Genomic DNA, 144,179 nt, shown 5'->3' with positions numbered 1-144,179 from the left:
TAGATTTCCTTATGTATCATTAGATATGGATTTAGTTGTATCTACTCCGCTGGAGCAGGAGATAGTAACTAAGCGTCTAGTGATGGGTTGCCTTCTAGAGTTTGAGGGTAATATATTGTCAGCTAATCTGATGATATTAGCGATGGCAGATTTTGATTGTATTTTGGGAATAGATATACTGACTTTGTATCACGCTACTGTGGATTGTTATCAGCTTCTGGTACAGTTTCATCCTGCTAAGGGTGATAGCTGGTATTTTTATGGTAAGGGTGCGCAACCTCCGATGCCACTTGTTTCGGCTCTGAAGGCATGTCATGTCTTGGAGTCAGGTGGGGAGGGCTACCTTATCTATGCAGTTGATATGTCCATGAGTAGTACGGGTATTGATCAGTTACCGGTCAGTGAGTTTCCTGATGTATTTCCTGATGAAATTCCTGGTTTTCCTCCGGTGCGAGAGGTTGAATTTGGTATTGATTTAGTACCAGGAACTACGCCTATATCCCGAGCGCCTTATCGTCTAGCACCATCAGAGATGAGGGAATTGAAACAGCATTTACAGGATCTGCTTGATAAGGGATATATTCGTCCGAGTGTTTCTCCGTGGGGAGCACCTGTTTTGTTCGTCAAGAAGAAAGATGGACAATGCGATTGTGTATTGATTACAGGCAGTTGAATCATGTTACCATCAAGAATAAGTATCCTTTATCGCGGATTGATGATCTATTCGATCAACTACAGGGTACTTCTATTTACTCCAAGATATATCTGAGATCTGGATACCACCAGATGCGGGTACGAGACTCAGATATTTCTACGACTGCTTTTAGGACCAGATATGGGCATTATGAATTTCTGGTTATGCCATTTGTTTTGACGAATGCACCAGCAGTTTTTATGAATCTGATGAATCAGGTATTTCGAGAATATCTGGATAGATTTGTCATCGTCTTCATTGATGATATTCTTGTCTATTCTCATGATAAGGATGAGCATGCACAGCATTTGAGGATTGTTTTACAGACGCTACGAGATAAGCAGCTGTATGCAAAATTGAGCAAGTGTGAATTCTGGCTTGATCGGGTAGTGTTTCTCGGTCATGTGATTTCTAATGAAGGGATATCTATTGATCCTAGTAAGATAGAGGCAGTGCTGAACTGGTCTCGTCCGACGACGGTTGCTGAGATTCGTAGTTCCTTGGGTCTAGCTAGATATTACCGTCGGTTCATCGAGAATTTTTCACAGTTGGCCAGGCCTTTGACTCAGCTTACTCGGAAAGATGTTACCTTCATATGGTCCTCGGATTGTGAGGAGTCATTTCATGAGCTGCATAGACGTCTTACTACTGCACCTGTGCTAGCTCTACCTTCTGGATCAGGAGGATATGTTGTTTTCACTGATGCCTCTGGTCAGGGGTTAGGATGTGTTTTGACACAGCATGGACATGTTATTGCCTATGCTTCTCGACAGTTGAAGACGCATGAGAATAATTATCCAGTACATGATCTCGAGTTAGCCGTCATTGTACTCAAGATCTGGAGGCATTATCTTTATGGCGAGAAATTTGAGATATTCACGGATCACAAGAGTTTGAAGTATTTATTCACTCAGGAAGATTTGAATATGTGACAGAGACGCTGGATGGATCTTTTGAAGGATTATGATTGTGAAATCAAATATCATCCAGGTTCTGCTAATCTTACTGTTGATGCCTTGAGTCGGCAGGTGAGACTTTCTGCACTTCAAACTAATGAAGTAACTCATATGATACAAAAGTGTTGTTCTTTGAGTTTTACGCTCAAGCACAAGAAAGAAAGAAATGAGATTCGATTGTATACTATTTTATCTGAGCCAGCATTGTATTCTCGGATCAGAGATGCTCAGATATCTGATGTTAAGACTCAGCGTTTGGCACGTTTAGTCAATGGGGTTAATACATCTGGATTCCATATTCAGGCAGATGGATTATTGTGCTTATCTAATCGAGTGGTTGTACCTAATGTTGCGGAGCTCAGGAACGATATTCTATCTCAAGCTCACAGGAGTCGATTATCAGTTCATCCTAGAAGCATGAAAATGTATAAGGACTTGCGAACTAGATTCTGGTGGAAAGGTATGAAGAGGAGTGTGTATCAATTTATTTCAAGATGTTTGGTTTGTCAATAGGTCAAGGCTGAACACCGATGACCAGGTGGATTATTGCAGAATCTTGAGATTCCCGAATGGAAGTGGGAGCACGTAACTATGGATTTTGTTACCCACTTACCTATGACTTCACGTCAGTGTGATGCTATCTGGGTCGTTGTTGACCGTTTGACGAAATCAGCACACTTTATTCCTTATAACCGGGAGTATTCTTATGATCGCATGGCACGTTTATACATCCAGGAGATAGTGCGATTGCATGGGATTCCAGTGAGCATAGTCAGTGATAGAGACCCGCGATTTACCTCACGTTTTGGGGTATTTTTCAGGAGGCGTAGGGTACCACTCTGAGTTTGAGCACTGCATATCATCCGGAGACTGACGGACAGTCAGAGCGGACGATTCGTACATTGGAGGATATGCTACGTTCTTCTGTCATGGACTTTGGCTTATCTTGGCAGGATCAGTTACCTTTGATCGAATTTGCCTACAATAACAATTATCATCGTAGTATTGATATGGCACCTTTCGAGGCATTGTATGGTCGACGGTGTCGTACTCCGTTATTCTGGGATGAAGTCGGGGAATGACAAGTCGAGGGTCCTGAATTGGTGCAGCAGATTGTAGACAAGGTAGATTTGATCAAGCATAGAATCAAAGTTGCTCAAGATAGACAAGCCAGTTATGCTAATATTCGTCACAGGCCACTTCAGTTTGAGCCTGGTGAATATGTGTTTCTACGAGTATCACCTTTCAGGAAGGTGATGAGATTCGGCGTGAAAGGCAAGTTGTCTCCTCGTTTTATTGGACCTTTCCAGATACTGGAAAAGATCGGAGATGTTGCATATCGTTTGGCTTTACCGCCAAATCTTTCCAGTATACATAATGTTTTTCATGTGTCGTTACTTCGACAGTATATAGCTGATGAATCTCATGTGATTCAGTCTACTGATATTCAGCTAGAGCCAGATCTGTCTTTTGTTGAACGACCAATCCGTATCTTAGACAGAAAGGAGAAAGTTCTTCGGAAAAAGACTATACCACTTGTGATGGTACAGTGGCAGCGCCGAGGCGTTGAAGAAGCAACTTGGGAAACTGAGAGTCGTATGCAAGCAGAATATCCTGAGTTGTTTGCTTTGTATTTTTGATTACCATGTAGTTGTAATTACAGTTGTTGTAATAAAACGTGGTTTGATATTTCATATTGTTATCTTGATTTGTCTTTAGATGTTATTTCGCGGATGAAATATCTAAAGGTGGGGAGAATGTAGTAACCCAGATTCCATTTTAAGATAATAATATGATAAACATGATTAAGGGTTGGTAATTAATCAATTTCGGAGTGTTATTGGACTTCGGAAGAGAATTTGGGCTTTTTGACTTTGGGCCGGATTGGAAGCTCCGAACCCAGATCGGTAGCTCCGATCCCAGCCACTTCGGAAGCTCAGCGGAAGCACCAAGATCGGAAGCTTCGATCCTGGAATGGACGTTCCGATCTCCGGCTGCCAGCTTTACCCGATGACTCAGCCACGAGTTTTGACAAGTGTTGATCAGAGGTGAGATTGGAAGCTCCGATCGTCGGATCGGACGTTCCGATCCCGGCGTGTCATGCATGCAAGGTGTGAGCTGGATCGGAAGCTCCGATCCCGAGATCGGTGGTTCCGATCCTGGCCGGGAATTTTTCCTATAAATAGGGCTAGGCTGATTTCATTTGAATTACGAATTCCTGAGGTTCCTTCTTCAGTTATATAGTGTGAGATATACACTTGAGGGCCCTATTGGTTATAATAGAGGTTCTGGAATAACCAAGGAGTGGTTATAGTCATCCGGGACTAGCGACTCCAAAGGGCTATCTACGGACGAAGGTATGGTCCGGGAATCTATTTAAGTTTTGGGAGTACTTATTAGCTTAGTTAAGGCTTATAGAATTTATGTAGTGATACGGTGAACTTTTGAATATAGGCTTGGAACCTAGGATCCTACTATACTTGAACTAGTCTAGAGATACGTACACATTGACTGAGATTGCCAGCGAGTATACATGTTTATATGTTGCATTTATTTGGAATTATTATATGGCATGATATATGATTTACCGCTTTCTATATTCATATGTCATGTGCATATACACGTTGAGCCTATACCTTGTTATACCTAACTATAGAGTCGCTCAGCTCTATATTCGATAGTCTGTCACTGAGAGTACCACAACGGCGGGGGCATTTATGTCTGTCTACTCTGGTATACTTGACGAGTGTGGTTGCACCCAGAGGTTGATCCGTGCGGTGGCAGCACTCATATGGCGCCGGTACTGAGCATGACTTTTCAGATGACCCTTTACCAGTCATCATGTTGCATGCACTATATACATATGTTTACTCATGTTTATGTACTGGGCGTTAGCGCTCACGTCCTAGTTATTATCTTGGACACCCTATTCCATGGGGCAGGTTGTAGGATGGACGGAGCTGGTGGTTCAAGGCAGGATTAGGGAGCAGGCCTTGAGGAGTTTATTATACAGCAGGATTCGATCTAGCTGTATAATGTTTACTTTTAAGTTTTCGATATGGTTGTATCACTACAGATTTAAGCCTGGATTATGTTACTAAGCTGATATGTAAATTATGGTTATGTTTTCGCACGTTTTACTCTGTTAAGTTATTTTGCTGTATTAAGTTTAATGCATGCTATTAGTTGCCAGTTAGTAGGTGATACCATGCAGGGTCACTACAATCATATAGAGAACATTTTTCTCCTTAAAAATGTCTCTAGGCTCAAATGTATACAGTGTTATCATATAGTACATCGCCCTCTGAGCTACTTCCTTTGCATCCTCATACTTCCTCGGAGGAAACTGAGAATGATGATACATGTGGAGCTCTTCTATCTTCAACCAAACCTTCATCACCTTTTCAAACACTCTCTCCTCGATCTTTTTCTTTTCAATCTCAAAGTAACTCTCTCGACATGCATTACAAGCCACATAAGAACTTTGACCAAAAACAAACAAGGGCACAATGTTACTCATATCCCTTAGCTCAACTTAATCGGATATACTGTTATATTTCACTATTCTTCAGGTGCAACACGTAGTATTTATAGAAAGAAATATGTGTACTATTTCTCGCCTTGCAGTACGATGTAATTTGAATTTTAAATTACTTTGTGAGCCACGTCATACTTGTGTCGTATTGACCAAGTCATCAAAATATAACAATTCAGTATATCATAAACCATAAATTGATCTTTAACTTCTCTTACGATTGCCTCATTGATTCACAGGAACCATTTCAAATGGCCACTTCATCTGCAATTTACATTATCAATGCTCTCGCTATCGATTTTGAGTCTCTATATGGAATGGATAAACCAGGGATATCCAAGGTTTGCACTGCTCTGGAACAATCTGGACTTCGGCCTTTTCTGAATATCAAAAGTTTGAAATTTTATCAAACGGACTTGTTGTCATTATATCACAATTGCACACTTAAGGATGATGGCGTACTGTTACTGTCTCTCGGCGGACACTCCATTCAAATCAGTGAAGAATTTTTCGCCAACACCTTCAGTTTACCTATTTCAGGTAATACTGACTTGAATATTATATCGAATACTGATATCACTGAAATGCAAAGCACATTTTCTGTTTCAAGTCAACCAATTTCTCTGTCTGGATTCAAAAGAGACTTAAAGCCTGAATATCAAATGCTGGCTGATATTGTGGCCAAGAGTATTTTGGCAAAAGGAGGGTCCTTCGCCAAACTAACTGTTGGAAAGTTCAAAGTAATGACTGCCATCATGAAAGGTGTGAAGATCAACTGGAGTAATATCCTCTTTAACATATTTGTTCAAATGATGACACCTACCAAGCAATCTTCGGGATATATACTGCAAGCTAGTCAACTTCTTGAAACTCTTGGAATTACTCTTCAAGCATCTTCTCAATTGCATAAGCTTAGAGTTCTGAATGTTGAGTATCTAGCAAATTTTCAGTCCAGAGAATCAACTGACTTGACTACTGCAAAGACACAGAAAACACCAACGAAGAAGTCAACCAAAAAGAAAAGAAATCTTGTAATTCATGACAGAGATGAAACTGATAGTGAAGAAGTAGTTAAACTGCCTCAAACCAAGCGTACAAGAACTCTACAAACCAAGGATATCACATCCCCATCTAAACTAATCATTTCTGTGGTTCCTAAATCAGCTAAAATGACATCAACTGAAGACGCACATCTCGTTGATAAAACAGCTGAGGAGTTAAAAACCAAAACTGATCCGAAGGGAAATCAACCTATGATGGTTGAACCACTACAGAGTCTTCAACCATCTCTAGAAACACCAACACATGAAGACTTAGGAAAGGAAGTTAAGACTCAGAAAGCCTCTCTGCAAGGTATCTCACAAATTGTAGTCCTGCCTCCAGCAATCCCAATTGGTGGTTTATCTTCGAAACAAATTGTTGAATATACTCACTTAGGATTGGACTTAGTAGCAGGAAGCTCTCAAATAGCATCCTCCCCAGATCCTGACAGACCATCCAATGTCATTCAACTACAAATTGACTTAACCATGGATGAGGTACTTGAATATGCTGAGAAGCGTACTGCTGAAATCTTTGATACTTGGCACCAATACAGGACATCTACATTGGCCAGGCATCTCACCAAAAAGAATGAGCTGTCAAAATTTGTCAAACTTGAAGAAATTGTACTGAGAGTTGTCAAGATTGCTAACATTCAAGATGCATTGATAAGAAGAAAGTACTTCTATGATCTCTTAAGGATAAAGAAACTGGGAGAAATTGTTGATGAATTTCAAAGCAATTACGATCCACGTGCCAGAACTTCTTATGAAGACAGAGCCATATTTACTCAACTCCAAACTGATCTCATCAATATACAAACAGAAGTAAAATTCTGGGAGACTGATCAAACTTTGGAAATTCCAGAAGCCTTTGTTTGGAAGAAACACAAATCACACTCATTATCCAAATCCAAACACAAGAAAAGTAAGAAAAGTCACACTTCCACGGAATCCTCCAACCAGTCAATTGATCAGGTATTTGAAAAACTTCAAAAAGAAACTTCATTTGATCCCAATACAACCGATACATTCATTGAGCAGCAGTTGCACACTTCAGCAACTGAAAATACTTTACCCGAGCTTCAACTTATGAACATTGATGAAGTCATCTCTCATATTGAAGCTGAGGATCATTCAACTCCTGTATTCACACACCATCTATGGAATAAGTTGTGCCTCATTTGTCTCACCAAGAAGAACCAGAAGAACCTCACTCAATCACCATGGACATTCAATCTTCTCCACGTATTGATCAAACAGATGAGACATTCACTTTATCTCAGAAAGAAAGCAGTTGAAACAACCTTCTCAACTCCCATCGAACAAGTTCTAACAGAATCCAAGGAAGTCTCTCAAACGTTGGAAATCCCGTCACAACTTGATGACACACCTGCCTCAACCAAGCCCAGTGATGAAGAAACACTTCGGTCAACCCACTCAACTGATGATTCATTAGTCACACCAATTCTTCTGACAGATAAACAGCCGCAAGAACCAATGCTTGAATCATCCCCACATGAAAAAATCATCAATGATTCATCTCCTCTTGACAAAGCTATTGAGATTGAGACTCTATCTCAAACTCTAGCAATGATTGTTCATACAGCTCCTGAATCATCAACTCATCAGGACAAAGGGAGAGAAAAAGTTAAAATGACCGCAGCTACACCTCCATCATCTCCTAAAGGACAGAAGCAAGATTTTACCAAAGAATATCTCTCATTCACTGACAAAGGACTCACATCTCCAACTTCTACTACTGAAGATGATTGGTATCACACACTTACTCAGATTGAGAATTCAGTCTATGTCATGTCCAAGACTATCACTAGTCTCAAAGAAAATCAACAAACAACAACCAGCAACATCTCTTTTCTGAGACAATCGATGAATGCTAAGCTCAGTAAACTTCAAGAAAAGTTTGCACTACTGGATAAAATCCTAGTGGATTCAAATCAACTGACTAGCTCCCTATCTCAACTGCAAAACTCTCATCAGTCTTTGGAGACAAAAGTTGACAGCTTGAATGGATTTGTTCAGACCTTTCACAATTCAGTTCAATCCAATTTTCAAGGAATTTCTCGGCAAATCAACACTCTGACAAGTTTATCTCAGAATATTCTGCGAAATCAACATGAAGCTCAAGATCTACAGCGTAGTACCTCAGCAACTCATCAACAAACTCATAGTTCATCATTTCATAGATCCTCTTCTGATCGAAGATAGTTTATCTGTTGTCACATCAATATTATTATATTATCTACTATTGTATCTCTCCTTCCTGATCTATGCTTTTCAGTTTATCAAAAAGGGGGAAGAGTTCGTGCTTGAAACTGAATTTCCATAACAATGAATATCAGCTTATCATGATGACAATATATATCAGTTTATCATATAATAAATTTCAATGTTTTGATAAACACCAAAAAGGGGGAAATTGTTGGGAAATTTAGTTTTGGTATTTATAAAAAAAAAGCCAAACTACTTGAGCAACTACAAAAAAGGACTAAACTGATATTCAGGAAATGATGACGTCTCTTTGACCAACAGATACAGTTTATGTTGCCAAACTGAATCACTAAATTGAACCATCAACGACCGCGTTAAAAGGGATACAAAGCAGTTTACCTCGCTAAACTGATTCCATCAGTTTACCCTTGCCAAACTGATTGCTTCAGGGATACAAAGTAGTTTACCTCGCTAAATTGAATCCATCAGTTTACCCTTGCCAAACTGATTGCTTCAGGTGTCCACAACAGTTTACTACCATGCTATTTTCGGATAAGATCATCCGTACTCTGACATCTCTGCAGAAGGTAGTGCCGCGATACTAAGGGAATGTCGGCTCCAAAAATCGTTGATGATAGTGACAAATCCAACGGGAATAACTCAAATCTTATAAGAAGGACAATTCAAACTTATGACTGTTGGCAATCCAAAGGGTATAAACAGATATCTTGATCAACATCAGAAGCAGTGAAAAAATACGCACTGTAAACTCTGTCATTCTTACGAAGAACACGAAAAGCTCTTTTCGATCAAGATCCGATCAAGAAACTCAAAGCACAAACATTCAAAAGCATTATTCTGATCATTGGATGGTCTATCTTTGTGCTAAGAACTTCGAGTTACATTTACTCTATTGTTATATCAGTCTAGGACTGAAACTAAGGTGTCATACTAGGAGTTCTTGTTTAGGCGGTGTTTAAGTCCTAAACTGGATTGGGTTTGTGCAAATTACTTGTATAAATCAAAGTCTTCTAATGAAATCCTTTCGAGGTGGAAGAAGGGGTGACGTAGGAGTGTTTGAAATCTCCGAACATCCATAAACAACTACTCGTATCACTTCAGTTTACTCATCACCAACACACAACCTAAACTGATATTCACTCAGTGTTTTAAATCTGCAGTTTAACATATTTCCGCACATATTTTGTTTGTCAAACTGCATTCGACACTAAGATAAGCCTCGAACTCATTCCTTAAACCGATTGATTTCAATATTTCCTACTAAACTGCTTGAAAGTATATTCACCCCCCCTCTAGACTTTCAACCGATCCTAACAATAATAATAAAAAGTTTATGAATTACTATTATTTTGATATATGTAGTTAAAATATGATTTTTTTTATTAAAAATTATTTCATTTCATTCTTTTTTCATTTTAATAGTACCAATCGTTGTAATTGAATAAAACAACCATTTCATTCCCAATATCATTCCATTCCAAAACCGATTTCATTCCTATCTTATTCATTTACAACGTACCAATCATACCCTTAGAATTAAAAATTAATATGTTATAAATATGAATTAGGAACAATTCACAATGAAATGCAAGGAGTCAAATTCATTATGTATGTATGCAAAATGGGCCGTCCAAATTTAGTTAAAAAAAAAAATTTGTGGCCCAACTATAATGTTTTACTTTTAAGCTTAAAAACAAATATATTTTTTTAACTTTTATAAATGCTTTTATTTTGCGATCGTTCATATTTCACTCCCCTCTAAGTTATTATTGTAAGTTAAGTTTGAAGTTTAAAGATATTATTTAAATTTTAATATTATATTTTAACTTACATGATGATTTTATATATATATATATATATATATATATATATATATATATATTTGGAGTTATTGACACCAAATACCGCTGTGAAATATTAAAAATGCAAACTTATCCCCTGTGAAATTTTAATAGGCATTTTCAACTCTGAATTTTTATAAAATTAGCACACTCGCCCCTCCAGATGATTGATTATTGCGCACGCGCCCCTCATGCAACTGGGCAAACATTTTGATATTTTTTTTGCAACAAATACCTTTGTGAAATATTAAAAATGCATATTTAACCCCTAAGAGTATATTTTTTAAATCTATTCAACCTATAATACACAATTTTTATTAAAATCTAATTATAAAATATTTAGCAAACACTTTTCGTTTTATTAATTTTTATTTTAAATTTAAATTTATTATGATTAATTAATTTTTTTCTAAAAAATATTATTACTTTATCTTGCTATCATTATTTTATTAAACTCACTTCTTGTTTCAAACTTCTTCATTAAACATGTATTCGTAAACGAGATTTAAATACCTAAAAGTAACAAAATATTAAACCAAAATTATAAGTTCATGCATATTACTTTTAAATTTAGGACTATATATTTTTGAACCAAAATCTAAATTTTTTAAAATGCATTGCAGAATTTGAATTAAATAATAATACACAATATTTATTAAGATCCAATTATAAAATATTTTTCAAAAATTTTTAATTTTATTAATTTTTATTTTTTATTTTAAATTTATAATTCTTGATTAATTTTTATCTAAAAAATATTATTATTTTATCTCGTTATCATTATTTTATCAAATTACTTCGTGTTTTCAACTTCTCCATTTAACATGATTCATAAATAAGGATTTAAATATCTAAAAGTACCAAAATATTGAACCAAAATGATAAGTTCATGAATATTAATTTTTCGATCTAAAATTAAATAACCATGTTATTTTTTTATTATTTATTACAAATTTTGCAATGCATCTTCTCGAAAAATTTAAATTTTGGTTCAATAATAAATAGTACTAAATCAAAAAAGCAATATGTTTGAACTTATCGTTTTAGTTCAATATTTTGGTACTTGAAATTATTTAAATCCTTGTTTATGAATGAATGTTTAATGAAAAATTTGAAAATATGAAGTGAGTTTAATAAAATAATGATAGCAGGATAAAGTAATAATATTTTTTAGAAAATAATTAATTAATGATAATACATTTAAAATAAAAAATAAAAAATAATAAAACAAAAAATGTTTGCTAACTATTTATAATTGGATTTTAATAAAAATTATTTATTATGGATTGAATAGATTTAAAAATTATACTCTCAGTGGGTCAAATATGCATTTTAAATATTTTACATGATTATTTGGTGCAAAAAAAATATCAAAATATTTGCCTAGTCGCATGAGGGGCGCGTGCGGAACAATCACTTATCTAAAGGGGCGAGTGTGCTAATTTTATAAAAAGTCAGGGTTGAATATGCCTATTAAAATTTCACATGGGAGAAGTGTGTATTTTTAATATTTCACATGGTTTTTGGTGCAAATAACTCTATATATTTGTGATATTTGGTTCGCTGCTTGGTTGCCCCCCTTAACAAATTTCCTGGATCCGATTCTGGTTGAGTTGGTCTACCCCGTCACTTAAAATATGTGGATTGAGTTGATGTTTTTCCAACCTGTCTAAAAAGTGGACCAACCCGCCTCGACCCATCCCACTTAATGGTGGGTTGTGGCATATTATAGATCAAACCGTCCTACTAACTCGTTTTAAGACCTTTAAATAGCCACGGGGTTATATAGTAATTTAAATTTAATGATTTGATTGATGTAAGATTAATAATTAATGATTTGATTGATGTAAAATAAATAATTAATAAATTCATAAATAATATGATAAAAAAAACACAAGATTGCATAAGATAAATTATATATAAATTAATAAAACATCAAATCAAAAGATATCCACGATCCCACTAGTGACATTACACCTCACCTCGCCAGCCCAGCTCTCTATTTCCCCCCACTTTCAATTTCAAGATTGAAAATCTGCAGATAAAGTTTTAGAGCATATTGTTTATCTAAATGGTAAATAAATAAATATAAATATTAAACTAATCGAATGTAAAATAAAATCTATCTAAAATTTTGTATTGATTTAAATAATCCACTTCATGAAATTTCGCCTTATTTTACGTCACGGTCAATTTATGATTGCTTAGCAATTAGCATATACAAATTATGCCACTCCTTATTTCGTTTTTTCAAAAATTTAATTTCACTTTACAATTTTCTTTACTAAAAGCCTTCATATCTTTATTGAAACATGTATTTCAAACGAACGAATGTATTTGAAGTTTCCGCTCTAATTGCTTAGTGTCAATTGAAATCTATTTTTATTTTATTTTTTTCAAAAAAATTAAAAAATGGAAAGAAAGAAAAGAAAAGAAAAGAATGGCTTAAATCAATCGAGAGAAGTACTTTTTTTATTATTATTTATCAAAAGCGCCTTTTTTTATTTTGCTTTTTTGAAAAAAGGAAGAAAAAAAACCTCCTTTCATCAAAGCGCACAATTAAAACAACTAAAATGTTTAAAATTCAGAGAAAACAACTAAAATGTTTTATATATTAAAAAAAATGAAATGAAAAGTATATTCTAAAACTTGTTTATTGAAGTGAGTTTGGCCCAACCGCGGTCTACGATTGCTGCATTTTGGATAACATGATCTTAAAAACAGGTTTTATATGACTTTCTTTGTATAATTGTTATTAGCCGATTGTTGTACAATGATGTACGTATTCCGTATAAAAATTAGAAAATGAAGTTTTTTTAATAAAAAAATTCAAATAAAAGTGATTAATTTTTGAAATTCTAATGGTATGAGAAAAAATAAAATGCAAAGAAAAAAATAGTATATAAATGTGTGTGCGCCGTGCGTGTGTATGTATAATTGGATGGTAGACAGTGTCTTGAGAATTATAAAAAAAAACTCTACCATCGTACCAAAGTTATTTAATAAGGGATTTCGACATTAATAAATAATATAGATGTTTATAGGATGATGTCTTCCCAGAGAAAAAAAAAAACTTCAGCATAAATCACTCATGTCAATGAAATTTTGAAGCACGGAAATCATTTCATGACTTCATCTGCTAATATGACTTCATTGGATTCCTTTTGTGTTTCTTTTTTAATATTTTGATCAAGACTTGACTAAATACTCGGTATCCATTCTATTTAGGTGTGCTTGGATTCATTCATTATCATGAATTGAAATAATTTTCAATAATTTCTACTATTTTATTAAGGTAGCGTTTGAGAGAGCTTCTAGAAGCACTTCTCAGCTTCTCATTGACAAAATTTCACAAATTTTCAAAATTTGATTAAGAAAAAGCTCAGAAGTCAAAAGTGTTTTTTAGAAGTTCTCCCAAATACTACCTAAAGTTGAGATATGTATAGTAACTGTTTCTTATCTTTTAATGTGGAGACACCAAGTTTTTTTTCTCATTTTACCATTCATTTTACTCTTTTCGTGAAAAAAATTTGTGCCCATTTTTAAAAACATTTCACTTGACAATACATCAATCTCTACATCCCACTTTTTCCCAAAAAATGGAATTCAGTTACTGAATTATCAACACTTCTAAGAAAAAACTGAACCACCAACACGACGTTTATTCATATTTTCACACGCAAAACGTGTGCCTATCCCGCTAGTAATTATAATGAATTTCAGATAGACAAAAAGATCGATGACATTTGAAAATTCACTTATCAAACCATAACACGAATCAAATATTTTCTTCCAAACAATCACATACATAAATATTATTTTTTCAAAAAAAATTATAAATATTTGATTATACAGAAAATATAATATATCCTTCCACTGGATGGACACCTCACCGAATCACTTCCCAAAACCAAAAAATCCAACAAGATTAGATAATTAAATGAGTAAAATGATAAAGATGCAGGCCGAATTTTAGTTTTATAGGCAATCAATCATGAACAATTTTTTGTCCCTCTGACTAACATGGTAGGCCCCTTGGAAAAAAGCTGCTCCTTGTATACATGTTCCCCCAACCCCCCCAATCAATGCCTTTACGACAAAACCAACCTTTTTGGCATCTAATTAAATTAAAATTTTTAATATATCTATAACTATTTCGATTTTTAGCTAGATAAATTATAAAATATGAATCTCGCGGTTTGGAAAAAAAAACTGGTTCGATCATAGGATGACTTTTTGAAAAATACCTTCGATCTGCTATGGTAGGACGACTTCTTGAAAAATACCTTCGATCTGATACGGTTCGATCGTAGGATGATTTTTTAAAAAAATACCTCTGATCTGTTCGATCTTGAATTTATCCAAATATGGTGCCGACTATAGATAAATTGAGCGAAATAAAATTACACCAAATATTATTAATCGTGGATGTGGTACCACTTTAGGGCTCCACCACCCTTTCTGTGTGTGGCTATGCTCCCCTTATATGTCCCCATTAATTTATCTTATTTCACACCTTTTTGGAGAAGATATTCTATTTTTTTATAATATTATTTTTTTGGGTGGTCGATAACGTGATCAGTTCTATTTTTAATACATAAAAAAATTTATTTAATATTTTCTTGTGTAGTTGTCATTTTTTGTCATCTATTAACCGGATTACACGTAAATAGGGATTGAATTGAAATGTTTGTTTGTGAGGTTCTTATCATTGGGCAATGCGACCCCAATTTAAAGATTTAGATCTAAAAAACTTATTGATAATGAGAATTTCCATCTCATTCTTCATACCTATGTTTGGTATGAACATGAAAATGGGAATGACCATTCCATCCATTTTGAGTTGGAATGGTCATTCCCACTCTCCTTTTTTATTTTTATAAGAAATTTTTTCTATATTTAGTTTATTCTTATCAATTAATCTAATCTTATATAATAATAACAATAATATTTAATATTATTTATATTTAAAACAAAAAATTATTATATAATTATTTTACTATTATATATAAATAATTATTATTACGTATATATCATCATTATTAATATGATTTATTATATATTTATCTATCGATATTATTATTTAATAAATATTAGTTTAAAAAATTAATATTTATTATTATTATTATTATATATTATATTATTTTATTATTTAACTAATACTAATAATAATTATTATTATATTTTGAATTATTATTATTATAATTATTATTTTTTATTATCTTAAAAATATTATTATATTAAAAAATATTTTAAAAAATATTCCGATTAATATATAAGATAAATGAAATAAAATAAAATAATTTTATAGTATTATTAATTTAGTATTTAATAATAGTAATAATATTAATAATAATAATAACATATGAGTAGTTTTTTTTTTTTTTGGTTAAAAATATTTGATTATTAAAATAATTTCATTCCATTCCATTTCATTTTTTTCAATATCAATCATTTGAATGGAATAAAAGTATCATTTCATTCATGTTGTCATTCCATTCCAAAGTTGATTTCATTCCTTCCTTATTCTATTCTAACGTACCAATCATGCCCTCATATTTTTTTTCCGTGATAATTTTTATATATAAATTTAAAAATAATTAAATTATCGAGCACATGAAAATCACGTGCGACGGCTTCTAGTTAAATAATTAAAGTTGTGCTTAGTCATTGATGGATTTGAGATTATGTATTTCAAATTCATCTTGTATAAACAAGGCTAAAGTTAGATTTCAAATATGCTACTCCAGTTATGCAATTTAAAAAGGATCATATATTTTGTTCTAAACGAGATTTATCAATTCAAACACAACCTAACGAGGTACGAATATCCAGGGTATTTCTTTCACAAAACTCTCATGAAACAGTGTCCAGGTTACTTTTGTGTGATAAATCTATAACTCGATTTGACTCATTTATAAATTTATTTTTTATGTCAAAATATTACTTTAATCACAGATATGTGTATAAATTCGTGAGATCATTTTATAAGAGTCCTACTATAAATATTTTTAGATATAATATATATTTTATTTTGAAAAATACGTAGTATCTCGGTATCTATCTCCCGTATACATCTGGCTGGCCAGGAGGTTTAGTTTTCGGATTATAATGCAACTTTGTTTTTCGGATAAAAAACAATACAAAATACTTCATATTTGACACATGTTATCATAAAAATAGTAGGAATGTAATTATAATTGCGTCAAATTAATTGTCATGAATTTTTTAATATTCCAAACTTTATAATATCGAAATATATTGCAATTGTATGACATTGAACATGATAAATTTTAAAAGGTGAAGAGAAATAAATGAGGCTAACTACTAACTGCATGTACGTGGTTGCGTGCATCGACTTACATAAGTCAATGTCTGCATTCCATTGATTGATTCTATTTTTAGCAGCAGACAATAGACTACTTTTATTAGGTTGGCAGAAAAACAAACAGCTTTATTTGACTTTACTTTATTTATTTTTACATATCCCAACATTTTGGGAATTTGCAAAATATAAATCTTAGTAATTTATAAATTCTTATACTTATTTTAAAAATAAATATTTAAAGCGTTTAGATAAAATAATATCTTGTAGAAAAAAGATAGAGGAGAAAGAGAAATAAATAATATGATTGGAAAATTGATCATATTTATAACGTCTTCGACTTCACCAACATTTTTGTTCATATGAAAATGAAGATTTGTGGAAAATGGTTCTATTTAAGGGCAAATTATTTTAAACTCCCCACTACCAAACTTCTCTTTAACTTAACTCCTTATCCACCACTTTCTTTATTTTTACTCCCTAGTGGTCCCCATATTTGAATTAAAATTAATCCTTTGTACGGCTTTGTTATACCTATCGAACCAGTCCCGAGTCTCCCGACCATGCAAGACTATTAGTTACGCAAGGTTTTCAGCCGATATACTCCATATTAGAGTCCAACATGCTTTCGTAAGATGAATTGAATTTAAATACCTCTTTGACCATAATGTCGTCGGGTCATATCTGCCGAGTTTTACGAAGTGCTCCTCACACTCTAACCATGTAGTAGCAACATAAGGTTTCTGCACAAGTTCCTTCAACAACACCCAGCACAGCCTTAATTCATTTTTTACCTTAAGGCTTATGATATATAAATTTAATTATAATATATGAGCATGAAAGAACAAGAGATTTAAGAAATTTATTCAGACATAATATTATTACATAAATTAACTCCTTTGAAGAGGAGAAGACAACTTGTTTAGCTACTCATAGTAGCCTTGTTCTTGAAATACATAAGAAAACTTAATACAATAGAAAGAGAAATATTACAACAATTTATTTGTAAAAAAATTGAAGGGAATGATCGATATCTTTAGCTTCCTTGAACGCTTGTATTTATAGCAGAGGTTCCACTCGTTTCACCGAGAAATTTCAGGGAATCTTACAGATGTCTTGTATTTCTTTATGCCATTATTGATTACATCTTTTACTAGTGGAGGAGGCAACTGTCTTGTATTCTTTATGCCATTATTGATAACATCTTTTACTATTGAAGGAATCACATGCCTGCCACTTTCTTTTGACTTTATTCTCCTCACATGCCTGCTTTATTGTTGTCGGGGCATCTTTTGCTTTTGAAGTAGGCCCCTGTGAAAACGCATCTTCAGTGGTCCTTGTCCACCTTTGCATGTCTCGTAAAAATCCTTTCGATCTGTTCGGGGTCTAAAGGTTTTTCCAAATTATGGCCCCTTCTGATTTGGGCATTCTGGGCAGATATTCTCTGACCATCGTCCAATATGAGCCATGTAACAAAATTTTCGGCGAGTTTCTTTACTCCCCGGCAGCTTGTTGTTCCACAAAATATTTCTCTTCTTTTCAAAAAGTTCTTTCGCAAAGGCTGTAGTTTTCTGTGAGACCCCGTTTTTAATCTCCTATTCTCGAATAATTAAACACAATCGAACACGAAGAGCCGCGGAAAAACGAATCAAAATTTTTTTTTTTTAAAAAAATAAAGCCTCGCGGCCGCGCGAGGTCATCTCCTCGCGCGCGCGCAGGCTACGCGGACAGAGGGTTTGCGAGTTGCTCGCGCCCGCGCGAGGGAAGTGCTCGCGCTCGCGCGCGCGCGAATTCATCCTCGCCCGCGCGCAGGCCAAACGGGCAGAGAGGGAGAGAGAGCCTGGAAAATAAATTCAAGTCAAATCCAAACAATTCTAAACTCAAGAACACATCCAATCAATATATATAACATGCCATAATCTAAGTTGTGCCCAAATACAATAACAAGTTCGACAATAGAGTTCGTTCGACTAAACAAAATAATACAAATCCAAAAGGTACGACCCTACGACACACGGTGTCTCACTTCTATCATCTCACCCCGAGCTAACCCAAACGACTTGGTCGAGCTCCTGATCCTCCTGTTGCCAAGTACACATACAAACAAAAACAATAGCCGGATAACCCGTTTAGAAATATAATTTCTAAGTAAAAGAAACAGACATGCAATATCAAATAAGCACCTCATATAGACATGTAATCATCATCAATAAATCAAATGAGGGTGGATGTATGCATGACTTCAAAACTCGGGATTATCAAATCAGATAATCAAAATATCGATCGGTACTCGGTTGGGATCCCAGGGCCAAGTCATTACAACAACCCACCTACACTCCCTTTCGGGGTGGATGTCGCACAACTCAAACCCCTAGACTTCAGAGCAACTATAAGAAGTATTCTGACACTTGGAAAAACTCAAAATCCAAAGCCACTTCAATATAACTCCCTAAATCGTCTATATTCAAAACGAATCGAATAATCGGCTCAATATGAATGCAATTGTAAACAAAATAATCAATCAAGTTCACACCAACAAATAAACATGCAGTATGTGATTTTCGGGACTCGAGAATCAATCGAACTCGAGTATTCAATCTCATTCAATGCAGTGTCGTCTATTACCTTTTCAAGTTCGTCGAGAATTCAAATCTGAAAAATAACAACGAATTTAAATCAATAATCAATCGAATCAAAACGAATCGAAACGGAGAAGCTCAACAATATACCGTCTTCAATTCTCAAATCGATTCAACTCCCAAGTTCGATCCAATCCCGAAATTCCAATCCAAATATGAAAATGAAGAATATACGGATTCGATATCAATCTACTAATTCAAACCAAACCCGAAAATCAAACCGAAACAAAACAACCGATAATCCAAACTCGATTTCGACGGCATAATGGCTATAAACGGTCAAACCAAAAATCAACAACAACATCAATCAACTCCGATCAACTCATATCATCCTCCAATCCAATAAAACAACCAAAATCCAACCAAAATCCAAAACCCCATTTTTGAAATTATGCCTAAAAAATCATATAAATCCAAACTTTGTTCTTTTTCCGAACCGACTTCGAATACACTATATATGCTAGCTCGAGAACAACATACTCGAAGATTATCAAATTCTGACGACCCAAAAAAAATCAAAGTTTGAGGATCATAGCAAAACTTACGTCAAAACGAAGCCTTCGTTGCGGTGATCATGAATCTCAACTCGGAACTAAAATCTGACAGTCGGATCATGCGAATCAGACGGAAGAAAAGCTCGAAAAGCCATCCATGGCTTCTCGACTCAGTACGTACGAATGGAGAAGGAAAGAGGAGAGGGTAAAGTGATGGTTGAAGTCAACTTGCTTGAGATAATATATATAAAATCTAAGTTTCGCATTTTAGTCCCTTAATTCTTCAAAGTTTGCAAAATGACCCCTGCGAATATCAAAACGGCCCTCAAATACTGAAAACTCTGATTATCTCAATTAAACTCAATTATAATAAAATCGGGGCATTACAATTCTCCCCCTCTAAGATTCGATTTCGTCCTCGAAATCAAACAAATCGCAACTGAAAACAAGAAAGAATTAAACTGAAGAAAAACTCACATCAGTCGAATAACTCAGGAAATCGCTGCCTCATATCAAATTCGGTCTCCCAAGTTGCCTCTTCAACACCATGACGACTCCACTAAATCTTCACCAATGGAATCGACTTGTTTCTGAGCTGCTTCTCTTTCCTGTCAAGAATCTGAATCGGTCTCTCGAAGTAACTCAGAGTTTCATCAAGTTCGGCCTTATCTGGCTGAAGAACATGGGACGGATCCAGATGATATTTTCGCAACATCGAAACATGAAACATATCATGGATGCCTGAAAGAGACGGAGGAAGAGCAATCCTATAGGCAAGATCGTCTATCTTCTCCAAAATCTCATATGAACCAATGAATCTTGGCGACAACTTCCTTCTTTTCCCGAATCTGACAGTACCTCGGAACGGAGAAATCTTCAGGAACACTCAGTCTCCCTGATCAAAACACAGTGGTCTGCATCGGACATTCGCGTACTTGGCCCATTGATCCTAGGCTGTCTTCATTCTGGTTCTAATCAACTTCACTTGCTCTGCCATGTCGCGAATCATGTCTGGACCCAACTCAGGTGATTCTGAAATCTCATCCCAAAACAACGGAGATTGCACTTCTTACCGTACAAAGCTTCGAAAGGTGTCATTCCAATACTCGCTTGGAAGCTGTTATTGTACGAAAATTCCACTAGAGGCAAAGAATCCTGCCATCCTGAGCCAAAATCAAGCACTACTGCTCGAAGCATATCCTCCAAAGTCTGGATAGTATGCTCGGACTGACCATCGGTCTGAGGGTAATACGCTGTGCTCAAGTGCAAACGAGTACCCAATGCCTCCTGAAGACTGTGCCAAAAATGAGAAGTGAATCTCGGATCTCTGTCTGATACTAACGACTTTGGCACGCCGTGCAATCTCACAACCTCTCTGACATACAACTCGGTCATCTGATCGTGACGGTATGTCATACGGTATGGAATGAAACAAGCAGATTTCATCAACCGGTCAATCACTACCCAAATCGCATCACAACCTCTGACTGAACGCGGTAGCTTCGTGACGAAATCCATCGAGATGTGATCCCATTTCCATTCCGGGAATGGCAAACTGTGCAATAATCCACCTGGTTTCTTCCTCTCGGCTTTCACCTGTTGACAATTTAGACAACGAGACACAAACCTTGTGACATCTCCTTTCAACTGCTTCCACCATAACTGAGTCTTCAAGTCGTTATACATCTTCCGGCTTCCGGGATGAACACTGAACCGACTGCAATGCGCCTCTCGAAGAATACGCTGTCTCAATTCAGAAATATCAGGCACAACAATACGGTTATTTACGAATAACACATCATCCCTGACATGAAACTCTGACCGGTGACCTGATCTGACCTTCTCTATCGAACTCTGACTGCTCGGATCGGATCTCTGAGCCTCTCTAATCAAATGAAACAACTCTGGTTCGGCCTGAATTGCAAAAACTCGGATGGATATCCTATCGGTATCAAACTCCAAACCAGAAGTACAACAGTCTTCAATCAATTGAGAGACACCAATCGTAGTAAGAGATAAGGAACAAAGCTTCCGACTAAGAGCGTCTGCAGCTGCATTCGACTTTTCAGGATAATACTTGATCTCACAGTCGAAGTCCTTAAGCAAATCCATCCATCTCCTCTTTCTCATGTTTAGATCGGACTGGGAAAACAAGTATTTTAGGCTCTTGTGGTCAGAAAATATCTCAAACGACTCCCATAAAGGTAATGGCGCCAGGTCTTCAAAGCGAAAACGATCGCAGCAAGCTCAAGATCATGGATCGGATAACGAGTCTCGTGCGACTTCAGCTGCCTCGAAGAAAAAGCTATGACGTGGTTCCTCTGCATAAGAATGCATCCAAGACCTCGGTGAGAAGCATCACAGTATACGGAAAAACCTCCCGTACCTGATGGAATAGATAAGATCGGAGCGTTGGTCAACCTCTTCTTCAGTTCAATGAAACTGGCCTCGCACTCCTCGGACCAAACAAACGGTGCATTCTTCTGGGTCAACTGAGTGATCGGATTTGCAATGGAATATAAACCCTCGATAAATCGGCGATAATAACCTGCTAAACCCATGAAGCTTCGGATTTCTGGCACTGATGTCGGTCTCGGCCAATTCATAACTGCCTCGATCTTACTGGGGTCAACAGAAATTCCATCTCCTGATACAATGTGGCCTAGAAAAACAACTCAGTCCAACCAGAACTCGCACTTTGATAGCTTAGCATACAACTGTTTGGCTCGCAAAATCTGCAATACAATCCTCAAATGCTCTGCATGATCTGAACGGTTCTTCGAATAGATCAGAATATCGTCAATGAAGATAATGACAAACTCATCTAAATACCGCTAAAAGATACGATTCATCAGATCCATAAAAACTGTTGGAGCATTGGTCAAACCAAACGGCATGACTATAAACTCGAAATGCCCATATCTGGTTCTGAAAGCTGTCTTAGGCACATCCTCGTCGCGAACTCTCAGCTGATGATACCCTGATCTCATATCTATCTTCGAGTACATTGAAGAACCCTACAGTTGATCAAAAAGGTCGTCAATCCTAGGTAGAGGATACTTGTTCTTGATCGTCGCTTGATTCAACTAGCGGTAGTTGATGCAGAGCCGCATAGAACCGTCTTTCTTCCTCACAAAAATCACTGGAGCACCCCAAGGTGATATGCTAGGTCTGATGTATCCCTTGACAATCAAATCTTCTAACTGCTCCTTCAACTCCTTCAATTCTAACGGAGCCATTCAATAAGGCGCTTTCGAAATATGCTGAGTACCTGGTGCAAGTTCGATGTTGAATTCGATCTCTCGAATAGGCGGCAAACCAGAAATCTCGTCTGGTAATATATCAGGAAACTCGCTAACCACCGGTATCTCAGTCAACTCAGGACTAGACCTCTGAACATTTACTGCATAAATTAAGAATCCCTCTGCTCCTCTCTGTAGCAAACGAGACATGGATAACACAGAAATCAAAGGAATTCTGGATCGAGAATCCTTACCGAAAAACTTCCAATCATCTGCCATCTAAGGTCTGAATCGGACCACTTTCTGAAAGCAATCTACTGTCGCCCTATACTTGGTCAGAGCATCAATCCCGACAATACAGTCAAAATCAGATAATCCAAGTACAATGCAGTCAATCTCAATCGAATTACCTTCGGATTCTAACACACAATTACGGACCAATCTCACCGAAACAGTTTCTCCACTCAAAGGCGAAGTAATAGAAACGACATCAGATAATGGCTCAGCAAATAAATCATGAATCACGACAAATCTTTCAGAAATAAAATAGTGAGAAGCACCTGTATCAATCAAAACAAATGCAGGATAACCAAAAATCGAACAGTTACTTGCTATCACGTCATTCGGAGCTGCATTGGCCTGATCCTCTGTCAGGGCAAACACCCTCGCCTGCCGTCGAGGAGGTTGGTTTTGATTCTGATTACCTCCCTGACGAGATTGTTTCTAGGGCTGAAAAGAATGGACTGCAGAAGCTGATCTCTCGGGCTGAGCTGGCGGTCGAGAAGAACTGCCGCTCTAAGCTCTATCGGATCCTCGCTGAGGACAGACTCTAGAAAAGTGACCCGGCTGCTGGCAGATATTGCAACTACCAAACACGCCTTGACACTGATCACTTGGGTGGCGTCCTCCACACTTACTGCACGATGCTCCTAAAAACCCTGAATTCTTCCCGGAACTGAACTGTCTAGAGCCACTGGAACTCGATGAACTGCTCCCAGACTTCTTGAATTGCTTCCCCTTCGGTCTATACTAATCTCGCCTGTTTTTGCCACTGTTGCCTCCTTCAACCCTCTGAGACTGATTCGGCTGCTGAGAAGGTTGGTACTGATACTGGGACTGTTGAGGCTGAAACTGAACAGGATAATTCTGAAAAGATCTCTGCTGCGGCTGAGGAGCTATCTGATTTCCTCGTTGCATCAAAAGTCCAGATTCGGCTCCCTTAGCCTGATCCATAGCATCTGCGAAGTTATTGGGTCTCCCGGTATTGACCAAAGTAAAGATCTCAGGATTCAAGCCGTTGATGAAATGATCGGCTTTGGCTTCCTCATGATCTACGATGTGAGGTGCAAACCTCAAGAGACTGTCAAACTTGATTACATATTCCTCGATACTCAAATTCCCTTGCTTCAGATTCGCAAATTCGGCACCCTTTTCCTTACGATACGAGACAGGAAAGAACCGCTTGTAGAACTCAGTCTTGAATAAACTCCAAGTGACAACGGTGCCTCAATTCTCATTTGCCCTCTTGGTTGTGGTCCACCAATTCTTAGCAACACCCTGAAGTTGATGAATGACTAACCTGATTCTGCGGTCATCGGTATAGTCGAGGGAATCGAAGAGCTGATTAATGTCCTCTAGCCAACTCTCACAGTCAGCAGAGTTCTCGGTACCAGTCAAGGTAGGCGGTCGGAACGATCGAAATCTCTTCAATAGAGTTTTCATAGGGGTCGCGGTTGCGTCAAGCTGATCCACTTCAGTACTACCCCGATCATTCGGAGGAGTTACTACTGGCTACGGATTCTCAGTAGAAGGAGGTACCAAAGGTGCTTGATTTCTTCTCAAAGATCGTCGAGGTGCCATCTGATATCAAAGGGTTAGGACACAATATCTCAAACTCAATCTCAATCTCATAACCTCGGTGTCCAAATTCTGCTCTGAGTACTCATAAATCTCAATGATATACAAGAACAGATAATAGCACAAGGCAGATAAATATCACATAATTCATGCTTTATAAATTAAATCACAAATCATTTAATTCAATTAATTCAAGAATCAATAAAGCATGCTCGCACGTATTTAAAATAATCAATTAAATAGATCAATCACATGCGAGAATTCAATTCATGCGGACTCGATCTACCCCGCTCACTCTAGTTCAAATCCAAGAATCTTATCGCTCTAATACCACTTAATATGAGACCCCATTTCTAATCTCCTATTCTCAAATAATTAAACACAATCGAACACAAAGAGCCGCGGAAAAACGAATCAAATTTTTTTTTAAATAAAGCCTCGCGCGCGCGCAGGCTACGCGGACAGAGGGTTCGCGAGTTGCTCGCGCCCGTGCGAGGAAAGTTCTCGCGCGCGCGCGAGATAATCCTCGCCCGCGCACAGGCCAAACGTGCAGAGAGGGAGAGAAAGCCTGGAAAATCAATTCAAGTCAAATCCAAAAAATTTTGACCTCAAGAACACATCCAATCAATATATATATAACATGCCATAATCTAAGTTCTGCCCAAATACAATAACAAGTTCGACAATAGGGTTCGTTCGACTAAACAAAATAATACAAATCCAAAAGGTACGGCCCTACGACACAAGGTGTCTCACTTCTATCATCTCACCCCGAGCTAACCCAAACGACTTGGTCCAGCTTCTGATCCTCCTGTTGCCAAGTACACATACAAACAAAAACAACAGCCGGATAACCCGGTTAGAAATATAATTTCTAAGTAAAAGAGACAGGCATGCAATATCAAATAAACACCTCATATAGACATGTAATCATCATCAATAAATCAAATGAGGGTGGATGTATGCATGACTTCAAAACTCGGGATTATCAAATCAAATAATCGAAATATTGATCGGTACTCGGTTGGGATCCCAGTGCCAAGTCATTACAACAACCCACCTATACTCCCTTTTGGGGTGGATGTCGCACAACTCAAACCCTAGACTTCAGAGCAACTATAAGAAGTATTCTAGCACTTGGAAAAACTCGAAATCCAAAGCCACTTCAATATAGCTCCCTAAATCATCTATATTCAAAACGAATCGAATAATCGGCTCAATATAAATGCAAGTGTAAACAAAATAATCAATCAAGTTCACACCAACAAATAAACATGCAGTATGTGATTTTCGGGACTCGAGAATCAATCGAACTCGAGTATTCAATCTCATTCAATACAATGTCTTCTTTTACCTTTTCAAGTTCGTCGAGAATTCAAATCTAAAAAATAACAACGAATTCAAATCAACAATCAATCAAATCAAAACGAATCGAAATGGAGAAGCTCAAGAATATACCGTCTTCAATTTTCAAATCGATTCAACTCCCAAGTTCGATCCAAACCCGAAACTCCAATCCAAATCTGAAAATGAAGAATATACGGATTCGATATCAATCTACTAATTCAAACCAAACCCGGAAATCAAACCGAAACAAAACAACCGATAATCCAAACTCGATTTCGACGGCATTACGGCTATAAACGGTCAAACCAAAAATCAACAACAACATCAATCAACTCTGATCAACTCATATCATCCTCCAATCCAATAAAAAAACCAAAATCCAACCAAAATCCAAAACCCCATTTTCGAAATTATGCCTAAAAAAATCATATAAAATCCAAACTTTGTTATTTTTCCGAACCGACTTCGAATACACTATCTATGCTAGCTCGAGAACAACATACTCGAATATTATCAAATTCTGATGACCCAAAAAAAAACAAAGTTCGAGGATCGTAGCAAAACTTACGTCAAAATGAAGCCTTCATTGCGGTGATCGTGAATCTCAACTCGGAACTAAAATCTGACGGTCGGATCGTGCGAATCAGACGGAAGAAAAGCTCGAAAAGCCATCCATGGATTCTCGACTCAGTACGTACGAATGGAGAAGGAAAGAGGAGAGGGTGAAGTGATGGTTGAAGTCAACTTGCTTGAGATAATATATATAAAATCCAAGTTTCGCATTTTAGTCCCTCAATTCTTCAAAGTTTGCAAAATGACCCCTGCGAATATCAAAACGGCCATCAAATACTGAAAACTCTCATTATCTCAATTAAACTCAATTATAATAAAATTGGGGCATTACATTTGTGTTTAACATGAACGATCCATTCACAGAATTCTGATAAAATTTAAATGGAAACTTGACTTTGTCCATCTCAGTAAGACAGACCCAAATACCTCATGCCCTTCTGGTTGAGATCTCATTTTCCTCGAAAGTGGACACTAAGGGTATTTCTCTAGTTTTAGGATACTTGATAAATTTATGACTATTTATATCAGGTCTCCTTAGCTTGATGAAATGAAAGGGTTCGTGTGATCCTTTCACTGTTGGTTCTGGAGCTGCACTGAAAACGTATAACTCAAGCACATCTCCTCTGGACAAATGGTCGTTATTTGCCCATGTTTCTTGGACTGCTTCCTGAATCCATTTTGGTAACTGTGATATCTCCGAAAAGCTTGGTGACGTTGTATAAACTGAGGCCAAGGCTCCAAATTCATACCAGAGCTTTACATCCTTAAGATTGACATTGTTTTTTAGCCAAACTCTTTGATATATCCCTGCCACATCAACCCTACAAGTGTTAGGGTTAATTTCACTTATTGTACTTAATTTCTCCCACCTTTGTTGATAAACCTGAAATGGAGAAATAATAGCTGGGTTAATATCGATCTTAGATTTTCCCTTGTCAGTGTTGGGCCTAAGATTGATCTCTTCCTCTTTTACCCCAGAGGCGGAGGGTTGACTTGATGAGGAATCCTCATCAATTGTTGCTTCATCTAGATCCTCAAAAGCTGATGATAGATTAGCACTTGTATCTTGAGTTTTAGCTTCCTCAACATCTTTTTTCCCAACCGGTGGTTGTATTTTTTGTTTTTGTAAAACCAATGGTTTTATCATATCTTGTTTATGAGAAACCAATGGTTTCTCTATAGCCTTCACAATTGGCCCTTGAATACCTGCCCATAGTTGTGTTTGAGCTTGCATACATCCTGTAATTCGATTAGATACTTTGATCCAATCAGCTTGTTGTAACCTTCCGACCATTTTAGCATTAATGGCTAACTGGTTGAACTCGGTTTGAAGCAACCCAAGGTGTTCCCTGAGATGCCTCTGCATTTTCATGATGGAATCCACGTCACTGCCTTGCATCTCTTGTTAAGAAATCTGCAAGAATATTTCATGAGATTTAATAATAACAATATCAAAAATATAATTTTGACATAATTTTTGCCATCTTAATAACCTAGCTTTCTCAGGTTTAGATTAAATTTTATTTCTTAGGAAAGTTTTTACCTGGGTATTATCAACCTTCAGAGTGAATTTTTTAGCAAGTAAAAATAATGACCATTTTTCAAAAGCCCTTTTAACTGCATAAAATTCATTTTCATTGATATTCCATATGATTGCCTCTGATTCTGAAAAAAGACCGCTACAGTATCTGCATGGTATTTCCCGATCTGGAGTGGTCTTGGTAAGGACTGCTGCCCACCAGTCGTCACTGGCATCCATAAATAATACCAGATCATCTTCATCTACAGGTATAGCCATTTTTGGGAGGATCTTACATATCGTTTTTAATTGGTTTACCCCTTTAGTATGGTCATCGGTCCATATAAACCTAGCATCCTTTTTTAACAAAGGACTAAACACCTTTCTATACATTGCTAGGTTGTTAATGAACATTCCCGCAAAATTAACTACTCCAAAAAACTCTGGAGTTGTTTTACGTCTTTGAGTTTATCTGAAAAATTCTTTACCTTTTCCACAATATGGGGTTACAGAATTATTTCAGTTTCATCAATCTCAATACCAAGGAATTCAATTTTCCTTGTTGTTATGACTGCTTTCTTTTCAGATAAGACCAGTCCTTCTTGTTTACAAATTTTAGAGAAAATTTCTAAGTGTTTAACGTGTTCGTCTATGTTTTTTGATGCTATAAGAATATCATCAATATAAACAAACATGAAGTTTAAATAATCTTTAAAAAGGTTATCCATCGTTCTTTGAAATATCTGGGGTGAATTAGTCAATCCCATAGGCATAACTTCCCAAATATAGTGTCCTTATGGAGTAGAGAAGGCTGTGAATTTCTTGCTTCCTTCTTCCATTCGAATCTGGTAAAATCCAGACTTACAATCAAACTTTGAGAACACTCTAGCATTTCGTACACAACTAATTAGTTGTTCTCTACTCGGTATGAAGTACCCATCAAACTCCAAGATTTTATTAAAACCTTGGTAGTTAATAACTAACCTGGGTTTTCCTCTTTTTATTTCACCATGATTTCTAACCAGAAAACCTGGGCTGCTATATGGTAAAACTCCTTTGATTAAGCCAAGGTCCAAATGTTCCTTGATAATCATTCTCATATCCCTTTGATTTGTTATGTTCATCGGGATAGGCTTATATCTGACGAATCCATACTCTTTGCCTTCCTTTAGAGTAAGACTGACTTTGAGTTGATTTCTATCCCACTATGCCAGAGGATGCTCGTTGTAACTTTCTTTGAGCCTCTTTTTGACATCTTCAAGGGATACCTTATTTTCTAACTTTATATCTCTGTGATTTAGAGTTACCTTGAGAAGCTTCATATCCTCTGTTTGGAGTTCTTGTTATGTTGTTATTTTCAACATGTTTTCTCCAAACCTTCTTGGATTTTTCATTTTTGGGCGAAAAAGTTGTCCTTTATCACCACGCTGGCTGCGATATATTATCGGTAATTGTCAATAAAAAACAACCTTGAGTCTTTGAACAATAATTTTATGATCACAAATTGTAGTGAACATAAGTCTTCTTGACTCAATGTCTTGTGTGTACTTCTTAAATATTTGTAAGAAGTTATTTCCTAACAGGATATCAGCTCCTGTATCATGGAAATAGATTAGTGGTGTTTTTACCTTGTACCAAGGTGTTTGACCTGCACCTCCCATAAGGATCTCTGCTTGTTTTATTCCTTTGCAAAGAATTAAAATTCTTCGAGAGAAATCTCGTCCAGCAATTTTTGGCAATTCTTCTTCACATTCTTCAGGGAAGACTCCTCTCTTTGCTGTACAAATTCCTACTCTTGAGTCAATATAATCTGCAAAGTACTCAGCCTTATATTGTTTATACAACATCCCTATCAGGATGTATATGGAGAAATGACTTGTTGTCATTTTTTAAAGGGATTACTAAATGGCCCCGCCATTTTTAACAGACTGTGTTATAACTCAGTAATCCGATTAAAACTATTTACCTTTAGTTTTCCTAAGGCCTTAGAAGGTAGAGTATGGTTACTCCTTTCTACTTCTTCAATGCGTTCTAGTATATCATGTTAATGACTTACTAATTTCAACTGTTGCTTCTTCCTCTGTTTGTGAACAGAGTTCTCAAATCTGATTAAGGGATTGTCCCTTATCCAATTCTCTTGGTTTTCCATTTCGTAGAATTCTTATTGAATCCTCCAAGTATTTTCTTTTGCCATGAAATTTATTCCTTTTTCAAGGCGTTTCCATGATTTATGGTCCTCCAGGAATTCTAGACCAATAATGAGTTGATCCATTTCTTTTCCTGGAATTCCCCAGATTTGAACTTCCATTTCTCCAATATTTATCACTCCTTGGTAAGTTCCTTTTTCCTGTTGTTCCAAATAGTAAATCGAGTTACAAGGGAACAAGTTCCGATGACTTGTAATTTCGAATACTATTTTCACTTCTTTCCATCCTTCTGGTGATCTAAGTTTTTCTATTATAGAAAACTCTTTTTCTTCTGGAGGAATTTCTTGAATATGAGATTTGTCCCATCTCCTGCTTGTCATTCTGTCTCCTTGGAAAGATAACATTTGGGGTTCTATTTTAAGGTTTCTGTATAGAACCGACCTGTCTTGAATTTGAATGTTTGTTTCCTAAATTAAAGGAAACTCGATTCTTTCCGGGTATATTGCTTGAGCAACTTTCCCAAAGATCTTTGGAATTTCAATGAACTCATTTCTAATAAATAATTCAGAATGGTGAGTATTAGAAAGAGGATATGAAATTTGATACGTAATAAAATATGACCTATTACCTTCCTTCATTAGTCTTTTTTCCTTGAAATTTTGATGCAAAGTCAAGGCTCGACTAAAATCTCTATCAGCTAAATTTTAGGCTATTCTTGGATAAATAACTCCCACAATTTTTCCTGCACACAAATTTCCCAAGATAGTTCCTAGAACCGCATCTTGTATATTCCTCATTCTTTTATAGCATACTACTATATCTATGGGTGAATCTATTCCCCCTTTAAAAGTAGCTTAGATCATAATCTGGATTGCTCCAATATGAATCCAAGACATTATCTTTGCTACTTCTACTTTTAATTTCTGTAATTCTTCTCGAATTTCTTCAAAGGGAATTAACTGCATTTCAATTTGATTACTGATTAATTCCATAGGGATCGCCATTTCCCTTCTGGATACCTTATAAATCAAATTAAGTCTTCTTTGTCTTAGCCCTAGGTTTCCTAAGACTCTTTCAACTTGTCCTGCCGAAAATCCTTGGTACTTCTGTAATGTTGGATTTTCTCTCATAATCCTTTGGACCATATTATGAGATATCATGGTTTGCTAAAGAACCCAGCCAAACTTTCATGTGTTTCATGGCAAAACACTTCCTCTTTACTCTGATTCTAATTCTGGTTCATCCTCAGAAACTTCTCGACTAAACAATATCTCTTCTTCGTATATGCTTTCATCTGAGGGGATATCCTCAAATTGATATGCTTGGATTAGATTTTGAAAGAAGACCGCATCATCCATATCTGGTGTTGCTTTAAAAAGTTTAACTCCTTTTTTTCTCGTTTTCTGGACAATTTGTAGATATATGTCCTCTTGCTCCACATGTCCAGCAGTTGCAATCCTTGAAACTTTCACTTGCTCTTTTATGAGTTCTTCTGAAAATTCTTCTTGATGGTGTTCTTCCCCTGCTTTGTGATAAGTGAAAGAGTGGGTGCCCGGTTAGCCAACTTGTGGCTAAGGGTTTTGTGACTCTATGTATAAACAATCTTTGTTTAATATAATTTACATTCATTAATGGCATTTTCTTTGTCTTTCTTCATATTGTTATATTGTGATATACTATTGATATTTTGATAAAAACCTTGAATATACTATAGTGTAAGTAAGATGATATAGTGAATAAAGAGAGATCATTATTATGAAACACATCTTATAGTCACTGTATATTCTAAATAGTTCCTAGTCAATTGAGCCGTCCGCTAATAAGGATAAGGATCGCTCGAGATTGAGACTAGCATTTGTGATGCCAAGTACCACGTTTCATTGGTAATGGACATGGAGATGTTCAAAGCATGCAAATGGATATTCATATGATGAATGATCGAACTACCCTATTCGGACTTTCCAAGTGGTTATCACTTATCGAGTGGATAAAGTCCGCGGTTTTGGTTGTACACCATTAGTCCTTACTACTTGAAACATCATTGAGACTCTATATGCTAGTACTGTACTTTGACTCGTTTACAGACTCTATTGGGGTCATCAGGTGTCGAGATTGGGTATAGTTACGACACATATAGGAGTCGATGCTTTGTTGTCAAGGATTCACCACATACTTGCGAGTGTGGATATCCTATGCGATCTGAGGAGATATTAGTGTGACGAATCTCTGGCCAGAGTACATGATGTGTTTTAGGTTACTCGGTTTTCCTAGTAACACATGCAATGTCACTATTTGATCTCCAAGATGTAATGCATAGTTATCGAATCTCGAATGACTCTCGATGCACCAATGGTTGTTGATTCGATCGGGATATATGGATGAAGGGACCGTACTGTACGCTAACCAAAATCTACTGGTTCTTGCAGGCACTATCAGTGATACCTAGGAAATCATGGGGCGATGTTGCTAGACGCTCTTACCATGATTCGTTGGGCAAGTCGGAAATTGTTGTTTCGAGTCACAAGGAGTTGTGAGCCCACGGCTAGCTGTATCCATGAACCATTGAGGGTCACACAAGTAATGGATTACTAAACCCCGTTGAGATAGTTAAATTTAAAGAGTTAAATTTAAGGAAAGAGAAGTTGGACTTCTTAACTAAAAGGGAGTGGAATTTTTTAAAATGACATAGAGATGGGCATTTTTGGAAATCACTGAATTCGGATTCAGAAAAATTATCTTGACTTTAAAAGGTGCAGAAATGGTTTCTGTGCACATTGGTAAAACCGGTTTATCAATCGGAGTCATGATAAATTTTATATTAATTTCTATAACAACGGGCTTGGCTTGTTGGGCTTAAGTTATGGATTGTGGGCCCTAAGGAGTTAGAGTCCTAATACAATTATAATTTAATCTAGTCTAGAAATTATCTATAAATACATGTGTAATTTTCGAAAATTGACACAATTAATTCTAGCAATTTTCGAAATTCACATAAAATAATTCAAGGGGATTTTCGAAAATCCTCTGTCCCTTTTGAAAATCCTCTGTCCCTTTTGAGAAAATTTGGTCTGTGATTTTTGTGAAAAATTACATTCCGAATTAACAGATCAAATCTGTTTATTCTCTACGATAAACTTCTGATTGATTTCTAGTGCAATCAATCAGAGGGTTTCTGTTTTCTGTTCGTGGACCTTATTCCGGAGATTGATCGTGAAGCCATCGGTTCCCGGGATATACAAGAAAAGCAGATTAAATTCTGTTGGTGTCCATAATCAAGTCGTTGCTTGAATAGGTAAAAATTTAATTGTGATTTTATTTTTACTTGCAACATAATTTAATCGTAAAGTTTTGATACCCATGATATGGAATCGTTCCATATAGAAAAATAAAATTTTTAAACTTCCGCTGCATCGGGTATCAATTCTTAATTGATATGAACACATATTCCAACAATAAGCCTGTTGCTGGGGATTTTCTTGTAGGTCCACTTCTTCTACCTGATCTATAGGATCTGGCCTTTTGTTTGGACCAAAATGTTCTTGGTTTCCAAGAACTTTTCATTCTTTTATTATTGGGATTATTTCTGAATTTTTTCCTTTTAAATCCCTGTGATCTGTTTTCAATGATCGTTGGAAGATCATTTTCTCTGCAACACAAAGGTGTACGCTTATCTATACCCCTTATTTTCTTGTAGTTCTTCTGTAATGCTGCCATATGACACCATTCTGCTAATTTTCCTTTAAAAAAGGAGGCACGTCTTGCCAATGTATCAATGTTACCTGGAACATATTCTTTAATCAGCATTTCCCTCCAAGGACTTGGCATTTTTGCGAAAAATAGCTGAATAGCTATATTTTCCTCGACTCCCGAATTCCATCTGTATTTAGTGAATAACATAATGTATTCATCAACTAAACAGATATCATGTAACTCGAGGCTATAAAGATCTTGAGTATATCTTCTTTTTTTCTCTGTATCTTGATTATTGAAATAGTCTACCCCTATGAATTGTGCTTTAAATAGGGTGATCATTCTTCCTCCAATCTCGCTGAGGGATTCTCTTGCTAAGATTGATTCCTTAGTTTCTGGCATAGTCATCTCCCATGCGATCTTAACAGATCCCATTAGACTCATTTCTAAAAGTTTAATGAATCCTTCTTTATTGAGATCTAATGTCTCTGCTGCTATTCTCATAGCTGACGTCCAATTATCTATAAGATCTTCTCTGTTTTTGAAGTCCAAAACATCAGGGTTTAACATAACCCCATAAGGATGTATTGAATCTAAAACAGTTTTTCCGTAAGGAGTTTGATGGAGTGGAATTTTACTCCTTGATCTGGTTCCTGCTGGATGTGAATTTTCTTCAACCTGAAACTCACTATGCGGTTCTTCTGTTTTCACCGCATATCTTGGGGGATTCCCTATGGGTTGTTCACCCTCAGGAGAATTCATTTTTAGATCTACTACTTTGAGATTCGCAAAAGAATCCGCAAGATCTTGTAGATCCTCGAGAATTAATCTTTCTAAAGTAGTCATCAGATAGTATTTTTATCTGATACTGCTTTTATAAGATTAATCATCATTTCATCATCGGTTAAAGGTTTTTTAACCATTTTGGTTTTACCTTTCTGATGTAACAAAGGTTTGATACCAAATGAGAGTGGTAACCTTCCTCCTGTATTTCCTTTTATAGAAACCAAAGTGTGTTCTAGATTTATGATTTTATTTTGAAGATCCTTTAGAGTTCCAAGAATTTCTTCTTGTTTCTTAAGGATTTCTTCAATTTGCCGAGGTATTTCATACAGCTGATTGCTGTAATATTGTACCGTCTTTTGAATTTCTCTAAGATCTCTGGAGAGTTTAGAGAAATCTGGGGTAATTTCTAAAAATTGAGAGTTAGAAATCATTTTTCTTTATCTCTTCAAAATTAAGAGCATTAATCACAACCTGTTGTAAGTAATCTATTGTGTATAGATTAACTTGTTTATAGGATTTCATATGACTAAAATCCTCTTAATTCAAACCTTCGTTTGAAGTCATCTTTTGTAAAATCTTCTTCTCAACAAAGAAAAGCATGAATTAACGAATAATATTACGTCTGAATAATTAACATAAGGCTTTGATACCAATTTTGCGGATAATTCTTTGTACCATGATTAAGCACAAAATATTCAGATTAAAGGCTTTAGATTTTAAGCATAAAAAAACATAAATCCAGTACAAGAATTTAAACAATTAAATATTCAAGTTTGGTGGTCTTAGGGAGCTATTGCAAAGAATCTTATGGGTAGGGAGCTAGGGCAATGTCAAGTTTGGGTTTGGGGATTTATCACCAATTTGGTCTTTATTTAATTATAAAGTCACACGTCGTAACTCGTACACACAGAATAAAATAATATACATTCAAAATTTTTGTATCTCAAGAGTCAAAACTTCAAAAACTTCTATCATGAAAATTATTGAAACTACTAATTAACAAAGCAGAAATTCCAAAAATGTATAAAAATTTACTATGAATCAAACATTAATCAAAAGAAACCATTCAAATGTATCTAAATGCAAAACTTCATGGTCATTGCTCTTAAGAGGTTCTCAGACAGCGTATCATGCAAATTCTCTCTTTCCTCGGCTATTCAGCTTCTTGTCCAACAACAATTAAACTCATTAGTAGTATTTTTTCGTCTGTATCATTCAAAATAGTGAGTCTAAAGACCCAACATGTACGCATATTCATATAGGTAACGACTACATAATAAAATCATAAATATGCATTGGACGTGATCATAATGCAATTATATCATTCATTGCTTTTGGGTTATGAATTATAATGCAATTGTGGTCACAACTAAGAGAGCACAATGGATTTCATGATCATGTAAATAGTTGTGCAACATAAATATATCCATTGGTAGAGCTCATATTAGCCGAAGTCAATATGCATACCGTCCAATACTAGTCGAAGCAAATATGCACATCATTCATTCATTGTTTGAAAAGGCCTCCTCGGAGCTCATCCCGGAGTATAGTTTCGTACTGCTACCACGAGTACACATAAGACATAAAAAAATAACGCTTCCAAGTTCATTCATGCATGTCCTGCTCATAAAAATTTCATGCTTGAAAAACATTCATGCTATTTAGAAAGAATGTAAGCACGTCCTTTAAATTTTCATAAAATATCATGCTTTCATACTTAAAATAACTTTTATCAATATCAATACTTCGACCATCATGTGTTATGTATAGTTAGCGATCCACGTAAGCCATTCTCGACGAAAACTGCTTGCACCTAGCAAACAAGACCACAATCAGACCCTTACATGCATGTTACAGGAAAAAAACTAATCGATATCTAACAAGGCATAGACCTCAAAACACATCATAAGCCACTTCTAACAACTTGTTCCCATGATTTGAATCCAAAAATGCATCAAACTTAACTCAATATCAAAAAAATCAAAATTTGACACTTTGAAACACTTGCACCCCAAACATACTCACAACTCGACGAGAACGGCTTACGCTTCATGGATACGCCATCATACATCGCTCTTTCAAAATCATTTGAATTTACTCGCAAGAAAACAACATATTAGAATACACACAACCATATCAATATATATAATATGACTTGGATAACATTTAAAGATTGAATAAAAACTCGTTTTTTTCTTGCTTGGTATGGAAATTCGAACTCCAGGAATACGATCCTAGAATTCTCACGAGCGAACGACGCGAAAATCTATGAAATTTGGAGAGGATTTTCATTACCCAGGTTAAGACAAGATGACGTCTGCTAACGAGAAAAAGAGAAAAAAAGTTTGACGTTAACTTTGACAGAAGAATTATGGACGTCCCATCAAATTTAAAATACTTATTTCAAAAATAATTCCTTCTGAACTTTTAAAATTAAATATCATGCACAAATTTTAACATAAAAATCTGTAAAGTAAACATATTTGACTTAGAATTTCTTAAACTTTGTTCATTGGCTAGTATCGATTCTCTTCAACTCCGGAATTAAACTCATGCCCGAAAAACATTAAAAACTAATTTTTGCATAAAAATTCATAATTTCAACCGATAATTTCATAATAAATAAATTAAAATATTTCATGAATAGATTTAAGAACTTTCGGACATTACAGATCAAATAGTAGTAGGAAAATAAATTTGATGATAATTTGGAATTTTGGGATATAAGATCAAGAATCAAAATTATTTTGAATTTAATAGCTAGAGTAGCATAAAATTTTATTATATATTTTTAAAAAAGATCTAAGAATGTATTTTTGTTTTGTATTAATTGTAATTTTTTTTCTGTAATTGATATATCTGTGAGATCGGTTGATGCGACTCTCATATCTACAATAAATTAGTAAGACATAAAAAATAATATTTTTTTTATTTATCGGGTCAAATAAGATCTATCTCACAAAATTTATTAATGAAGTTGTCTCATAGGATTTTTTGTGTTAGATTTTAGCTATATATATAAATAGAGGTGGTTCTGTACGGTATAACGCGGTATTCAACGAATACCGCATACCGTACCAAAAATTTTGGTATGACATAAATCCATATCGTTCTTACCGAAAAATTTTGATATACCGAAATTCGATACGATATCGGTATGATACCGTGTATACCGATATTTTTTTAAAAAAAAAATATTTAAAAAGTTCGTATACCGATATCGTGCATACCGATACCGTGTATATCGACTTTTTTAATATTTTTTCGGTATACCAAAATATCAAAATTTTGCAAATCATATACCGATACCTATACCGAAAATTTCGGTTCGGAACAGAAATTTTCGGTATATACGATTTTTTTCGGTACGATATATGCGGTATGACGATATTTCGGTATTTTTCCCAGCCCTATATATAAATTCTCAAATTTTGGTTCTCATGCAATAATTTTGATCATTATTGTTTTTTTTTTTTGTTTTTTTTGGCCAAAATTCACTAAATTCATTGAATATTACTTATTTGACAATAATACTCTTTTATGCAGGGGCGGATCTAGAAATTTTATTAAGGGAGAGCAGTCAAACATAATAAAAGATCTTATATACATATATAAATATATATAAATATAATCATATAATAAAAGTTAAATATAATATTCTCATTTAAATAATATTTTTAGATTTTAAATTTCACTTACAATTTACCCATACGACTTGACATTTTCTCAAAATAATTAATAATAATTTCACTCGACAAACTAATATATATATATGTTTATTTATTTCAGTATAATTAATTAATATTTGCGTAATAATCTTCTCAGCAAAAAATTTTCTTTACACTACAGTTGTTGCGACTCGTAAATTAAAAGTCAAACTCACAAACTTGTAAGCTAACAATTCTTACTTCAATAATTTAATTTTAGGTTTAAAAAACTTAAAACTTATTTGTATTTAGGTTTAAAAACATAGTGATTGGACTACAATTTTTTACAGACTATGAGCCCCAAATTTTCGGGTCACATTTCACACATTAAACGATGAAGATTAACTTAAATTTTTTTATCCTCTTTTATATTTTCGTGTTTAGTTCCTAATTTATGTTGATAAATTAAAATTTCCCTGCTTTTACGTGGCTCATATCACAAGAATAAAACTTATATTACATAAATTAAAATCTATCTAAGTAAAAATAAATAAAGATGCAAAATAAAGCTAAACGACACCTAATTAACGATTCAAAATGAGTGGGAAAAAAACTTCTTGTTTCCTTTAAATGCACGAATACATTGAGCAATTTATTATCATGGATTTCTAGTATAATTTTTTTAATAAAAAAATAAAGAACTTTTAATTTGTTCACACAACTAATTACACGGACGTCTTTAATTTAATCGTTATACATCTTGAAGAGAGATAGAGTTGAATTTCTTTTAGAATGATTTCCACAATTTCACATTTAAAAATTAAAAGCAATTATGAAGTGATAAACATGCATACCCTACTATATACCTGTAAAATCATGCTAAGTCAAACTCAATCTTTGTGGACTTTGGTGCTACACATGCATGCTGGATATCAAAAAAGGAGGGCTCATCTCTTCTATTATATATATATATATATATATATATATATATATATATAGTTTTGATCTCATGTATACTAGGGTGTGTGGGGTTCCACATGCACCCGTGCAACAATTTCGATTGTCTTGAAATTTTTACGATAGGATCGTCTCGAAAATGCGAATCCAACGATATATCATATGATACAAATTTCAATCTCGGTAGTCGGAAATGGAAGATGACCGGAAATTAGGTGAAATATGCAATTTCCAATCATCTTCCTGTTTCCGAACATGAGGTTGAACTTTTTATCATATGATATATCGATGAATTCGCATTTTCGAGACGATCCTACCGTGAAAATTTCAAGACAATCGGAGTTGTTTTGAGTACGGGTGCACGCAGAATCCCACGCACCTTAAGGTGCGTGGGATCAAAACTCTCTCTATATATATATATATAAAAGAAATGATATGGTGAGCAACCACCATAAGCATCTATGTGAGCACTCGCTGACGTGACATCATGCACATCCAATAGGTGAATGACACATCAACAGATTCTCACGGTGGTTGCTCACCATATTATTTCTTATATATATATATATATATATATAATCAGGTTGATTTGTCTCAGAAATTCAAGCCGATTCGATCCATCTTATATATGTATATAAATTTGTGAGACGACCATTTCACACGAGACCTTATTATAGTGTGTGGCAATACTAAATTTTTTTTAGCTCAAGACCTGACCAACCATTTTCTGAAATATATTTGTGTAGACTTTATCCAACATATTTTCTGACATATATATGAAATTGTGGATTTCTTGGAAATAATTATGAAGTGGGCTATCTGATATGTTATTTTGGAAATGATTTCATTTAATTTCTATAACTTTCTATGTTATTTTTGCATATATTTTATTACATTAAGGAAAACAACACGTGTTTTCACTTTTCAAGTGATTGCTTGAAATCCAAGAGACTCGATGTATCCTTAATGCTCTCTTTAATGGAAATGGAGTCGGGTTTATAAATTTTAGGAAAATGTTACATGCATACATTAAATTATATATTGAGTTATACATTGGACTACACATTGCACTTGAAATTAATTACAAAATTATCTTTTCACTTTATTTGACAAAAATCTTTTCAAAATACAAAAGTTATATAATTTCAAATGCAATGTGTAAATGAACGTGTAACCCTCCGTGTAAATGTAAAATCACTCTTTATATTTTAAAGTTTAAAAATATTTACTTTACAATATTATAACTTTTCACCGATCAGTCAAACGCAAGGTAAAAAAAATTTCATGCTCAGGGCCATGGCAAGTGGCAACCGTGTACATTATACAGTAGAAAAAGCAGCCAAACTGAACTTATCCTTTCCTACCAATTTTTTTTTTATTAATTTTTTTTCTAATCTTTCTATATAAAGGGAATCGGACACCACAAGACTTTTTACATTTCTAAACTTAGCTCACACATACACACACACAGAAGCTTCTAGTTAATATTAACATCTTGTTCGATCGATCTCACCCTGCCAAAACCAAAGCAAAATGGTGAAACAAGAGGATCTATACTCCACTCCAATGAACGCCAAAATGGTGGGTTCCGGCGAGCGCACCGTGGTTCTAGCGCACGGCTACGGAGCCGACCACTCGGTTTGGGACAAAGTAGTGCCACACTTGGCTCAAAACCACCAAGTTCTCGTCTTCGATTGGTGTTTTTCGGGCGCTGTCAAGGATTCGAACCTCTACGACTCCGTTCGGTGAGCCAAACACAAAAGTTCTGTTTAGTATGTTTAGTAAATGATCGTTAAGCTAAATATAATAGGATTATTATTCATCTGACATCAATATCTCAAATTTAACATGACACGATAACTCGTGTTTGAAAATCTGATGAGGAATATATATTTGTGCAGGTATGGTAGTTACAATGATTTTGCAGATGACTTGATTGGTTTGATCGATGAAATGAAGTTGAAATCAACAGTGTTCATTGGGCACTCTATGTCGGGTATGATTGGATGCATTGCTTCAATTAAAAGGCCTGATCTCTTCCAAAGGCTACTACTCGTTGGAGCTACTCCCAGGTTATTAATTAATAATTTAAACTTTATATATATGCATAATAATTAATTCACACCCATTATATTGAATTACATATATAATTCATGTATATATATATATATATATATGTGTGTGTGTGTGATTTCATTTCTTTTATTACATAATATGGGGCGGGGTGTTTTTCGCTATAACATAGGTTCGAGCTTGCACGTCTTTCATGTTCTAATAGATTTTATATGTCGATATGTACACCGTGAAGATCGGCGGCATGTTAATATTCTATTTTAAATATTTCAATATCTATTAACTTTTCAGATGATCCAAAAAAAAAATACTTGAATAAATCCTTCTAATTAATACATATATGTTTTCTTTTCATAAATGTCACTAAAAATAAAATGGATCTAGCACATGAAGTATAAGGTAAATTAGATCAAGAAGAGAGGGTAAAATTTAAATTTTCTTGTTTTTGTTTGTTTGTTTTATTTTTATTTTAAATGGTCATTGATTACTGTGAACTTTTCAACAACTTTATTATCATTTTAGTTGTTTAAAAGATACGCCAGACTCTGTGGGTTAAAAGTTAAACATTAACTAGTTAATGAAAATACAGCTAGTCTATAGCTCTATTCTATTGGATTGAACAATTAAAGATTTTTTTATGGTTGAATACGCAATCTTATTATTTTTCCATGTATAATAATATATTAATATTCTTAGGTACGCGTTGTATGACTGTAATGTACAATATACTTTTTTGTAACATTTTTTTAAAAAAAATATAAAAAAAATAACTGTACCGGAAAATAGAATAATAATAATAATTTTTTTTTTTTGAAAAAATGGGGAAAAAATGAAAAAGAAAAAAGGTCACATCATCCTACCAAAAAGGCGATCTAAGGTGCGCAGCCTTATTAAGTAAAATAAAGATAGAGATTATAAAAAAATCACAAATGATAAAATAAAATAAACCATGTGATAAACCTTGATCCAATATTTAACTTTTTCAATAACTCCAAAAAATCATTTTTAATAATTTGTAAAAAAAAATGGCCCACTATGTCTGATTTTCAGATGCACTTCTTCGTCAAATTGATAATAATAAATATTGAAAAGTTGAATGTTCCTTTCCTTTCACTGTTAAAAAAGCAACCAATTTAGACTTGTACACGAGAAGTCAATGTTTTGCGTCTTATTAATTTTTAATCTGGTCCTAAGTCCTAACAAATTCCCCAAATTTTAGCATAAGCTAAAATTAGTTAATCCACAATCTATATACACACTTTTCAATCAAACAACATTATTTAGAGTTGATATCTTGTGATAGGGGCCAAATCCAGTTATATTTACAATAATAAGTTATACTTTTATTATGTGAGTAGGTCTTTTGTGAGACAATCTCATGGATTTTTATCTGCGAAATCAGTCAACTCTACTCATATTTATAATAAGAAGTAATGCTTTTAGAATAAAAACTAATATTTTTTAAGGGTAAATCAAATAATAGACACTCTCACGAAATAACCCATGAAACCGTCTCAGATGAGTTTTTATCTTGATATAAAAAGTAATACAATATTATGGGTGATTCACTTATGATATCCGGCTCACAAAATTTATCCGTGACACTGTCTCACAAGAGTTTTTGTGTAGTATTTATTAGGGGTGTCAATTCGGGTGGGTCGTATTTGCACAATGTTACTGAAAAATTCCTTAATCCAGACCCGAATCAATCCAAAAATGACCAACTCAAATCAAAACTCGACTAAACCGATCAACTCAAACCAACTTGATTTTTTTTAATATTTTTATAAAATAATTAAATAAAAATTCAAAACACACAATAATATTTAATTCAAATACATATAACAAAATCTAAGCTTATATATAAATTAAATTTGAAATTCTAGTTATAGAAAATTTAAAATATAATTAATACAAAAAATAAAAAATTATTTTAAAATTAAAAATTTTCAAAATAAACATTATGATAAAAATCTATTATATCTACAATAATTTTTTTTTCAAAAAAATGATTCAAATATTTCTTAATTTTATATAAAAATAATAGTGTTAAAAAATTCGAGTCATCTGAGGTCAACCCAAGTTGACCCGAACCCGGTTATTTTTCGGATTAGATTTCAGGTCCAACCCAATTCAACCAAAAACCAAAAGTTCATAACTCGTTATTTTTCGGGTCAACTCGTATCGAGACGACAAGTTAGATTTATTTTTGACATCCCTAATATTTATAAGTTGCTCGTTACGGACTCACGGTTGAGTTTGTGAAGCTTAAGGTATAAATCTCATGTTCGAATCCCACAAAACTATACACTATATAAGAGCACTGCTTGCTTGAGTCTCTCTACAATCTTCCTAGATTTGTTTGATGTGTATACATGGGCGGATTCAGGAATTTTGTCGAGAGAGGGCAAAAAACCAAAGATAAAAAATAGTACTTCATCTGTTCCAATTATATAGACTTCTTTTTTAAACTCACAAATTAAGAAAAAATATTGAAAAAATGAATTTACACACAAAATCCATATTTTATCCCTACTTGATTCATTCAAAAATGGTTACATTTTTTTTCAAAACTTATTTAATAGGAGTATATTAGTAAAAAAGTTGAAACAAGATTACTAAATATATTATATATAAGCCTATATATTTGAGAAAAAAAAAAGTGATCTATATAATCGAGACACAAACAAACTAAGAAATATATCATTTTCAATACATGTAATTGAACTATCATTCAGATATTCATCTCTCATTGAATTACGAAGACGATTATTAAATGAAAAACAGAGTGGTAAACTTTGACTTCTAGACAGGGACGGATCCAGAAATTAAAATTAGAGTGAGCTTGAACTTAATTTAATATATTGTATATTATTATAAGAAAACATAATATATTTTATTTATAATATATTTTGAAACTCATTTGAAAATTTCATGAATTTAGAGTAATACAACAATAAATAAGACTTAAAATTTTTCATTTTTTTCAACACTACAATTTATTTTGATGCAACAACAAATAATTTCATTATTCAAGTAATATATTTTTCTCTCAAATCATAAAAAATATCACTTTTTAATACATTCATATCACACAAAAATTATAATTTTAAAAATTAATGTGAAACAAAAAAAATATTTCATTTGTATATGTATTTAAGACTTGAGAAGCCGAAGTCATAAGCTGAATTTTATAGAAAATTTTTAAATAATAAGCATACAAGATTTAAAATTAATACACTATTAATTATTTTTGAAATTATATATATATATATTATATATATATATTATATATATATATATATATATATATATATATAACCCAAAAAAATGGGATGTGCTATAGCCTAGCACAGCCCATACATAGATTCGTCATTGCTTCTAGATAATTGACTTAATTTTATGTGCATAATTTTAATTTTAAAATCTAAAGACATACTAGTATTTTGATATCAAAACTCAAGGAGGGGCCCCTCTTGCCCCTTAATAGATCCGCTCATGTGTGTATAGTTTGCATGTTAATGCATTATAGCTAGGGTTTACCCATGGTAGCGTCTATGGATTTCTCTAATATAAAAAATTTCTTTATAAGATAAGGTGTCGAACCGAATTGTATGTTCATAAATTTGGTTTTTATCACAGAATTTAACATAAATAGAATAATAATGACACACGACTTGATTTTAGAAATTTCAAAGATGTGATGGATTACTTTGACAAAATATAGCAGCCATACATATTAAAGTCATATTTGTTTGTTTGTTAATATACAGTACAAATATACTAACAATGGGCCACATAAATTACGTGTGTAACATACTGCGTAACGATTTGGAAGTAATCTTCCATCGTTTTAATAAAACATATTCAATTAATAATCTGTTCGAAATAAAAATACATGAGGTCAATCGTATGATCGATTTAATAGAGTATTTGTGCTTATTATACAGAAAATAAGCTATTCATAAAATTGGAAAAGCAGACCAGATCACTAGAATATCAAGGCTAGTTCCGAAATAATATGGAAAATTTCAATTTTAGTCTATTAGTGGTCTGTTTTTTGTATATAACACGTCAATGTTTGATTTTTCGTCCAATAATTTGGATTTTTTGTTTTGTGTTTTTTTTTGGCACGAAGCTTAAACCCATGTAATATTATTATTTGACACTGGTGTTTTTTCTTAATTTGTAGCTCCTATTAATGAAATTAAATCTATATTATAAACATTGTGATAAATCTAAATAAAAATGAAAGAGGAAAATAAAACAAAACAAAACGATATCCAATATTTCAAAATGAGATGAGAAAAGCTTATCGTTTTTCTTCATTTTTACTTAGATATGTTATAATATAAGTTTTTTAGTTATCGGATGAAAACAAACGATTGGGAAACGAAAAAAAAAAAACATAACTTAAATTAAATTACAATTTTCTTGTAATAATACAAGAACGATAGGTTGATTTAGTTATCGGATGAAAACAAACATAGATTGGGAAACGAAACAAAAACATAACTTAAATTAAATTACAATTTTCTTGTAATAATACAAGAACGATAGCAATAATACATATATATATATATATATATATAGAAACAACAGCAATTCATATCGCCATTATTCTGGTGTATAACTTTTCAAAGCTAATTGATTGATTGAACTTTTTTATTATTAATAGTGATTAAACTTTGAAATAGTTATCATATCATATATTAATTCAAAGTATCGAAAAGGATGGGGAAATATATGGGAAAAGTTCAGAGATTTTTTATTTTTATTTTGAATATGCAAAGTTCAGAGACTGGGGAAGGGAAAGGGAGAATGTAAGATGTATGGCAATTATTGGTGGATGATTAATTTACTAGTTGATATCGATTTTGGTAGTAAGTCTATTAAATGGAAAAAATGGTACATATTTTTGTCTGCTTACTTAAAAAGATGGACTGAGCGTGGTTGATATAATAAAAAATTAATAATAAAAATATTTTATATGTGCTAGTAGCCATCTACGATTAGTTTATTATGAATAAAAATTGTTGGAGTTAAGTTAATAATTAGATTAATAATAATTTTAATTGATTATATTTGTAACCATTTAGCTATAATCTGTGAAATGATATTATGCATGACGTGCTACCTTTTATTTGTTTACATAATGAAAGTAATACTGTCATTTGAAAAATAATTTGCTTGGTGAGATAATGTGTAATATCGTCATTTAGATATTTTTTATATATATAATATATAGTATAGACAGTATAATAAATCTAATTAATCAATTATAATGTTGATAAATGATCTAATACAGATTGGCAAACCTTGGAGACTACGAAGGAGGATTTGAGATGTCTGAGATTGACCAAATATTCTCCAACATTGAGCACAACTACGAGAAATGGACTGCAAATTTTGCTTCTCTTGTGGTGGATTCAGCCGATCCTCTTTCAACGCAAAAGTTCGAAAACTGTTTGAAAAGAATGAGACCTGAGATTGCTTTGCACTTGGCCAAGACCGTCTTCTTAGGCGATTATAGGGACATCCTCGAAAAAGTGTTCGTCCCGTGCCACATCATCCAGACGACAAACGACGTGGTGGTGCCAAGCTCGGTCACCGAGTTCATGAGGAGGAAGATCAGGGGGAAACATGAGGTGCACCTTATCGACACCGACGGTCATTTCCCTCAGCTGACTTCGCCCCTCGAGTTTCTCGACGTGTTAGATGGGATCCTGGATTTTTAATCTGGCCTATATATGTTGTTTTGTACGTAGTTGCAGCTGAGGTATTAGTATGTTGTTTCGTGTTTCTTGTTTCTTGTTTTGTCGTAAGTTGTTTTGGTGTGATATATGTTCATGTAATTTGCTTATTGGAAACAATTGATTATGTATATGATTTGGAGGAGTATAGCTGAGTGGCTTGAGATTGATACGTGCATATTCATGATGATGTATTGAAGTTAGGAACGTTGTAAAATGCATCACTTCATCTAATATAGATACTCCACCCAATTTCACCTATTATATTTCTTGACTCGACTCCTTGTTATAAATCACTATATAAATTTTCATAATTTTGTAAAGATTACTATAAGAATCATTAGATTTAGTTTATTTAGATCTAGGGCCCGTGTTTGCATAGCATACAAAATTATGAAAATCTTAGATCCGCCTCTTTATAAATAAGCTAAATCAAATTATTCTTATAGTAGTTTTTTGTCCAAATTGTTAAGAAAAAAACTTGTACTTAACTCAACTCCAAAAACTAGTTCAAGGGGAAGGTTGTCCTTATCTATATAAAGAACTCACAGGAGGAACTCTAATCAACCGATATGTGACATATTTTACATAGGGTTGTCCTTGTTTATATAAAGACTCTCAAAAAGTCTATCCAACCGATGTGAGGACATATTTCAACACATAATTGTCCTTGTCTATATAAAAAAACTCTCAGTAACTCTTTATTTATGAACTCTTAGGAGGAACTCTAATCAATCGATGTGATACATATTTCAAAATTTAGGTTTTAATTCATTATCTTAGTTTTTGTCTTTTTTTTTACAATTTTAGTAAATTTTTTTTACGTCACATCAATGTAACGCTAACGTGTAGTGTCATCAGTGTCTCCGATAAAAAAAACTAAAATTAAAAAAATAAAAAAAAAATTGGAAGGTACAGAAGACCATTTCACTTCACAAGTATAGAGTTCTTAATGCACAATATATCAATGATCTTCGAACCAAGAATGTATTTGAGAAACAATCTATTGATGAGACTGTCAAAACCATAGCTGATGTCAGTTGTCCTTGTCTATATAAGGAACTCCCAGGAACTCTATCTAACCGATATGTCATGTGTGACATATTTCAACACACCTCTCACACGCCTAAAAATAAACATCTGGAGCGTGAAGATATTAATGGGTGACCCCCCAACTATGGGAGGCCAAACACAAAACGGTGGGCCTGACTCTGATACCATTATTAAAAAATGAACTTGGACTTAACTCAACCCCAAAAAGTAGCTCGATAAAGAGGTTTGTTCTTGTCTATATAAATAACTCTCAGGAACTCTATCTAACCAATGTGAGATATATTTCAACACAATTCGATTAGTTTATCACGCTCATTCAAGATAGCAACATATAGCAATTGATAATAAATAAATTAATAGGTAGCCCATCTTCCCATAAATTTTTTTTTCATATGATTTCCGTAGGAGTCTTGAAGAATTAAACATATTTAGGTAATATTTACAACTTTTAAAAAAAGTTATTATGGATTTTTTATTAATAAATTTGTAAAGGAAAAATTCATATTCATTTATTTTTAGAGATCGCAAACTCTACCTTAGAATCCGAGTAAAACACATCATATAAATTACAAATATTATTTTATTTCATCTTTGAGATAAATGTACTTGTGAGTCGTGATTATAGAAAATGCAAGTATGGCCCTGCTAAAATAGGAAACGATAGCCAGGAGTAAAGGAGCCCATTTGAACGTGTCAATGCCAGGTGAAGACTTGTTTAATATAAGGTTATGTTAAATATTCATTTTTTTTTCAAAAATTAAAAAAATGAAATTTGATGCACGACTTCTAAAAAAAATGAAATTTGACGCACAACTTCTAATTCTTGTAAGACCGTCTCATATGCCATAGGTGAGAAAAAATTCTGATTGAACGAAACACATAAAAAAATATTACTTTATAATGAAAATATAAATTGAGTCAACTCGTCTAATTGATATAGATCTGTGAAAAAAAATACCTTCGAGAACCATTCTTTCGAAATGTAAATTGAAAACAAACAATTTAACATCCTCTAATGAGTGCAATACACTCCACAAAAATGCTAGGAATTAATTTTATGTATCATTAGACGCTCCTGAGTCCTGGGAATGAAAGTCCAAGTAATAAAGTGAAAGTCCCTAAAAACACGATAATTCATAACAATGTTGTAGGATCCAATTAGGTTAGAAAATATCTTCTAAGATTAAGAAAAGTGCAGTTGTACGATGGATATTTAGGCTCTCTTCGAACAAATATTTATAGAACGTTTTTATAAAAATGTTTTTTAATTTATAAAATATTTTAAAAATAAATATTTGTTTTAACAACTATTTTATAAAAATATTTTTACAATTGAAAATTAGTATGTTTTTTTTTCATCATTACTTTCAATTTTTCAAAGAAACCGAGAGGTGTGAGTTGCTTTTCGTTAAGACATATAATTTAGAACCAAACATATACTTCAATTTTTTAAACTTATAAAACACTAAAAAAAATGTTCTTAAAATAATTATCCAAACAAACCTGTATCTCTTATTAAAAATAAAGACCTCTTACATCTATATGTGAACCAGAAATGCTAGAGCTATAAGAAATGCTAGAGCTATAGATTTGATGTCTTATACATAGGAGGGACAACGTGACTCTCATCGTACGTAGCATTAAATTCATCTACTATAACTATGACAATTTATTCAAAATATATTTGAGCCTACCCTCAAGTACTTTTTATTCATTGTCCGTTCATGAGCTGAGCATCCGAGGAATTATCGGAAAAATTGAGAGAACGAACCTGGTCAATCATTTTTTTTAAAAAAAATATTTACGAGAGTTGGATGAAAAAAAAATTCCTGGGATTTTATTGGGAATGATCCAAATACCTTTGAAAAATGATTCAAGAAGTAGAAGTGGCAAAAAAAAAAAGAAAAAAGAAAAAAAGAGAGGAGAATTACATATAATAAAGTATGAATGGTAACGTTTAACGAAGCCTTTAATTATGAGTATTTTGTTTGTCTATTTTAGGAAACCCATTGGGCCTTAACTTTAGAGGTTGGGCCCATCTCGAAAACTCGAGGACAAAGCTCACGTGCTCCCATCTCGGAAAAATTCGTTGGCCATGATTGTGTAGTCAATTAATTTATTTTGGCTTTTGGGTCATATTTTAGATACCATGAGTTGGCTATTAATTTATGCTTTTTTTATTTTGTGCCTAAAATCAATGTGTTTCGTCCATTAGTTCTTCCTACTTTTTTTCTTTCTTTTTTGACTCTTACGACAGTCTCGTATGCCAATTTTATAAAATGAATCTTCAATAACTTATAAAAAATGACATTAATAGTAACAATAAGTGACAAAAAAATGACATTGATAGGTAACGATAAGTGACAAAAAATGCATTTGACATTAGATAATTTTTAGTGTAATTAATTGTTTTTTTCGTCTCGATTATACGGTCTTATTTTTTTCGCACAGATTAATAAAAATCATTGGAAATGTTAACTATATACAAACTTCTCATTTTATCTCCATTTAATATATTCAAAAAATGGTTGCACAATGTTTAAGACGTAGTTAATAGATATATATTTTGGTAAAAGAGTATAAAAAATATTACTAATTATAGTGTTTAGGCACCGTTTGGTCCCCGTGATAATGGGTGATAGGGAAAACAATTATGCTTTAATATGTGGTTTGGTGCAAGTACATGAGAAATTCAATTTTCCTTGGGCCAGTCACATTTCACAGTTGGTCTCGTAAAACGCATCACAAGGTCAAAATATTTATCAGGATAAGGGATAGTACTTTACGATAATGCCCTCATTTACTCCACAAAAGTTCTCTCATTCACCTAACTTCATTTACTCGCAAAAAAAGGGGGGAAACCATGGCTTCATCGCTACAGTACTGAGATGTAGTGAACGTGAAGATACAAGTCAAAAGCAGGATCTGAAGTAATGTTCAGCTAAAGTTTGTTTCCTTTTCCAACAATAAAACATATCTCAAAAATCATAATCCCACAATCCATATAAAAAAAAAATCATTCATAACAACATAAACTGCTCTTCTCGGCACAGATCGACAAAAATAAAACCAACGAAACTTACTCTCATATCTTTGGGTACGTTAAATCATCTTTCCATGGAAGGCCTTTCTGAAAAAGATTAGGGTGAGATCGGTGAGAAGATGGCTATTTGAGGTCCAATTATTTAACCTGGCAATGTATCTTCCTTTTTCTAAACTTAAAAAAAAAATCTTTTTGAAATATTGAACAAGGGAATTTTAGGATCTGCATGAATTTGTAAATATTAACCTATCAATTATCACAAACACCAAACACTATATGATATGACTACTTACGATTAATCAATCAAACCAAATATATTATGACTTATCAAAATATATTATTTATTTTAATCTTTCATATTGTTATCCTTATATTTATAATTCGTATATTTATCTCATTCTCAAACCAAGCGGTATCTAAGTCTATATATTCGAGATAAATATAAAAAAATGTAATATATATAATCGAAACGAATGAAGTAAATTAAGTTGATGTGTGTGTTAAATGTGAATTATACAATTAATAATTATTTTATTATTCACAGCAAAAGGTAAATGTATGTAATCACTGATTGGATTGTGGTTTACCCATTTGCTTCATAGGAGTCCACACTAATCCAATAGTTTTCCTACAGGGCAAGAACTTATCTTTGTGTAAAATTGAAAATGCTTGTTTTTTTAATAGTTCAATTTTTTCAAGCTTTTTTAATAGTTCAATTTTTTTAAAGGACTCAGGTAATTATTCAGATTTATGTTATTTGCATGTCATATATAATATAACATTATAAATCAATATCTAAAAATTCAATAAATAGTTATTATTATTATTATTATTATTATTATTATTATTATTATTATTATTATTATTATTATTATTATTATTATTATTATATCAAAAAATTGGTCAATTATTAAATGTGGACTTCATTGACTCCGAAAATAATGATCAATAATATATTATATAAAAAAATTGGTCAATTATTAAATGTGGACTTCATTGACTCCGAAAATAATGATCAATAATGAACTGAAAGGAAATAAATACATGACATGGTCCATTCCAACCAACCCCACAAAACAATGCCACTATGCCACCATCATTCTATACAAAAAATTAACTTCTTTTCACAATCAAATCAAACTAGAGAATAAATGAAGAATACACCTCTCCAAAAGAATATAAGAGCTAAAATTCACAGGATCCCATATAAGGAGAGCCTCCTGGAGTTGGATCAAATTTCAGACGATTCTCACGACCTCAAGGCGTGACGACACCCGGTGGAGGCGTTTGGCCGTCTGATCCTCCCCTTAATGCGTCGTCCGACGACTGTTGCACGCCATCATCTGTGTCGCCTCGGTTTATTTCCTCGATCATCTTGAGAACTTCTTGCATGGGAGGCCTTTGGTCTGGGACAGTCGCCACACAGGCCATTCCTATCTGTAGAAGCTGCACCATCTCCTCCTCCACGTTCTGATACCTCATGAGCTCCACGTCGAACACCTCGGCCGTCCATTCCTCCCTCACAACGCTTTGGACCCATCTTGGTAAATCGATCCCTTCTTCGCCTAGAGAGGATTGATTAGGTGCTTTGCCGGTTAATAGCTCTAATAGTAGTACCCCGAAGCTATAAACATCGGATTTGGTGGTGACTCTTCGAGTCTCTAGCACCTCAGGAGCACGGTAGCCCATTACACGGTGGCTAGGAGGTGTCGAGCTTGAGAAGAGGGGATTTAGTCCGAAATCTGATACTGATGCATCGAGGTTGTCTTGTTTGAGGAGGATATTTGACGACTTGATGTTTCCATGAACTATATTTTCAGAAACATGGAGGTGGGCAATCCCTCTTGCAGCACATAATGCTATTCTCAGTCTGCTGTCCCAGTCTAGGGGAGAGCGGCCTGAGCCACGGCTACCTGTTAAATGATCATACATTAGCACTGTTTTCTAATGCTATTCTCGGCCCGAGTGTCGATCAAATGCTGGAACCAATGCATTTGAGAATAGAAAAACAGGGCAAATGGAATGTAACAGACCATAGGCTCGACTGTGTGAGATATTTCTAGCAATGCTGAAACCGAGTAGGCATTAAATACCATAAGTTTCCACATCTACGCTACATAGTCGTAGAAATCAACTTCGTGTGAGGCGCCCGAACAACAATTTGCTAATGCAACATACAGAACTCAAGAGATACCATCAAATTTAGACACAGAACTTAGTCCTGAATCAGTTGTAATCAAGAAGTTGAAAAGAAACAAAAACGCTTGCTTCCCGAAAACAGACCCTCCTCGGATTCTCCACATTTTTCGTTTCTTGGTACAATCATCAATAGTAAAACCATCATCATTTCTAATCGAATACCATAAACAACCACTCAGAAGAAAAGGCAATATAAAGGGACAATCAACCAGCACAATCATTAAACGACAGGCCCCGGTGCCTACTCGGCTACTCCGTTCAATCGATTAGGTACACCCTCATGTAGCATAATCATTTGGATCAAGGACTATTTCTTGTTTCATGTATCACCAAAGGCAGATACTTGAACAATGAAAATGCTTCCGTAAAAAACATTTCAAGAAAAAGTGGCAGCTGTACGCAACTACTTCATGGGCCCATTCTTAAACTTCTTTTTTTGAGTGAATATGGTATACATATTGCCCCCTACATGTGCACACGCCATCAAAATAGCACAAGATTTATTGAAAGGTCAATTCTTGGTTCTCAAATGGGCATGGGTCGAATCTAAGTAATAAAAGGAGTAACATATATGATGGAATACATATCAAAATATGTGTGTGATATAAGGGGAAATTTCATGCTACTTTAGGATAATATCCGAAGGATGCATCCCATCATCGATATTTAATAATAGGAAATGTAGGATTCACTAAAAAAACTCAATGAATTCCACATGAATCGGTAAATGTCTACCATTGAATGCATACTTAGGATAGTTCAATGAATTCCACATGAAATGGTAAAAGTCCATCATTATGCACTCTGAGAATACTACCTTGAGGGTAACATCTCATTACCCGGATACATGTTCCACAGAAACATATTTTGCAGTCTACGTAAATCTTTAAAATATTCGTGTAAATTGGAAAGAAAGCATGATAGTGGCGTGACCACACATATAACGTCAAGATAAGGAAAAGTCGTTCACATTTAACAAAACGTTAAAGAGGGAAAAAAAAAAAGAGGAAAATAAAGAGGTAATCAATTTTATTTTTATTTATTTTTAAATCCTTTCATTCATTAGTAAAAAAAAACAAAGGTGAGAAGCATGTGTATGGGTACTTGCCTTGCCATGTGGTGAATAAGAGCCAAGGCCACTCCAATTGCCACTCATATAATGTTTTCACAATTTTGAGGAATTTTCAATTTAGCATATAGTTTTCATATTGTTTAATGAATATTGCATACCAAAACGATTCAAACCATATGAATGGGTCTACATTCTTGATTCTACACAAAATGTAAACTCTTGCATTAAGAAAATAAGCCGGCCAAGAACAACAAGGGTTACCTATTAAACATGAACAACTAAAACTAAATAAAAGTAATTAATGTTATAAGGTACTAAATGTGGGTTCAAACTAGAATTCTGACATGGTAGGTGGAGACTCCAAATCTCCAATTATTGATTGAAAACAAGTGGCATTTCCGTAGTGGGCAACATTTCAATATGTGAGCAATAAAGTCTCGGCCTAATTAACCAAGAAAAAGAAATCTCAGCTGGAATTTCCATCGACTTTAAAAATACATTTCCAGGCCAACTTTTCGTAGCTTTCACTACTCACTTTTAATGAATATTAATTAACAAATTTAATTGTGGTTTTAATATTTGTAAAACGATTAGAACCAAAATAAAAAGCAACATTTAAATTAAATAACATAGTACCCTATATATCTTACTTCCAAAACCTTGGCTTTTGAACGAATCAAACCAAACCAAACCAAACCAAACATCACCAATTAGTTTATGCCTCTCGCCGACGAGATAAGATAATTTTGATGATGTATAGGGTCGCAACCAAGAATTCTAGCAACAAGATTTGGACAGATTTGAGAAGAATAACAAGGATTCCTTCACAAAATTAGTCGTAATTTTTTTTTTAAAAAAAAAAAAGTTTTCTCAAGTTCACATTAATAATCCGCAACAAAATCTTGGAATTAGTAGTTGAAAAACGGGAAGAAAAGGAAGACAAGATCTTGCTAAATGAAATTAAAACCAGGCAAGGTGCAAACAGAAACACAAGATAACGAAAACCTTGAAGCAAGAAATTGAGATGTAGAAGTAAATAACCAATAAAGATTCAGCATTAGATGAACAAGAAGAGGAAGAATTACCATGAAGAAGAGCAGATAAGCTTCCAGCAGGCAAGTAATCATAGACCAGCAATTTCTCATCCTTTGAATAGTAAAAAGCTCTCAAATTAAGCAAATTCTGATGCCTCACATTGCCCAGATTCTGCATTAGCTCCTCGAATTCTTTCTTAGCATACGCTACGTCCTTGAGCCTTTTCACCACAACAATGGTACCTTCTTCCAACACTGCTTTGTAGCTTGTTCCCACGCTCCCTTTCCCCAACACTTCTGCCGAGGCCCTCAGCAGATCCTCCAAATCAAAACTGTGGCCCCCGTCGGGGATGAAAACAAGCTTACTGGGCTGCGCTAGAGGACCCCCTGAGACGTCCTCTCTCGATGAAGATGTTCCAGCCTCCCCCACCGCCATTGCCGCTGCTGTTGTTATGGGAGGTTTGGGAGCTTTTGAGCTTTCTTTGGCCCTTCTTCTTCTTCTCAAGAGAAGGAAAACTATTGCGAGTATGAGTAGAAGTAACAGTACTCCGGCGGCAACCGATATCCCGATGATGGCGGCCGTGGAGAGTTTCTTGTGTTTCTTGTGGGGAGTGGTGATGGGAGGCGATGTTGGAGAAGGAGTCGGGGAGGGGAAAAATGGGTTGCACGGAGGCAATGGGTCGCCGCACAAATCGACGTTGTTCGCGAATGCGGCCGCGGGGAATTTCGCGAACCCCGTGGGGATTGAACCGTTGAGACGGTTGTTTGCGACGCTGAAATCGACGAGGTTTGGTGGGACATTGCTAGGAATCTTGCCCGTGAATCCGTTGTTCTCAAGAAAAAGTCCCGTCAAACTAGTGAGATTCCCGACCGAAAACGGAATCCCGCCGGTGAAGTTGTTGGACGAGAGGTCCAGCCGAGTGAGCCGACCCATGTCGGCGATACTCGCCGGAAAATCACCGCTCAACACATTGTTCTGGAGGTAGAGGCTTCGGAGCAGCTTGAGTTGGGAGAAATCAGGCGGGATCCCTCCGGCCAGCCGATTGGCTCGCAGGCTCAAAACTCGAAGCTGAGTGAGCCGACCCAGTGTGTTCGGAGGTATACTCCCGATGAGCCCAACACCGGGAAGCCTCAAAAAATACACAGAAGAATTGGTGGCATCGCATCCCACGCCGACCCAGCCGCACGCCGATTCGGCCTGGTTCCACACCAGGCGTTTCTCGTGTGGAACTTGCGAGAGGAAGGCCAGCAACGCTTGCTTATCCTCAGTCGGCTCCGAGCCGGCTCCGCCAAAGCTCAGCAGCAACACCCAATACCACATCAGCAAAACCAGACAAAACCCATCTCCCCGCCAAAAATTCCCCGCCATTTGAGCTGCTTAATCACCTGCAAGAATCCAAAGCAATGGCGAAAAAAATTAATGGGTCACGGAATAAAATCGATCCCAGGAAGAAGACGCCATTGATGGATAGAGAGAATAATGTGAGGTGAGGTTTACGCGAAATCTGAAACGTGAGCCACTACTACTACTACGACTGTCTGTCTGCCTTTTGTCGACTTGCAACTCATTCTTCCATCATCATCATCCATCTATCGCTGCCTGCCGCTGCTTCTTTTTTTATTATTATTATTATTATTATTATTATTATTATATATTTTAGAATTTCAAAAGTTGATTATTTTATTGAAAAGTCAAATTAAATGTAATTTATTTTGCTAAATCGTATCGATAATATATATTTATTCTTGTTGTTATTATTATTACCATGTTTCGATAATCCGATTTCCGTAAACAAGAAAATATTGATTTTGGTGAATTTTATTTCTGGATGGATTAAATAATCCTGACTACTCTTCTCCGAGTTTTTTCCATGTATATATATATATATGAGGGAAAAATTGTTGGGATGATTAGTATATTGTCTTAGTTTGTTTCCATGGGTGATGTTTATAATAATTGATATTATTATTTTGTGCAGGTCTTTTTTATTTTTAATTTTAAAAAAATTAATTCCAAAAATACTCCAACATATAAGAGTTTACACATATACTGCAAAACGATGTCCATAGGAGCAGATGCTGCCTTTGTGGCATTTTTTTTTATTAATTATATAATTTATAAATAATATTATACCATCCATTATTTTTTTGTTATCAATTATAGTCCAATTTTATTGATAGCGTTTGGAAACAAAATTATTTTATTTTAAAAGTGTATTTTTAAATAAAAATTGATTTATTTGAAAAATATTTTGAAAATCTATTTTTTATTAATTATATAATTATTAAATAATTTTTTAATATATATTATTTTTTTTTATCAATCTTTGTTATTTTTTTCTCAAAAAAATTTAAATTAGTAATTTTAATTTTCGAATTGATGATCTACTAAAACATTATTATTAAATAACAAAAATAAAAAAATGTAACATGATTATTTTTGTAAAAAAATATAATTACAGTTCACACAAAAGTAATAATTTTTTTATATACTGAATATATATTCTAAATAAAATTAATGAATTATCAATAATATGTTAGTGTTTGTTTTTTCACTCAACGACCTGAATAACTTATATAATGATGAAATGAACATTATACAATATTTGATAATTAAATAATTTTATTTAATTTTGATTAAAATTAAATTTGTCTACTCGATTTTTAATTAGACCAATTTGTTTTTGTCCAGAGTACTGAGTGTGATCCACTTGTATCAGATACCTAAACGAATTAAAATACGCTGGTAACCATACTAATGAAATTTTTAACTTAAATCTATTTTTTAATAACAAAAAATATGTAATATAAATTAAATTTAAATTTTATATATTTAAAAATGGGTTTGATAAAAACAAATATATTTATTTAATTTAACCAATTTTTGATAAATATTTCTAAAAACAAACAACTGTGTGCGTTTGGATTAAAAATATAAATTATGAAAGTACTTATTATTTTTTTAAAAGCACTTAATTAAACTAAAATAAGTGTTTTTCTAAATCCAAAATTTGCAACTTTTCAAAATATTTTTCAAATAACTCAAATTGAAAAAATACTTTAGTATATTATCAAGGTAAAATTATTACAACTTTTATTTAAAAAAAATACACTTTCAAAAAAAATAATTTTATTTCCAAACGCACTCAACAAAATTGGACTATAATTGATAACTAAAAATAATATGTGGCATCGTCCGCTGTTAGTATCTGCAGTATTTGTGTACACCCTTAAATGTTGGGGTATTTTTGAAATTAATGTTTTTAAAAATTAAAAATAAAAAAACCCTATTTTGTGCGCGGGCTTATGTGTAAAATAAATCATATAATAGTTACACAAAAACTCTTGTAATACGATTTCACGGGTCAATTTTGTGAGTCGGATCTTTTATTTGGGTCACCCATGAAAAATATTACTTTTTATGTCAAAAATATTACTTTTTATTGTAAATATGAATTGTATTTATCCGTCTAAAATATGAGTATATTTCGTTTTTTTTTTTAATGTACGAAATCAATTAAATACCAATCTATGTTTTATTTTAGCTCAAGTGCAAAAAACATGTTTTCGTTGTTATTCAAAACATGTATTCAATGATTTCATTTTTTTTTTTTTAAAAATTATTTACATGAGAGGTTCATGATTTCTTAAGTTGATCCAATATAATGAGGATGATAAAGATAATTAGTTACAGTTTTAGAAGATCACCCTGATACTAGCCCGAAAATCTTGATTTCCTCCGTTGACCCAATATATGAGGATGATGAAGAAGGATCCTTAGATACAACTTTTGGTACTTAGCGTCTCATCAACCCATAAATCGTGATATTAATCTGGATAAATGTACTTAATAGCCTTGTGTTATTATTCAAAATGTGTATCCAATAATTCACATTTTTAAGATATCACCCTATAAGTATCATCTCGGATTCTCGATAACTCAAAAACCGCGATGTAAACATATTCAATAGCTTAATTTGGATTAGTTCGTTTCCATTAAATTAATCGAGATATATTTGAGATTTTATTCTCTATGTGCTTAATTTTTTATTTTTTTTTGAAGCAAAATATTATCTTCTTACTTATGATATACTTGTGAAGTATACGAGTTTCATTAAATGCTTAACTTTAAAGTACTTTTCTCTAATTATAAAAGCATGCGATAACTATGAGCATAAATTTGTATGGATTATTTAAGAATAATTGATAACTTATTAAATTTGATAAATAAGTTCGAGAGAAAATCGGACAGAGAGGTTAGAGAAAAAATTGAGATAATTTTGTTATTGATATCCAACTCAAATAAGATGTGTTAAGATCAGTAGATACCACGTATAAACCAATTGCTAACTAGGGTATTTTTATTGACTCTATGCACAAATGATCTTTATATATAAAATTTTATGTGTCTGCTTATGCAAGCTATATAAATAATTTAAAACATTGAATATAATATAATAAATGAACGATGAAACCGTAAATGTGATTATTGTCATGAAAAACATTAATTATTGTATATTCTAAATTTGTTCTCCGTTGATTGGGTTTCCTAAATAAGGATAAAAGTTGCTCGTGTTCAGGACTAGCATATGTAATTTTATTTACCACGTTTCATTGGTATATAAGAACATAAAGATGTTCACACATACATGTGGGTGTTTATAAGATGAGTTCACTGAACTACCCTTACTCGAACTTTCTAAGTGGTTATCATTTATCAAGTGGATATAATTCGTGATTATGATTGTACACCATTAGTTCTCATGATCCGAGACAATTCCGAGCTTCTACATAATAGTGCTATGTTTTGACTCGTTTATTGACTACACGAGGTTCATTGAGTTGAGAGATTTGGTGTAGTCGCAACACATGTAAAAATCAATGCATTGTAGTATAGGATTCACGTCTTGCCTACCGGCATGAATATCCTGTTTGATTTGAAATAGAGCTGACAAAATGAGTTAGATCCGTCGCGACATACAAAATAGATGGATTGGGTTGACAATTTTTTAACCTGCCTAAAAGATAGGCCGCCCCGCCTAATGGTGGTTTTTGGTGAGTTACGGGTTGGCCTGCCAAAACCCGCAAAATTACACTAGGTTGGCTCGGCCCGCCACCTAAAATAGGTGGGTTGGGTTGATGTTTTTCCAACCCGCCTAAAATGTGGTCTGGTCCACCTTGCCCTGCAGGTATTCGACTAGAGCAAGATATGTGATTTAGGAAAAAATATTTCTCTGGTTGCACAAATGCAATTATGTATTCTATGAGATGCTTCAAATGGTTATCAAAATTCAAACAACCTTTGATATATTAGTAGTTGTAGATTTGATCGCGATATATAAGATGTAAAGACAATACTGTACAGTAACTACAACAGATAAGTTATTGCAAGCACTATTAATGATACCCATTGAATCATGAGCGATGCTACAAGGTGTTCTTACCATGATTCGATGCATCCAATAAAAAATCATTTATGATATTCTTATGATCAAGGAGTTGATATATATAATGAGACTAATTAGGGCGAGCTCGTATAAAATATGATTTATTGAATTACAAGAAGTTGCGAACTCACAACTAACTGTACACTTGAATCATTGAGATTTACATAAGTATTTGTTTCAATATTCTCATTGAGATAACAAGTCAAATGAGTTGAATTTGGCGAAATAAACTTGCATGATTGAACATCATGAATTTGTTAAAGATTTTTAAGTAATTTCTATTTTATGAAGTTTCAAGAGTGGACAAGTTAAAAATTGGCGGTTTTCTTATTTGGATTAAGTGGTTTCCAAATTTTGGATTTTTCGACATAATAACTAGTTATTTACACTCATCATATCGATGATATTGGATTGACGATCGAAATTATGATGATACTACAAGATTTGACATGGTTCATGGGCTTGTAAAAAGTCCAAACCTATCATGCTAACTTAATAGAGTGCTAGTTGGACTAGTAAAGATATTCTATAAAAATCTTGCTCACAACAAGTTTTTAGCTCATGCTTGTAGATTTGAAGAGCAAATTTACATCACCCTCTCTCAAAAACAAAGAATAGGCCCCTCTTTGTGGGGATTTGTGCTATTTTGGGTTTTCATCTCAACGCAATTTTTTTTACTTTTTATAGTAAAAGAATCTCGTTAGAAGAGAAAAAGAATCCAATGTTAGACTTATAGAGGCATCAAGGAAGCAAGGAGGAAGATCTCGTTAGTTGGTGGACTACATCTTCAAGAGCTATCTCCATCCGAAGACCGTAATAGTCCGAGTCGAAACATAAATTGTTTGAAGGTAATTAACAATTTAAACACCCAATGAATGTCTTAAATTTAGACATGAGAAGATATGTACAAACATTCAAGACAATTTTTAAATGATAAAATGAAAATTTTAAATTCACAACGCCTTTGGATGAGAGACACATGATCCTAAAGATGTAAGTTAGTTTTTGAGGTAGAATAAAAATAAATTTTGTTGTAATTTGACACAAAAAAAAATCATTGTGAAGTGTGCAACCATTATACAATTATATGATAGACTAAAAAGTCTAAAATTTGACCGTCCAATCCATGTTGAACCCGCAAACTCGTTGAAATTTGACATGTTTTTTTTATTCTATTGGCCACACAACTAAAAAAATCACTAAGAAAAGAAATAACACGATAAAAAAGGAGATCAAAAGATCAACAAAATTCATCAAAATAACATCCAAACCATAACATGTAACAATAAGTTAGCAACATTGAACGATAATATTATGAATCAAGACAATAGATTATGTCATTCCTTATTTAATATATATATCTGGTTCGGTTTATTAAAACTCGTTATTTGCTTCGGGCCAGTTTCTAGATCCATTGACCGAGTTTAGACCTTCCCCACGACCCATTTAAAATTGAGTTTAGATTCTTCCAAGATGCGATTGGTGTATGTAAATGATAACGAGTCGTGAGATTTAAACTCGACCCAGTACAATTCCTAATATACTATTTTGGGGAAGGAGTTTAAGGGAGTGTTTGGTAGAGACGCATAGCTTCTACAAAGTGCTTCTTAATTAACTTCTAGCTGCATAGAAGTGCTTTTGAGTGTTTGAGAATGTTAATTTCTGCTTTAACTTCTACAACTTTTATCCAAAAGCAAGAAGCTAAAACTTTATGTTTTTTTTAGCTTCTGTTTTTTTGTTTAAGATATAAAATTATAAGTTGACATATATACATTTAATAAACATATCATATTATATATGCTTTTATTATTTTTTAAAATATTTTTTTAATTTTACATTATTATTACAAGTATTTTTTAATTTTTTTAATTTTACATTATTATTACAAGCATTTTTTTAAAAAATATTTTTTTAAAATTTTACATTATTATTACAAGCATTTATTTGAATATATATATATATATTCTATATTATAATGCATAAGGGTGCTAGAGTAACCGTTTTTGGTCATTTTAATGTTTGTACCAAATTACCCCTATCAACCTATAACTACCCACTTTCTCACATTCATCTTCATGTTATTTTTTTAAGGGGAATTTGCTCAAAAATCCCCAAATGCAAACATATTTTGCTTTGGGGTCCCTACTCATAAAATGTGGTACAAAACAATACAATATGTGGTACAAAATCATACAAGATATGGTACAAATTAACAAGAATTATAGTACAAAAAAGTGGCTAGGGAGTGCGGAGCAAAACATGTTTGCATTGGGGATTTTTGAGCAATTTGCACTTTTTTTAACCACCTATTTTGTAATAATAAAAAATAAATCATGATAATATATATATATATATATATATATGTAAATACATAATACTATATATTATATCACACGCAAAGTGTAGTAACCCAGATACCATTTTAAGATAATAATATGTTAAACATGATTAAGGGTTGGTATTTAACCAATTTCGGAGTGTTATTGGACTTCAGAAGTAAAATTTGGGCTTTTTAATTTTGGGCCGGATAGTAAGCTCCGATCCTGGATAGTAAGCTCCGATCGGAACGGAAGCTCCGATCGTAGATCGGAAGTTCCGATCCTGGCGTGGCAGACATGCACGCAATGAGCTGGATCGGAAGCTCCGATTCCGAAATCGGAAGTTCCGATCCTGGCCGAGAAATTTGGCTATAAATAGGGCCGTTCAGAGTTCATTTTCAATTACGAATTCCCGAGTTTCCTTCTTCAGTTATATAGTGTGAGATATACACTTGAGGGCCCTATCGGTTATAATCGAAGTTCTGGAATAACCAAGTTGTGGTTATAGTCATCCGGGACTAGCGTCTTCAAAGGGCTTACTTCGGACGAAGGTATGGTCCAGGAATCGATTTAAGTTTTGGGAGTACTTATTAGCTTAGTTAAGGCTTATAGAACTTGTGTAGTGATACGGTGAAATTTTGAATATAGGCTTGGAACCTAGGATCTACTTTACTTGAACTAGCCTAGAGGTACGTACACATTGACTGAGATTGCCAGCGAGTATACATATTTATATGTTGCATTTATTTGGCATTATTATATGGCATGATGTATGATTTACCATTTTCTATACTCATATGTCATGTGCATATACACGTTGAGCCTATTCCTTGTTATACCTGATTATAAAGCCGCTCAGCTCTATACTCGATAGTCTGTCACTGAGAGTACCGCGACGACGGGGGCATTTATGTCTGTCTACTCTGGTGTACTAGACGAGTGTGGTTGCACCCAGAGGTTGATCCGTGCGGTGGCAGCACTCATATGGTGCCGGTTCTGAGCATGACTTTTCAGATGATCTTTTACCAGTCATCATGTTGCATGCATTATATACATATGTTTACTCATGTTTATGTACTGGGCGTAGCGCTCACGTCCTAGTTGTTATCTTGGACACCCTATTCCATGGGGCAGGTCGCAGGATGGACGGAACTGGTAGTTCAAGGCAGGACTAGGGAGCAGGAGCTTTGAAAGTTTTTATACAGCATGATTTATTAGCTGTATAATGTTTACTTTTAAGAATTTCGATATGGTTGTATCACTACAGATTTAAGCCTGAATTATATTACTAAGCTGATATGTAATTTATGGTTAAGTTTCCGCACGTTTTTACTCTGTTAAGTATATTGCTGTATTAAGTCTAATGCATGCTATTAGTTGCCAGTTAGTAGGTGATTCCATGCAGGGTCACTACATTTTTGGTATCAGAGCATGCATAGATTTTGGGATTAGTACTTGGGATTTAGTTTAGTCTTGAGTAATTCTTGCGCATTTGGGATTTTAATGTGTAATTCTTTTCAGGATATGGCTGACGAGAGTCACGGTAGTGTTGGCCAGGGAGGTGGTCATCATCATCGTCGCCATCATCATCAGGATGATCAACATCGTCCTCATGAGGGTCGACGTCGCTATACTATTAATAAGTTCATGCAGGTAGGACCGAAACCCTTAGTGGGAGGCGAGAATCCTGAACAAGCTAGAAGCTGGATGTCTAAACTTGAGAGCACGTTCCGAGCTTTCGAGTGTACTGAGGAGCAGAAACTGGAAGTTTTAGAATTCGTTCTAGAGGATAGAGCACGTTTTTGGTGGGATGCCAAGGTTGCTCAGGCACGTACTGAGAGAGGACAGGTGACTTGGGGGGATTTCTGTCGGGAGTTTCAGAAATTATATTTTCCTCCGGCTGTTCGCCAAGCACGATCTATGGAGTTGCTTACTTTGAGGCAAGGATCAATGACTATTGATCAGTATCAGCAGCGATTTCTTGATCTGCTACCTTTCAGTCCTCATATTAATGCGAGTGATGCGTCGAAGTATGATATCTTTCTGCAAGGCCTGAACCAAGATATCTATGCACAGGTTGTCGTATGTGATGACCCGGTGTCTTATGAGACTTTGGTGAACCGTTGCCGTCTTGTGGAGACCAGCAACAGGCGTGAACAGTTGATGATGCCAACACAGCCTAGTGGATTTGTTGAGCCTCGAGCTCAATCTGTTGTGCCATCTGTACCTACGTATTCTTCTACTCCTACTACTTCGTCTGGTTCTCGTGGTTCACGAGGTACTTTCCGCTTTGGGAAGAAGAAGAAGAAGGAGGAGTTTTGTAGCCACTGTGGTGGGAAGCATCCTGCAGCTTCATGTCGGAGAGCTACTGGGGCTTGTTATATTTGTGGTCAGCAGGGACATCTGCGGAGAGATTGTCCTCAGCGCATGGGTTCTGCTAGTGGATCGGGATCCCAGGTTGGATCTCAGGCTTCTACTTTTCCACGTCAGCAGCCAGCACCACAGAGTTCTTCTGGTTTTCATCCCCAGACTCAAGGGCAGGTGTTTGCCCTGTCTCAGGAGCAGGCTACTGAGAGAAGCGATCGCATGTTGGCAGGTAACTTCTTGTTATGTGGTATTCCTGCACTTGTATTAATTGATACTGGAGCATCGCATTCCTTTATTTCTAGTCGCTTCGTTAAGAGAAATAGATTACCTTACGTATCATTAGATATAGATTTAGTTGTATCTACTCCGTTAAAGCAGGAAGTAGTAACTAAGCGTCTAGTGATGAGTTGCCTTCTGGAATTTGAGGGTAATGTGTTATCGGCTAATTTGATGATATTAGCGATGACGGATTTTGATTGTATTTTGGGAATAGATATGCTGACTTTGTATCACGCTACTGTGGATTGTTATCAGCGTCTGGTACAGTTTCATCCCGTTGAGTGTGATAGCTGGTACTTTTATGGTGAGGGTGCGCGACCTCCGATGCCACTTGTTTCGGCTCTGAAGGCATGTCATGTCTTGGAGTCAGGTGGGGAGGGCTACCTCATCTATGCGGTTGATATGTCTGCGAGTAGTCCGGGTATTGATCAGCTACCGATTGTCAGCGAGTTTCCTGACGTATTCCCTGATGAGATTCCTGGTTTTCCTCCGGTTCGAGAGGTTGAATTTGGTATTGATCTAGTACCAGGAACTACGCCTATATCCCGAGCACCTTATCGTCTGGCACCGTCAGAGATGAGGGAATTGAAACAGCAGTTGCAAGATCTGCTTGATAAAGGATATATTCGTCCGAGTGTTTCTCCGTGGGGAGCACCTGTTTTGTTTGTCAAGAAAAAGGATGGATCGATGCGATTATGTATTGATTACAGGCAGTTGAATCGTGTCACCATCAAGAATAAGTATCTTTTGTCGCGGATTGATGATCTGTTCGATCAACTACAGGGTACTTCTCTTTATTCGAAGATAGATCTGAGATCTGGATACCATCAGATGCGGGTACGAGACTTAGATATATCTACGACTGCTTTCAGGACCAGATACGGGCATTATGAGTTTCTGGTGATGCCATTCGGTTTGACGAATGCACCGGCAGTCTTTATGAATCTGATAAATCAGGTATTTCGAGATTATCTGGATAGATTTGTCATCGTCTTCATAGATGATATTCTTTTTTATTCTCATGACAAGGATGAGCATGCACAACATTTGAGGATTGTTCTACAGACGTTACGAGATAAGCAACTATATGCGAAATTGAGCAAGTGTGAATTCTGGCTTGATCGGGTAGTATTTCTCGGTCATGTGATTTCGAGTGAAGGGATATCTGTTGATCCTATTAAGATAGAGGCAGTGCTGAACTGCTCTCATCTGACAACGGTTGCTGAGATTCGTAGTTTCTTGGGTCTAGCGGGATATTACCGTCGGTTCATCGAGAATTTTTCACAGTTGGCCAGGCCTTTGACTCAGCTTACTCGGAAAGATGTTACCTTCATTTGGTCCTCGGATTGTGAGGAGTCGTTTCACGAGCTGCGTAGACGTCTTACTACTGCACCTGTGTTAGCTCTACCTTCTGGAGCAGGAGGTTATGTTGTCTATACTGATGCCTCTGGTCAGGGGTTGGGATGTCTGTTGACACAACATGGACATGTTATTGCCTATGCTTCTCGACAGTTGAAGACGCATGAGAATAACTATCCAGTGCATGATCTCGAGTTAGCCGCCATTGTATTTGCGCTCAAGATTTGGAGACATTATCTTTATGGCGAGAAATTTGAGATATTTACGGATCACAAGAGTTTGAAGTATTTATTCACTCAGGCAGAGTTGAATATGCGACAGAGACGCTGGATGGATCTCCTGAAGGATTATGATTGTGAAATCAAATATCATCCAGGTTCTGCTAATCTTACTGCTGATGCCTTGAGTCGGCAGATGAGACTGTCTGCACTTCAGACTAATGAAATATCTCATATGATTCAAGAGTGCTGTTCATTGAGTTTTACGCTCAAGCACAAGAAAGGGAGGAATGAGATTCGTTTGTATACTATTCTATCTGAGCCAGCATTGTATTCTCGGATCAGAGATGCTCAGATATCTGATGTTAAGACTCAGCGATTGGCACGTCTAGCCAATGGAGTTAATACATCTGGATTCCATTTTCAGGCAGATGGTTTATTGTGCCTATCCAATAGTGTAACACCCGGTATTTTTAATTACATAAATCCGCCTGCATAATTAGGATATTTAATTATTTAAATTTATGATTTATGGGTTAAATAATTATGTGAATTATTTATGCATGATTTAATTTATTTTTAAGCATTTAACCCATAATTAGTGATTTTTATGATTTTTAGTATTCTTATTATTTAATCGCGTAGACGGGACCGTGGACGGACGAGATGACAATTTTCTAGCCAAATTATTTTATGAGCCTTTTTGGAGCCTTAAATTATTGTTTTGAGTTTTATTATCTCAAAATTTTAAGTATTTAATTTTATTTAATTTTAGGGGTCATTTTTATCCAAAAATTAGTCAAAATATTGACTTTTTAGTATTTTTAAAATTTCCCTAAATTAATATTTCGAGATTTTATTTATGTTATCAGATTTTTAAATGTTTAATTAAGAGTTTAAGTTGTATATTAATTATTTAAAACCTTTTTATTATTTAACCTATATTTTTAATTAACACAAAAATTAAACCTAATCTACCCCAAACCCCTTAGCCGATCGTTCACCCCCTTAGCCGCCTCCATTCTCCATCTTCATCTTCTTCCTCAAGCCTAGGAGGTTCCATAGCTCAAATCTTTTAAAGCTTCGAAGGTGTGTTCGCCCCGTCGTCCCGGAAACGTCCTACGTGCGTTCTAATCAACTCCTACGGTGAAAGGCATGATTTTCTTCTTGTTTTTTTTACATCATATCAGTATATATTATGTAGGTTAAGGTAGGCATGGAAATTCTTTTAAGCACTTTTCAGAAAATCGTTTGAAGTTTGTTGTTGGTGCTTTGCCTTCGAATTTCATAGCATGTTCACGTCTTCTTCCTATCCATGCATGGTTCGGCTGATGGCTAGGTCTCCGGGGGTGTGGGAACGTGGTCTGGGCTCGAGTGGCTCGAGTGGTTCGAGCCAAACGAGCCCAGGTGGTCACCTTGTTCAGCAAAGGGTTCGGCCGAGTAGCAGTTAGGGTTTTGGGTTTGAGGGGCTTCGGTTCGATGTAGGGTAAGCATGGGGTTGGGACCTTGGTATGGTTCGAACCGGCAGGACCCTGGGGAGGTCCTGCCGGCGGGGCTCCGGCCACGGCGGCCGGAGCTGGGCTGCAGCAGGCCGGGAAGGCCTGCTGCACAAGCCCTTCGGCGGCCGAGAAAGGTAAGCTAGGCTAGGGTTTCGGGTTAGGGTTTCTAGTGGGTTCCGGGTCGGGTCTTGGGTCCGGGTCGGGTCTAAAATAATATGGGTTAAGTTAAGTGGGTCCGGGTCCGGGTTATTTTAATTGGGCTCGGGTATTTTTATTTTTAAGTTTTTAAGTTAATTAGGAATTAAATGGGCTAATTAAATTCTCAAAAATTTAATTAGTATCATTTAATTTATTTAGGGTCCATTAAATTATTTTGGGTTATTTTATTTATTTTTGGGCTTTTAATAATTTTTATTTAAATTTCTAAGTTGGCCAGAAATTTTTATGGGCTTGGGAGCCCATGAAAGTTATTGGGCCTGTTATTGGGCTATTGTGCCCATTGGGCCAGGGACAGTGTTATTGGGCCTAAATTAGTCTTATTGGGCTTGATTTGATTTATGGGCCAAGTCTTAAGTTAATGGGCTTGAGTGTAGGGCCATCAGTCCAGAACCATCCATGAGAAAATTGCATGTGTCCTGATTATATATTTAATTATTTTTATGCATTTAAGTTATTTTAATATTTATATGTTAGTAAGAAAATTAAATTAAATATATATGAAGGACACACAATTTATTTAAGTACATGCATTCATGAAATCAATTTTTATGATATGATTTAATTTCTATGGTTGAGCAAAATAAAATATTTTAGGTGAAAATTGAAGTAGTGTGGCCATTTATGTATGGGCAGTTTCTGCCATTTATGTATGGGCAGTTTTCTGCCATTTATGTATGGGTGGTTCGCCACCAGCCTCGTACGATGGTTTCTTAGACTGATCAGTCGCACTATGGGTCACACTTACGGATAGGACCATTCGATGTTCAGAAAATAAATGCTCAATAACTTATGTATGTATGATATTATGTATGTTATGTATGTTTATTTATGTAATTTATGTTATGTAATTTTTAAGCATGCTCATTCATGTATATGTATGTATTAGTATTAAATTGATTTAAATTATTTTAAACCCTTGTTAGTATGCATGTTGGGCCTCTAGGCTCACTACACTGATATGGTGCAGGTGAGTACGTAGAAGAACAGGTTACTCCTACCGGTGGTGAGGATGTATGAGCCGTGCTGCAGTAGCCCCGTGACCGTGACAGCTTCTGAGTCACCGTGCATGATGTCATGTGATACATCTTTAATATTTTTATGGGTTGAGATGTTTGAATATTTTATTAAGTATTTTTAGTGCATGCACACAATTTTTATTTATTTTATTTTATTTATGCAGTATATTTTAAATTATAGGGTTGACTCAGATGTTTAATTATTTTAAAGAATGCATTCTATTTAAGTATTTAAATTGTTTATTTATTTGGTCATGAATTTATTTGAAGTATTTTATTCAGTGCATATATGTATGGGCATATATGTACATATTTTAATTAGTAGTTTATAAAAAAAAAAAAAAAATTTCCGCATATTTATTTATTAGAGAGTTAGGGTCGTTTCAGTTGGTATCAGAGCACGGTCCTTGGAGGGGTCACTACTGCTATGCTAGCTCAGAAATCCACGCTACCGGTCTGTAAGTTTTAATGTTTATAGTATGATTTAAATTTCTAGAATTTAAGTTAGCCTTAATTTTAAACACTTAGTTATGCAAGGCGATTTATGTAAATAAATATGTGGTGGTGCAGAATGCCTCCCAGACAGGTGAATCGACGTGGGAGACCTCCACATCCGCCTCCACCTCCACCGCCACCTCAGCAGCACCCCATGACAGCACTGGAGCAGGCCAGTGCCACGATGATGGCGGGTATTACTGCCTTGCTGGAGCAGCAGGCGGCCCGTCCCAGACTGTCCCACGAGGAGGACGTCGCAGAGAGGTTCCAGAAGAAGGGGCCTAAGGAGTTCTTGGGGACCACCGATCCTTTGGTGGCTGAAGGATGGATTCGCTCTCTTGAGTCCATCTTCGACTATATGGGGATCACAGACACCGACAGGGTGAGCTGTGCGGCATTTCATCCCCAGACAGATGGTCAGTCTGAGAGAGTGATCCAGGTTCTCGAGGATCTTCTGAGAGCTTTTGTCATTGATTTTCGGGGCTCTTGGGAGACTAGACTGCCATTGGTGGAGTTTACCTATAACAACAGCTTTCAGTCGTCTATAGGTATGGCTCCATATGCAGCACTTTATGGGAGGAGATGCAGATCTCCGGTGCATTGGGATGAGGTTGGTGAGCGGATTTTGTTGGGTCCGGAGATTGTGCAGCAGACAGCTGACATCGTGACGCAGATTCGAGACAGGATGAGGACTGCGCAGAGTCGGCAGAAGAGTTATGCGGATGCCAGACGACGCGATTTGGAGTTCGCAGTCGGTGATCACGTATTTCTGAAGGTGTCACCTATGAAGGGAGTAGCGCGTTTTGGACGGAGGGGCAAGCTTAATCCGAGATATATAGGGCCATTCGAGATCTTGGAGCGAGTTGGCACGTTGGCCTATCGTTTAGCTCTACCTCCAGGGCTAGCGGCAGTGCACAACGTTTTTCATGTATCCATGCTTCGGAGATATGTCTCCAATCCGTCGCATGTATTGGATTTTGAGCCCTTGCAGTTGCCACCAGATCTTGTTTACGAGGAGAGACCAGTGCGTATTTTGGCTAGAGAGGAGCGGAGACTTAGGACGCGGATCATACCGATGGTCAGAGTCCAGTGGCTGAATCACTCGGAGGAGGAAGCTACTTGGGAGACCGAGGAGGATATGAGGACTCGCTACCCAGAGATGTTCGGGTAAGTACTTTAATTTCGAGGACGAAATTCAATTTAAGGGGGGGAGAATTGTAACACCCGGTATTTTTAATTACATAAATCCGCCTGCATAATTAGGATATTTAATTATTTAAATTTATGATTTATGGGTTAAATAATTATGTGAATTATTTATGCATGATTTAATTTATTTTTAAGCATTTAACCCATAATTAGTGATTTTTATGATTTTTAGTATTCTTATTATTTAATCGCGTAGACGGGACCGTGGACGGACGAGATGACAATTTTCTAGCCAAATTATTTTATGAGCCTTTTTGGAGCCTTAAATTATTGTTTTGAGTTTTATTATCTCAAAATTTTAAGTATTTAATTTTATTTAATTTTAGGGGTCATTTTTATCCAAAAATTAGTCAAAATATTGACTTTTTATTATTTTTAAAATTTCCCTAAATTAATATTTCGAGATTTTATTTATGTTATCAGATTTTTAAATGTTTAATTAAGAGTTTAAGTTGTATATTAATTATTTAAAACCTTTTTATTATTTAACCTATATTTTTAATTAACACAAAAATTAAACCTAATCTACCCCAAACCCCTTAGCCGATCGTTCACCCCCTTAGCCGCCTCCATTCTCCATCTTCATCTTCTTCCTCAAGCCTAGGAGGTTCCATAGCTCAAATCTTTTAAAGCTTCGAAGGTGTGTTCGCCCCGTCGTCCCGGAAACGTCCTACGTGCGTTCTAATCAACTCCTACGGTGAAAGGCATGATTTTCTTCTTGTTTTTTTTACATCATATCAGTATATATTATGTAGGTTAAGGTAGGCATGGAAATTCTTTTAAGCACTTTTCAGAAAATCGTTTGAAGTTTGTTGTTGGTGCTTTGCCTTCGAATTTCATAGCATGTTCACGTCTTCTTCCTATCCATGCATGGTTCGGCTGATGGCTAGGTCTCCGGGGGTGTGGGAACGTGGTCTGGGCTCGAGTGGCTCGAGTGGTTCGAGCCAAACGAGCCCAGGTGGTCACCTTGTTCAGCAAAGGGTTCGGCCGAGTAGCAGTTAGGGTTTTGGGTTTGAGGGGCTTCGGTTCGATGTAGGGTAAGCATGGGGTTGGGACCTTGGTATGGTTCGAACCGGCAGGACCCTGGGGAGGTCCTGCCGGCGGGGGCTCCGGCCACGGCGGCCGGAGCTGGGCTGCAGCAGGCCGGGAAGGCCTGCTGCACAAGCCCTTCGGCGGCCGAGAAAGGTAAGCTAGGCTAGGGTTTCGGGTTAGGGTTTCTAGTGGGTTCCGGGTCGGGTCTTGGGTCCGGGTCGGGTCTAAAATAATATGGGTTAAGTTAAGTGGGTCCGGGTCCGGGTTATTTTAATTGGGCTCGGGTATTTTTATTTTTAAGTTTTTAAGTTAATTAGGAATTAAATGGGCTAATTAAATTCTCAAAAATTTAATTAGTATCATTTAATTTATTTAGGGTCCATTAAATTATTTTGGGTTATTTTATTTATTTTTGGGCTTTTATAATTTTTATTTAAATTTCTAAGTTGGCCAGAAATTTTTATGGGCTTGGGAGCCCATGAAAGTTATTGGGCCTGTTATTGGGCTATTGTGCCCATTGGGCCAGGGACAGTGTTATTGGGCCTAAATTAGTCTTATTGGGCTTGATTTGATTTATGGGCCAAGTCTTAAGTTAATGGGCTTGAGTGTAGGGCCATCAGTCCAGAACCATCCATGAGAAAATTGCATGTGTCCTGATTATATATTTAATTATTTTTATGCATTTAAGTTATTTTAATATTTATATGTTAGTAAGAAAATTAAATTAAATATATATGAAGGACACACAATTTATTTAAGTACATGCATTCATGAAATCAATTTTTATGATATGATTTAATTTCTATGGTTGAGCAAAATAAAATATTTTAGGTGGAAATTGAAGTAGTGTGGCCATTTATGTATGGGCAGTTTCTGCCATTTATGTATGGGCAGTTTTCTGCCATTTATGTATGGGTGGTTCGCCACCAGCCTCGTACGATGGTTTCTTAGACTGATCAGTCGCACTATGGGTCACACTTACGGATAGGACCATTCGATGTTCAGAAAATAAATGCTCAATAACTTATGTATGTATGATATTATGTATGTTATGTATGTTTATTTATGTAATTTATGTTATGTAATTTTTAAGCATGCTCATTCATGTATATGTATGTATTAGTATTAAATTGATTTAAATTATTTTAAACCCTTGTTAGTATGCATGTTGGGCCTCTAGGCTCACTACACTGATATGGTGCAGGTGAGTACGTAGAGAAACAGGTTACTCCTACCGGTGGTGAGGATGTATGAGCCGTGCTGCAGTAGCCCCGTGACCGTGACAGCTTCTGAGTCACCGTGCATGATGTCATGTGATACATCTTTAATATTTTTATGGGTTGAGATGTTTGAATATTTTATTAAGTATTTTTAGTGCATGCACACAATTTTTATTTATTTTATTTTATTTATGCAGTATATTTTAAATTATAGGGTTGACTCAGATGTTTAATTATTTTAAAGAATGCATTCTATTTAAGTATTTAAATTGTTTATTTATTTGGTCATGAATTTATTTGAAGTATTTTATTCAGTGCATATATGTATGGGCATATATGTACATATTTTAATTAGTAGTTTATAAAAAAAAAAAAATATTTCCGCATATTTATTTATTAGAGAGTTAGGGTCGTTTCAAATAGAGTGGTTGTACCTAATGTTGCGGAGCTCAGGAATGATATTCTATCTCAAGCTCACAGGAGTCGATTATCAATTCATCCTGGAAGTATGAAAATGTATAAGGACTTGCGAACTAGATTCTGGTGGAAGGGGATGAAGCGAAGTGTGTATCAATTTGTTTCGAGATGTTTGGTTTGTCAACAGGTCAAGGCTGAACATCGACGACCAGGTGGATTACTGCAGAATCTTGAGATTCCCGAATGGAAGTGGGAGCACGGGACTATGGATTTTGTTACCCACTTGCCTATGACTTCACGTCAGTGTGATGCTATCTGGGTTGTCATTGACCGTTTGACAAAATCAGCACATTTCATTCCTTATATCCGGGAGTATTCTTATGATCGCATGGCACGCTTATATATCTAGGAGATTGTGCGATTACATGGGATTCCAGTGAGTATCGTCAGTGATAGAGATCCGCGATTTACTTCACGTTTTTGGGGTAGTTTTCAGCAGGCGTTGGGTACCACTCTGAGTTTGAGCACTGCGTATCATCCGGAGACTGATGGGCAGTCAGAGCGCACTATTCGTACGCTGGAGGATATGCTACGTTCTTCTGTCATGAACTTTGGTTTATCTTGGCAGGATCAGTTACCTTTGATTGAATTTGCCTACAATAACAGTTATCATCGTAGTATTGATATGGCACCTTTCGAGGCATTGTATGGTCGACGGTGTCATACTCCGTTATTCTGGGATGAAGTCGGGGAACGGCAAGTCGAGGGTCCTGAATTGGTGCAGCAGATTGTAGACAAGGTAGATTTGATCAAGCATAGGATCAAAGTTGCTCAAGATAGACAAGCCAGTTATGCGAATATTCGCCGCAGGCCACTTCAGTTTGAGCCTGGTGAATATGTATTTCTGCGAGTATCACCTTTCAGGAAGGTGATGAGATTCGGTGTGAAAGGCAAGTTGTCTCCTCGTTACATTGGGCCTTTCCAGATACTGGAGAAGATCGGAGATGTTGCTTATCGTTTGGCTTTACCGCCATTTCTTTCCAGTATACACAATGTTTTTCATGTGTCGTTGCTTCGACAGTACATAGCTGATGAATCTCATGTGATTCAGTCTACTGATGTTCAGCTAGAGCCAGATCTGTCTTTTGTTGAACGACCAATCTGTATCCTAGACAGGAAGGAGAAAGTTCTTCGGAACAAGACTATACCACTTGTGATGGTACAGTGGCAGCGCCGAGGCGTTGAAGAAGCAACTTGGGAAACTGAGAGTCGTATGCGAGCAGAATATCCTGAGTTGTTTGCTTTGTATTTTTGATTACCATGTAAGATGTACTTATAGTTGTTGTAATAAGCCATGGTTTGATGTTTCATATTGTTATCTTTATTGTCTTTAGATGTTATTTCGCGGACGAAATATCTAAAGGTGGGGAGAATGTAGTAACCCAGATACCATTTTAAGATAATAATATGTTAAACATGATTAAGGGTTGGTATTTAACCAATTTCGGAGTGTTATTGGACTTCAGAAGTAAAATTTGGGCTTTTTAATTTTGGGCCGGATAGTAAGCTCCGATCCCAGATAGTAAGCTCCGATCCTGGATAGTAAGCTCCAATCGGAACGAAAGCTCCGATCGTAGATCGGAAGTTCCGATCCTGGCGTGGCAGACATGCACGCAATGAGCTGGATCGGAAGCTCCGATTCCGAAATCGGAAGTTCCGATCCTGGCCGAGAAATTTGGCTATAAATAGGGCCGTTCAGAGTTCATTTTCAATTACGAATTCCCGAGTTTCCTTCTTCAGTTATATAGTGTGAGATATACATTTGAGGGCCCTATCGGTTATAATCGAAGTTCTGGAATAACCAAGTTGTGGTTATAGTCATCCGGGACTAGCGTCTTCAAAGGGCTTACTTCGGACGAAGGTATGGTCCGGGAATCGATTTAAGTTTTGGGAGTACTTATTAGCTTAGTTAAGGCTTATAGAACTTGTGTAGTGATACGGTGAACTTTTGAATATAGGCTTGGAACCTAGGATCTACTTTACTTGAACTAGCCTAGAGGTACGTACACATTGACTGAGATTGCCAGCGAGTATACATATTTATATGTTGCATTTATTTGGCATTATTATATGACATGATGTATGATTTACCGTTTTCTATACTCATATGTCATGTGCATATACACGTTGAGCCTATTCCTTGTTATACCTGATTATAAAGCCGCTCAGCTCTATACTCGATAGTCTGTCACTGAGAGTACCGCGACGGCGGGGGCATTTATGTCTATCTACTCTGGTGTACTAGACGAGTGTGGTTGCACCCAGAGGTTGATCCGTGCGGTGGCAGCACTCATATGGTGCCGGTTCTGAGCATGACTTTTCAGATGATCTTTTACCAGTCATCATGTTGCATGCATTATATACATATGTTTACTCATGTTTATGTACTGGGCGTAGCGCTCACATCCTAGTTGTTATCTTGGACACCCTATTCCATGGGGCAGGTCGCAGGATGGACGGAACTGGTAGTTCAAGGCAGGACTAGGGAGCAGGAGCTTTGAAAGTTTTTATACAGCATGATTTATTAGTTGTATAATGTTTACTTTTAAGAATTTCGATATGGTTGTATCACTACAGATTTAAGCCTGAATTATATTACTAAGCTGATATGTAATTTATGGTTAAGTTTCCGCACGTTTTTACTCTGTTAAGTATATTGCTGTATTAAGTCTAATGCATGTTATTAGTTGCCAGTTAGTAGGTGATTCCATGCAGGGTCACTACATTTTTGGTATCAGAGCATGCATAGATTTTGGGATTAGTACTTGGGATTTAGTTTAGTCTTGAGTAATTCTTGCGCATTTGGGATTTTAATGTGTAATTCTTTTCAGGATATGGCTGACGAGAGTCACGGTAGTGTTGGCCAGGGAGGTGGTCATCATCATCGTCGCCATCATCATCAGGATGATCAACATCGTCCTCATGAGGATCGACGTCGCTATACTATTAATAAGTTCATGTAGGTAGGACCGAAACCCTTAGTGGGAGGCGAGAATCCTTAACAAGCTAGAAGCTGGATGTCTAAACTTGAGAGCACGTTCCGAGCTTTCGAGTGTACTGAGGAGCAGAAACTGGAAGTTTTAGAATTCGTTCTAGAGGATAGATCACATTTTTGGTGGGATGCCAAGGTTGCTCAGGCACGTACTGAGAGAGGACAGGTGACTTGGGGGGATTTCTGTCGGGAGTTTCAGAAATTATATTTTCCTCCGGCTGTTCGCCAAGCACGATCTATGGAGTTGCTTACTTTGAGGCAAGGATCAATGACTATTGATCAGTATCAGCAGCGATTTCTTGATCTGCTACCTTTCAGTCCTCATATTAATGCGAGTGATGCGTCGAAGTATGATATCTTTCTGCAAGGCCTGAACCAAGATATCTATGCACAGGTTGTCGTATGTGATGACCCGGTGTCTTATGAGACTTTGGTGAACCGTTGCCGTCTTGTGGAGACCAGCAACATGCGTGAACAGTTGATGATGCCAGCACAGCCTAGTGGATTTGTTGAGCCTCGAGCTCAATCTGTTGTGCCATCTGTACCTACGTCTTCTTCTACTCCTACTACTTCGTCTGGTTCTCGTGGTTCACGAGGTACTTTCCGCTTTGGGAAGAATAAGAAGAAGGAGGAGTTTTGTAGCCACTATGGTGGGAAGCATCCTGCAGCTTCATGTCGGAGAGCTACTGGGGCTTGTTATATTTGTGGTCAGCAGGGACATCTGCGGAGAGATTGTCCTCAGCGCATGGGTTCTGCTAGTGGATCGGGATCCCAGGTTGGATCTCAGGCTTCTACTTTTCCATGTCAGCAGCCAGCACCACAGAGTTCTTCTGGTTTTCGTCCCCAGACTCAAGGGCAGGTGTTTGCTCTGTCTCAGGAGCAGGCTACTGAGGGAAGCGATCGCATGTTGGCAGGTAACTTCTTGTTATGTGGTATTCCTGCACTTGTATTAATTGATACTGGAGCATCGCATTCCTTTATTTTTAGTCGCTTCGTTAAGAGACATAGATTACCTTACGTATCATTAGATATGGATTTAGTTGTATCTACTCCGTTAAAGCAGGAAGTAGTAACTAAGCGTCTAGTGATGGGTTGCCTTCTGGAATTTGAGGGTAATGTGTTATCGGCTAATTTGATGATATTAGCGATGACGGATTTTGATTGTATTTTGGGAATAGATATGCTGACTTTGTATCACGCTACTGTGGATTGTTATCAGCGTCTGGTACAGTTTCATCCCGTTGAGGGTGATAGCTGGTACTTTTATGGTGAGGGTGCGCGACCTCCGATGCCACTTGTTTCGGCTCTGAAGGCATGTCATGTCTTGGAGTCAGGTGGGGAGGGCTACCTCATCTATGCGGTTGATATGTCTGCGAGTAGTCCGGGTATTGATCAGCTACCGATTGTCAGCGAGTTTCCTGACGTATTCCCTGATGAGATTCCTGGTTTTCTTCCGGTTCGAGAGGTTGAATTTGGTATTGATCTAGTACCAGGAACTACGCCTATATCCCGAGCACCTTATCGTCTGGCACCGTCAGAGATGAGGGAATTGAAACAGCAGTTGCAAGATCTGCTTGATAAGGGATATATTCGTCCGAGTGTTTCTCCGTGGGGAGCACCTGTTTTGTTTGTCAAGAAAAATGATGGATCGATGCGATTATGTATTGATTACAGGCAGTTGAATCGTGTCACCATCAAGAATAAGTATCCTTTGCCGCGGATTGATGATCTGTTCGATCAACTACAGGGTACTTCTGTTTATTCGAAGATAGATCTGAGATCTGGATACCATCAGATGCGGGTACGAGACTCAGATATATCTACGACTGCTTTCAGGACCAGATACGAGCATTATGAGTTTCTGGTGATGCCATTCGGTTTGACGAATGCACCGGCAGTCTTTATGAATCTGATGAATCAGGTATTTCGATATTATCTAAATAGATTTGTTATCGTCTTCATAGATGATATTCTTTTTTATTCTCATGACAAGGATGAGCATGCACAACATTTGAGGATTGTTCTACAGACGTTACGAGATAAGCAGCTATATGCGAAATTGAGCAAGTGTGAATTCTGGCTTGATCGGGTAGTATTTCTCGGTCATGTGATTTCGAGTGAAGGGATATCTGTTGATCCTAGTAAGATAGAGGCAGTGCTGAACTGGTCTCGTCCGACAACGGTTGCTGAGATTCGTAGTTTCTTGGGTCTAGCGGGATATTACCGTCGGTTCATCGAGAATTTTTCACAGTTGGCCAGGCCTTTGACTCATCTTACTCGGAAAGATGTTACCTTCATTTGGTCCTCGGATTGTGAGGAGTCGTTTCACGAGCTGCATAGACGTCTTACTACTGCACCTGTGTAAGCTCTACCTTCTGGAGCAGGAGGTTATGTTGTCTATACTGATGCCTCTGGTCAGGGGTTGGGATGTCTGTTGACACAACATGGACATGTTATTGCCTATGCTTCTCGACAGTTGAAGACGCATGAGAATAACTATCCAGTGCATGATCTTGAGTTAGCCGCCATTGTATTTGCGCTCAAGATTTGGAGACATTATCTTTATGGCGAGAAATTTGAGATATTTACGGATCACAAGAGTTTGAAGTATTTATTCACTCAGGCAGAGTTGAATATGCGACAGAGACACTGGATGGATCTCCTGAAGGATTATGATTGTGAAATCAAATATCATCCAGGTTCTGCTAATCTTACTGCTGATGCCTTGAGTCGGCAGATGAGACTGTCTGCACTTCAGACTAATGAAATATCTCATATGATTCAAGAGTGCTGTTCATTGAGTTTTACGCTCAAGCACAAGAAAGGGAGGAATGAGATTCGTTTGTATACTATTCTATCTGAGCCAGCATTGTATTCTCGGATCAGAGATGCTCAGATATCTGATGTTAAGACTCAGCGATTGGCACGTCTAGCCAATGGAGTTAATACATCTGGATTCCATTTTCAGACAGATGGTTTATTGTGCCTATCCAATAGAGTGGTTGTACCTAATGTTGCGGAGCTCAGGAATGATATTCTATCTCAAGCTCACAGGATTCGATTATCAATTCATCCTGGAAGTATGAAAATGTATAAGGACTTGCGAACTAGATTCTGGTGGAAGGGGATGAAGCGAAGTATGTATCAATTTGTTTCGAGATGTTTGGTTTGTCAACATGTCAAGGCTGAACATCGACGACCAGGTGGATTACTGCAGAATCTTGAGATTCCCGAATGGAAGTGGGAGCACGTGACTATGGATTTTGTTACCCACTTGCCTATGACTTCACTTCAGTGTGATGCTATCTGGGTTGTCGTTGACCGTTTGACAAAATCAGCACATTTCATTCCTTATAACCGGGAGTATTCTTATGATTGCATGGCACGCTTATATATCCAGGAGATTGTGCGATTACATGGGATTCCAGTGAGTATCGTCAGTGATAGAGATCCGCGATTTACTTCACGTTTTTGGGGTAGTTTTTAGCAGGCGTTGGGTACCACTCTGAGTTTGAGCACTGCGTATCATCCGGAGACTGATGGGCAGTCAGAGCGCACTATTCGTACGCTGGAGGATATGCTACGTTCTTCTGTCATGGACTTTGGTTTATCTTGGCAGGATCAGTTACCTTTGATTGAATTTGCCTACAATAACAGTTATCATCGTAGTATTGATATGGCACCTTTCGAGGCATTGTATGGTCGACGGTGTCGTACTCCGTTATTCTGGGATGAAGTCGGGGAACGGCAAGTCGAGGGTCCTGAATTGGTGCAGCAGATTGTAGACAAGGTAGATTTGATCAAGCATAGGATCAAAGTTGCTCAAGATAGACAAGCCAGTTATGCGAATATTCGCCGCAGGCCACTTCAGTTTGAGCCTGGTGAATATGTATTTCTGCGAGTATCACCTTTCAGGAAGGTGATGAGATTCGGTGTGAAAGGCAAGTTGTCTCCTCGTTACATTGGGCCTTTCCAGATACTGGAGAAGATCGGAGATGTTGCTTATCGTTTGGCTTTACCGCCATTTCTTTCCAGTATACACAATGTTTTTCATGTGTCGTTGCTTCGACAGTACATAGCTGATGAATCTCATGTGATTCAGTCTACTGATGTTCAGCTAGAGCCAGATCTGTCTTTTGTTGAACGACCAATCTGTATCCTAGACAGGAAGGAGAAAGTTCTTCGGAACAAGACTATACCACTTGTGATGGTACAGTGGCAGCGCCGAGGCGTTGAAGAAGCAACTTGGGAAACTGAGAGTCGTATGCGAGCAGAATATCCTGAGTTGTTTGCTTTGTATTTTTGATTACCATGTAAGATGTACTTACAGTTGTTGTAATAAGCCATGGTTTGATGTTTCATATTGTTATCTTTATTGTCTTTAGATGTTATTTCGCGGACGAAATATCTAAAGGTGGGGAGAATGTAGTAACCCAGATACCATTTTAAGATAATAATATGTTAAACATGATTAAGGGTTGGTATTTAACCAATTTCGGAGTGTTATTGGACTTCAGAAGTAAAATTTGGGCTTTTTAATTTTGGGCCGGATAGTAAGCTCCGATCCCAGATAGTAAGCTCCGATCGGAACGGAAGCTCCGATCGTAGATCGGAAGTTCCGATCCTGGCGTGGCAGACATGCACGCAATGAGCTGGATCGGAAGCTCCGATTCCAAAATCGGAAGTTCCGATCCTGGCCGAGAAATTTGGCTATAAATAGGGTCGTTCAGAGTTCATTTTCAATTACGAATTCCCGAGTTTCCTTCTTCAGTTATATAGTGTGAGATATACACTTGAGGGCCCTATCGGTTATAATCGAAGTTCTGGAATAACCAAGTTGTGGTTATAGTCATCCGGGACTAGCGTCTTCAAAGGGCTTACTTCGGACGAAGGTATGGTCCGGGAATCGATTTAAGTTTTGGGAGTACTTATTAGCTTAGTTAAGGCTTATAGAACTTGTGTAGTGATATAGTGAACTTTTGAATATAGGCTTGGAACCTAGGATCTACTTTACTTGAACTAGCCTAGAGGTACGTACACATTGACTGAGATTGCCAGCGAGTATACATATTTATATGTTGCATTTATTTGGCATTATTATATGGAATGATGTATGATTTACCGTTTTCTATACTCATATGTCATGTGCATATACACGTTGAGCCTATTCCTTGTTATACCTGATTATAGAGCCGCTCAGCTCTATACTCGATAGTCTGTCACTGAGAGTACCGCGACAGCGGGGGCATTTATGTCTGTCTACTCTGGTGTACTAGACGAGTGTGGTTGCACCCAGAGGTTGATCCGTGCGGTGGCAGCACTCATATGGTGCCGGTTCTGAGCATGACTTTTCAGATGATCTTTTACCAGTCATCATGTTGCATGCATTATATACATATGTTTACTCATGTTTATGTACTGGGCGTAGCGCTCACGTCCTAGTTGTTATCTTGGACACCCTATTCCATGGGGCAGGTCGCAGGATGGACGGAACTAGTAGTTCAAGGCAGGACTAGGGAGCAGGAGCTTTGAAAGTTTTTATACAGCATGATTTATTAGCTGTATAATGTTTACTTTTAAGAATTTCGATATGGTTGTATCACTACAGATTTAAGCCTGAATTATATTACTAAGCTGATATGTAATTTATGGTTAAGTTTCCGCACGTTTTTACTCTGTTAAGTATATTGCTGTATTAAGTCTAATGCATGCTATTAGTTGCCAGTTAGTAGGTGATTCCATGCAGGGTCACTACACAAAGCGTGTGCATGGATGCTAGTATATATAATGCATTTTCATACATTTTTGTACGTATCTTGTATATTTATACAATCTTTTTCATTTTTAATAGTTTTATTTTTATTAATCTTATATATTTTTTCAAGTATTTATCTTATAAAAAATAAAATATTTTTGATACAAAATTCATAATGTAAAATAATATATAAACTCATTTTTTATAGTGTGAGTATCAAAAATTAAATAATAAAATAAGGGTATGATTGTCATTTAGTTAAAAAATTAAAATTGAAATTAGCTTTCAACTTCTATTTCCAAACACTCCCGATTTTAGCTTTCAACTTTTATTTTCAAACAATCTCGATTTTAGTTTCTCAACAACTTCAAAATAATATATATTAGAATTAATTTTAAATAAGTAAAAGTATAAAAAAAAAAAAAAAAAAAAAAAAGAAGAGGCCGGTTAAAATTCCTAAATTAATATCACCACGCTCACTTAACTCAGTTGAGGAAATAAATAAGATGAGAGCACAATTTGGCCATTTGGGCATATAAATTCCAACCTAGCTCCTGCCACTTTCATCTCTTCCCCTAGTTTTGAATAATGGCATGATTCGCCGCCAGCAGAACTCTTCCTCTCGTTTTAGGGTTCGTTTTCCATATCGCATGTCTGTTGATTAATTATTTGTTCCATGATTAAGACTCTACAGCAGAGATTTTTCATTGTAAAGATCGAATTCTTGGGACTGCTGTAATTTTTGTTTTTTTTAATAAAAAAAAGTAATCAATTGTGCTTTATTTGAACTGGGTACTTGAGTATCTATCCTTTTGATTTTGGATCTTCGTGCGTTGTTTGGATCTGGATTACTCAAGTCTCAGCTTTGTTGGATTAGCACCTATTTATTCGATTTTTTCAGACTGATTTTCTGATTTTTTTTTTGAATGTTGTGATCTGCTTGTGGTTGGCTTTGGTAGGTTTTACTGTCGATAAACTGTTTTCTGCTGTATGAGCTTGTTTGTGCTGGATGGGTGTGTGTGGTAGCTGAAAATGTTTTACTAGAGGTTGAGGGATGGATTGAACGATGGGGATGTTGATTTTCTTTGCTTTGCTCTTACTTTATTTGGGTAAATTCGATCTTTAGTTGGTCTCTGTTTGGTTTCTCCTATTGTCAATTACGGGCCTTTGTGTGTTTGTTTCCTTTTTATTTTCTTTTAGTTGTTCGTTTGGAAATTTGGAAAAACTTTTGGTAATAGCAAAAAGGTGAAATTTTGAGATCGAGGAGAGCTTGTGCCTGGGCCCTGTTTAGAGACATGAACATGATTAATGAAAACCGAATTTATTTGAAATGTGTTTATAAATATCTATTAAATAGATATAAGATAAAGAGTTTTAAGAAAATGTAAAAAGGTTATTTGAAAAATTAAAATAGAACACCATAACTTAGTTTGATAATCACGCTTTAAGTTGCAGTGGAAATTGCTTGCCCTAAAATTAGAATGACATAGCACAGTTTGTTTAATATAACATAGTAAATGAGGTAAACGAATTGCGTTCTTACGCTACCTATTACTGGAGGACAAAACTGTGTAAGAAATCTGTGCTTCACACTCTTGGGGTTCTTATTTTTTCTGTTTTCAACATGCCTTAGTATCAAGGAAGTAACCAAAAAATTGAAAGACAAAGATTCATGTGTTCTAATCTTTGTGAAGAAACTCCTGAGTACGCCATTGTTTAGGTCAATGAAGATACATATCATGAAAATATCACCAAACTTTGTACTTAATATGAATGTTGTTCTCAAGATTCCTTCAGAAATGTTCTCTGATTGATGCTGGTTTATTTTGGTGCATTAAAACTTCATGCCTCTCAAGTGCTCTTCTTTTTGTATATATACTGGTGCTCAACCTTCAGGATTTACTAAACTGATGTGTGTTGATGCATATTTTGCTCATAAGAGCTTCTTAACGGCAAATTAATAGTGCCTGTATTTGATCTCATGAATAAAATATTCTTATTCATTTAGATTTGTCTTCTTTAATGCAAGCATGTTGATTTTTTTAAATACTGCAGATGTAGTATGTTGTTTTTAGCTTCAAGTATTTACTTGTGCTACAATTTTTTTACACATTTTGCTTATTCTTGATTGTTTTTGGTTGTGTAGTTCATTTTTTTGTAGCTATTGGGTGGAAAGAGTTTATTTTTTGCATCTCTATTTGTATTGTCATCTGACCATGCCTAAAGCGAGAAGAGACCGCTCTTTGTCCTTTGATCGGTCAAGGCTGTCTCCATACCCATACCAGTCTAGTTCTACAAGCCTTCTAGACGAGAATGCAGAAAATATTAAAGAATGGGAAAATACACGGTGTCCAGTCTGTATGGAGCATCCTCACAATGCCATTCTTCTTATATGTTCGTCGCATGACAAAGGCTGCCACCCTTTCATGTGTGACACAAGTTACCGCCATTCAAATTGTTTTGACCAATTCCAGAAGTCATTTGCTGAAGCCTCGGATGTGTCACAGACACCAGATGATGTGCCAAATTCTGCATCACCATCAGCTGTGTCTGATTTGGCCTCAGCTGTGTCTGATTTGGAAAGTGCACATAGTCCGGAAGAATTGTTGTTGGTAGGCGATGTGCCCACAGAGAACCCAGTAAAGCCAAAGCTTCTGTGCCCTCTTTGCAGAGGACTAATAACTGGTTGGACTGTAATGGAATCTGCTCGTCGATTCATGAATTCCAAATCAAGAAGTTGTGCTTGTGAGACATGTGATTTTAGTGGATCCTACCATGATCTGCGGAAGCATGCAAGATTGGTGCATCCTTTCGTGAGGCCCACAGATGCTGATCCAGAAAGGCAGCGTAATTGGAGAAGATTAGAACGGCAGAGGGATATGGGAGATTTAATTAGTACCCTTCAGTCTTCAATTGGAGAAGATATGGCAGATGGAAGAACACCGACTAATGATGACGGTGGTTGGCTCATGACTGTCTATTTCCTTGTTAGATTTACGCGGCCACCAAGTACTCCAACAACCCACTCTCAATTGGCTGTAAGAAGAAGAAGACCATCAAGAAGGCTTTGGGGTGAGACTATTGATGGTACAGTTGATTCCAGAGAGAGTGATATTGAATCTTCCCAGAGTGTACGAATTCTTCCAAGGCGCTATGTTAGGAGACGTTTGCATAATCAAGAGAACATAGCACATGATTCCAGGAACAGTGAAATTGAATCTTCCGGAAGTGGACAGAGTTCTCCAAGGTTCTATGTTAGGAGACGTCTACGTAATCAAGAAACAGTGGCACATGATTCCAGCAACGCAGTTGAGTCTTCGGAAAGTGGGCAAGGTTTTCCAAGGCTCTATGTTAGAAGACGCAGACGGAATCAAGAGAGTGTAAGACAGAGTGGAGATGAATATTCAGACAGTGGGTAAGATCTGTAGAGTACACACAGGTGCATAATCAAGAAAACATGCTACCATCGGGTACTTGTTACAGATCCCATTCGCTCCAACGTGCTTGTGGTTGGTCATATTTTGCCAGATTTTGACTATTTCCCGTTTTGGCGCGAGGTGAACTCGGTGTTTTATTACTTTGTTATTGTTATTACTTATGAGTTGCTTCTTTTTACATGAGTGTGAAGCCTTGTGTGGTGATTGTATTTTAATGCTACAATATAAATAAAAAAAATTGTGACCATTTTAGTAACTGCAAACACTCTTTTAATATATTATACATTGATATTTTAAATTGATTATATAGTAAAAAAAGTTGTTATATCGTGAGATTTTGCATTTTGTTATCATCAGGTTTTGTCAAATGCAATTTTTGTATGGAATTTTTTTTTGTGATGTATGAATGTGTACCGTTACTTTTGAAATTATACTTTCACCTTTTCGAGTTTTTGACTTTTTTTTTGTGACGTGAGAACTCGCAACTGCTACCTTTCGGTGCGCTTTGGGTAAACCTCCGAACTAACGCAATAGCCTGCAAACCACTCTAGTCAGGTAAACCACACTACGCAAGCCCTGTGTGACATGCTAGTCCAAAAAAATGTTGGCAGGGGAAATCGAACTCCTAACCTATGACCATTCTTGTTATTCTTGTTGGCACATTGCGGCTGGTGATCAAATCAAAAACTTAATTTTGTCTTTTCCTTAAATTGCTTCTAGGTCCAGTATTTTTATTAAATTCAACTAGATACATATTTCGTTTTTTAAATTAAATTATTTTATTAATTAAAATTTTAAATAAATTCATATTTACTATATTATAATAAATAAAAAGAAAGTTGTATAGCATGCATCCAAAAACATATTTAACATGAAATTTGTATATCATAAACGAAAATACATGATATATATACCACTGAAAAAAATCGGTAGCCTATCAAAGTCGGAACACCAAAACATCACGTGGATTTTGCTTATTGTCTCGATTTACACGATTATGATTGCCAAAATTTCGTACTTGGTTTAGACATTTGACAAATTATATGATTTTTTAAAATGTATTTTAGATTAGATCTTGTCAGGATCAAGATGCTACTGCTATTGGGTAGATCAAGTAATGAGTTGCTACTTTTTCTGGAACTGGTTACATTGAAGCAGTAGCTAATTGCTTTTAGTGAGTTCAGTAGTGTGAGCTACTGAACTCTCATTTCTCTTGAATCTCCGAAAGTCAACCAACAAATATACGGTTGTGCGGAAACAGGTCAACTGGGAGATTGAACTTGCATCAGCTGGTTCTATTAGTGTGTGTGTGAGTGTAATGAACAGTGAATAACAATGTGGTTTATTTCTGGATGTTCGGAGACTCAACTGCTCCTACGTCACCCCTTCTTTTGTTTCACCAGAAGGTATCACTCTAGAAGATTTTGAGTATTACAACCCTTTGCAACACCCCACCTCAGTTAGTACTTACCATACTTTCTTTTGTTGAGACTCCTAGTTACTCTGCTGGTTTCAACGCTCGACTGAAATCACGTTACAGAGGTTTGCAGTACCTCAACTGTATGAATACAACATTTGAAACTCAACACTCAGCACAATATGATCCTAAATGATTTGATGTACTTGAGGCGGTGTTTTTCGGCTTTTTTATGATCTTCTATGTAAGTGTTTGAACTCTTCTACTGGATGTGATTGTGAACAACTGAAAGTGTTCAGTTGTTTTTTGACAAGTTGTGAGTGTTTGTGAGTTCTTGTGAGACAAATAGGTTCTTCTGTTTGCTGTGGTCTCTATTTATAAGTGCAAGATAACGATCATCTTTGATTCAAATGCTTCCGTTGGTAACTAGCTGTTTTCTTGTATTTTAGTTCACTGTAAGAAGGTGCACTGTGACTGCGCAAATCTGAGTCTACTTGGTGTACTTAGAGACCTTTAATTAATAGCTTTAACTAGTTCAGACAGAGCTTCTGCCGTAATGCTTATTCTGCTTCTGCTATTCTCTTTTAAGCTCTTCTGCTTCTGCCATTTTTTTGATTTGTTTGTCTACCGGTTTTCTTTCTTCTTTTCTATTGCTCTTCATCTATTGTCTGTTATTCCTTGTTAGATCTTCTGCTTCTGCTTTTGTTTCACAACTTCTGTTTCTGTTCCTGTTGATGTGCACAATTATTTGTTAAACACTGAAACTTAGATATTTGATTTGCTAATAGATTTTACGTATTTATTTTATAATATTTTTATAAATATAATAAATTATATTTTTTTTGAAAGGAAAAACTTGTAATTTTATTAATTATAATCATCAATTACAAGTCTAACCAACCACGAGGGAAACTCCTCATTCCTCCAAACAAAAGAGGACTGGGAGGAAGAAGAAAAAACAGCAAGACTATGAGTCACACTATTTGCCAAACGGCTAACATGAGCAATGTCAAACTCAATGAAGTTCCTAATCATTTATTTAATCTTTTCAGCACATAAGTGATGGAACACGGTCGTTCTCCGGATCGAAAAAGAAAGTGATACCCTTTGCAGCGGAAGTTTTAAATTTTTATATGAAACGATTCCATATCGAGGGTATCAAATTCCTACGATTAAAATTAATAACATAAAATTTAATCAATATAAATTTTACCTTAAAATCTCGAAGCGAGATTATGGACACCAACAGATTAATCTGCTCTTGTTGTATATCCCAGGAACTGATGAACGAATAATTCTTCAATCAGGTCCACGAACAAAAATTTAATCCCTCTGATAGACTGCACTAGAAAGTCTATCAGAAGTTTCTACGAAGAGAAAATTAACAAATTTGATCCGTTAAATCAGACTGCAAATTCAAAATTCACAGGCTGGATTTTTCGAACAGAGAGAGGAGAGGGGGCGGCCACACCTAGAGAGAAAAACTAGGGTTTTTGAAAATTTTGTGACCTTGTTGTCTGTAATTTCTGTACTGCAATAACTTATTTATAATGTGGGCTGCTAACAGCTTAGGACCCATTAGTCATAAGTTCAAGCTTGACAAGCAAAGCCCACATGTTCAAAAATTAATATAAAATTCATCGTGACTCCGATTGATAAACAAATTTCACCAATGTGCACAGAAACCATTTCTGCATCTTTTAAAGTCAAGATAAATTTTCTGAATCCGAATTCAGTGGTTTCCAAAAATGTCCATCACTATGTCATTTTAGAAAATCTTACTCCCTCTACTTTTAAATAAGAAGTCCCACTTCTTTATTGTTGGGATCGGTTCAGAGGGTAGAGGGGGGGTGAATACACTCTGAAACTTATTTTCTTTCTTTTCAAAATGATCAAGTGAAGTTTAGTTCACTTAATCTGTTTTCTCAACTTCTAAAACGGTTTGAACAACTTAAATAGTGCGGAAATAGTTCAGAGGTTTTAGTGATGCAAAGGCAAGTTATAATACGATGTATGAGCAATATATAAGATAAATATGCAGTAAAGACTAAGGCACGATTTATGGAAGTTCAAAGGCTTAATCCTTCTACGTCTCCCCTTCTTCCACTTAGGAAGGAATTCACTAGAAGACTTTGGTTATTACAACGTCTTGCAATACACCCACTTCAGACTTAGGACTTATCCAATGCCTAATCCGAAACTCCTAGATTTACACAGATAAGATTCTCAGTTCTTATCAGACTGGTGGAAGCTTTCAGAGTAGCTTCAAGTCTCTTCAATAATGAATACAGTCCGGTTGAGCTTCTCAAACTGCAGAGCGGTCGAGAGGCTTGGAAACCCTAGGATGATCCTTGAAGATCAGATATGTAAACTGTAGGCGAGAGTTTATTTGAGCAGCAAGTGAATGATCTTGTAAGTGTGCTCAAGTATTGCCTCAGTATATCATATGAGGACTTCTGATAGTATTCAAGTGATTGAGTTGATTGAGATTTTTCGTGTTGCTTGTCTTCTTGTCACTTCTTGAGCAATCTTTCCTTTATATAGGTCAATCATCAACGTCTTTATTTTGAACGTTCTGATGCTGCATTGAATGCACATTTAATGCTTCATAAATGCATTGATGATTCTGCATGAAGATCGTACACTTCTTTAAATGCAGACAACTTCCAGGGTCCAAAACTGGTATAAACGGTCGAATGCTTTATCTGTAGCCATTCTGCGTTTTTGCCATTTTAGTGCAACCAGTTGTCTCGATGCAAGAGTCAACAGATCTTCTGATACGCCGGTTCTGCTTTTGATAAAAGATCTTGCAATGAACGTCTTGTCTCAAGTATTTGTCTTGAGATATCTTGATAAGCAGTTGGCATTCTACCGGTAGATAGATTTATCCTCTGCTGGTTTGAATAACCAGTCGATAGGCTTGTGACTGCAACCGGTCGAGAGACAAAGGCGGTTGACACGCTTCCGGTAGATAACTTGAAGGGTTTAGACGGTTGCGGTAGGAGTTGTAGTAGATTCCTGAAATACAAAAGATTGGCAGCACATTCCTATACAATGAGTTGTTGTTTGTTATCACCAAAATGTCGGATTCAACAATTTCCCCCTTTTTGGTGATGACAAAACTTAAGTGCTCCGAAAACAATATGAAAGCATTAAAATGAACTTCATTGAGAGAATGAATTTCATTAATTACAATAAGCATTCTTATTACATCTACTGAAGAAAAACAAAATGAGATACAGCTGCGATAAGTAAAGAAGAGACAAGTTGTTCATCTTTTGAACCAACTGGCTCCTCCTGACCTATTGCCTTCTCTTCTTCTTCTGTCGGCTTCTTCCTTTCTTCTGGATTCTTCTTCACGTCTTCTTGCCTCTACTGCTCTTCGTTGCTCTTCTTCCCCCTTTTTGGCATCACCTTGGTTGAGTCGAAGGACGATCTCAGTGAGTTGAGTGCCAAGGCAGGCTTGCATAGTATCAATTTTTGCATCTAGTTGAGCAATTAGAGTAGCTTGCATAGTTTCCATCCGATCATTCAACTGCCTATGAAGGCGGTTTTCGGATTTGACAACTTGTTCGGAGACGGTAGAGAGCGTTTTGATTTGAGTGCGATAATGGGCAGTGATCTCTTTGGACAGATGAGCAAGGTCTCTAGACACGGTCTCAAAATGCCGAATCATCGTCTTGCGTGAATTGTCAACCCATGAGGATGTGTTTGTGATGTCTTGTGAAAAGGATCGAACTGTTTGCAGGAGCTCATGAAGCCTATTCATCAATGTGTGATCCAGAGCTGCTGCCATGGCTTCAATATATGAGTCATCAGTCTGAAGCATTTGACTCTGTGTGTCATTCCTTGGTGAAGCTGGGCCAGACTCAAGATGATGTGATGCTGGTGATCTGGCTGGTGAGCTAGCTGATGTACCTTCCAATAGTGGTACAGTTGGAGATGTAGGGGTCTCGACTGCAGCCAAGATGGTTGGTGGAGTAGCAGGATCAGCACTCGGTTCATCCATTAGGAGATCTTCCACAAACTTTTCAGTAGATGGAGACGGTTGAAGTGCTGGGTCAGCATCAGTCACTGGCTGTTCTGGAGGTGCAAGTGATACAATAGTGTTTGGTATCTCTGTTGGGGGCACTACTGCTTCACTGCTGCAAGGAGCCTCTGTCACAGAGGTGACAGGAATTTCTTGTTCAATCACTTCTAAAAAATCTTGTAGACGACTGGGAGAGGTGTGAGCGGTAGCCGCTGGATATGAGTGAGCAGTCACAGCTGCTTTCGGTTGAATTACTGCTTGGACTACGGTTGAGGCGGGGTCGACCGATGAAGATGCTGCCACAATCGATCCTAGAGCGGATGACTGAAACAGGTCAGCAGTGATGAGACCGGTCAGAATCCCATCTGAAAGAGTAATAGCAGAGACGTCTTCTTCACCCTGATCTTGGGTAAGAAAAGTCTTCATCATCACCTGTGCTTCCAGTCCATAAGCCTGTATACAAGATGCTGAAGCTGTCGTCTTTACGTTGTTAAGAGCTTGGAAGTGCTGAAGTAGTTGAGTGATTTGACGTAGACTATTCTGTAGTTCAGTCAAAATCACAAAGTCATCGGTGGCGGTAGGACTCTTGGATTTGAAGTTCTTGACACGCTCAGTAATCAACAGAGATATCAGGCTTCCTCGAAGCTTCAAGTCGATGAGCTATCTTCTTCCCAGAGCCTCCACGATGTCTTTGGTGTCAGCAAAAAGAAGCATCTTCTGCTCAATAACGTTCAGAGCTTTCCACTTAGGAAATATTTGAGCAAGCGTCAGGTGAGTACGGGAATGATGCCATCTGTCAAAGCGCTGTAGGTGACGCTTGACAGTGCGGAGAACGTGAGAGATGATCAAATTGAGCTCTACAGTAGCTGCTGGTTGAGCCTTAGGTGAGTAGATCATCACACCTTTCCCTTTGTCCTTGGGATCAGCGAGAGTGACCTTTGGAGTTGATGAGGCATCTTCCATGATTATCACACCCTTGGTAGGACGTGGAGCAGTGGTAGCAGTAGTGGTAGTAGTCTCGACCGTTGGCAGAATTGGTGTTGGAACGGTAGGAGCAAGTCCAGAAAGGGACTTTAACTTCTTGTGCTGCCTCTTCTTCTCGCCTGCAGGCGTGGATGGCACAGCTGCTTTGGAGACAGAATGAGATGACTTGCTGAAGGCTTGAATCAGTGGAACGTTCTCACATGATTCTTCTTCAGAGTCAGACTCTATGATAAGTTGACGCTTGGCAGATTTCTTGGTATGGGCTGGTTTGGCCGCTACCGGGACTGTTGAAAGCGGTTGAGTGACAGCAACAACACTTGCGGTTGAACGCAGAGTGTCGACCGCAACCTCTTTCTTGTTCAGAAAATTGAAGATTGTAGACTTGTTGAGCCATTTGGTGGGATGCAGAGGCTCAGTCTTGGAGAAGTCTACTCCAAGGACGCTCAAGGTGTGGCAAATTTGCAGAGAAAATCCCTCGGATTGCCCTTTTCCCCTGATCATTTCACATAAAGTAGTGAACAATATGTCTGACCAGTTGATGTTGATTTTGGAGGCGATACAAGCCATGTATTGGAATTTCTCCATCGTCACCTTGTCGTACGATCCAGCCTTGGCAAAAAGATTCTTGGCCACGATGTTGGTCAATAGCCTGAATGGAGCTTTAAGAGATGTCTTCTGAGCCGGCAGTTTGATCGGAGCATCAGTGGTTGAGAATTCCTTCAACCAGTATGAGCAGTTACCATCGGGAAGATCCGCGCATTTTGTCAAACCCCTGGAGGGCAGATCAAATGTGCTGGCGAAGAACTTTTGATTGAAGGAGTAGGACTCTGTCCGGATCAAGCATTTGACAGTCCCATGCTCGATTTGAGCGGTTGCAAAGAACTCCTTCAAGACAGGCAGATCGCAGATGGCGCTGCTTCCCAAAAACTTCTTCAGTCCAGAGGCTTCAAGCATGGTGAAGACCTCAGTGATTCCTGCATTGTTTGCCTCAATAACGGAATCAAAGTTGATTGCAAGGCAAGTCTTCTGGATCGACATGATAGCTGTAGATAAGAACTCGAGCAGAGAGTAAGCAAAAGCTTGATAGTAATACGATAGAACTTTTAATGCAATATGAAAGCTTTAGCAACGGTGAAAGGTTGATATACGAGTGTAAAGAAGTATATATAGGAACCTATGGGCCATATGGTGATGTCATGAAAAGTATTTTTGAAATTCAAAAAGTTTTGAAGAGTATAATCACCGCGCCCAATCAATGTCATTTGGTTCAAAGCACAAAGCTGCTAGTACGGAGCCTGTCAGAGACTAGCTAAAGGCGGATGATATGCCAACATTTATGGCAATGTAACAGCTAAGCTATTAAAGTCATACTAGCAATCATTCCCCCTAAAAGCATGCATACTAACTTAGAGCTACTAAGCCAAGAATATTTCGAAAATATGAAAACTTAGCGTCCGGTAAAGGCTTGGTGAATATGTCTGCTGCTTGCTGATCGGTAGAGATGTATTCCAGCCTGATTTCCTTCTTTAAGACATGATCTCGGATAAAGTGATGCCTGACATCAATGTGCTTTGTCCTAGAGTGCATCACTGGATTGTGAGTGATGGCTATGGCACTTGTATTGTCACAGTAGATTGGAGCTTCACTCGACCGGATTCCATAATCATTAAGCTGCTGTTGAATCCAGAGTATTTGAGCACAACAGCTGCCAGCAGCAAGGTATTCTGCTTCGGCGGTCGAGGTAGCAATTGATGTCTGCTTCTTACTTGACCACGAAATTAGTCTATCTCCAAGGAATTGACATGTACCACTTGTACTTTTGCGATCAATTCTACAACCTGCATAATCTGCATCTGAATAGCCAATAAGATTAAGATTTGAATCTTTGGGATACCAAAGACCCACATTAGTAGTTCTTTTAATATATTTAATTATTCGTTTGGCGGCAATGAAATGAGATTGCTTAGGTGCTGCTTGAAATCTAGCACATAAACAAACTGAATACATGATATCCGGTCGACTGGCAGTCAAATAAAGCAATGAGCCAATAAGGCCTCGATACATTGTTACTTCGACCGGGATTCCCCCTTTATCTTTATCAAGCTTGATTGATGCACTCATGGGAGTAGATACAGTTGAGCACTGTTTCATTCCAAACTTCTTTACCAATTCCTTGGCATACTTGGATTGATTGATTAATATTCCAGTTTCAAGTTGCTTCACTTGCAATCCAAGAAAGAAATTTAGCTCGCCCATCATGCTCATTTCAAATTTATCCTGCATCATCTTAGAGAACTTTGAGCACAACTTGGGGTTAGTTGACCCAAATATAATGTCATCAACATAAATTTGTACTAGTAACACATGATCACCTTTTACAAATTTAAACAAGGTCTTATCAACCGTTCCAATTTGGAAATCATGTTCCAGTAAAAATTTTAGTAATGTATCATACCATGCACGCGGTGCTTGTTTTAATCCATAGAGGGCTTTGTCAAGTTTATAGATATATTAAGGATGAGTAGGATTGACAAAACCTGGTGGTTGTTCAACGTACACCTCTTCTTGAAGTAGGCCATTGAGGAATGCAGACTTGACATCCATTTGATAAACTTTAAAGTCCTTGAAAGCTGCATAGGCAAGAAAGATGCGGATTGCTTCTAGTCTTGCAACTGGCGCGAAGGATTCCTCAAAGTCTATGCCTTCTTCTTGTCTGAATCCTTGTGCAACAAGCCGAGCTTTGTTACGCACAACAGTGCCATGTTCATCGAGCTTGTTACGAAACACCCATCTAGTTCCAATCACATTTTGATTTTCCGGTCGAGGAACTAGATGCCAAACATTGTTGCGGGTGAATTGATTCAACTCTTATTGCATAGCTTCAATCCAGCTGGCATCTGATAGAGCTTCATCTATCTTCTTGGGCTCTACTTGAGATATGAAAGTTGCATGCAAGAATTCATTAATCATTTGACCACGTGTTTTTTGAGGAGCAGAAGGGTCACCTATGACCAACCCAGGTGGATGATCTTTGTTCCACCTAAAATAATTCCCTAAAGGGTTGTCATCAATTGGTTGACGAACGTCCTCGTTTACTGGATCATCATTGGCAGGAGGATCGTTATCAACCGGTGGATCCTCTTCTGGCCTTGTTTGATCACACACGATAGAGGGAACTGGATCATCCTTCTTTGGAGGATATGGATCACTGTCACTCTCTTCCTGTAGATTTGTGTTTTCCAGTCTATGACTCAGATCATTTATGCTCCCTTGAGTTTGTTCTGTACAAAGAGTAGATTCATCAAAAACAACATGAATGGTTTCCTCGACCGTTAGTGATCTTTGATTGAACACTCGATAAGCTCTGCTAACGGCTGAGTAACCAATAAAAGTTCCTTCGTCTGCTTTGGCATCGAAGGCTGTCAAATGATTTTTGCCATTGTTGTGGATAAAGCATTTGCACCCAAAAATTTTGAAGTATGAAATATCAGGTTTTGTGCCATTCCAGATCTCATATGGAGTTTTGTTAAATCGTTTATTAATCATAGATCTGTTTTGAGTATAGCAAGCTGTGTTAACTGCTTCTGCCCAAAGCCTTTGAGAAACATTTGAATCAGCAATCATAGTTCTGGCTGCTACTTTTAAAGTACGGTTCCTTCTTTCAGCCACCCCATTTTGCTGTGGGGATCTAGCAGCTGACAACTCATGCTTGATTCCCTGATCATCTAGATAAGTCATAAGAGTGGTGTTTAAAAATTCAGTCCCTCTATCACTCCTGATTCTATCTATCACAGTAGATTGTTCATTTTGCAAGCGTTTAAAAAGCTTAATCAGGTGAGGTGCAGTTTGATCTTTTGAAGAGAGGAAGATGACCCAAGTAAATCGAGAAAAGTCATCTATAACAACAAGAGAATATCTCATTCCCCCTATGCTTCTTACTGGTATAGGACCAAATAGGTCCATGTGAAGTAAATCTAAGCATTTGGAAGAAGACATACACCATTTATTTTTAAAGGTTGCTCTCACCTGCTTTCCTAGTTGACAAGCAGGACAAACTTTGTCTTTTATAAAATCTCCTTCAGGCAGACCAGAAACCAAATCATGCTTCCTCAAGTTAGAGATGGACTTAAAATTTAGATGATTTAACCGCTTATGCCACAACCAATGTTTATCATGATGAGCAGTAAGACAAGTAGGTGAAGAAATATGTGACCAAGGCCAGTTTACCTTGTAGGTGTTTAGGTCTCTTACACCGGTCATAAGAGTCTCACCTTTGTCATTTTTGATGATGCAAGTGTGTTTGTGAAACTCGACCGAATGATCATTGTCACATAGTTGACTAATACTTATCAAATTATAGCACAGTTTGTCAACAAGCAACACATCTTTAATAATGATGTTACCATGAATAATCTTACCCTTACCCACGGTTTTACCTTTGGAGTTGTCTCCAAAGCTGATCTTTGGTCCTTTGCACAGCACAACTTCTGTTAGAAGTTCTGGATTCCCTGTCATGTGCCGTGAGCAACCACTATCTAAGTACCAGGTAGTGTCCTTGATAGAAGTGGTCTTCTCGCCCGTTTGGACTTTTAGTACCTGCAAAAAGTGAAGAACTTTTGGTACCCATATCTAGTAGGGTCCAGGTTGGATTAGCCCTTTCGGGACCCACACCTGGAACACCCTTACAGGTTTGCCCGTGTGTGTGTCCAGAAATCTGTGCGGTCGATAAGCAGTAAATGTGTGTGCTTGTGAGGTTGCTGTGTGCTGCTTGCCTTTTTGATCTTTATCAGTTAGCCTGTACCTCTTTTGAACTGGCCTGCAATTAAAGTACTGGTAAGGCTTCTCCTTTGACCATCTTCTCTTAGAGTAGTTAGACTCATTTCATGGCCTTTTGAAATTAGATTGGTTTCCCTTTTTTCTTTCATTAGGTTTTGGTTTAATCCAAGTTCCTCTTTGATTAGAGATCTGGGGATCCACATATCCCAGCCCTCTATGCTTAGAGCTTCGTTCGTTAGATACTTTCTGATTTTTGTCAAAGCTGCACTCATCATGTTCATATATCGTGCTGGACCTGACAAATCTTATTTTGTTAAGATTTCCTTTGTCCAGGCTTGACTGAATACAAGATTCCATAGACTATTCATTTGTTCCAAACCCTAGACCGGTTTTGTCATGTGCCGGTCTTTGGATTTCTTGAATATTGTCAATGGTTACAGAAGATTTATTCCAAGCCTTAATTGTTTCAAGTAGTTTTTTGTTCTCAGTCAAGGTTGCTTGGAACACTCTTTTCAAGGTGTCATTCTCAGTAGCCAGCAGACTTAGCTTGACCTTAAGACCATCAAGCTCTTTTCGCTGCATGCAGCTTGATTCGCTTGACTTATCTTTTAGGTCAGCTCTTTCTGCCTTTACCTCCTCGAATTCCTTGGATAATGCTTTGTATTCATTAGTCATTTCGTGTAAAGCAGTAACTAGATCACTGTGAGTAAATTCAGGTGAACCAAAGTCAAATACCTCCTCAGCTTCTTCTTCGATGTCAGCCATAAGGCCTTCCACCTTTTCATCATCGCTGTCATCTGAAGAGCTTCCGGTATTGGGGTTGTCAGAGTCAGACTCAGCCCACTTGCTTTTGCTTTCGTCTGCTACTAGAACCCTTTGGTCTCTTCCTTTTCTAAACGTCCTCTTGTCCTCCTTGCCCCTTCTTCTTTCGAAGAATTGCTTCTGATCATTGCTCTTAGGCTTGGTGCAATCTGCAATGAAGTGGCCTGGCTTGCCACAGTTAAAACAAGTAGGACCATCGTCTGTATGGTCCGATTATGATAATTTTTAAATTTAGAATTGTTTTTACGCATAAATCTACCAAATTTCTTGACAAAGAGTGTCATGGTTTCGTTGCTGATTTGCTCAGCTGATCTCTTTGGAGCTTCCTCGACCGGTGGACGCATCACCGTTGAGGTTAAGGCCTTGGTTGGTTGAGAGGTAGATGGTTCATCTTCTGTCCTCATGTTGAGCTCGAACTCGTAAGCTTTGAGATCTACAAAGAGATCATGAAGTTCAACCTTGCTTAAGTCTTTTGACTCCCTCATGGCCGCTGTCTTGATCTCCCATTCTTTGGGCAAAGCTCTCATAACCTTCACAGCAATTTCATGGTTAGTATAAGTTTTTCCTAAAGCAATAAGATCACAAATGATACTACTGAACCGTTCATCAAATTCAGCCATGGTTTCCCCTGGCTTCATTTTGGCATTGTCATATTTTTGAATGGCCATGGTGAGCTTGTTTTCCTTGGTCTGGTCATTTCCTTCACACAGCTGAGTGAGCTTCTCCCAAATCTCCTTTGCTGTGGAGCATGACTTGATTTTGCTGAACATGTTCTTGTCCAGTGTTTTGTATAGGATGTCCCGGGCCACATTGTCAAGATTGGCCTTCTTTTTGTCCTCAGTAGTCCACTCAGCTCTTGGTTTCTCAATCATTTGTTCTGCACCAACGGTTAGAGCTGGGTTGACCTTCATGATTTTGATAGGACCATCTGTTATGACATATAGCATGTCATCGTCCTGTGCTGCAAGATGTGCCTGCATGCGAATTTTCCAGTCATCATAATCTTCTTTAGAAAACATAGGAATTTTGTTGAAAGAAGTCATGATTTTAAAACTTTAGATCAGCAGTTGAGAAAGGAACCCTCTCTGATACCACTTGTTGGGATCGGTTCAGAGGGTAGAGGGGGGGTGAATACACTCTGAAACTTATTTTCTTTCTTTTCAAAATGATCAAGTGAAGTTTAGTTCACTTAATCTGTTTTCTCAACTTCTAAAACGGTTTGAACAACTTAAATAGTGCGGAAATAGTTTAGAGGTTTTAGTGATGCAAAGGCAAGTTATAACACGATGTATGAGCAATATATAAGATAAATATGCAGTAAAGACTAAGGCACGATTTATGGAAGTTCGAAGGCTTAATCCTTCTACGTCTCCCCTTCTTCCACTTAGGAAGGAATTCACTAGAAGACTTTGGTTATTACAACGTCTTGCAATACACCCACTTCAGACTTAGGACTTAACCAATGCCTAATCCGAAACTCCTAGATTTACACAGATAAGATTCTCAGTTCTTATCAGACTGGTGGAAGCTTTCAGAGTAGCTTCAAGTCTCTTCAATAATGAATACAGTTCGGTTGAGCTTCTCAAACTGCAGAGCGGTCGAGAGGCTTGGAAACCCTAGGATGATCCTTGAAGATCAGATATGTAAACTGTAGGTGAGGGTTTATTTGAGCAGCAAGTGAATGATCTTGTAAGTGTGCTCAAGTATTGCCTCAGTATATCAGATGAGGACTTCTGATAGTATTCAAGTGATTGAGTTGATTGAGATTTTTCGTGTTGCTTGTCTTCTTGTCACTTCTTGAGCAATCTTTCCTTTATATAGGTCAATCATCAACGTCTTTATTTTGAACGTTCTGATGCTGCATTGAATGCACATTTAATGCTTCATAAATGCATTGATGATTCTGCATGAAGATCGTACACTTCTTTAAATGCAGACAACTTCCAGGGTCCAAAACTGGTATAAACGGTCGAATGCTTTATCTGTAGCCATTCTGCGTTTTTGCCATTTTAGTGCAACCAGTTGTCTCGATGCAAGAGTCAACAGATCTTCTGATACGCCGGTTCTGCTTTTGATAAAAGATCTTGCAATGAACGTCTTGTCTCAAGTATTTGTCTTGAGATATCTTGATAAGCAGTTGGCATTCTACCGGTAGATAGATTTATCCTCTACTGGTTTGAATAACCAGTCGATAGGCTTGTGACTGCAACCGGTCGAGAGACAAAGGCGGTTGACAAGCTTCCGGTAGATAACTTGAAGGGTTTAGACGGTTGCGGTAGGAGTTGAAGTAGATTCCTGAAATACAAAAGATTGGCAGCACATTCCTATACAATGAGTTGTTGTTTGTTATCAACCAAATGTCGGATTCAACATTTATTCACTAAATTTAACTCTTTAAATTTAATTATCTCAACGGGGATTAAAAATCCATTACTTGTGTGACCCTCAATGGTTCAGGGATACAGCTAGCCGTGGGCTCACAACTCCTTGTGACTCGGAACAAAAATTTCCGACTTGCCCATCGAATCATGGTAAGAGCGCCTAGCAACATCGCCCCATGATTCCCTAGGTATCACTGATAGTGCATGCAAGAACCAATAGATTTTGGTTAGCGTACAGTACGGTCCCTTCATCCATATATCCCGATCGAATCAACAACCATTGGTAAATCGAGAGTCGTTCGAGATTCGATAACTATGCAATGCATCTTGAAGATCAAATAGTGACATCGCATGTGCTACTAGGAAACCAAGTAACCTAAAACACATCATGTACTCTGGCCAGAGATTCGTCACACTAATATCTCCTCAGATTTCATAGGATATCCACACTCGCAAGTATGTGGTGAATCCTTGACAACAAAGCATCGACTCCTATATGTGTCGTAACTGTACCCAATCCCGACACCTGATGACCCCAATAGAGTCGGTAAACGAGTCAAAGTACAGTACTAGCATATAGAGTCTCAATGATGTTTCAAGTAGTAAGGACTAATGGTGTACAACCAAAACCGCGGACTTTATCCACTCGATAAGTGATAACCACTTGGAAAGTCCGGATAGGGTAGTTCGATCATTCATCATATGAATATCCATTTGCATGCTTTGAACATCTCTATGTTCCATACCAATGAAACGTGGTACTCGGCATCGCAAATGCTAGTCTCAATCTCGAGCGATCCTTATCCTTATTAATGGACGACTCAATCGACTAGGAACTGTTTAGAATATACAATGACTATAAGATGTGTTTCATGATAGTCATCCCCATGTGCTACCACATCTTACATACACTATAGTATATTCAAGGTCTTCATCTAAACATCTTATAGTATGTCACAACATAATAATATGATAAAAGATAAAGTAAATGCCATTATAAAAGTGTAAATTATATTAAACAAAAGATTGTTTATACATAGAGTCATAAAAGCCCTTAGCCACAAGTTGGCTCACCGGGCACCCACTCTTTCAATCTCCCACTTGCCCTAAAGCCAACTAGTCATACTACGTAGTCCCATTGCTTCGCGATGTTTGTCAAATAATGGTCCTGGCAAGGGCTTAGTAAGTGGATCAGCGATATTGTCTGCAGAGGCCACTCTCTCGACAGTGATGTCTCCTCTTTCCACGATCTCCCGGATGATGTGGTATTTCCTCAGTACGTGTTTGGATCTTTGATGAGACCTTGGTTCCTTTTCCTGAGCAACGGCACCCGTGTTGTCACAGTACACCGGGACTGGACCAACAGCTTCAGGAATAACGCCCAACTCTTGGACAAAATTCCTCATCCAAACGGCCTCTTTAGCAGCAGCTGATGCCGCAATGTATTCTGCCTCAGTGGTGGAATCCGCTGTGGTGTCCTGCTTGGAACTCTTCCAAGAGACAGCACCGCCATTGAGCATGAACACAAATCCAGAGGTTGACTTCGAGTCATCCACGTCACTTTGGAAGCTAGAGTCGGTATAGCCTTTCAATTTTAGTTCTCTTTCTCCATAAACCATGAATACATTCTTAGTTCTTCTCAAGTACTTAAGAATATCCTTCACGGCTTTCCAATGCATTTGACCGGGATTGGCTTGATATCTGCTCGTGACACTCAGAGCAAATGCCACATCCGGTCTGATAGATATCATCCCATACATGATACTCCCTATGGCTGACGCATATGGTATGCGTGTCATTTTCTCTATCTCTTCGTCAGTCTTGGGACACATAGACTTGGATAGAGAGACTCCATGAAACATAGGTAGATGTCCTCTCTTGGACTCATCCATTGAAAACTTTTTCAATATAGTGTCGATGTAGGTAGCTTGAGTAAGTCCTATCATTCTCTTAGATCTATCTCTATAGATCTGTATCCCTAGAATATAGGACGCCTCACCCAAATCCTTCATCAAGAATCTACCTGACAACCATATCTTTGTTGACTGCAACATCCCTACATCATTCCCAATGAGTAGGATGTCATCAACATAAAGTACTAAGAATGTTACCGCATCCTTAACTACTTTCTTGTACACGCATGGTTTCTCCGGGTTCTTGATGAAACCAAAATCCTTTATTGTTTCATCAAATTTCTGGTTCCAACTTCTTGATGCTTGTTTGAGACCATAAATTGATCTCTGAAGCTTGCATACCTTATGCTCGCTTTCCATGGATGTGTATCCCTCAGGCTGCATCATATAGATATCTTCCTTAATGTTTCCATTAAAAAATGCAGTCTTCACATCCATTTGCCATATCTCATAGTCATACCATGCTGCTATGGCAATAAGGATTCTTATGGACTTGAACATTGCGACTGGTGAAAAAGTTTCATCATAGTCAACTCCTTGTCTTTGAGTATAACCTTTTGCCACCAATCGTGCCTTGTAAGTCAGTACCTTTCCATTAGGCCCAAGTTTTCTCATGTAGATCCATTTACACCCTATTGGAACAATTCCATCGGGAGGATCTACTAAAGATCAAACTTGGTTTGTATGCATCGAATCTATTTCCGATTGCATAGCTTCAAGCCATAAATTCGAATCCGCATCAGAAATTGCTTCCTTGAAGTTTCTTGGATCACATCCAATCACTACAACAAATTTATTAATTAACCACACTAAAACGACAACAGTTTTATATGAAAACCGTTGTCTTTTAGTTTTTAACAACGGTTTTTAGAAAAATCGTTGTCGTTTTGCAATTTTCTTGTAGTGAATGTTGGATTCACTTTGATCCCCTTCAAGAAGAAGACCATATCTAATAGGAGGCCTAGAATTCCTCTCGGATCTTCTAGTAATAGGCGTGTCTTGTGATGATTCTTAAGGTATAGGATCGTTATTTTGTATCTCGGGTTCTTCTCGAATTTCTTCGAGTTCCATCATCTTGCCTTTCTTATCCAATAAGAACTCCTTCTCCAAGAAGGTGGCATTCCTTGAAACAAACACTTTTGTTTCAGTAGGATGATAAAAATAATATCCGATTGAATTCTTCGGATACCCTACAAAATAACATAAGGTGGATCGACTATCCAACTTATCTCCCACTGTCTGCTTCACGTAAGCGGGACATCCCCAAATCCTCAAGTACGAATACTTAGGAGCTTTGCCATTCCATAACTCGTATGGTGTTTTGTCCACTGCTTTAGTGTGGACGTTGTTTAACAACAATACCGCTGTTTCAAGCGCGTAGCCCCAAAACGAAGGTGGGAGCTCAGTGAAGCTCATCATAGATCGAACCATGTCCAACAAAGTTCGATTGCGACGCTCCGATACACCATTCAATTGAGGTTTCATAGGAGGAGTCCACTGAGAGAGAATCCCATTCTCTTTTAGATAGCCCAAAAACTCGGTACTTAAGTATTCTCCACCTCGATCCGATCGAAGCGCTTTAATACTTCTACCTTGTTTGTTTTCTACTTCAGCCTTGAATTCTTTGAACTTTTCAAATGATTCAGACTTATATTTCATTAAATATAAATACTCATACCTAGAATAATCATCAGTAAAGGTAATGAAGTAGGTGTGACCAAATTTAGTACCAATACTAAACGGTCCGCAAACATCTGTATGGATCAAATCCAATAGATTTTGACTACGCTCTGGCTTCCCTTTAAAAGGAGATTTAGTCATTTTTCCTTTGAGGCAGGACTCACAAGTAGGTAGAGAGTTAATATCAGACATATCAAACATGCCCTCTCCCACTAGCTTGTTCATCCTCCTTGAGGAAATATGACCTAGCCTAGCATGCCAAAGGTTTGCCGGGTTTTCACTATCGATTTTCCTTTTATTTGTTGTTACCGGCTTATCAACATAATTAAATGGAACGTCTTTTAATTTTAAGTTATATAGATCGTTTTCAAGTTGTCCATTTCCAATCAAACATTCATTCTTGTAAATATTGCAAATCCCATTCACAAAATTACAAGAAAAACCATTTCTATCAAGCATAGAAATAGAAATAATGTTTTTAATCGAATCTGGCACAAATAAAACGTCTCTCAAAAATAACTTAAAATCGTTCTGCAAAACTAAATAAATGTCTCCTATAGCTTGGGCTTCAACTCTAGAACCATTTCCGAGTCTTAGCTGGGTCTCACCCTTCATAAGCTTATTACTTCTTGTCATCATTTTCAACTCATTGAAAATGTGAGATCTACATCTGGTATCCAATACCCAAGAAGTAGTATTAAGTAAAACATTTATTTCAATGTAAAACATACCCTTTGCAGTTACGTTTTCAATGACCGGGTTTCTTGCAGTGATGGCAAACTTGTTTAGACTTGTCCAATTTTGCATGTAACATTTTTCCTTGAGATCATGGTCCAACCATTTCTCTAGTTCGGCCAACCTTTCGGCAGTTACATCAGCCGGGGCTATTTTCGGAGAAGCCTTTTCTAACACTTAGAAAATCTTTTCCGAACTCTGGACAATCTTAACTTATTGAACCATTCCGTATAGTTGCGCCAAAAAGTTTGTTTTGTTCGAGAATTGAAACATGTGGATTACAAAGATTCATCATAATGATATACTGAGATGAAACAGACAATAATCGATGATTGTTTAATTAATTTACTAAGACATAAAATATGGCGAATTTTAATTTTATGAGTTACACTCCCACTATTTTAACGATTTCACTACCCTCTAGTGAAAACGGGAAACTCCTTTCCTTAGTGGGAACATAGAGTCCAATTAACAAATCATAGTCCCGAATAATATCAGCCAACCATAATTTTCAAAAGGTAGAGCCCAATTACTTCCAAAGTAACCCCCATGTTTTTACCTCATGTCCAATAAGGGCCCAATAATATGACGTCGTTTATTGTGACATGTCAAGATAACCCATCAATATTAAGTTGTGATAGACGGTCGCCATGTGGATCCCCCAATAATATGAGCCAATCCCATGGGAGTTTCACCCAACTTACAACATGTGTCGATCCAATGTACAGCTTTCCGACGAACGGGCCCCCCCAATAATATGAGCCGGACCGTATCCGCGGGTAGCATCTCATACATTGATCGTTGATGGAAGGTAGGAACATTTAAACAATATTTAAATTCCCTTTTATAAATCTTGATATCAATTTTAAATCATATTTAAAATGAGGGATTTTAATTTTTAAAAATTTGTCTCATCATGCAATTTATGTATGCTTGCGGGATTCATACAATTTAGTCTAAACATGCATACAACAATAATATCATATATTATTTTAGGATGATCGATTCCATTACTAATCGACCCGTGGTTGCCAATCACGAGTCTAAGTCCAATCCTAGGTAATATGCAAGTATGCAATGCAATCCTATTACATTGAGCTTTCAATTTACATTTCTTCGGTCTTTATTGTCTGCTGGGCCCACCTTTGTCTTCAAATCTTCATCTCCCACTAAGTCTAAAATTTACAATAAATTTCGATGACAAGCAGGGGATACATATTTAAGGGGTGGGAACGGGCCATAAACCAAGCCCACTTTTATTACATATGACAATTCATATTAGGCCATAAACTAGGCCCATTAATAAAACACAACAACAATAATAAAACCAAATGTAAACAACCTAACATACACCTATAATATTGGTCATGACAATCGATCATCCTTATCCAATAATTTTAATTCCAAATTAATTCATTGGATAACATGCAATGACAATAAAATTTAAATAGATAAAATCATATTTCATATATAAAATCTTATTTTATATATAAAATCATATTTTATCTAGTTTATCCATAAAATCATATTTTACATATAAAATCCAATTTTATACATAAAATCATATTTTATTATCAATTGTACCAAAATTATTAATTTAAAGATTTAATTTATTGGATTAAATTTATAAATTTCCAAAATTCAAAATTTATCCAAAAATTAATTTTCTTAAAAATTTTTGGGCTCAAACAAATTTGACCCATTGTCTCGTGGACCAACTGAAACAATTTTCAATCGGGCCAAGAACTGAGCCCAAAACCATTTTGGGCTAGAATTCATAATTCAAGGAAAAATTTATTTTTAATAAAAAAATTTCTGGGCAGCCCGGGACTGGGCTGGACTCGTCCAGCCCAGCCGCTGGGCCGCTCCATGCGGCCCAGCTGCGCGGGCTAGGGCAACGCTTGCCCTAGCTCGCGCAGGGCTGCTGTGTGCAGCCCATCTGCGCGCGGCGCTGCTCGATAATTTTTTTTTTCTTTTCTTTTTCATTTTATTTTTCTGAAAAATCGAGGCTTTGTACAATCGATAAAATTTTAATCGTAAAATCCGAGAACAACCTGGCTCTGATATCACTGATGGAACACGGTCGTTCTCCGGATCGAAAAAGAAAGTGATACCCTTTGCAGCGGAAGTTTTAAATTTTTATATGGAACGATTCCATATCGAGGGTATCAAATTCCTACGATTAAAATTAATAACATAAAATTTAAACAATATAAATTTTACCTTAAAATCTCGAAGCGAGATTATGGACACCAACAGATTAATCTGCTCTTGTTGTATATCCCAGGAACTGATGAACGAACAATTCTTCAATCAGGTCCACGAACAGAAATTTAATACCTCTGATAGACTGCACTAAAAAGTCTATCAGAAGTTTCTACGAAGAGAAAATTAACAGATTTGATCCGTTAAACCAGACTGCAAATTCGAAATTCACAGGCTGGATTTTTCGAACAGAGAGAAGAGAGGGGGCGGCCACACCTAGAGAGAAAAACTAGGGTTTTCGAAAATTTTGTGACCTTGTTGTCTGTAATTTCTGTACTGCAATAACTTATTTATAATGTGGGCTGCTAACAGCTTAGGGCCCATTAGTCATAAGTTCAAGCCTGACAAGCAAAACCCGCATGTTCAGAAATTAATATAAAGTTCATCGTGACTCAGATTGATAAACCAATTTCACCAATGTAGAAACCATTTCTGCATCTTTTAAAGTCAAGATAAATTTTCTGAATCCGAATTCAGTGGTTTTCAAAAATGTCCATCACTATGTCATTTTAGGAAATCTTACTCCCTCTACTTTTAAATAAGAAGTCCCACTTCTTTATTCACTAAATTTAACTCTTTAAATTTAATTATCTCAACGGGGATTAAAAATCCATTACTTGTGTGACCCTCAATGGTTCAGGGATACAGCTAGCCGTGGGCTCACAACTCCTTCTGACTCGGAACAACAATTTCCGACTTGCCCATCGAATCATGGTAAGAGCGCCTAGCAACATCGCCCCATGATTCCCTAGGTATCACTGATAGTGCCTGCAAGAACCAATAGATTTTGGTTAGCGTACAGTACGGTCCCTTCATCCATATATCCCGATCAAATCAACAACCATTGGTAAATCGAGAGTCGTTCGAGATTAGATAAGTATGCAATGCATCTTGAAGATCAAATAGTGACATCGCATGTGCTACTAGGAAACCAAGTAACCTAAAACACATCATGTACTCTGGACAGAGATTCGTCACACTAATATCTCCTCAGATTGCATAGGATATTCACACTCGCAAGTATGTGGTGAATCCTTGACAACAAAGCATCGACTCCTATATGTGTCGTAACTGTACCCAATCCCGACACCTGATAACCCCAATAGAGTCGGTAAACGAGTCAAAGTACAGTACTAGCATATAGAGTCTCAATGATGTTTCAAGTAGTAAGGACTAATGGTGTACAACCAAAACCGCGGACTTTATCCACTCGATAAGTGATAACCACTTGGAAAGTCCGGATAGGGTAGTTCGATCATTCATCATATGAATATCCATTTGCATGTTTTGAACATCTCTATGTTCCATACCAATGAAACGTGGTACTCGGCATCGCAAATGCTAGTCTCAATCTCGAGCGATCCTTATCCTTATTAACGGACGGCTCAATCGACTAGGAACTGTTTAGAATATACAGTGACTATAAGATGTATTTCATGATAGTCATCCCCATGTGCTACCACATCTTACATACACTATAGTATATTCAAGGTCTTCATCTAAACATCTTATAGTATGTCACAACATAATAATATGATAAAAGATAAAGTAAATGCCATTATAAAAGTGTAAATTATATTAAACAAAAGATTGTTTATACATAGAGTCATAAAAGCCCTTAGCCACAAGTTGGCTCACCGGGCACCCACTCTTTCAATAAGCCCGTATAACCCAAATTTTCTTCATCATTCGTGACTGCTTGAGACGCTAATAAAGAGTCCGAAGCTGCCTGAATGTTCCTGTAGTTGCTCTCATACACCAATTTTACCCCCTCCAATATGGCTTAACAATTCGCCATGCACCACTGAAAGCGACTGTGTGATCTATTTCCCAAATGCCAGAAGCAATCTTCCTTGATGATCTCTCAAGACTCCTCCCACACTATAACGGTTAGTAGCCTCATTAACACTAACATCCACATTCAGATTAAACCTTCCCGGAGTCGGTGGAATCCAGTGCACCTCTTGATGTCGATTGCCAACCATAAGGCCCTCGGATCTTGTACGTGTGCGACGAAAGTCTGTAAGCAAGGCTGCACTCCAAGTTATGTGTTCAGGCATTCGCATCTTACTCTCCCCATGTATGCACCTTTGTCGCTCTTTCCAAGCTTCCCAACCATGAATGGCCATGTCCTCAAATTCTGATTTGGTTAATTTACTCTTCATCCATAGACAAAAACCGAGCCCATCTTCTCCTTTTACCTATTTCACTAGATGTGCAAATGGAGTATGTTTCCAGAAACCTTTCATTGCAACACATTTCAATAATGAGTGATAAGTTGTGTCCAATGGAAAGGAACAAAGGGAGCAATGACTATTGACCGGAACATGATGCCACAAGATATTATAATTTGTTGGAATACAATCATGTGCCACCCTCCACCAAAATATTTTCACTTTCGGCGGTATGGATAGCTTTTAAAGGAACAACCACCAATTTTCATTCGGATGACTCGACTGATGAGTTGGTGTATCAAAGAGGCCCCCTTTGTAGTCGATAACCATCTCTAACTGAATATTTTCCTTTAGGATCAAACCTCCAGTAATGACTAACAAGTGGTCTCGATCCGATGAGGGATTTTGAGAATCTCGGTCGCAATGTGTGAATTAAACTTTGACAAGATAATATCAGAGTCCCATGCTCCATCCTTGATCAAAACACTAACTTTTGGTTCTAAGGTCCAAGGATTCAAAGGCTCCCCTAAATTTGAATTCAAGCTAGGTATCTGAAACGCCTACTACTACTAAATGCGGAAAACTTTTTTTTTTTAAATACTAAAAATAATACTATACATATATGCCCATACACCTATGTATAAACATGCAAGAAAAATATTTCTTATTAAATAAAATATCTCAAATAATAATAAACAACTAACAACTTAAAAAGGTTTCATGCATGAAATAATATAATAAGTATACTAGTGAAAAACTCCCATAAGCGGAAATAACAAATAAAGTATAACTGGTTTGAAACTCAGCATAATAAAATAACTGTATCTTAAAACATCAACTATAGAGCTGCAACGGTCACGGGGCCACTGTTCCGTGAACTCATACGTCCTCACCACCGGTAGGAGCTACATAATTAACATCTGTCTCACCTGCACCATATAAGCGTAGTGAGCCTAGGGGCTCAACATGTCTAAACTTGAATATCAAGGTTTAAAATAATGCATCACATAATCATACTAATACATATACATGATACATGAACATGCATGAAAACATTTTCATAACATAAATGCTGAATCATAATCTTAAACATAATCATAATCTTTTTTTCGTCATACATAACATATTTGAGCATGTGATTTCTTTGAAACAATCTATGGTCCTATCCGTAAGTGTGACCTTAACTGTGCCGACTGATCAGTCTCCTGAACCAACGTACGTGGCGGTGATAAATCACCTCCTATGGTAGTAAACTACCTCATAAATCATATGGTGGATAACCACCCTTATGTCACACTACATCAATTTCCATCAAGAAAAAATATTTTATTGCTCAACACATACATAATCATAAATATATAAAATTTCATGAATGCATGCACTGAAAATTTTGTTCGTAATATATATTTAATTGATTTGTCATAATATATACTTATACTTAAAATATTTTCATGCACTAAAATAATTAAATATATATTTCGAACTTAGGGATTTTTTTTATGGTTTCGGTCCAGACTGTTGGTCTCTTTACTAAGCCCCTTAATTGACTTAAAACCCATTATCTAACTTACCCCATAATTAATAAATAATTTTAAAAATTATAATTTTTTACTAAAATAAAATGCTTAAATATTATTGGGCTTAGGCCCATTTACTAATTAATTCATAAAAATTCATGGATTGGCCCAATAAAATCACTGACTGGCCCAAAAATTTTCTATAGGCCCACAAGCCCATAAAAATCATTGGGCTAACTTAAAAATAATTTTGAAAGCCCAACTAAAATTATTTGGAGGTCCAAATAATTTTATTTCTAATTAATTGGCCCAAAAACCAATTAAAACATAAAACACTTAAACTATAAAATACTCGAGCCCGATCCACCTAACCCGGACCCGGACCGACTTAACCCGACCCAAGACATACCAGACCCGACCAAGACCCGACCCAAACCTAACCCAACATCCAACAACCCAACCAGCCCCTTCCAGCCCTTCTCGGCCAGGAGCAGCTCCCCTTTCCGGCAAACCCGACAAACCTCTCCCAAAATGGTGGCCTGAGGAAGGAGAACGAACCTCTTTTCCACCTAAACCTGCGCGAACCATGCACCAGAAGTGATTGGCTTCGACTTTGACCCATCTAGCCCCTTTCCAACCACATCACTCGACCATGAGGACCCTAAGACACCCCTTGACCCTCAGCTAACAGCCCTGGACCGCACCATGCTAGTTAAAAACGTGAGTCATGACCAAGAACACCAAGAACATGCAACAACACAATTCGTACTTGTATAAAATCAGATTATCCATGATAAATTCTGAAATAAAAACATCATGCATGAATAATAGCTTATATGGTGGTCAAACGAAAGATTTAAACATGCCTTTTAAATCTAGGACGATGATTGATGCGTATTCGGGGCTCCGGGACGACGAACGGACCAAAAACTTCAATGAATAATGGAGGATCGGCTAAGGGGCTGTGTTTTCTGTGAAGAAGGCGTGAGGAATGGTTGAAGAAGATGAAGGAGGCGGCTGATGACTCTACTAATCGGTTATAGGGATTGATTTTAGGTTTAAAATTTGAGTAGATAATGGGTTAATAATAGATATTACTTATTATATAGATATTATACCATAAACATAATATTTAAAACTCTTAAAAATAATAATAAATCTGATACATAACCCTTAATCCCGAAATAATTAAATAGGCTATTTTTAAAAAAATTAATAAAAGTTACTTAAGGGCTTATTTTAGCTAAAAAATAGACAATTAAATAAATATGTAATTAAATACTAAAATTTTCTTGATAAAATACCTTAAAATAATATTTTAAGGCTCATAAAACTCGTAAAATATTTTTGGCTAAAAATATTGGTATCTCGTCCGTCCACGGTCCCGTCTACGCGATCAAATCAATAAAATTCTAAAAAATCTAGAAATTCTAAAATTGCGGGCTAAATGCTAAAATAAATTTAAATCATGCATATAATTCACATAATAACACATAAATGTCATTTAACCCAAATATAAATTTTAAATAATTATTTTTCCTAATTATGCATGCGAATTTACGTATTAAAATTTTCGGGTGTTACAGTATCCACTTACCCTCAAAAAATCGGATATCTTTCCCATTTCCCACTCTCCACATCAATCCCTTTTGGATAATGTCTCTGCTCCATAATAATGATCTCCAAATATAGGAGGGGTTATTCCCATTTTTTGCATGTAAGATATCCTCATGTTTGAAATATCGTCCCTTAAAGATCCGACCCACAAGTGACTCAGGAGATCTGATTAATCTCTAGATTTTCTTGGCTAAAAGAGCACGATTGAATTCTGACATCCGCCGAAAACTCATATCTCCTCTAGTTTTCGGTTGACAAAGTGCTTCCCACTCTTTCCAACCATTTTCCTTTTCCCCTTCTCCACACCCCACCAAAAGTTTGCACATTCTTTCTCAATATCCTCGCACAGTGCAACTGGAATTTTAAAGCAAGGCATGGCAGATGTCGGCACAACTTGAAGCACAGATTTAATAAGAACCTCTTTACCTCCTTTTGAAAAATCTTTATGGCCCCATCCATTTATCCTCTTATGCAACCTTTCTAACAAATATTTAAACTGCATCTTTTTACTTCTCATCGACACTGTAGGAAGTCCCAAATACAAATCATGTCTTTGGACGACTGAAATAGTCAAGATCGCCTTGATTGCCTCAATGAGTTGTGGATTTGTATTAGGGCTGAATGAAAGTGTAGATTTCTCAAAATTAACACACTGACCCGATGCTCTCTCATATCGAGCTAGACATTCTCGCACCCTAGCTCCTTCTTCCATAGAAGCTTTGAAGAATATGAGGCTGTCGTCGCAAAGAATAAATGTGATCGTGGTGGGCATGTGTTAGCAATATTCACCCCTCGGATCAACCTCTGAACTTCATAGCTATTAAACAGCGAGGTTAGACCATGAGCACACAACACCCATGTTTTCAAAATCGGACCGGATCGGTCGGTTCAACCGGTTCGACCGGGAACCGGTTACTGGTCCGGTTCGGATTGCTTCTAAAAACCGTTTTTACGGTCGAACCGGTCGAACCGATCAAAAAACCGGCCCAGAACCGGTCAAGAATCGGTTCAACCGGTTTTTCGAATTTTTTTATTTTTTTTTAAATATATATATTTTTAATTTTAAAACTTTAATTTAATATTTTAATATATATATATATATATATATAACATTATTTGAAATTTTTACTTCATGTGTGTATGTTTGTATTAATTAATATTTATAATATTTTTTATGTAATGAGTAGGATATTTTTATTATAATGTAAAATTTATATAAATATATATTTATGCTTATAATTGTAATTAATAAAATAATTTTGAAAAATAAAATATGTTTCTATTAGAATTTAACAATAATATCAGACTTGAAATTAATTTAAGTAAAGAGTATATTTGGCTTTATAACTTAATCATGTACCAATTAAATCATTTTTAATATTTAATTTACAAATTTGACGTTTTATTAATAGTTTGTGTACCAAAATGAATTTTTGTCGTTAAACTTTAGCAATAATTATTAAAAAGTGATTCTTTAAAATAAATAATAGATAAATAAATAAAAAGTAATTTCAGTAATTTCTCCTTATATTATTATTTTAGCCGAAGGAAAGTATCTCATAAAATTTGATTGTGGAATTCCATATATAGACATAAAATAAACCCCACTCTCATTTTAAATTAAAAGCATGATTAAAGGGGACGTGTAGAAAACTATTTACGATACTGTTTTACGAATAAAATAGTATTATTAAATTACAAAGTGCTCAATATTAGTAAGAATTGGTTCTTCCGATATGGAATAATACATAAATTTTGTTTAAAATCTATCATTTTAACAAATTTTGTTATCCGACCTTTTCACGCTCATAAAAGTTTTCAAAGATTTAAGTAACAGAGAACATATTAGAGCAAACTGCAAGATGCTTCATATAGTTCATACAGCTGGCTTTTGTAACAACATTCCTAGAATACAAGATCTAATAAAAGCATTTTTAACAGCTGCATATCAGTAATTTATTCAATCAAATATTCAGACCGGAGCTTAAACATTCAATTCTCCAACTTCTGGGCTCAAGGGTTCAAAAAGAGCATCTATCTCACTGATATTCACCTCTTCCAAGCTCGGTGGGCTCCATTTCGGGTTCTGATGAAGAAGCCAACAATAGAAATTAACGATACTACCAGAAAACCCTAATTTATAGCACCGCGGTTCTGTGGTGATTGGAAACCAAAGTGTGGAATAAAGAAGTTGAGCTACATTTTGAAGAAGAGTCTTAATCTAGCTTAAAGAAATAGTCCCTGGGGTACAACCAACATGGGAAGGTAGTAATCATTGATAAACTTTGAGTACCGAAAGCATGAAAAAAAACCTAACACATTGAAAAAGTAATAGTAGAAAAATTTATTGGGGCTTCAATAACAAATTCAATTAAAATCTGTCAATATTACTTAAATATATACAGATCAATCGAAGCAATAACCTGATTTTTGTCCACCAAGACAGCCCGAACACCTTCTGCAAAATCATTTCGTAGAGAAGACCTTAAAGCAATGCGATATTCATCTCTCATCACACCAGTCAGCTGGAGCATGTTCCAGGGATAAATATCAAAGTGAGAACAAGAGAAAAACTTTGGTATCCCCAAGCAAAAGTGAGGCTGTGGGACAGACAAGTATGAAAAGCTAGAGGAGTCCTCACCTTGGACAAATCATCAGTACTATTTCCTCGAGCAGAGGCAACTCTTGAGAAATGCTTTTGGGTAAGACTAAGGGAGAACGGTGCCCCCTTCCTAAGCCCTTGCAACGCATCCTTTGCCCAGTCTGCCACTGCCAATGAGTTGGGAGAAATCAGTGTGAAGAATCAGAAATAAAGCAGAGCAGGTTAACCATTCAAACTTGCTATAAAGGAAGGTAAAAAGAGAGCTAATATCAGAATCTTACCAAGGGTATCACCACTAAGCTGATGATTTTCAAGCTCATCAATAACCTCCTTTATAGATTTCTTACTTCCAAATGTTGAAATTATCCGAGGTAAAAGCAACTTCAAACGAGGTTCAGATTCAGGATTTCGGCTGTATCTTTCCAATAATTCTTTAATGTTCTGATCGGGGTCCTCAGAACTACATTAAAATAAATTTAAAAGTAACTCAGTAATAAGAAATTAATTGATTAATTCTAGTGCAGAAGGCATCAACATTTGAGATGATTAGATATAGATAATTCAATTAATTTGAAGAATAAAATTACGCATATTCTCCTAACAAAGATGTGAATAAAATAGTTTAAAAAAAACATACAAGGTGGTCCTCGACAGATCATCTTTCAGTGCACCCAAACTCCCAGAGGGAACATAATGTGTTCCCAGACCAACATATAGAGCATCAGCTGGAGTAGATATCCTATTTCCTGTCAATCCAAGGTATGCCCCTGCAAAATAGAAAAAAAATGAGAAAAACACGATGGATGAAATGCAAAATTGTTATGGTTAGATGTTGTGAACTCAATTTATATGAAGAAATTCAATATAGAATATATCCCAGAGCAAGCTCTGTAACCCTAGCAGAAATGGCAGAGCCAGAACTATGAATCTACTCAGGCTAGAATTTTAACCCCTCTAATGCTTTAATTTTTTGAATTGAGCTACCCGGACTAATATCAAATTAATTAAAAATTATCAAAATTAATATATAAAAAATTTCAAAAAAAAATTGTGTCACTCAGGCTAAAGCCCGGGTGGCAATATATGTAGCTCCGCCCTTGCTCCCTAGCCAAAGCTAGTTACAAAATACTGAATAATAACTGAATGAATCCTCACAAGCTACAACTCCCCACGTTTTATTCCTCTTCACTCACTCATCTACATTCTTCCATGGGCTTGAGACTCTTGGGCCTCAATCCAATCTATCAAAGCCCATAAGACTGAATTCCATAGCATTAGAATCCTGATTTTTTATCCTTTAGGAAAATTCTAACCAACATTTGGTGTGGCCACAGAAAACCAATCACAACAGTAAACAGACAGTCACTTGTCAGACTAGTCCTCATTAGTTGGACTGTACTTTTTTTTTTTGAAAGACAGTCAGTTGGACTGGACTGTTCATTTTTTTATTTTTTTTGAAAGACAGTCAGTTAGACTGTTTATTAGGTTGGCACGGTTGGTGGGCAGCATAGCAAAACTAATGTGCCCACCAATCGTGCCAACCTCTGTGTCCACCATGTATAAAACACTCAACTATTGTACATGGTGGGCACAGAGGTTGGCACGGTTGGTGGGCAGTATAGCAAAATATATATAAATTTAGTATTAAAATTTTAAAATCCTAGAATAGAGAACCATATTTCATCCATGATGAAAGTACGAGACCAAGAAAGAAACGGGAACCAGAAAGACTGATGTAGGGCTTATTTAGGCCCAATTCATTTAATTTATTTATTAATTAGTCCTCAGAAATTTATTGTTTTTCAATTTAACCCTTGAAACTTTTAACTTTTTGCAATTCAGCCCAAACGTGTCCGAGCCGTGTCCGACTGATCAAACCTTAAAAAGTCAACGGCACGGTTTTTGTCATTTCCGGCACTTAAAAAAAATTGTTTGCCATGTCCATGCTACATAGAATATTATTACCAGACAATATGGGAAGATAGATAACACACTCTATCATTCAAAACACTTGGTATCATAAAAGTACAAAGTAATGTAACATATATCATAATCTATGCTATAGCATAGGATATAACCTGTGCCATAGCAAAGTTGTGTGTGTGTGAATGGTCATTAACATATATAGTATTCTTATTAAGGAATTTACAATGCTAAAAAAACATACTATACGTTACATAAGTACGTAATTACGTTATCTATCTATTAATTAATTAATTAATTATTGACTAATTACAAAATGCACAACTCAATATTACCTCATGTATACCCCAAATGTATAAACAATACTCATTGCTACAATTAAAAATAACACTCAATATTGAAAATAAATAATTAACTCACATTTTGAATTATTTACTTAACATTATTTAATTAATAGAGTGCTCATTTTAATAATTATTTTCAAGAAAATATTTTTAAATTGTTTGGTGTGAAGGATAAGACATTGATTGATTAATTATCCTTGCTTTGTCCAATGCTTGACTCAAGTTCTTCCAAGGATTAGTGTCATGCACCATTGTCTAATCCAAGTATATTGATTTAAAATTCTTATATTATTAATCCATCATCATGCAATCCATGAACCAAACTGTGTCTAATGTATTTGTTTATACTCAATTTTGCATAGTTTATTTTGCATGGCACAATAGTTGTCGAAAAATACAAGAATTTCTGAAATGTCATTGGACCAAAGACCGAGTTGAAGAAAAGGCATAGCATACTTTCAAGGAATTTAAATCAAACTTGCCAAGTTCAATGCCATCTGTAAAAATTTTCTTAGTATAGTACTGCATATGGACAAGAACACTAGAACAGTATATGAATAAGCAACCAAGATATGAACAAATTCAACAACAAAGGGCTCACCTACTGCTCCTTCCCCTGGACTTTTTCCAGCTATATATGCAAAACCAACATCTGGAAATAATCCAATGCCATTCTCTGGCATAGCAAGAACAGTTTTCTGGAACAACATTTAGAAATTATTTCCAGAAATTAAATGTAATTCCCCACTAAGATATATCTCTGAAACTAAACTGGAGTAGAAGATCGGTTACCTCAGTAATGAGCCTGTAACGACCATGACCGGATAGTCCAATGCCAAATCCCATTGTTATGCCATCCATGAAGCAAATATAAGGCTTTTTGTACTCAAAAATTTTGCATATTAGGGAATATTCAGCGGTGAACACCTAAGAATTACTTACAATGATGAGAAAAATAATTTCTGCATGAAAAAATCGCAAAGAAATAAGAGGATCACTTATATCACATGCATCCTGAGAAAGGTAGTTATGTCACACAAAGCAGAAAAGTCCCAATGAAGCAATAGATTTATTTCACAAAAGGCTGAAATCATTTCATTGATTGGGAATTTAGGGTCGATAAAGCGCAGTAGCCTAGTCGATAAGCTACTTAGCTGCATTCATTACCAATTATACAAACAAGCAGATTCAAAAATCAAATAGACTTGTCCCAGATCTGAAAAGGTCCATATGGTTCTTAATCAAATTATTTGCTTAATAACACTAAAAGACCTCAATCATATCAGACAGTTGATTTTTTGTTGTGATCAGCTTCACATCACCACCTGCAAATGAAGTAGTTCACTAAAGTCTTAGCATTCAACACCGAGTTTCCACAATTAATTTTTGTCAAAAACTTGCTCATCGATCATGGAACGAATTCATAGCAGAATAAACAACAGATGTAAAGGCACAGTAAATTTCACATTGCAATGCACTTCAACAATCATGCGACAATCACAAAAAACATTCAACAGGTCCGATGGATATATGTCACAACAATCAAAAAACCTTCTGCACAAGAGGAGTGTTTTTGTCCTTTTGAATTTCAGCAACAACACCTTTAATATCCATTCCTGCAGTAACCATGATGGATTACCCTCAAAAAATTTGCAAAAACTTGCAAAAAGGAAAACTAATAACACGACCCCCAATGAAAATCATCACATAGCCAAAATAAAACTACTGTAGAAAATGATTGGAAAAATAAACTAACATAGACACTTGAAGCAACACAACAAAGCTAATTGGATAAATTAATCAGGTTCAAGTGGGAATAGATCACATCCAAACAAACAGGGAAGATAGTGAACATCTTATAACCTGCAGAGAAGGCACGAGGCAAGCTACTTTCAACCAAGACACATTTAACTTGAGGATCAGTTTCCCACTTGTCCAGAAAGCTCTTATATTTGACATCCATATCTACAGTAAATTCCAATCAAACAATAATTAAAATTAAATTAAAAACAACTAAATGGCAGATTCACAAGCATATTGAGAACTACAAACCCATTTAAGGGTATGAAAATTTCCACATTATGAATGAGAAATGATGAATCTTTAATGGCACTTACAGGATATGAATTTAGCAGAGGTAAGCGAAAAGGCAAAAATCCCTTTATTGAACACTAAATTCTTTTTAACGTAAACAAGGAACACGGCTTTTTTTATCCTCTAAATTCCACTTTAATTAAGCAAATTAGAAATACTCATTAAAGAAAAGATCATGATGAAGCCGGAACCTAGGTTCATCGCATTCAGTGCCTTGGGGCGATCAAGAGTGATTAAAGCGACGCCATTTGGCAGAATTGTTCCTCTGACGAACTCATCGGCGGAGGTGGAAGCCATGATCGTCAATCTCCGGGCGGTTGGCAAGTAAATCGGGGAGAAAGTGTAGAGTTTCGTGGGGAAAAATAGATAAGTGGGGGACGGTTGCGTCAGTAATCGTAGCAAACTGCCCATGTTTGAGTTTTATTATTTATTCGCTGTGAAAACGTTTGAATTTGGAAACATTTGAGTTTGAGTAAACTTGCATTTAACTAACTATCAATAATTTAATTATTAGGTTTTATATATTTGGAAATCTCATGTTTGTGTGAGACGTCTACTTCGATTCTTTTATTCAATTGGCCTTTTAAGTTAGGATTAAAATTTTCAAATACCCATTTTTTTTAATAATCGTCTCTTTTGAATTTCAATACTAATATCCTTTCCCACCCACATATATATTTGTAAAAATTAATTTTCGTGTTAATTTCATAATGACATGATAAATCTAATATTAAAAAATTTATATGCGTGCATTTATATAAAGTTTTTTTTATGTTTATTTCAAAATGATAAGATCTATTAAACATTCAAGATTTTAGAAAAATATAAAATAATATTTTAACAATTTTAAAAATGGATAAGATATTATAATCAGAGATAAGGTATAAACTTTTAAACTTCATTTTATTTGAAACAACATATAGCATATGTATACAATAAATAATATTCATATTTTAATTACACATGTAAAGTATGTGCAGATGCGACTAGTATCATTAATAATTCTATGTACTGAACGGATAATATAATGAAATGCACATACAAGAAGTGAGGGATAATTTGGTTGAGAAGTTGAGAAGGAGTGATGAAATGCACGTAGAGAGGGGTGAGACTATGCTGCACCTGGAGTTCTTCTCCAGGTGCAGCATAGCCCTTGGATCAATAGGGCCCACATGTTTTCATGTGGGTCCTACCATGATCCAAGGGCTTAGCTCTATCTGGTGTTATAGCACACCTGGTAGAGCATAGTCTCACCTCGTACAGAGAGTGAGGGATAATTTGGTTGAGAAGTTGAGGAGAGAGAACGTGTGTATTGGAGGTTGAGAGGTCTTCAAATTTACACAATAATCCAAATAAGTTTTTTTTTTAATTATTGAGACGAAGGATATATTAGTCAAATCATACAAAAATACGAAATATAGTTTCTATGACCTCCTTTGCTTTATTAAATAGTAAGAGATAATAATAATAATAATAATAATAATAATAATAATAATAATAATATATTTATTTATTTATTTATCTTTGATACATAAATAAGATAAATGAGTGATGTGTAATATGAGTGACAAGTATTTTAAATAAGGACACCTAATTTTGTGTGATTATTTGTATCGTGTTTGGTGTATAGGACTAAAATATGGGATTATTCTATGTTACACCTGGAGTACTTCTCTCCCCATGATGTGGTCAAATATCAATCATTGGATCATCAAGACATATGTCAATTTCAATAAAAATATATGGGTCTCACGTGATCTAATAGTATTGAAATAGGGAGAGAAACACTCCCGGTGTAGCATAGACTAACCCCTAAAATATGACGTATAATGTATACAATTTTTTGTATAGTTGATTGTTTATGGATTAAATTTGTTAATTGCTTGAAACATATGAATTGCCCTTGGAATAAAATATAAATTTCTTATCCTTAAGATTTGGCTTTTGCGATGCTTGTTTATATATTTTTTTGACATTTTGCGATTTGCGATTCTTATTTTATTTGTGATTGAGTTAGTATCTATACTTCTATACTATTTATACTATATTATTATTATATAAAGGTTGAGACCTATTTAGTAGGGGTGGTAAAAATTTTCGAAATCCCGACCCTTCCCGAATCTCATCTCATTCACGTCCCGAAAAAATCCCAATCCAAAATTTTCCTGACCCAAACTTTCGGGATTTTTTTCATCCCGATTAATATCGGGAGCAGGATCGGGAATAAAACATTATTCCGACGGGATTTTCGACCCGTCCCGAAATAATATAATAATATATTTTATTAATAATTTTATTAATATAATAAGCTAAATATTATTAGGTTTCAACTCATATAACACTTAATTGTGGACTTAATTCGCATAATTTTTATTGTTGGGACGATCAAATTGTAAAATCACGAAATGCAATTTTATTTTTGTGTATTTTAAAAAAAATTAAATTAATAATTTAATTATTTCATATTTATAATTATATAATTAGAACAAATATGTAGAACAAGACTCAAGAGATTAATTTGACAATCTATTTAACAAAATTTATTTAGTAATTGTATCCGAACATTTTATTAATAATTATCCGATACATTTTTTCTCTTAACAAAATTTTGAAACATTATCCGGAATATTTTAATATTATATGTTTTAAGTTGTATATTTATTTTTATTTATAAATATAAGTTTCTAAATAGTATATTTAATAAAATTATCACATTTTTTTTATTTTTTGAATGAAATCTTGAACATGAAAAAAAAAATCGCTCGACGGGATCCCGAGCATTCGGGATCTCGAATAGTCGGGTCCCGAAATGTTTCGGGTACGGGATCGGGAGAAAAAAAAAATTTCGTTGCTTTTCGGGATGGGAATTGGGTAGGGGGTTTACGGGACGGGTCCCGACCCTATTTCACCCTACTATTTAGAAACTATTTTGGTATGTTTGATGTCACCAATGCAAATTTACAATTTCAACCCTCAAACATACATTATATTTCATATAGATTATTGGACAAAACGGTAAAAAAATGCAGGTTGTATTTCTCACCATAAAAAACAACCCACCATCTATGTCATGCTAAAATTAAGGATCCATTTCAATTAATTTCACTGTATTTTTTTTAATATCAACATATTATTTGCAAATTATTAAAATTTCTTGTTTATTATAATCTCAACTAGACATTAATTACATACACGCAAACCGTGTACATCGGTTGCTAGTTATTACTAAATTTGGGTGTTTTAAAACGAGGACTTTAGAACGTTGTCGATGCTTCTCTTTAACGATGATGCCTAAGACTTCCGATGTGTCTCCTGCACTGAGAAGAACAAAAAAAATTGTTTTGATATGGTGAAAAATACCAAAATAAAAATATATATATTTCTCGCCATGGTCGTCCACTTCATCTTTCTGAAGAAAAGTTTGCTTGTTGGGAAAAATTGGCTTGTAAAGTGAATTTGTTAGGTTTACAAGGGTATAAACGTAAACTTTCATATACTATCATTATTACTGTAGAGAAAGCGATTACAATCAGTCGATGTGCCAGGAATAGGGGAAAATCCCGGTTCAGACCTAAATGTTTGGACACATTCTCGGTTCAGTCATAAATGTTTAAACGTTTCCGGTTTGGTCCCAAATATTTTCCAAAAATTCTCGATTCAGTCCTAAATGTTTTTATGTTCCCGGTTTGGTCCCAAATGTTTTAAAAAAATTTCAGTTCAGTCTTAAATGTTTTAGGTTCCAGATTTCGTCCTAAATATTTTCCAAAAGTTATCGATTTGGTCCTTCTATCTACAAACAAAGTGTGATAAAAAAAAACTTACAAACAAAAGACAAAGTTAAATAAAATAGAAGCTAATAATAATAATAATAATAATAATAATAATAATAATAATAATAATAATAATAATAGTAATAATAATAAATGAACAAGAATTTCTTTCAAATGAAAATATAATATAAATTATGCAAAATAAAATTATAAAATAAAAAAATAATTGAACCATGCAATATTATAGTTAAAAAAATTATCAAGCACAAACAAATAAACAAATGTTTTATCAAATAACTAGTATTACTTATTTCACAAAATATTTAAAATTTTCAACAAATTTTTCAAGAGAATAATACTTATGGTTAACAATTGAGAAAATATAATGAATTATTTGACCACTGTTGAAGTAGTGATATGAAATTAAGTTTTATTTAATAGTATATTTTTTTCAAATACTAATTTTTTAAATTATAAAAACAGTTTTAAAAAGATATATATCTTTTTCCAACCTCCAGATTTTTTCTTAAATGTGCAAGCATCGTGAATGAAAATATAACAAAATTAATAGAAATGTGAAATAACATCATTAAATTTTAATTCCTCAAGTTTCGTTTATTTTATTTAAGTTTTTATTTTGTAGCATCATGAATTTAATATTTTCATTTTGAAAATTGTGTAAAATTGATTTAAATTTGGATAAAAGCTCTAATAAATTTGTGTTTTATTTACAACTTTTTTAATATTAAATATATAATAAATAATATAAAACTCAATCATAAATGATATAATACTACGCGGTGTTAGTTTTAACACACGAGTAGATGGAAGGATCAAACCGGGAACTTTTGAGAAATATTTGGCACGAAATCGGCAATGTAAAAATATTTAGGACTGAACCGGGAACTTTTGGGAAACATTTAGGACCAAACCGGGAACGTATAAACATTTAGGACTGAACCGGGAACTTTTGAGAAACACTTAGGACCAAACCGGGAACGTCCAAACATTTAGGACTGAACCGGAAATGTGTCCAAACATTTAGAACTGAACCGGAATTTTTCCCACAAGAATATGTCTGACGTGTTTAACAGTGAATTTTGTAGATTTTACCGAGCTCAAAGATAAATGAGATTTTCTATCTTCCAACCAAACCTAAGATAGTAGGTGGATAAATAATATTATTAATTGTCATTATACTATCAACCAAACGTAGTCATGGAGTATAGATATATAGATAGATATACGGAAGATCATTTCGAAAAACAACACACTTTTAGGTCAATTAGCTATATTAATATTCAATTTGCCTATAATCGTGTTTTTTTTAAGAAAGCCGCCTGTTGTGACGTGGGGTTAGGCCGACCTCTACCCGTTTATTCCAAGAAAAAAAAAATACAAAAGAAGAGGACTAGACCATGACCTCTCAAGAAATTACAAAGAATTCAGATAAAATTTCAAAATAAAAGAATTACACCAATTTCATAGAAATACGGACATAAGAAAAGAAAGTAGAGACGTTAACATTTTTAAATTTATTTTTTATAAATTGTTTTAACTTAGACATAGAAGATTTTAATTTAAAATCTCTTATTTCAGGTGGTGGTTGAATAGAAGAAGAAGCTATAGAAATGATATATGCTTCTTCTTTTAATTTTATACGAACATCTTGTTTTATCTGATTTATAGCATATATAATAGCTTCAATTCTATTATGTAAAAAAGTAATTTCTTCTCCCAAAATAGTTAAATAAAGATTTGTATAATTCTGGTTCTCAAAAAATTGATTAATATGTGGCAGTTACTTGTAAAACATCATTATCAAAAAGTTTTGAAAAAATAGTAAAATTTAAATTTTATTATTCTATTCAATTTGAAAATATTGTTGAGGGGATATAAAGATTTTTGTATTGAACCTGAAGAAAGTTTATAGGTTCGCTCAATAATATTGATATAATCAATAACAAAGGTTTTAATAAACCTGGGAACAAAAGGAATTAAATTGTTATATTCTTCACAAAATTTATAGAACTCACTTCTGATATAATCAAACTCTGTTTCTGAAAAAACTCTAAAAATACCAATTTATAAAAAGATTTCATTTAGGAGTATAAAATTCATTATTAATCTTTTGTCTAGCAAAATATCCTTTAGAAAAAATAATTTTTTATGTATTATCCATAAAAATCATATGAAATTCATTTCTGATGTCGTATCAGTTTCTCTAATATTTTGAACATAATGATTTTCATGAACAATGTTATTTTTGTTTATGATCAATTCATCAACAATTTATTCTCTGGAAGACTGGGACCTATTGTCTTTTTTTTTTTAATTTGAGAAGTAGAAGCTCTAGAAGATTGAGGTATATCAACCATATAATCTAGAGGCGAAATATGAGAATACATAGATCTGGTTCTGGAAAGCGATCTAGAAGAGGATAGCAATAATCTTCTTTGCTCATTATGAACGGTATTTTTATAGACTCTTCATTATTTTGAATTATATTGTGTAAATTATTATTTACAATATGATTTTGAGGAACAACTTGTCCAATAATCCAATTTTATAGATCTACGATAGTAATTTTAGATCTACTAAAATTTGTTTCTATAAGAATGGTTTCATTTAAGTCTTTATCTACTCTTTTACACATAGAATTTAAAGTAAATAAAGGTTTAGAGTAAATTCTATAATAAATATATATAATTTCTGCTCCAGGAGTATAACTATAACCATAAATTTTAACATCAGGTATAATTATAACAATGAATTTTAACATTAATGTTAAAACATCAAGAATATTTATATCATATAAGGATAAAGAAAAGGTTAGAATAAACATCAAAATATACTGATCCATCATTCAGACTAGACTGAATAATTCTCATAAGATATTGTTTCCAATTTAAATAAATGAACCTTTAATTGGCTTGATGAAGTCTTTTATAGAGTTTCAATATTTTTTTTTGGAACGATGGACATTCATATATTAATGGTGATAAGTTTGTGTTCGGAGTTTATTATCGTTAAATAATATTTAACAATTAAAAGAGCAATTGATATGATATAATATTTGACAAAATTGAATGATTTATTTCCCCATACTTATATTGTTTATGAGATTTTGTTAACAATACAAATAACAGTTGCATCAGCACAAAGAGGTTTATCAAAATTGTAGTTAGTCAAAAATTGTCTTCGATCAATAAAGGCACATGATAAACTTAATGAGCTAGTTGTATTATATTATTGACAAAAAACTGATCCAGAAAACTATATGAATTTTGATAAAATATTTATACCTCTAAAACAACTATACGAGTTGTATTCATATAATTATTTCAAATATTTATTGATTTGTTCTTGATGTAATATATTGTTTCTAATGTACATATTTTTGTACTGTTTATTGTATTTATTACTTGTGAGTTGGACTTTTAATTTATTTTTTACATCAAGAAGATTCGTTTTTTACTATAGCACAGCTATGACAAAAACACAACGACGGGCAGCACCAAGTCAATCGTGTATGGTGTTCAAATTTTTTTTACAAACCATCTGTCGGACGGTCCTCATTTTCTTCACAACTACATAATCTTCTTTTAAATTTAACCAAGCTCAAAAAATTTAATAAGAATAACGACTTAAATTTATATATTTAAAAGTCCATTTAAAAATTAAAGATTGGCTCATCAGGCTCAAAATTTTTAAATTGTAAAATAATTTCCCTATATAAGAAGCCTTAAAACTTAAAATGTCATGTCCCACCATAATGATATCATGGAAGGGACAGACAAGTATCAGGGGTGAACATGAGAATCATCGGCCTCACAAATCAAGAACAAAAATTAAATTTAATATATAATATTTCTCAAGATATAATTTTTTACCCAGAAAATATATCAATTAGGGCTTTAAATTAAATGCTTCGCTCCAATCAATTATATCAAACAGAAGAAAATGCAAACAAGTGGAAGGTAAGGAGTACCACCTCAAGGTTCACTTGAGGTGCATAGAACCATAATAGATTCGAATACTTAAAAGTTTTTACTAAACTTCATGGTGCAACTTCAAAGTACAGAGTAGACACGACTCGATTTATATATATATATTCAGAACGACTAAGATATATTACACAAGGTTCAGAACGATGACTGCCTGAAGGTTCACTGTAGTTTTCTTACAGTAATTTAAGTGATCGCAGACGTTCCTCGTGTTCTGGAGCCAGAGTCGGAGGGGTGTAACAGCCACCAAGATCCTCCACTACGTACTCCTGCAATATTCAGAAAATGTACCTTAACCAGCAAATTTTTCAGAAAAGTGATTCCTCACACCATTATGCAAAATGGTAAGAAAGATGCATTCTACTCAGTACCCAGATTGTGGCAGAACCAGGAACATACAAGGGGGGTGAAACCAAAAACTTGAATTCTTTCATAACATGGGATTATATTTTGTCTAAGATACGTGAAAACTACATGCGTCTCTGGAAAAATTCCTACAGATGACAAGAAACTATTGGAATATATTAGATAAAACAGAATATACAAAAGATAATATAAAATATATTCCAACAAAAACTGCTCCTCTTGGCCCTTCTCTCCCCCTGCACTGGCAGAGTTTGACGTCTGACTACTACAATTAGATCCAATGCAGATGGTGCACACTTGGTTAATGAACAACCATGTAAATCAGGAATCCGGCAATCGCAAAGGTGAATTCATACTTTACCGAGAACAAAGAATTGAGTGTGGGGGAAGATACAAATGGTGACGAACCAAACAGAAGGGTACTCGAATGTTCGATAATGGAGGTGGCTTATTGTATCAAATTGGGACCAAACATACAATTTTAGAAAACTAAACTTGAAGTTTTGAACTTCTGCATTTGAGATGCACGACTGCCATTGGTTTAGAGTCTCTTCGCCATGGCATACAAGCAGCCAGATAAATAGGACAGCTTCTATTTATCGATACCACATGAAACTCTTGGCATCAAAGCATCAGATTAAAATGCATGCTTACTTCAATTGCATGCCAAGAACAATATGTTGTTAATAATCGTTCAAATGTGATTCAGGCGGAAGGCTCTTGACGCACAAAAGATCTTGACAAGGATTCTGCTTAAAATACTAGGTTTTCACGGACAAATTACTCTTTTTAAGGGGTACAAAATTTACAAAAGTTTTAGGTTAACAAAATTTAAAATTCATCTGCATAACTCAACTAATTTCAAAGCTACTGCATAAACCCAGCCCATAATTCAATACTGGCTGGCCAATCACATAAAATAAAAAAGTTGGACTTCATCAACATATTTAGAAAGATACATTAAATATATCATACCTGCGTCAGTTCTCTCTTGGCGAGGATGTGGTAGTGTCTTTGCCCAATCCTCTGAATTGCCACAGTGGCAGCAAGGAAGCAATAGGCTATACCAACTATGGTAAAGATAATAACAAAAATGATAACCAGACCAATCCAAGATTCCAACGATACCGGAAAAAAATCCAACATGCCCCAGCCATAACAACAGTTCTGACAGCCAGCCACCCGCGGATCATTGCAACTTAAGGTGGAACAGTGCAGTATGAGGCCAAGAAGTCCAAGCAGCACAAGGAAACTCAGAAACCCTGATCGCATGTTTACACCATAAACTTTATTAATATTATTATACTTCTATTTAGACAAAAAAACAGCCAGCCATCTGCATTTTATTAAAAATTCAAAGAAGTCTGAACTCTAACTAAAGGTGATCAACATACAACAAATTGATTAAGCAACACCTAGAAAAATGATGATAATTGATAAGTGTGAGTGACCAAGAGAAATCACTCGAGTTCGTCTAATAATAGTTTTATGTTAAACTAGAAAGATAGAGTCAAGTTAGAATGATTTTCTTGCTGGACAGGTTTTTTTACATAATGAATTCTTTCCACATACGACAATGTATTGCGTGTCAAGGTTTAGAGAAAAGCAATGTATTGCGTGTCAAGGTTTAGAGAAACACAATGTAGTGCGTGTCAAGGTTTAGAGAAACACAATAACATCTTTTAACTAGTTCAATGATTGTTTGAACTAATATAATTTCCATGATTAAAATTATTTACAATATCACAGATGTTAAACCAAAAAATGAGTTTGCGCTGCTGGTTCAAAATAATGGCAAACACATTATTTAGTACAAAAATGATAGACACTGGATATCTTAGCTTGATAAATTTAATTATTTCATGGTGCACCAATATTGTCTCATGTGCTGATAAATCCATAGGAATAGATATTTACCTACACAATAGTAAAAAGGAATAGGGTGCTTTGAAAGTATGCGATCCCAATCGTCATTAAACGAATTCCTGAAAGTTCCATCTTTATCCATCACATATGCAAAAGCACCTATCCCCCCAATCACCTGGGAACAAGACAAAAGTAATAATCATGAGCATTTTTTCCACCTAATTTCCAGTTTTGCAACTTTCATTATGACCACAGTTCAACTCATAATAGGAAATGGAAGAATTTAAATCGTGCATTTGACTAAAAAGTTATGCAACTATAATTGGACAGTAATGGAAAACTACTACTTTCCAAAGCATAATGCATGATAGAATATCAGAAAAATTAAGAGATAGATATTGGCGCTCCAGCTCAGGGATAACAAGGCTTTCAACAGTTCGTTTCAAATTCAGTAACATCAAGTTCTTCAACGAAAATATCAAATTTATCGTAATTGATTTCTGAGAAAATTTGCATGAATCAAACAAAATTGGCATGGAATTTATCATACCATCTGTAGCTCACAACAAAATTCTCCAATAGAGAGAAGGGGCTTTGGGGAGTGGCTGGTCGAGAAGAGTGATGAGTTATCCTCTAATTGTGAAACCTTGGAACTTCTATATGTCGGTTTAGTGCCAAGTTTATTGCGTGCTTTAGTACAACAATTATTATAAGATGTTAATGCCCTCGCACAACAATCAAATAATGCCCGCTAATGTAGGTCTAATGCCAAGTTTATTACCTTTAACTTTAGCACCTATAAATATTCCCCTCAAGCTCACAATTTGAAGTTTAGAACCCACAATACTTTACAAAAAAACTCTCAGCACAACACTTAATTCTGGCACATTTCCGAGTATGATAAGTGATTTTCAGCTAAGACATCAAGCATAGGCAAATCTGAGGCCTTCCTTCATGATCCTTGAATTCAAGGACTCCTAGCCACTATTGGTAAGTGGACTTCAGGTTTCCGCTGTTTTCAAAATGGATTTGTACATTTGTAGAACTCCGGGACAAATACGGTCATGGTTTTCAAAGCACGACTACGAAGAAAATTTTGGAATGAGAAGTTCACTGAAAACTTTAAATCTAACTGGTTGGAATATATATTTTGAAAGCTCCATGGTCTTGCCCTAACCCGGTGTGATAAATTGATTGTTACTCTGCCCAAATATGGTGATAAGACATTTCTATGATTTTCAAACCTTGATTCAGTGGGTAAACTATTGTTCTAATCTTTTCTCTAACCGAGTTAATTCTAGAGAATTGACATCATCAAAAAGTGTGCAGTTTTGTTTTGAAAACATACTATGGCATACGAGTGACCTCGAGATAAGAACAAATTAACAAATGCATCCAGCACCGTACTGAATCAAGGTGTAGTAAGTCATGATAATCTAAAATTTAGGAACATGTAAAAATTTCCCTTTATATTCAATACATACTTTATAACCATCAAACAATGATAAAGCAAATATTCATTAATTTACAAATAAAAATGAATGGCTATTAACCGTTAGATCTAAAATAATAACCCCGAAGGTGAGCTTAATTCATGTCTCAAACCTTCATGGCGTATAACATTCAAGACACACATTTGGCGTTATAAAAATTAAGAAAAGGAACAATCTAGGGAAGATACAGCATAAAAAGGATGTGCAAATTGGAATGAAGAATATGAATTAGATAGCAATTGAAAAGGCAATGGAAAGAGTTGTTATTTAATGACCACAGAGCCATAACAACGAATTCCAAATTCAACTTGGTAAAGGAGGGGTATGCGCACGTGAAACTATTCCATAAGCTCGTGAATGGTAGAAAAGCCACAAAATGTGATATCGAAATTGGAGTTTTGGAACGGTCATAAATGACGTTGGGGGTATAGTCGATGCATTGGTGAAATCTTATAAAAACCTCTGCTCATCACAAGAGAGATGGGGCCACATTGGTCCTTAATTTCCTCTATGCAAATAGAAGAGTTGGAAAAATTTTAGCACAGATGACAGAAAAGATACCATGTCCCACTATGATAGGAATTCAGCACCAGGTCGTATCGGAATCTCTATTAAATTTCTCAAGAATGTCACCATTCCACAAAGGGACATCAAATTGAAGCATGTATGAGTTTCAGCTAAATGGAATCGTCAATAGTATCATAAATGAGACTTTTATATCCCTTTACTCCCCAAGAAGTTCGGTTCATGCAACACAAAAGATACTCAGCACTCGTCTATACAAAATAAACTCCAAAATTTTAGTGGGCTGGGAGTTATGGATGAGACATAATCTCAAGCTGAAGGGCTTTATGGTAGGAAGACAAATTCTAGAAGTGGATGGACGTCTAATAAGACAGTCGAAACTAGGGGTGTAAACGAATCGAACCGGTTCGCGAGCTTTTCAGCCAGCTCGATAAATATTTGATTTGTATTCGAACTTATTGAACTCAAGCCGAATACGAACATGTTCGAACTTTTTTTCGAGCCGAGCTCGAGCCAAAATTATTTTGTTCGATAGTTCGCGAGCCTTAATATTTTATTAATATAATATAATCATATAATATATAATAAATATATATACATTTCGAACCTTTTCGAATATTTCGAGTTTTTCGAACCATAATATCTGAGGAATAGTTCACGAATAGGCTCGAATATTTCGAGCCGAGCTCAAACCAAAATATTTGAAATTTTTGAGCATCGAATCGAGCTCGAACTCGAATATACTTAATTCGAGCCAAATTCAAGCCTTAAATTTTTAACAGTATTCGCCTCGATTCGGTTCGTTTGCACTCCTAGTCGAAACCACAGGTCCAAAGGACAATTGATAATTGTATTCAAACTAGATTTTAAAGCATAAACAAAATAAGGCTACATTTGAACGAGTTATTTATCATATTTCATCATTTTATTCAACTAGCTTATGCAGTTATGCTAGTTGTATCGCTAGATCTACTCATTGACATGGATGCATTGGAGCTGCTATTAGAGGTGTTCACGGTTCAGTTAACTGCCCAAACTGAATAAATAACCCTAGCTGGTATATATTTTGGTTTTCCAGGTTTCTCTTCAGGTGATGGGTAATAACCCAATTTCAATAAACTAGCTCACTACTAAAGCCTGCGAAAATTAAGAGTCAAGTCCGTATGTGGCCCAAGCCCAGACAAAATGGCTTTTTTACTCCAAGCCCATCAAGAGTCAATAGGTCTATAAATAGACCTATTCCTCCCATTTCAAAGGAACTTCTCATTTTAGCTTTCAAAAGTTGATTTCTTCTCTCTGACTTGAAAATCGGAGGGTTTTCGTCGGGTACCCCCGACATCTCTAATGCTCCGTTCGCGACGTAGGTTACGATGCACTGCCATTATCTTAGGGTCCACAATGCTAGCTCACTTGGATCTGACATTCACGTGTCCCGAGTTCCCCTGATTCACTTAGTTCATGTGATTCATTTTAACCTTTTCTATCCACGGTGTTTAAGCCCCATGTTTCTAGAGATGTTAACATTTTAACCTTTTCTATCCACGGTGTTTAAGCCCCATGTTTGTTAACTACGTTATTATGACTCTTACGCTAACTCATGAACCTCACCAGATAAAGTAGTACACTAGCGTTTCCTTGTTTTTTTCCTAGTGGAGCTTTTTGCACCATATACCTGAAACCCAATCGGTTCAGGTGTAATAAAAGAAAATGATATATCACATTATTTCATTAGTTATGGTGAGTTGAGTTTGGTTTGGGTTACTCCGAGGTCAACGAAGGACTTATTTTATGTTGATCTTGGACGCGACCTTGGAAAGAGGGTTAGAATTTTTTGGACGGTGGTGGTTCATTGTATTTGCTGGTCGTTTTGGTTGGAGAGTAGTAGTAGGATTTTTGACAATATAGCAAAGTTGGTGAAACGTGTTGGGGACAAGATTAAGATACGGACTTCTTACGTGGAGTTTAAAACTTTCTCGGTTTCAGACTTATTAAGAGATTCGAGTTTTATATGCTATTGATATGATCCGAGCTTTTGTTGTCTAGTATGGGGACCTCATGTCCACCTTTTGTAATTAATAGTTCATTATGATTTAATATAATAAAGTTTCCTATTAAAAAAGATTATTTCTATGAAAATTTGCATGCTATAAATACTTTTCTAGTAACCTAAAATATTGTATTTACCTCACAAAAGTCAAAATTAAAATTTTGCTCTAATGAATGATAGAAAATTAGTAAATATATTTAATCAATAAATATCTTTTGGATTATTACTACTTTATGTATGATGACATTTTGCTACCATAATTCTTTTAGGTTTGATTAAGAAATGATTGGTTGAGCAATTGGCCTTCATTTACTTCTTTCATTGTCTATGTTGTCTCCATGTGCTATAACTCCATTGCTCAACAAATTTAGAAAAAATGATTATACCAAGCACATTTCTTTAGTTGAACACATTTTGCATGATTTCTTACATGCTTATGTGATCAAATAAAACTTGGCATTTATTTCACGATTTTTCAAATCACGTTTTGGTAACCTTAATTAGATATGGAAAATTACGACATACATTAATTGATAGGTATTTGTGAGAATTATGTGCCCAAACCATTCCACAAAGGTCATAGAGGCTTCTAGGCCTATGGCAATTTATGCTTTTCTTTTGTAACCGTTTATAGTTTACCCCACAATCTATGTTAGTCTGAACTAAGAGATTATTGGTAGGATTATGTATAAGCCCGAGTCTTTTATATTTTACGGTAGCAAAGTTGGCTTCATCTGGCTCATCCATAGTATGGTTCATTCAGAGGACTTAAAAATCATGATATGATATGAACTGCATATTAATTGCAAGATTTTCGTAATTTCTTAGCCGGAAACACGGACAATTTTGTGATGTTAATGAGGTATAGATAATTAATGCATGCATTAATCATAAGACTTTGTATTATATTCCCCAAAATATTTCCACCTTTGAACACGTATATGAAAAAAAAGATCTTACACCCTTTCGCAAAGGAGATTATAAAGCGTTGATTTCATTCATTGTTGTAAAATTGAATGGTGGGAAGACTTATCAAAGAGGACTATCGACTTCCCATTGATCAAGAGAATGTTTTGTCTATCTGAGAAGAAGTGATCCACCTCGCAAGATCCTGTCAGCATGTCTCGCATATTTTAGCCTCTTGGCTTTTTTTATCATGCTTTGGGGCTGAACGAGCTTATTGTTTCTTCGTAGACTCTCTCCCAGAGTTACAAGGGCCTCGTCTGGAAATCCTGTATGCTACGGAAGTGCTCTTTCATTCTCTGGCTCGGAGCTCGTGGCAAATTACTATCATTTGTTATGATAGGTCATCTGCATTCTGCCACGCGGCTAAGAAATCTTTGGATCATCTATTCTTCCGATGCACTTTCCCTGGGCATCATGGGATAGAGTTAAGGTACCGGCTTCATATCTCATTTTCCATGGTCACTCTTAAGGGCATGATTAGATGGTTTAAGAAGGCTTTTAGGGTAAAGTTTCGATCTGTGATTTTTTTTTATCTTACTTATTAAACAATCTCATGAAATATCGTTTCCAAAAATGGAGAGATTTTCAGATGGAAAAGGAACTTCAAGAAGAATTTTAGATCTTTGCCGATAACCATACCTCAATTGCGGTGAGTAGAAAAAGATTTCCACCAAGTGAAGATGGTAACAAACAAGAGGGCTCTATTTATTGGCAAACACAAACCCATATAAGGTAAGGATTGCACTTAGTATTTTTTTCGGTGGCATAGTTGGCCACATCTTGCTCAACCATAGTATAGTTCTTTCGGAGGATTAAAAAATTATGATGATATATTAAAAACATATTAATTGCGAGATTTTCAAAATTTCTTAGCGGAAAACATGCACATTTTTGTGAATTTAGTGAGATATAGATGATGCTTGCATTCATTAATCATACGCCTTGGTATTATATTCCCCGAGTTATTTCCAACTTTGATCACACATGTGCAAAATTACTGAGGGTAAGAGATCCTATCACCCTTTACAGATGAGATTATAAAGCTCGGATTTCAGTTATTACTATAAAATTGAATGGTAGGAAGACTTGATTAGTGCGAACTATCGACTTCCCATAGATAAAAAGCTTCTATCCATACGAGAAAAAGGATCCACTTCGCACGATTATTTATGCCAGCCCTTATATTTTAGCCTCTTGGTTTTTTCTCATGCTTAGGGAGTAAAACGAGCTTATTGTTTCTTTGGCTCCGAAGACTTCGTTCTGGAAATCCTCTATGAAGTCGAAGCGTTCCTTTGTTCTCTGGCTTGGTGCTCGTGGCAAATCACTTACACGAGATAGATTACCATTTGTTATGGATGGGTCGTGTGCCTTCCGCCACTCGGCTGAGGAATCTTTGGATCATCCAGTCTTCAGATGCACTTGGATCATCTAGTTTTCTGATGCACTTTCCCAAAACATTGTGGGAGAGAGCTAAGCACTGGCTTCATATCTCATTCTTCATGGCCACTCTTAAGAGCATCCTCTTGTGCTTTAAGGAGGCTTTCAAGAGAGCCCCTCATATTAACAAGGCACGGATTTTCAAAATCTTACGCAATCTAATGCATTTGCACAAGAAGGAATATAATCCACCCTGTGGCACAATCAACAGTACAGATCCGTTTTTTTGTAAAACTTAACTTTTTAGGAGATATAGTTGTCCATGTTATTTAGTGTACTTTTGATCTTATTGACAAACAATCTCACATGATATCATTTCCAAAAATGGAGAATCTACAAATGGAAAAAGCACACTTCACCAATTGCGATGAGTGGAAAAGTGTTTCCACAAACCGAAGATGATAACAAACAAAAGCACTCTATTTATGGGCAAACTCAAACCCAGTGAGTCTCACATAAAAAGATTGGTCAAAAGATTAGGAAAAACATGTCACTTGGCCCCGTTAGGCCGCAACACAAAAGAATCCAAAGCTTGGAAATGAGACGTAACCAGGGGCTGGTACGTTGCAATTCTTGTAGGTGGATTAGCAAAACGTGTAGTAATCATATGATGGATGAAGCACATAAATCACAGTTCACAAGCAATTGTGTGCCATCTTAATAGAATTTGATTTTGGGCTTATTTGGGAGCAATGACATTTTTCCACCGTCTAAGATTTTAAAAACGTTTTTATATAAATCTATAAACAAGTACTAAGGAGAAAACCTGAAAACAATCTTGAAAGTCAAAAAAATATTTGAATATTTATATTATCATACATCAAGAAAATAAGAAAATTGATTTTACATCTTTTATTTATAACTTCAGGATTTCTGATTTATGTTTTCAATTATTAATTTATATTTATTTTTCTTTACTTTCATGATTTCTGATTTTTTTTATTTTCACAAATTGCTTTAAATTCAATTTTTCTTTAATTATTTAAATATATTCTTTTAGATTTAATCGTATAAATAAATGATATAGTTTGACAAGTTTATTTTTTGCTAGAAAGTTCATGTGCTCTCAGACATAAACCTTCACGGCTTCACCCCTTCATAGTTTCTCCACAATAGAAGGGAGATATAGGATTTCTATGAATAAGGATATGAGATAAGTTCGAGATAAAAGCCAATGAATTGTAAGTTGAACTTACAGTTTGCACAGCCAAAAAGACAAGGAAAACATCCCTTGCCACAAAAATTCTGAACTTCATTTTACGCCAAGAGCTTTCCTCTGCTTTGTCGACTCGGAGATGAAACTGAGCTCTGCAAGTAGTGCAATGTAAAAAGGCAAAGCCTTCCTACATAAAATAAAAGGTTTATTTTCCAGAAAACTTTAGTCACAGTGTTGGTATATAATATGTCGATGAATGCAACAAGTGAAGCGACCCCTCACCTTGACAGACCTCCAGTGATCGAGGCAAGAACGATGCACGAACTGCTGAGTCCCTTTGCACATGCACGGAGATATCAATTTGCGATCTATAAACGAAAGATAAATCGGGTCAATTAGTGATAAAATAAAATACATGCCACACCACACACCAAAAATGTAACACAAATACACAGCCAAGAGGCTAGACATGCGCAAGAAATAAAACTAAGATCTAGTTGTGCAACATTTTTAGGAGTGTTTAAAGTGAAACGGCTGTTTAGAACACTGCTTGGAACAAATTTGAAGTGGAAACTTGAAAAAAGAAGAAAGAAATATAAAAGGTTGAAATATATTAAACACATGCATGATCATCAAATAGTCATCCAAAAGACGTGTAACTGAAAATACAGCTACAGAAAACAGAATCAATTCCATTTTTTGGCATGTAAAACACTGTCAAGTAATCAATTGAGATCCATTACCGGATTTTTCCCAGATCAGTCAACCATGTAAAAAAATCAAAATCACACACCCACTGTGCCAAAAAAAGATAATGAAATCATAACAAACGAAAGACTGTTGAGCAGAAAAAATCAGATTTTTTTAAATAAAATAAAAAATACCAAAAAAATCATCAGTGGCATACCAAGTATAGTGTCGTATTCGAGGCAAATCCTGCAACAAGGCAGAGAACCAGCTTCGATGTCGTCTTTTTTCATCCCAGAATCAGAAACAGCAGACAATGGAGGCGAATGCGAGTCCCTGAGCAGGGGATCAGAATCCCTAGGGTTCTCCATCGCCATTGGTGACATCTCCACCTGCAAATTCCCAGCCATCTCTGCGCTATTCTGCAAAATCAGTAGTGATCAGAATGCGCGAAAAACTGCGATTGAGATGCTTTAAATGGAGATTTCGCAGCATGAAGTCAGCGAAGCGGTGGGGAATATTATTTCCAACAAATTCAAATAATAACGTCAACAAATGCAGATTTTGCGCAAAAAGAAAACACCTGGAATACGAATGCATACCCACGAAGCCGATCAAATACATTTCCCCTATGGGATTCATCCACCAACAAATATCTGAAGAAAATTTCGTATTTCTCGCCTCATTATTTTTAATTAAATGTACACCTACTTTATTTTGTAATTGTAATTATAATTATTTAGGTACGGCCTGATTCGTATATAAGATGATAATGAAACATATTTGTGTAACATAATCGTGCGTGATATTTTTTTTTTTTAAAACTTGAATCACATTGAACAAAACAGCAATATGTCGTCAAAGGTATTCGAATTGGTGGAGCTATTGACAAATAGTTAGGATAGTTAGGAGTTCCATTCTCTCCGTCAAAACTTTAATCAGACGGAGCCTGACTTTCAGTGTAATTTATTTGAATGACATGTGATGCCCCGGGGGCAGGGACATAAAGAGTCAGGGATTACAGGGTTGTATTAAAGTAAGGGTGGCGGGACTGTAAGTCAGGACAGCGAGTAAGACTCTAGCCCGACTATTTTTGGGATGAGTAGTGATGCCCCGGTAAGCCAGGGGGGCAGGGCCACGAATGCCCCGGAGTGGCAGGGCCGTATTAAGGCAGGCCAGGAGCCTCAGGAGCCCGGGAAACCAGGTCTGCAGGACTTAGATAAGACCCGTGTTTTAGGGGCATGATCCCCACGATTATCATAAACCCGAGCTTTCCGGGTTCATCGTACGTGACAGGCAAACGTGGGCAACTACCGCACCCACGATCCAGATCATGGCCACTACCCTGGAATTGCGGAGTGACACTCTCACTCCAAGGCCTATAAATACTTGGTCACAGATATTTGTAGAGGTATGTTCATCTAAACTTCCAAAGCACTATACTCATTTCTCTAAAAAGCCCACTCTATTTCTAAGTCTAACTTAAGCATCGGAGTGGCCCCGCCGAAAACCCCTCCGGCGCCCCACTAACGTGCTTTTTATTCCCTTCCTTGGTGTGCAGATCATCTTGATTAAGGAAGGACAACTCATATATTACCTCCATTAGCCCGGTCACCACGTCAGGCCCACTTCACTACCCTGATAGCCCGGCCCTGGTTTTACAAAACCATCATCATTGGCGCCGTCTGTGGGAAAACTTGTTCTATAGACGTAGATATGGCTTCTCATGATCAAACATCACCTGGAGACCACCAGCCAGGACGGAATATTACCATTCCCGTGGAGCAGTTCGAATCATATGTCCAAGATGTGGTACGGAAGTCGTTGATAGCTGCAAAGCAGCCACAATCAAAGGACATAACAGTGGAGGAAGAAGGGAATCAGGGTAATCCAAACCCTACTGCCCAGGTTCGAGAAGGAGAAGAAGAAGAAAGCTGGTCTCGGATAATGGCAGACAATTTCAGGGGCAAAAATTGGCAGACTGGTGTGTCGAGATGGGCATTAAGCAGGTTTTCACCTCGGTCGCCTATCCTCAAAGTAACGGCCAAACAGAGGTAACCAATCGTACTATTGTTCGATCTTTACAGGCGCGATTGCATGGAATGGGGAAAGATTGGGTTGAAGTGATCCCGAGTGTGTTATGGGTCTATCGCACCACTCCACATACTGCAACACAAGAATCACCTTTTAGCCTGGTATATGGTTCGGAGGCTATTTTGCCAGTAGAGATCGGACAGCCTTCAGCTCGGATTAAAGCATATGAGGACACAGACGAAGGAGCCCGGGCACAAGAATTGGATCTCATTGAAGAGCGAAGGGAGAAGGCGGCTCGTAGAATGGAGGCCTACAGAGCTCGGGTGATGAGAGCCTATAATCAGAAGGTCAGGCCTCGGGAATTTCAGGAAGGAGAATTTGTGTTGAAAAGAGTTAATCCAGCAGGGGAAGTAGGGAAGCTAGATGCCCGATGGGAGGGACCATATAAGCTTATCAGAAAAGTCGGTGCTAATACTTGGTACCTATAAGACGGCCAGGGACGCCCCCTCAAGCGACCATGGAATGCTTTACATTTGAAAAAGTATTTTGTGTAATGTTTTGTATTCAATGTTTTATTAATGAAGGAGTTTTATCATGAAAGAAGAATTTCCATTATATAAGCCCGGAAGGTACCAGGCCCCGGCACCCATCTTAAACCCAAGGCATATATAAGCCCTTGGCATTATATAAGCCCGGGAGGTTCCAGGCCCCGACACCCATCTTAAGCCCAAGGCATATATAAGCCCTTAGCATTATATAAACCCGGGAGGTACCAGGCCCCGGCACCCATCTTAAGCCCAAGGCATATATAAGCCCTTGGCATTATATAAGCCCGGGAGGTTCCAGGCCCCGGCACCCATCTTAAGCCCAAGGCATATATAAGCCCTTGGCATTATATAAGCCCGGGAGGTTCCAGGCCCCGGCACCCATCATAAGCCCAAGACATATATAAGCCCTTGGAATTATATAAGCCCGGGAGGTTTCAGGCCCCGGCACCCATCTTAAGCCCAAGGCATATATAAGCCCTTGGCATTATATAAGCCCGGGAGGTTCCAGGCCCCGGCCCCCATCATAAGCCCAAGGCATATATAAGCCCTTGGCATTATATAAGCCCGGGAGGTTCCAGGCCCCGGCACCCATCATAAGCCCAAGGCATATATAAGCCCTTGACATTATATAAGTCCGGGAGGTTCCAGGCCCCGGCACCCATCATAAGCCCAAGGCATATATAAGCCCTTGGCATTATATAAGCCCGGGAGGTTCCAGGCCTCGGCACCCATCATAAGCCCAAGGCATATATAAGCCCTTGGCATTATATAAGCTCGAGAGGTTCCAGGCCCCGGCACCCATCTTAAGCCCAAGGCATATATAAGCCCTTGGCATTATATAAGCCCGGGAGCTTCCAGGCCCCGGCACCCATCATAAGCCCAAGGCATATATAAGCCCTTGGCATTATATAAGCCCGGGAGGTACCAGGCCCCGGCATCCATCTTAAGCCCAAGGCATATATAAGCCCTTGGCATTATATAAACCCGGGAGGTTCCAGGCCCCGGCACCCATCATAAGCCCAAGGCATATATAAGCCCCGGAGGTACCAGGCCCCGGCACCCATCTTAAGCCCAAGGCATATATAAGCCCTTGGCATTATATAAACCCGGGAGGTACCAGGCCCCGGCACCCATCTTAAGCCCAAGGCATATATAAGCCCTTGGCATTATATAAACTCGGGAGGTTCCAGGCCCCGGCACCCATCTTAAGCCCAAGGCATATATAAGCCCTTGGCATTATATAAGCCCAGGAGGTACCAGGCCCCGACACCCATCTTAAGCCCAAGGCATATATAAGCCCTTGGCATTATATAAACCCGGGAGGTTCCAGGCCCCGGCACCCATCTTAAGACCAAGACATATATAAGCCCTTGGCATTACCTACTCTTTTATTTATATATAAGACATTAAATAATGGATAACAAGAACAGATGAGTTACATTGACAAAGGACTACGAGAGGAGGGGCTCCTACGGCCCAATTACAAATAATAATTCAAAGTGCGGGGTTATTAGAGGGACCGGCATCTGCAGTTGTCTGAGTCGGGGCAGCCTTCGCATTTTCAGCTCCTTGGGTGGCGGGGAGGGAGTCGATGGCCTTATCCAAGTCGGGAAAATCTCTCTTTTCAAAAGACCATAGGCCAGCTTCCTCGAATTGATCTTGGCATTTGTAAAATCCGACCTAGAAAAAGGTGTACGATCTGTCCACCACTACCTCTTGAAACTCAGCAGAAGATAGGAAAGCTGCTTTGAGCTCTTCTTCTGACTTCAGGCAAGTTTCCAGAGCTGACACTGCTTTCTCCGCTTTATCCCTCGCATTGGCCGCTTCAGCTTGAGCCTCTACAGCTCGGTTCTTAGCCACCCTCAACTCAGACGTAGTGGTGACTAGAGCATCTCGAGCCTGCCCTAGATCAGCTTCAGAGCGGGCACGGTCTAGCTGAGCAGAGTGAAGACCTTGCTCGGCTGCCTCCAGGGCTAAACGGAGGCTAGATGCCGCTTGATCATGACTTTGTTGTGCCATCATCAAGTCATGTTCCAGTTTTTTGATCAACTCCGCGGCAGCCCGAGACTTCTCAGCCTCTACGTGTGCCCGATCAGTCTCAATCCAACCAAATCTGGTCGCGTCTTCATAGCTGTCCACCAGCATATGCAGTCCCTGAAAGCAGAGGTATTAGAAATAGAAAACAGAACACGTTTGAGGCTAGGAGAAGTAAACTTACGGATATAACCCGGTTGGTGCCCTCGAAATACTTCACGTTTGGGTTTTGGTTGTAGAGGTGGAGCTGCTCCGCAGAAGTCAAGAGATCCTTCAGCATCCGTACTCCCCGGCCAGAGGCCCCGGCTTGGAATATATTTTCCTTCGCACCAAAGGGACTAGATCCCTGGGCAGCCTGGTAGAAGGGGGCCAAGGGGGGGAAAGAGGGAGAGGAAGGAGCCACCTCTTCTGGGTCACTAAGTATGACCATTTCTGGCTTCTCTATGGCCTTCCTCTTCCGCGTCAAAGAAGAGGAGGGACTGGCAGCAGAAGGAGCCTGATCATTCGTCACCCCTGCCTCCACAGATGGAACTGGCAATGGAACAGCAGAAGGTGAAGGAGCGGAGACCTCGGGGGTGACAACGGCAGTGGCAGCCTCCTGACCTAGGGCTTGTTGAGCCCTGCGTTCCTCCGCTAGTTGAAGGACTCGGGTCTTTCTAGCTGCCTCTGCAGCCCTGGCTTCTTCTTTTTCCCGGGCAGCTGCCTTCTTGGCTGCCCGTTTCTGAGCAAAGGCCTGCTTCATCAGTCGAGATTTTTTCTTCTTAGGCGGGGCTGGGGATGCTGTGCAAAAATGATAGAAATCGGTACATTAGAAACAGCATGTAAGAGAAGCAAATACATGGTAACAGTAAAGCATACCAG

At 36.2% G+C, this 144,179-nt stretch overlaps 6 protein-coding genes across 12 annotated transcripts; 2 read left to right on the top strand and 4 right to left on the bottom strand.

Moving 5' to 3' along the window:
* Positions 1 to 40,998: 40,998 nt before the first annotated feature.
* LOC140891942 (strigolactone esterase D14) lies at positions 40,999 to 47,540 on the top strand. The gene is made up of 3 exons (XM_073300649.1): positions 40,999 to 41,287; positions 41,444 to 41,614; positions 46,924 to 47,540. The coding sequence occupies exons 1-3, from the start codon at positions 41,076 to 41,078 to the stop codon at positions 47,351 to 47,353; spliced, it is 813 nt and encodes a 270-aa protein (XP_073156750.1). The 5' UTR covers positions 40,999 to 41,075; the 3' UTR covers positions 47,354 to 47,540.
* Positions 47,541 to 52,460: 4,920 nt separating this feature from the next.
* On the bottom strand, positions 52,461 to 57,375 carry LOC140886588 (probable inactive receptor kinase At2g26730). The gene is made up of 3 exons (XM_073293248.1): positions 57,268 to 57,375; positions 55,821 to 57,155; positions 52,461 to 53,377 (listed from the first exon to the last, which is right to left on the bottom strand). The coding sequence occupies exons 2-3, from the start codon at positions 57,136 to 57,138 to the stop codon at positions 52,722 to 52,724; spliced, it is 1,974 nt and encodes a 657-aa protein (XP_073149349.1). The 5' UTR covers positions 57,139 to 57,155; positions 57,268 to 57,375; the 3' UTR covers positions 52,461 to 52,721.
* A 26,792-nt stretch (positions 57,376 to 84,167) lies between these two features.
* On the top strand, positions 84,168 to 87,410 carry LOC140889055 (uncharacterized). Its single transcript, XM_073296757.1, has 2 exons — positions 84,168 to 84,303; positions 85,818 to 87,410. The coding sequence occupies exon 2, from the start codon at positions 85,888 to 85,890 to the stop codon at positions 87,088 to 87,090; it is 1,203 nt and encodes a 400-aa protein (XP_073152858.1). The 5' UTR covers positions 84,168 to 84,303; positions 85,818 to 85,887; the 3' UTR covers positions 87,091 to 87,410.
* Positions 87,411 to 113,648: 26,238 nt separating this feature from the next.
* Positions 113,649 to 114,191, bottom strand: LOC140889676 (uncharacterized). The gene has a single exon (XM_073297398.1). The coding sequence runs from the start codon at positions 114,189 to 114,191 to the stop codon at positions 113,649 to 113,651; it is 543 nt and encodes a 180-aa protein (XP_073153499.1).
* Positions 114,192 to 115,264: 1,073 nt separating this feature from the next.
* LOC140890858 (3-hydroxyisobutyryl-CoA hydrolase-like protein 3, mitochondrial) lies at positions 115,265 to 120,826 on the bottom strand. 3 transcript variants are annotated; one of them, XM_073298986.1, is made up of 11 exons: positions 120,574 to 120,826; positions 120,152 to 120,253; positions 119,860 to 119,904; positions 119,561 to 119,613; positions 119,081 to 119,215; positions 118,890 to 118,986; positions 116,659 to 116,788; positions 116,303 to 116,481; positions 116,061 to 116,188; positions 115,843 to 115,944; positions 115,265 to 115,505 (listed from the first exon to the last, which is right to left on the bottom strand). In XM_073298986.1, the coding sequence occupies exons 1-11, from the start codon at positions 120,791 to 120,793 to the stop codon at positions 115,404 to 115,406; spliced, it is 1,293 nt and encodes a 430-aa protein (XP_073155087.1). In that variant the 5' UTR covers positions 120,794 to 120,826; the 3' UTR covers positions 115,265 to 115,403. The 3 variants fall into 3 exon arrangements, with proteins under 3 accessions (XP_073155087.1, XP_073155086.1, XP_073155085.1); XM_073298985.1 differs by lacking the exon at positions 119,860 to 119,904; XM_073298984.1 differs by lacking the exon at positions 119,561 to 119,613 and having other exon boundaries at positions 119,840 to 119,904; positions 120,574 to 120,825.
* A 7,353-nt stretch (positions 120,827 to 128,179) lies between these two features.
* LOC140892126 (uncharacterized) lies at positions 128,180 to 139,477 on the bottom strand. Of its 5 annotated transcripts, none has more exons than XM_073300878.1 (7): positions 139,286 to 139,477; positions 138,923 to 139,119; positions 138,298 to 138,383; positions 138,056 to 138,202; positions 130,443 to 130,566; positions 129,501 to 129,787; positions 128,180 to 128,428 (listed from the first exon to the last, which is right to left on the bottom strand). In XM_073300878.1, exons 1-7 carry the CDS (start codon positions 139,342 to 139,344, stop codon positions 128,336 to 128,338), a joined length of 993 nt encoding a protein of 330 aa, XP_073156979.1. In that variant the 5' UTR covers positions 139,345 to 139,477; the 3' UTR covers positions 128,180 to 128,335. The 5 variants fall into 5 exon arrangements, with proteins under 5 accessions (XP_073156979.1, XP_073156980.1, XP_073156983.1 ...); XM_073300879.1 differs by having other exon boundaries at positions 138,923 to 139,114; positions 139,305 to 139,475; XM_073300882.1 differs by having other exon boundaries at positions 138,923 to 139,114; positions 139,286 to 139,471.
* Positions 139,478 to 144,179: the final 4,702 nt, after the last annotated feature.

Source organism: Henckelia pumila, chromosome 3, assembly GCF_033568475.1.
Source record: "Henckelia pumila isolate YLH828 chromosome 3, ASM3356847v2, whole genome shotgun sequence".
Lineage (NCBI taxonomy): Eukaryota > Viridiplantae > Streptophyta > Magnoliopsida > Lamiales > Gesneriaceae > Henckelia > Henckelia pumila.
This window is presented reverse-complemented; position numbering and strand designations above follow the sequence as displayed.

Excerpts from the sequence above, each read along its gene's own strand:
- LOC140889676 (XM_073297398.1), bottom strand. The coding sequence starts at position 114,191 with ATGCCCACCACGATCACATTTATTCTTTGCGACGACAGCCTCATATTC.
- LOC140892126 (XM_073300878.1), bottom strand. The coding sequence starts at position 139,344 with ATGAATCCCATAGGGGAAATGTATTTGATCGGCTTCGTGGGTATGCAT. Across the intron at positions 138,203-138,297 it reads ATCACTGGAGGTCTGTCAAG|GAAGGCTTTGCCTTTTTACA; the intron begins GTGAGGGGTCGC and ends TATTTTATGTAG. Across the intron at positions 130,567-138,055 it reads TCTTTTTGGCTGTGCAAACT|GTGATTGGGGGGATAGGTGC; the intron begins GTAAGTTCAACT and ends TCTTGTTCCCAG.
- LOC140890858 (XM_073298986.1), bottom strand. The coding sequence starts at position 120,793 with ATGGGCAGTTTGCTACGATTACTGACGCAACCGTCCCCCACTTATCTA. Across the intron at positions 116,789-118,889 it reads TCCAGGGGAAGGAGCAGTAG|GGGCATACCTTGGATTGACA; the intron begins GTGAGCCCTTTG and ends TCTATTTTGCAG. Across the intron at positions 115,945-116,060 it reads GTACTGATGATTTGTCCAAG|CTGACTGGTGTGATGAGAGA; the intron begins GTGAGGACTCCT and ends AACATGCTCCAG.
- LOC140886588 (XM_073293248.1), bottom strand. The coding sequence starts at position 57,138 with ATGGCGGGGAATTTTTGGCGGGGAGATGGGTTTTGTCTGGTTTTGCTG. Across the intron at positions 53,378-55,820 it reads CTTATCTGCTCTTCTTCATG|GTAGCCGTGGCTCAGGCCGC; the intron begins GTAATTCTTCCT and ends ATCATTTAACAG.
- LOC140889055 (XM_073296757.1), top strand. The coding sequence starts at position 85,888 with ATGCCTAAAGCGAGAAGAGACCGCTCTTTGTCCTTTGATCGGTCAAGG.
- LOC140891942 (XM_073300649.1), top strand. The coding sequence starts at position 41,076 with ATGGTGAAACAAGAGGATCTATACTCCACTCCAATGAACGCCAAAATG. Across the intron at positions 41,288-41,443 it reads AACCTCTACGACTCCGTTCG|GTATGGTAGTTACAATGATT; the intron begins GTGAGCCAAACA and ends ATATTTGTGCAG. Across the intron at positions 41,615-46,923 it reads CTCGTTGGAGCTACTCCCAG|ATTGGCAAACCTTGGAGACT; the intron begins GTTATTAATTAA and ends GATCTAATACAG.